The sequence below is a fragment of the Elaeis guineensis genome, chromosome 12, assembly GCF_000442705.2.
Source record: "Elaeis guineensis isolate ETL-2024a chromosome 12, EG11, whole genome shotgun sequence".
Classification (NCBI taxonomy): domain Eukaryota; kingdom Viridiplantae; phylum Streptophyta; class Magnoliopsida; order Arecales; family Arecaceae; genus Elaeis; species Elaeis guineensis.
The window spans coordinates 87,203,505-87,347,683 of record NC_026004.2 but is presented as its reverse complement, the minus strand read 5'-3'; the positions used below and the strand labels follow the sequence as shown (position 1 = coordinate 87,347,683).

Sequence of the window (144,179 nt, the reverse complement as noted above, 5' to 3'; positions counted from 1 at the left end):
AGCAAGCATCTCAAAGTTGGAACACTTGCTTTAATGATGTGATCAAAATATTTAATTTCATCAAAAATGAGGAGCCATGTGTATATAAAAAGGTCAGTGGGAGCACTGTCACATTCCTCATATTATACGTGGATGACATCTTCCTGATTGAGAATGATATTTTCATACTAACATCAGTCAAAATATGGTTGTCAAAAGAATTCACTGTGAAAGACCTAAGAGAAGCTTCCTACATTCTTGGTATAAAGGTCTATAGGGATAGATCTAAGAGAATGATAGGACTCTTACAGTGAATGTACATAGAGGAGGTGCTGAAGAGCTTCAGCATAGAAAACTCCAAAAGAGGTCTCTTGCCCCTTAGATATGGCATTCATCTCTCTAAGAAGATGTATCCTGACACACTTGAGAAGATCCAGTACATGAGCAAGATCTATTATGCTTCGACAATAAGGAGCCTCATATATGCCATATTATGTACACAACCTGATATAGTGCTTACTGTGAATGTCATGAGTGGATATCGGGCGAACCCAGATAAAGAACACTGTATTGCTATGAAAAATATCCTTAAATACTTGAAAAGAACTAAGGATTAGTTTTTGATCTTTGGTGGAGGATCGAAGCTGAAAGTGGAGAGATACACTAATTCAGACTTCATGATTGATGTCGATGATAGAAAATCTATATCAAGATTTATTTTTTTATGTAATGGAGGATCGATTAGTTGGAAGAGTTTCAAGCAGCTGGTCATTACAGATTCGACCATGAAAGTTGAGTACATCATCGTCTCTAAAGCTACTGAAGAAGCTTTCTAGTTCAAAAAGTTTATTATGGAGCTAGGTGTGATGCCATCAGATGCTATTGCACTGCACTGCGACAACAACAGCATCATAGCCCTCGCTAAGGAGCTCAGGTCTCAACAGAAGTCCAAGCATATAGAGCGGTGATTCCACATCATACGTCAATTATTAGCTGATATATTTTATAATTACAGGACTTAATTTTATATTTATAATATTTTTATTATTAATAAAAAATATTTTTATTTTCATTCATATTTATGTATCTATGATTTATTCTAGAAATTAACAAAGATGATTTTATATATTCTCAAGATGTTGAAAATTTGAGACATACATTAATTAGTGATTTGTTTCTAAATGGTCTCGATCAAAAGATCATCATAGAGGATAGTAATCAATTTATTTAAAGATCGATATATGGATCACCTCCCTTCTGAACAGATGAGTCTCAGATTTGCAATGTAGGGACACTGGAGTGAGAATGCAGGTGATTGTTAAAGAATAATTTACACTGAGCATGACCAACATGAGAAATCACTTGGATGTCTACTCACTCGTAAGTGGTTGTCTTAATATTGCAATGGTATGAGTGGTCCTTTGACCTGTGGTGTCCTCGGCTATTCGCAATGAGGCTACTGAGTTTGACTGCACATTTTCTAGGTCCTTAGCCATTCGAGTCTTTGCGTGTATGTTGGCTACAGTAGGTTCAGATTTGCTGTTAGGAGTAGGATGCATCTAAATAAAATCTATCAATCTTGGTAGAAAAAGAGAAGTCCTATGTGATTTATGAGACTGAGTTCAGAAAGTTTTTGGCCAAAGCAGGTGTGAATACTGAAAAAGAGTTTTCACGAGATTCACAAGCAAACTTGAGTCGAGCCAATCTAACATATGATTGACAATGGGCTCTGACAAATTCTCCATGACCTCCATCAAATTGAGACTCATGATAAAAGAAATGAATCGTACGATAATTATACCTAGAGGTTCATATTTTTATTCTATTGGGTTACCACTACATACTACTAGGTGTCATGGTGGATTGTGGAACTCATCGGGCATCATCTTGATAATCGATGATCTTCGAAAGGTAGAGTTGAAATTGTTCCAATCCATTGAAAGGAGTTTTAATGATAGTGTGATGGAGATTATAATATATCTCACTACCAGATAGAATAAAATCTATGAGGTTACATATTAAGGGATTTAATCTTGAGTTAACCAATTAGACTTATAAAGTTCTAATTGAGTTAGGATTTAGTAAAATTCTATTAGGTTTAGGAGAACCACGCTAGTACATGGTTAAACCCAATTCTTCTCTAGACTTGAATTTCTTATTAGATAAAGATTGAATCAAGTTTATAACTTTGAACCTTATCTAGATTCATTTTGATTTGGGTTTAGAGAGATACCTATTTGAGGTTTCAAAAAGATCAGATCAAGCCAATTAGTTGGCAAATAAATCTTCTTATTTTCTCTCTTATTATTTCCTTCTGAGGCATGGATTAATTAGAAAGAGGAGAGGAGACGCATGCCTCACTTTTTGAAAAGTCCAAGGGGTGCACACCCCTTGGAGTGGGCAGATAGAAGAGCGAGGGTCCCACCCCCTCTTTTGCTTTGGAGTGGAAGGAGAGAGAGGGGCTACACCCCCGCTCTTGTGCATACTAAACCCTAAGGGGCGCCAAGGGTTGGTGCCCCATCTACTTGCCTCATTTGATGAGAGTGCCTCCTCTACCTGCCTTATGGGATGTGGGGTGCCCTATCTACTTGCTATATGAGGTGAAGACCTTTCTAATTGAGTCTCATCTTCTTAGAAAGAAAATCAGATTAAAAGGCAAGAAACCTTATGAGATAAGGACTAGTCTTTTTAGATTGGTTGGAGATTGATTTGGAATAAAAAAAAGATCTATTTAAGAGATGGTCTCCTAGGGTTTCAGGTGATTGAATTAAGAATTTAGATCAAAAAACCTCTCCCATTCACAACGCCAACCTCTCTTCCTCCTCTTTTTTCAATGCCCGAGGGTTGGGTGTCCCATCTTCTCACACATCCAAGTTGAGAATGATCTCTTCTACAGCAAGAAACAGAGAGAAAGACTGCAGTTCAAGCATTAAGATCACAGTCAAAGATTCAGAGTTAATCAAAGATCCAAAAGATTGAGATTGATCTTGAAGAAGATGGATCTATAATGAGAAGAAAGGTTCAAGATTGATCCCGGTAGATACCTGTAGAGGCTGGACATATGTGCGGCTGAAGAACCTTCAAATCTAGGATCATCAGTTGCGGTGTATTTCAACCCGCACAAGGTATTGAGATCTGATCTCAATTTTATTTTTGATTATATGTATGTCTTAGATCCAGAGCTTGGATAGATATAAATTAGATCTACTGTATGTGGGGTTAAAGGATTTCACCTGGATCTGCTTTCGTTGTTTCAAAATTATTTTAAAATCTATGCATGCAACCCTGCCCATTTTCTAACAAAATCACACCAGCCCTGCAGGCTGATTCACCCTTGGGCTTAGCTGAAGCTCACCTGTCGAAGCCGAAGTCATCCACGGATGGCCCCGCACCCTTCTCGCACGCTTCCAGCTCACACCACTGATCTAGCCCAGCCTCCAATCCGAGCTCGACAGTGCTGATCCCTCCTAAATCAATACCCATTGAACTTGGGAGTCTGTGTTTCTCCATCTTCGATGATGGCAGACTTCCCTTGCGGCACCAACGGCCATATTGGGGTAGATCCTCATCACTAAGCCGATCTTATTAGGAGGTAGACCACATCAGAAGATCGAGATCATCAGAAAGCCGACCTCATCGGGAGGTCAACCTCATCAGAAAGTCAAGATCATCAGAAAGTCGATCTCATCAAGAGGTCGGACTCATCATAAGTTTGACCTTAACATCACCTAAACACATGGCATCGGCCCATGACTGATCTGTCCAAAAATAAGTAGAATGCTCACCTCGGTTTGCTTCCGATCTCCTTCATCTTACTTCGATTAGTAGCCGATCTGTATTGATGACCGAGTGGAACCACTCGATAAGCTCATTCAGCCAACTTCTAGGTCTCCTTTCTCCAACCCACACCAAGCCCAGTCTCGACTCTGGGTTCTCATCCTCCCACAACCACAATCCCTGCTTGTGAGCCTGAATCCCAAGGCATGGGCATCGGCTGAGTAACTGAACCTCAAGCATGGCCACCACACCATTCCATCGGGTCACATCATCTTCGAGAAGCCCATGCCATTCTCAGGATCCTGTCAGATGGCTCTTGCCTCTAACTACGGTGGCTCTCCACGTGCTATGAAGCAACAATACTCAAAAGGGTCAAAAGACCAAGCACGATGCCGCTCAGAGACATAATTAAAGGCAAAAAAGTCTTTTAAGGCCTCTCTCTTCTCCTCAAGGCTTCAATCTCACCAACATAAAGAGGTAAATGGGATCCTTCAGGTATGCATGAAAAAAAAATATAGATGCCACTTGTCCTCCTCATAAACGCTCGCTTTTTTTCACCTGCTGAGAAAAATCTGACTTGAGCATCGAAGGATCCCCGCTGGAGCCACCTCTGATGGAGGCTTTTCTTGCAAGTCCAATCATCATCAATACACCAGACATCATCCTGCTCCAGCACCTTTGGTCCAGGATAGATTCCAGTCATAACAGATTGGCATCCCAGGTAGGGGGCCTTGCCCACTTTTAGGATAGAGCGCACAACCCTTTGTTGTGCTACTGCGAAGAGCATCCTTGAGGCATTTTAACCCAAAGAATTCTCATCGACAGTAGCTTTGGTCAAAGATTATACTCCTTGTTAGCTATCGGAGGCATCCTCACAACCTTCTTTGACGGTTCCCAAAAGATACAAAGTTGGAAGGCCAACACACTCTATTCATGGCTTCCTCTTTTGATGACGGCACTAAGTGGCTGACCCTGGTTAGTTAATCCTTCATCAGGCATCCTTTCAGCCTCATGGCCAACTCATGATCGGCCAAATACTGCTCCTTGAATGCCATAATCTAAAATCAATAGCCTACCTAGCGACAGCTGGCACACGACAATCCCATCTTCGACGGTCTGATGCGCCACTGACTCCACCCCTTGGCGCTAGATAGAAACCCGCACCAACGGGGGGCATGTAGTTTGAATCGAAAAAAGAAACAAGCTTCAAAAGATCCGCATAAAACTTTCGAGGTAAGAGGCTCCTAAGCCCTCACCCGTCATCTCTCCTTCTTTCCTTCTGGTAGGACCATAGGATCTTGAGCGCTCAGATCAAGGCTTCAAGCCGATGCCAAAAAGGAGGCCGCAATGAAGATCAAACTGAGTTCGCCAACTCTCCAAAGTCGATCTCTTGAGTTCAACACCTCAAAGTCGAGCTTCCAAAGAAACAAATTTGGCTAAAATGCGGTAATATAACTCTAATATTTCTTACTTTAAAGCTTAGCTAAGCTTCAGAGTCGGAAGGCCGAACTAGAGCCGGTCCGATGAATTTCCTCATCCTGTTTGTGTAGGCCAGCGATAAAAACCTCTCTTCAGTAAGGGGCCAAAGCTCTCGGTGACTAAGAAGCAGGGGATAACCAATCCGGACCCCTGAAGGCCGAACTCTGCTTTTCAATGAGTTAACGCCCATGAAGACCTTAGTCGTCCGGGATATCCAGGCTCCGCTCTTCAGTGGAGGGTCCTAAGGCCTCACTCTTCAGTGAGGAGCAAAAACCCTCGATCAAGTTTGACGTCACCTCAACAAGATCTGAGGTGCAATGACAAAAACCCTTGGCAAGAATCAAGGTCACCTCAATAAGATCTGAGGTGCAACAACAAAAGCCCTCGACCAGGTCTGAGGTCACCTCGACCAAATCTGAGGTGCAATGGCAAAAGCCCTTGACCAAATCCGAGATCACCTCGATCAGATCCAAGGTGCAATAGCAAAAACCCTCAATAGGATCTAAGGTCACCTCGATGAGATCTGAGGTGCAACAATAAAAATCTTTGATCAAATTTGAGGTCACTTCGATTAGATCTAAGGTACAACAGCAAAACCTTGATAAAAATTGAGGTCACCTTGATGAAATTCGAGGTGTGGCAATGACAAAATCGAGGATAAAATCTAAGGAAGAATCCGACAAAGTAGACAAAGTCAAGGATAAACTTCGAAGAAAAAAATCCAATGAGACTGACGAAGCCGAGGAGGAAATTCGAAGAAGTCTGGCTTGATCAGAAGATTGAGTGAGTCAACCTCCTCATCTAAAAAACCCTCCAAACAATGAATCAATCATGATCTACGATTCAAAAAGTTTGTTGTCCAGCTATGCAACCCAAGAGGGGGGGGATGAATTAGATTTTTAAAAATTTAAAAATAACTTATAACTATGAGGATTATTTAACAATGAGTAGGATAAATGTGAAGAGTAAAATTTTAGCAAGGTGTAGAAGTTGGATGCAAGAATGCAAAAAGATAAAGAAATTTAAAAGGAGAGCAAGTAAGCACAACACAAACAAAAAGATTTATAGTAGTTCGGTGCCAATCTTGCACCTACATCCACTCCCCAAGCTCCTACTTGAAAATTTAAATCCACTAATCCGTATTCAAACCGAATACATTGTCGAAACCTCCAACTCTAGCTATTCCAACCTAGAACATTTATTTTTCAGATACAAGCCAACCCAATACAATCCGATTCAAGGTTCGGATCAACCTTTCCATATTTTGGAACCCTTCCAAAATAAAAAATCAACTCAAAAATAGAGTATAACAGTTAATTACACAAAAATACAGATATAGCTCCTTTAATGAGCGAATAAAGCTTTAAATACACTTTACACAAAGAGAAGCAAGCTTTTCTGATTTTTCTCAAGGTGATTGAAGACTTGAATGAGCTCTTGAGGGGTTGGTGAACTTGAAATAAAAGCTTCTTTAACTTCAAGAGGGCTCTTGCTTAGGGTTGAAGTGAATGCTTGAAGAATCTTTTTCAAAATCTTTTTGATTCCCTCCTTTAAGTGCCTTTTTTAACTTTAAATGATGGTGGAGTGTAATTTGGGCTGAAATAGAGCCATTAGAGCACATTAAATGGGCATTAAATGTAGTCAAAACGAGCTGAAAACTAGCCGTTGTGGAGTTTTTCCATCGTAGGGGTTGACTTATAGGGTCGACTCATGCTCATGAGTCGACTCATGGGGTCCACTTCTATGGTACAGAACAGAAAATGACTATTCTGTAATTTTGGCCTACACAGCAGCAGAGATCGACTCATAGAGTTGACTCATGCACAGGGATCGACTCATGGGGTCGACTCACAGAGTGTACCAGCTAAAAAATTCAACGTACCGTTCAGCCCCTTTTGACATGAGTCGACTCATAGGGTCGACTCAAATTTAAAAATATGATTTTCTTTCAAAATATATATCCAAAAATATTGAAATTACCTCCAATAGATTATAAATCTTCTGCTCTTGCTCTTGAGGCTTCCGAATCAGAACTTAGTAAAATTATAATTTTATCCCTGAAATACAATAAATCTTTTTCAAGCCAAAATCATTAGTAACCCCCTCAAATGCTTTGTAATTATCAAAATCAATTCAAGAAGCAACAATCTTCCTCTTTTTGATGATAACAAAATACTTGAGCAAAAACATATATAAAGCATTGAACATGAAATTTAAATTTATGAAGATGCATCACTTCAATATCATAGCTAAGTATTTGAACGAAATGCATCATAAGCAGTTTGAAGATCAATTTGAAATTTACTTATAAGTTCATTTGTTTTGAAAATTAAATTAAAATTAGCTGACAATTTTGGTTCTTTGACATATTTACTTAACAATTTTGCTTATTGCTCATTTCTTTATTGCTTATTACTCATTTCTTTATTGCTTATTGCTCAAATTTGATTTTGATTCTCTACTCTTCCTTTTTGACAGCATCAATTAAGATTCTCTATTCCTCCTTTTAAAGAATCTTGAAAGGATAAATTTTCTTTACTCTTCCTTTTTGATAGCATCAATTAAGATCTTAAGAGATTTTAAGGATAGAGAAAAAAAGAAAGATGACAAAAAGGACATATTTTCTTTACTCTCCCTTTTTGATAGCATCAATTTTCTTTACTCTTCCTTTTTGATACCATATTTTACTTCTTTAGCCTCCTTCTTTGATTGCTTATTTCTTTACTCCCCCTTAACATAGCAAACATAAAGGATATATCAATTTGCTCATCTAGAAGATATTGTAATTCATAGTATTTTTCAGCACTAATATGAGCTATTTTTCATATCTCATAATTAAAATAATTTAATTTGATCACATTCATAGACATTCATTGAAAGTCAAAGCATATATATATATATATATATATATATATATATATATATTCAAAAGTAACTGAATACAAAGTGTCCCAATACACATGAGTCAACTCAAAATATAAAAGTCATGGATAGAAACAATCCAAGAGTTAATTAGCCAACAAATACAAGGCCCATAAGATAGATCCTAGATATAGGAGACAAACTAATCTAGATCTACTAGAGGTCATAGCTAGAGGGATCAGAATCTGAAGAATCAGAGATAGGGTAAGGAGATGTAGGATCAAATTCACGAGCACGATCTCGACTACGTCTGCCTCGGCCACGGATAGAGGTACCAGTACAAGTAGAGGGGTGAGAGGATCCTGGAGCTTGAGAAGCTATGGACTGTGCTATAAGAGAAAGTCTGATGGTGTCCAAAAGATCCAAGGCTCTCGATACAGACTGCATCAGGGCACTGAACTAAGTAAAATCATTCTCACTGGAGCCCCTGATGTCTCTCCTCAAGAAGTCAAAACCACTCTCTAAAACTCCTCGAAGTCTAGCCGCCTCTGCAGATAGGTCTGAGACCTCTGTGATATCCTCATGCGGCTGGAGATGGGCTAAAGCTAATACTTGCCCCTGCAAGTCTAATACTCTGCCTGTCAATCTCAAAATACATCTCCAAGCTGCTCAATGTGTACCGACTGATCAGTAAGCATGTGAAAAATAGTAGAAATGTGAGAGATCAGAGTTTGGTCTGAGTCACTCTGTGAAGTTAATCTCTGAGCAAATACTGAAGTGGCAAACTGCTGAGATAGAATGGAGGCTACACGCTGGGACATCATCTCAATCTGATCATCTGCTAGTCTAAACTCTGAAGGATATGCCCTGCTCTCTGATTGTGGAACTGAAGCATGCCTCCTCATAGACTCTGAAGGACCAGCCTCACGATCAGATATGAACTGAATATCTGGGGATACTCTGTGATCATGAAGAGGTGAAGACGGTCCCTTCTCCTCTGCTCTATCTTCTGCTCTCTTCTCAACACCCTTTGTCCAACCACCATCAGTCTTAGAAAAATCCATGCAATGCAGTGTGTGGCGGTTGATGCTGTCGGAATGAGATAGTCTAGCAACTATCTCCTCCTCAAAACTGATTCTGAACCTTCTAAAAACTAAGGTGAGTGCCATACCAAAAGGCAAGTGAGCCTTGGACCTGTTCAGGGTCTCTCTCATGGCCTCAAACATCAATGCAGGAAGGTTCAGGGGGGTCTATGTGATCATATGGTACATAATGCAAATGTCCCTATCAGATAGAAGGTCATGTCTACCACTCTTACGGACAAACAGTTTAGTTACTAAGTGATGTAACAGCTTCATCTCAACAGAAAGAATTTTTGCTTCCAATTTATTTAGACTTCCAGTACAGGTTCTCCCTAAGATAACATTAATTCCTTCTTCTTTAATAGGGAGCTCCATATTGGTATAGCCTTCACCAGGCAAATACCGTATTTGTCCCAAATGTACTGGATCAAGAATAACATCAATACCTTTTACTGTAGATTTCACTATTCCATTGCTATAGCTCAAATTTAAGTAAAATTTCTTGACTAGATCAACATAAGTATTTTCCTTTAAAGAGCAGTAAAATTTTCATCCTTGATTTTTAATCTTCGATCCAATAGTGAATCCTTCTTTTTCAAGAAACTTGAAATCAATATTTTTTTTGGATTTTACTTTTCGGTCAGAGAGAGGTACCTTGCTTGGGCTGATTGGGGACTGAGTGAAAGCTGAAGCAGGACCTGGAGCAGGGATTGGAGCAGGAGAGGGCTCGACTGCTAATCTCTTTCTACGCACACTCTCTTCCAACCCACGAACAGATTTTCTTCTCTGTGGAAGCTTCATTTTGGGAGCCATTTGCATAAGAAGGACTTGAAAGGAGCTTAGGAGACTAAATGTGAGGGAGAGACAAAAAGATTCTAGTGGAAAGGCAAAGATTTTGGAGAGGTGATGTGCCGATTTAGAGAAGACGAGTAGAGTCTAGGAAAAGCTCGAACCACCCCAAATGAAGAAGGAAGAGGAGAGAAACTTGGTTCCTAAACGAGCGATTTGAAGTGTGAAAAATAGTGGGAGGAGAGATTTGAGAGAAATCTTTGATTTGAGGGAGAAGAGATAGAGACCTTTTAGTTTGGTGGGAGGAAGAAGACGAAGAGCTGAGTCGGCTCAAGAAAAAATCTCAATAAGAAAAGAGCGCCCGAAGGGTTTTGTCAAAATTGCAAGTTTACCCTAGGGTCGATCTTAGAGATCGACTCATAACACAGAAAAATTCAAAAGAATGATGGGACAATTTCAAAAAAATTTGAAACTCTGAGAGAAGAATGTTTACCCAAATATCGATCATGTGAATGATAGTTTTGAGCTTTTAAGCTCTTAAGAAAAATGAGAATTGAGCTCAATAGATTTGGTTCAATGAATTTTTGACATTAAGAATTTAGAATCAGAGAGATACTTAAGCTGATGGATCAAGGATTTTTAGTTCTCTCCTAATTTCACAAAATCTATCTTCACTTAAGGCCTTGGTAAAGATGTCAGTCAATTATTTTTCAGTACAAACATAATCAAGAATTATATCTTTATTTTGGATATGTTCTCTTATGAAATGATGCCTAATTTCAATATGTTTTGATGTAGAATGCTAAATTAGATTTTTAGTTAGATTTATAGCACTAGTGTTATCACATCTTATGGAAGTTTCATTGAGTTTGATGCCAAAGTCTTCAAGTTGCAATGTATTCGGCCTCGGCCATAGATTTGAGCACAACAACTTTCGACTGCAATGTATTCGGCCTCGGTCATAGACAGTGCTACCGAGTTTTGCTTCTTGCTAAACCAAGAGATTAAGTTAACTCTAAGAAATTGGCAAGTTCCACTAGTACTTTTTCTATCTAATCTACATCCAGCAAAATCAGCATCTGAATATCCTATCACGTCAATTGATGAGTCCTTAAAATACCATAATCCTAGAGTTTGTATACCATTTAAATATCTAATGATTCTTTTAACTGCATTCAAGTGAGATTCTTTTGGATTTGATTGAAAGCGAGCACAAAGACAAACACTAAATATAATATCTGGTCTACTAGCAGTTAAATACAATAGAGAATCAATCATGCCTTTATAAAATTTTAAGTCTATTTTTACCTCCTTCATCCTTGTCAAGCTTACACGATGGGCTCATGGGTGTACCAATTACTTTGGAGTTCTCCATTCCAAATCTTTTGAGTAGTTCTTTTGTGTATTTGCTTTGGATGATAGAGATTCCTTCCTTTGTTTGTTTGATTTGGAGTCCGAGAAAGAATGTAAGTTCTCCCATCATGCTCATCTCGAACTCCTCCTGCATGAGCTTAGCAAAATCTTGACAAAGAGTTTCATTAGTAGACCCAAAAATAATGTCATCAACATATATTTGTATAACTAATATATCATTTTGATTTCTTTTAATAAAAAGGATTGTGTCTACATTTTCTCTTAAAAAATCATTATTAAGCAAAAATTTGCTTAGCCTTTCATACTAAGCCCTAGATGCTTATTTCAAACCATATAATACTTTGTTTAATTTAAAAATATAATTAGAAAAAGCTTGATTTTCAAAATCTGGATGTTGTTCTACATAAAATTCTTCAGTAATATATCCATTTAGAAAAGTACTTTTGACATCCATTTGGAATAACTTAAAATTTATAAAGCAAGCATATGCAAGTAGAAGTCTAATTGCTTCTAATCTAGCAACAGGTGCAAAGGTCTCATCAAAATCAATTTTTTCTTCTTGATTATAATCTTTTGCAACTAATCTTGCTTTATTTCTTATCACATTTTCATGTTCATCCAATTTATTCTTATATACCCATTTTGTGCCAATTATTGAATAATTTTTAGGTCTTAAAATTAAAGTCCATACATTATTTCTTTCAAATTGATTAAGTTCTTCTTGCACTTCATTTATCCAATGATAATCTTTTTCAGCTTCATCTATAGTTTTAGGTTCAAGATGAGAGATAAAAGCAAAATGATTGAATGCATCTCTAAGTGAAGAGCGAGTTCTTACACCATGTGTAGTATCACCAATGATTAGTTCCTCGGGGTGATTGTGATCATACCTCCATTCTTTGGGTAGATCATTTGTACCTTGAGATTGTTCTTGTTGTTCTTCACCTTCCTCATCCTGTTTGTCTTCATATTCTTCATTATCTTGAATGGTTGAGTCTTTTAGAGTGATCCCCTTCATTCCTTCTATAAGAGGATCTGCATCATCAATACATTCATTCTTCTTTGAAGGAAGATCGTTAGTTTCATCAAAAATAACATGTATTGACTCTTCTACTATTAAAATTTTTTTGTTGAAAACTCTAAAAGCTTTGCTAAAAGAGGAGTAACCAAGAAAAATCGCTTCATCGGATTTAGCATCAAATTTTTTTAGTCTTTCTTTACCATTGTTCAAAATAAAATATCGACAACCAAAAATATGAAAATATGTAATGTTTGGTTTTCTTTCTTTCCAAAGCTCATAAGGAGTTTTCTTTAAAATTGATCTAATTAAAGCACGATTTAATATATACATACCGTGTAAATTACTTTTGTCCAAAAATATCTTGGAAGATTGCTTTCACATAGCATGGTACGGGCTATTTTTTCAAGAGTTTTATTTTTTTTCTACTATCCCATTTTGTTGGGGTGTCCTAGGTGCTGAAAAGTTATGGTTAATACCTTTTTTATCACAAAATTTTTCAAAATCTTGATTTTCAAATTCGGTTCCATGATCACTTCGAATATTTTGAATTAAAAAATCTTTTTCATTTATGACTTTTCGATAAAATTTTGAGAAAACATGAAAAGTTTCATCCTTATGTGCCAAAAATAAGATCCATATAAAATGAGAGAAATCATCAATAATTACAAAATCATATCATTTTTCACCTAGACTAGTAGTTTTAGTGGGTCCAAATAAGTCAATGTGCAATAGTTCTAATGGCCTAGAAGTTGAAACAATATTTTTAGATTTGAATGAGACTCATGTTTGTTTACCTATTTGGCATGCATCACAAATTTTATTCTTTTCAAAATTTAATTTGGGTAAGCTGATAACCAATTTCTTTTTAATAAATTTTGAAAGTGAATGCATGCTAATATGTGCAAGTCTACGATGCCAAAGCCAACTAGTCTCATTAATCTTGGCATTCAAGACTACTAGGCATTGTATGTTTATTTTGAAAAGATCATTCAAATCTACTATATAAATATTACCATGTCTATGCCCAACAAATATAATGCCTTCATTAATAGGATTAGTTACTATGCAAACTGAAGATTCAAAAATGACTTTGTATTCTTTATCATAAAATTGACTGATGCTTAATAAATTATATTTTAAACCATCTACTAATAAAATATTTTCAATATACTTGGAGGGAGTGATACCAATGTTACCTATACCGATGAGCTTTCCTTTGTCATTGTCTCCAAAGGTGACCATCCCTCCATTTTTAGCATCAAGTGTGATGAATTGGGATTCATCACCAGTCATATGTCTTGAGCACCGCTATCAAGATACCATTTTCGGTTTGCTCTTTGGGATGCAAGACACACCTACACACAAGAGTAAAGTATTGACTTTAGGTACCCAAGTTTTCTTGGATCTTTTTTGGTTAGTCATAATGGTTCCTTTTGGCACCCATATTTTCTTTATATTAGAATTTTCAGATTTGTTAAAAAAATATGAATAGAATTTATATCCTACTCTACCATATTTAAAGCAAGTTATATTTGGAAACTTGTTATATGATGAGTTTACAAAGATATTTTTCAAAAATTTTTGTTTCTTTAAAGGGTTATATCCAAGATCAGCTTTATCATAAATGGCCTTTTGATTGTCAAGTATCATGTGAAGTTTATTTGAACTTAAAGTAAACTTCTCAACTATTGGTTTTAACTTGGCAATCTCAATTTTTAAGTTCAGATTTTTTTGAGATATAATTGATTTTTCATTTGAAATATTCTCATTTTCTTTTAGTAAAAATTGATTCTTTGATTTTAATTCTTTGTTCTTTACCCCTAGCTTCTTTAGTTCATCAATTAGATTATAAAATGCTTCATGACGTTCTTCAAAGGTAAAGTCAATAGGGATTTCAGTATTTATCTTATTTTCATATGCCATAAGACACAAGTTGGTTGGCTTGTTCATTTGAGTCTTCTTCTTCGAAGCTTGACTCATCACTTTCGCTCCATTAAATAATATTTTTATATATAATAAATAATATTCCAAAGAAATTTATGAAAATGACTTTTTTTTCAGAAAACTATGTCACCATATTTGTAGCCATCATGGCCTTCTTCTTGTACTTCTTGGGACCCTTCTTCAATTATGGGTATTCAGACTTAAAGTGTCCCGATTTTTTGCATTCATAACAAATAAGGGATTGCTCCTTATCCTTCTCTTTACTATGTTTCCCTTTTGTAGGTGACCTCTTCCTCATTTCTTGTCTTATTTTCTTCAAAAACTTCTTAAATCTTCTAGTAATGAGGGTCATTTCTTTATCCTGCTCTTCATTTTCTGTATCATCGAATTCTTCATCAGGTTGAGTAGTGGATTTGAGGATGATTATCCTCTTCTTTTTAACATCTTCTTCTTGGTGTTGTTTCATGCTTAGCTCATGTATCATCAGCGATCCTAGAAGCTCCTCCAAGGGTAGGATATTCAGATCTTTGGTTTCTTGGATTGTGGTCACTTTGGCCTCTCAAGTCCTTGGTAAAGACTTAAGAATCTTTCTCACGAGATCACTGTTAGAATAAGACTTATCAAGACTTTTTAGATCATTAATAATATCAGTAAAATGAGTAAATATTTTAGTTATTGATTCATCATGCTTCATTTTAAAAAGTTCATATTTATGCACAAGCATGTTAATTTTTTATTCCTTCATTTGATTAGTTCCTTCATGAGTTACTTCTAATCTATCCCATATTTTTTTAGCTGGCATCCATATTGAAATATGATTGAATTTATTAGCATCTAGAGTATAATACAAAACATTCATGACTTTAGTATTTAGTTGAGCCATTTTCTTATCAACCTCATCCCATTCTTTTTTGGATTTGGTTGATTCCACACCATCAATTATTCTAGTGGGTGTGTGTGGTCCATTTACTATGATACTCCACATATCATAGTCAAGTGTTTGAATAAAGATTTTTATCCGAGCTTTCCAATAGGTATAATTTGACCCATTGAAAAGTGAAGGTCAGTTTGTGGACTGTCCCTCGGCTAGTGAAGTGCCAACTTGGGTTGCCATAGATCTTTAGCTCTTTGATGGTTAAATCAAAGTAGGGTTAGAGCACCAAGCTCTGATATCACTTGTTGCCCAGCTATGCAACCCAAGAGGAGGGGGATAAATTGGGTTTATAAAAATTTAAAAATAACTTACAACTATGAGGATTATTTAACAATGAGTAGGATAAATGTGGAGAGTAAAATTTAAGCAAGGTGTAGAAGTTGGATGCAAGAATGCAAGTAGATAAGGAAACTTAAAAGGAGAGCTAGTAAGCACAACACAAACAAAAAGATTTATAGTGGTTCGGTGCCAACCTTGCACCTACATCCACTCACCAAACTCCTACTTGAGAATTCAAATTCACTAATCCGTATTCAAACCGAATACAATGCCGGAATCTCCGACTCTAGCTATTCCAAGCTAGAACATTTATTTTTCAGGTACAAGCCAACCCAATACAATCTGATTCAAAGTTTGGATCAATCTTTTTACATTTTGAAATCCTTCCAAAATAAAAAATCAACTCAAAAATAAAGTATAACAGTTAATCACACGAAAATATAGATGTAGCTTCTTTAATGAGCGAATAAAGCTTTAAATACACTTTACACAAAGAGAAGCAAGCTTTTCTGATTTTCCTCAAGGTGGTTGAAGACTTGAATGAGCTCTTGAGGGGTTAGTGAACTTGAAATAAAAGTTTCCTTAACTTCAAAAGGACTCTTGCTTAGGGTTGAAGTAAATGTTTGAAGAATCTTTTTCAAAACCTTTTTGATTCCCTCCTTTAAGTATCTTTTTTAACTTCAAATGATGGTGGAGAGTAATCTGGGCTGAAATAGAGCCGTTAAAGCGTATTAAATAGGCATTAAATGCAGTCAAAACGAGCTGAAAACTAGTCGTTGCGGAGGTTTTTCGTCGCAGGGGTCAACTCATAGGATCGACTTATGCTTATGAGTCGACTCATAGGGTCGACTTCTGTGGCACAGAACAAAAAATGACTGTTTTATAATTTTGGCCTACACAGCAGCAGAGGTCGACTCATAGAGTCGACTCATGCACAGGGGTCGACTCATGGGGTCGACTCACAGAGTGTGCCAGCCAAAAAATTTAGCATGCCGTTCAGTCCCTTTTGATATGAGTCAACTCATGGAGCCGACTCAAATTTAAAAATATAATTTTTTTTTAAAATATACATCCAAAAATATTAAAATTGTCTCTAATAGATTACAAATCTTCTACTCTTGCTCTTGAAGCTTCCGAATCAGAACTTGGTAAAATTATGATTTTGCCCCTGAAATACAATAATTTTTTTTTCAAACCAAAATCATTAGTAACCCCCTCAAATACTTTGTAATCATCAAAATCAATTCAAGGAGCAACAAAGCTCCTCCAAACGATGAATCGATCAGGATCTATGATTTGGAGAGCTCATCCAAGCGATGAATCGACCACGATCTGCAATTTAAAAAGCTCCTCCAAGTGACAAATCGATCATGATCTACAATTCAAAAAGCTTCTTCAAATGAAGAATCAACATTGATCTATAATTCAGAAAGCTCCTCCAAACGATGAATTGATCATGATCTACGATTCAAAATATCCTTTCAAATGATGAATTGACCATGATCTCAACAGGACCAAGACTTCGAGGGGCAGACGACTTGAAAAACTTTTCTAATTCAAAAATTTACCTTGCAACTTGGTCGCTTGACACTCGACTAAACAATTATCTCATCAGCTAGTACTCGATGAAATGTTATTCAGCTGATACTCGATTAACGAAGCCGTAAGGTTTGACAACCACGAGCATGCTTGCTACATCCCAACGGCTGCAGGTGTATAAGCTATGGTTCGCACACAAGACCCAGGCAAAATCAGAGTGGTTAGTCAACTTGCTACCAGCTGACCAAAGATCAATCAGTTTGGAATAAATTAGAGAGGTTAGTTAGCTTGCTACTGACTGACCAAGGATCAATTGATCCAAATTAAAATGGAGATACAACTATACTTTGATTCGATGACTATGCTTGAAATTTGACTTGATGTTCTACAAAATGATAACTTGTTCTATGAAATGACAAAGTGATTGATCGTCAAAGAAGCAACTCGGATCTACACAGTGACTAACTCTTTTTGTCTGATTAAAGCTACATAATCGAATTCAAGAGTTAGGGGGCAAGTATTGGGATAGACCCTCATCGCTAAGACGACCTCATCAAGAGACCAACCTCATCAAAAGATCGAGATCATCAGAAAGCTAACCTCATCGAAAGACCGACCTCATCAGAAGGCCGAGGTCATCAGAAAGCCGATCTCATTGAGAGGTCGGGCTCATCATAAGTCTGACCTTAGCGTCACTTGGACACATGGCATTAGCCCATGATCGATCTGCCCTAAAATAAGTGGAACACTCACCATGATTTGCTTTCGATCTCCTTCATCTTACTTTGATTTGCGATCAATCTGAATCGACGATTGGGTGGCACCACTCGACAGGCTCATTCAGCTGACTTCTGGGTCCCCTTTCTTCAACCCACGTCAGGCCCAATCTCAACTCCAGGTTCTCATCCTTCCACTGACCACGATCCTCGCTTGTAAGCCGAGATCTCAGGGCACAGGCATCGACCGAGCAGCTGAGCCTCAAGCATGACTGCCACACCATCCCGTCAGGTCACATCAAGTCACATCATCCCTAAGAAGCCAATGTAACTCTCACGGCCTTGTCAGATGGCTCTTGCCTCTAACTACGGTGGCCCCCTACATGCTATGAAGTGACAATACTCAAAAGGGTCAAATGGCTAGGCATGATGCCGTCTAGAGATATAATTAAGGGCAAAAAGATCTTTTAAGGCATCCCTCTTCTCCTCAAAGCTCCAACCTCATTTACATAAAGAGATAAACAAGGACCCTCCAGGTATGCATAGAAAAAAAAATACAGATGCCTCCTCTCCCCCTCATAAATGCTTGCTCTTTTTCATCTGCTATAAAAAATCTGACTTGAGCATCAGAATGTCCCCACCGAAGCCACCTTCGATGGGGGCTTTTCTTGAAAGTCTGATTGCCACTGACGCACCGAACATTGCCCCGCTCCAGTGCCTTTGGTCTAGGATGGATTCTAGCCACAACAGGCTGCATGCTTCATTGGGTCCATAGATTTGAGTTCCCCCAGCCGACATCGCCATTCTCTTCCGACCCTAAAGCTCCCTCTACTCATGTTCAATGGATTCGGGCATCTAAAGTCCCCCCTAATAGCACTGGATCTGACCGTTTGAGTTGTATCTCCCTACTTGCACAACCTACCATGCCCTAACCAAGGGTCCAAAGCCTCATGCGTGCCTCTTGCTCGCCACCAGGCCATTCCTCTGATAACTGCCATGCCCCGGCTAGGGGTCTTCATCTCAATCGATCCACAGAACCCACTATACTAGGAATAACCTCTCTAGCTATCATATACAACAAGATTGACATGCTCCCCCTATACACTCCTCATAAATTGAGACAACATGCAGTGTGCCAGACAGCCATATCAATCATCAAAGCCCGAGGAATAAAATTCTTGGGCCATCCATAAAAGCGATAGATCACATATCAAATGCTAGAGCAGAGGGTAATAGACCGAGGCTATTTATTACAAAGCAGTCAAGCCATGCAACAAGTATATCATGTGTGTTTAAAAATTGGGACCTAACTCATGTTGTGATATCACTTGTTGTAGATCCAGTACCATTCATTGCCGCAGAAAGAAAGAAGAAATAAAATAAAATAGGAGCACACAATCAAGTATGTAGAATAGCCCAAGTGCTACTTTCATAGGGCACACAAGCTTCACTATGAAAGAGAAAAATAAGTACAAGAGGAGATCTTCACACTCTCAACTCTCCATACACAAACCTCTCTCAACTAGAAGCTACTCTTACAAAAGCTCTCTCAAAATTCCTCAAGGGGACCCACTCACAGACCTGCCAGTATCAGGATCCTCGATACCTCTGGATGCTTCCTATGATGCAAACTGCTATATCATGCCTCTACAGTTGCTCTGCCTAATATTCTGCTGGCTCTACCTATATCTGCTCTATCGACTGCTCATGCTCGATGCTCGTTGAACTCCTCTCAGCTACAAACTGAGCTCTATCTCAGTGCTTCACCTTTCTATTGCCCATAGGGCTCTTTAAAACCCTAAATCTGAGTCACACTCAGTAACAGAGCTTTAACATGACACAAAAACCTCCCTGGCCTATCTGATCTTAATCATAAACATCTCCAATCATCAGATCGTACAAACAAAGCCTCAGATCATGTTTTCTTGCTTTTCAGTCATCAGATCAAGACCCAGATCATGCCCATGAGCCTCTGAAGCCATTTGATCGCAAATTAGTCCACAGAAAACCCCATGGATCGCAAGAAACACTCTTGAAAATGTCCAAATCCATCATAGATCATGCAAAACACGTGGGGAAATGCTACCCGATCCACCCCTCACATGTGGACCACATGAGGTCATGCGGGCCATCCCTACGTGTGCCCGCCTGGGCTTGCCTTGGCTAGCCCACACGTCCGCGTGCACCTAGGCTGAGCCCGCCCGCTACTGGGCCGCACTCACGGGCCTGGGCCCCTTGCTAGCCTTCGGGCCTCCTTTCCTTCCTTCTGGCTTGTGTGCTATGGGCCCCGCTGGTCAGCGTGCTGCATACCCCACTACTCTATATTTTCGGGCTCCTTACGATTTGCTCTTTGAGCTGGGATTCTCTGCATCTGGATTTTCACTCTTGTAGATTGAATTCGAGATATTTTTTTTTAACAATCTCCATCTCAACTTGATATTCGATCTCCACTTGATTTTGAGAGCTTTTGGATCTTCTCGCCCTCATGCCCTAAGGCGATCACTTGCTACTCATGGATGGATAAATATAGAAGTCAAGTCAGACCGCTCGATCCATCTCTATCCTACATGACCTGAGACCTACTTGGGGTAGCCATCTAGCGACGTCACTTATCATCCTTTCAAGTCTCCTATCTCGTGTCTGATCTATCTCCATCAGGAGCTCCACCTCGCACTGAGCTCCCGTTGGCATCCTCTATGTAGACGACTCCTCCTTGTATAAGAGAGCATTGATCAATCTTCACGATTGATCTCTATCTTGATTGCACCTATCTTCTCCATCTTCAACCTTGATCACCACCGTCGTAATCTGTACTCTGGTACTGTCTGGCTCTGATATCAAATATTATCATATCACTTGCTCTGATATCATTTGTTGCAAATCTAGTACCATCCATTATGATAGGAAGAAAGAAGAAATAAAATAAAATAGGAACATATGATCAAGTACGTGGAATAGCCTAAGTTCTATTTTCATAGGACATGCAAGCTTCACTATGAAAGAGAAAAATGAGTACAAGAGGAGATTCTCATACTCTCAACTCTTCGTACACAAACATCTCTCAACTGAAAGCTACTTTCACAAAAGCTCTCTCAAAATCCTCTAAAGAGATTCACTCACAAGCCTGCCAGTATCAAGATCCTCGATGCCCTTGGATGCTTCTTGTGATGCAAACTGCTACATCATACCTCTGTAGCTACTCTTCCTGACATTTTGTTGGCTCTGCTCGTGTCTACTCTGTCAGCTACTCATGCTCAATGCTCACTACTCGTCAAACCCCTCTCGACTGCTGCCTGAGCTCTATCTTGGCTCTTCATCGTTCTAGTGCCCATAGGGCTCTTTAAAACCCTAAATCCAAATTACACTTGGTAACAGAGCTTTAACATGATACAAAAACCTCCCTGGCCCATTTGATCTTGACCGCAAGCATGTCTAGCGATCGGATCATGCAAACAAAGCCTTAGATCACGCCCGCTTGCTTCCCAACCGTCAGATCATGACCCAGATCGTGCCTGCAAGCCTCTGAAGCCGTCCAATCGCACGTCGGTCCAAGAAAAACCCATGGACCATAAGAAATGCCCCTAGAAATGTCTCAATCCATCATAGACCATGCAAAATGCATGGGAAAATGCCATCCGATCCATGCCTCGCATGTGGACTGTGTGAGGTCACGCGGGCCGTGCCTGCGCACGCCTACCTGGGCTTGGGCCATGCCTGCACGCACGCGCCTGTGCCTGAGCCACGCCCGTGACCGCTTGTGTGTGCCCACACATGCCTAGGCTAGCCCACATGCCCGCATGCACCTAGGCCGAGCCCATGCACTGTTGGGCCACACTCACAAGCTGGGCCCCCGGCTGGCCTTCGAGCCTCCTTTCCTTCTTTTTGGCATGCACACTGTGGACCCTGCTAGTCCACGCACTGCATGCCCCACTACTTCACATTTTCAGGCTCCTCGCAATGTGCTCTTCGAGCTGGGCTTCTCTGCATATGGATTTTCACTCATGTGGATCAAATTCAAGGCATTTTTTCCCAACAACTTGTGTCTTTGGAAATAGCATATTACTCCTTTGGTTTGACCCCAATTCAGATCAGGGAGTAGGGGGCATATGTTGGGGGTGTAACTCCAACCATACCAAATGCCAGCCATACTGAAGATACAAATCATATAGTGGTCTATAACGAAATATGCAGAACTATTATCATAATATAGACCAAAGATAAATGACTATGATTCTGATGGTAGATATGTCATCCTAGAATAGTGGGATAATTACTTAGGGAAGTCATCTAATGTAACGTAAATGGAGGTCTAACTCTAGATCTCACTGATCTGTACCTTCTAAACACCTTAGCACATGACTTATGGGGTTGATCTTGACTTCGACTGACGATCTTAGTTCGGACGGCTGATGTTTACCTCGATCAAGTCCTTATCTGTTGGCCCAGAGGTGACACCTAGATATTAGATGACGATCCAAAGAAAACTTCAACTCAGATATCTTCTCCAAGGATCTTTGACCAATCCTTACTCTTAATCATATATCACGCCAGTGACTATATCAAAATATTTTGGGATGTCCGATTTTTCCCTGTGGTTGCTCGATCTCCTCATATTCGTTTGATTCCCACCTCAGCTTATAAGCCCCATGGTGGCCTTGGCCCCTGCATCGGCTGCCGACCTACTCTCGATCCTAGCTTTATCAGTGCACCACAACCAAAGCGAGTGGCTCCAAGAAAATTTTTCATCGATCGATCCCTCCTGGTTGATCATTGGACTCTCAAAAATAAGAAGAGATCAAAGGCTCAATGTGCCATCGATCTGACCAGCCCACTATTAGTGCATAGGTCTTCATCGACCATGCTATCCTGTGTACATCATTAATTTTTGACCGTACATCATCCACTATACATATGCCATAAGGATAGCTCTGGGCCATTTGAACCTGACGAGAGGCATTAATGCCTCTTCTCCTCTTGTCCCATCTTCTTATGGGCCATGGGCAACACAACAAGACAAAAGGAAAAGAGAAAGAAATAGACAGAGAAAAGGTGGTGGGAGAGGAGGAGAAAGGAGAGGATGCATCCGTGCATCCTACTTCGGCCCATGGATGCCCGCGCTCTCTGCACGCATCCAACCTCACCTCGACCTCCAACCTTGGCATTGGCCTCTGCTACTAGCTTCGGCCATTAGCCTTTATGAGGCCTTTTTATAGCCCGTCATTTCATCCACTAAAAAATGAGAGTAATCATGAGTAAAGCAAACCCCCCATACTCTCAGCTCTTAGCTGTCAACTCATGGCATTAATAGAGATGGCCCCCATGTATTGTGAGGTGACAACACTTACCAACTTAAAAAATCAAAGGGCCAAGCATGGGGCTCAAGAACATGATGAGGGGCAAAAAGGTCCTTTCAAACCTCCTCTTTTTTCAAGGCTTCAATCTTACCTATAAAAAGGTAATCTTGGAACTCCGAAAAAGGTATGCACTTTCTCCTCCTCATAAACGCTCGCTCTTTCTCACTTGTTATAAAAAATCTGACTTGAGCGTCGGAGGGTCTCTACTGGAGCTACCTCCAGTGAGAACTTTTCTTGTAGGTCCGATCATTGTCAACACACTGGATGTCATCCCGCTCCAGCACCTTCGGCTTAGGATGGATTTCAGGCATAACAATAGGGATTGTTGGTGTTGGTGGCTGTGATAAAGATTGTCAATGATGGTAGGTATGGTGGAGATATTGATGGTAGTTGATGGTTGTGGAGATCACTAATGGTGGTATTTGGTCGGGAGATAGCTGATAGTGATGGGTAATATTACTACCAATCTCTTCATCTGAGGTCAGCCACTAAGGTAGATATGGTCGAGGTGAAATCACTGCTGGAGCTTTGTCCGAATATCTGTAAAATAAGTCCTCATCAGGAGTGGTGTTCTCTGATGAAGATTTTCTGACGTTTAAATCAGGAGATAGAGAATAATGAAAAGAGAGAGCGAGGAGTTAATTACGTACCTTGAAAAATTCTGGAGCCTTAATTTATAGGGGAGGAGTTTGAGTCATATCCATCTCAGAGTCTTGATAATTTTTGAATTTATCGTCAGATTGATTCGGAGAAGATATTTTCTTTTTATGGGAGACTCGATCATGGAGTTCCACTTTATCTGAATTTTTTCAATTGGAAGGTGGGCTGGATCTGATGTAGAGATTAGCTCGACGATGGATGAGCTATTATAGATCATTTGTGGCTGAGGTACTAGAGTCTGTGGAGCAGGCACTTATCCTCTTGCTGGCTGAGATAGGTCGGTTATGTATGAGCTATTGTAGGTCGTCTGAGGATGAGGTGAAGTAGGAGTGGGTCGAGAAATTGGAACTACAACCAACTTGGTAGGTCATGCCCAGTGATCTTCATCTGTTGTATGCCCAAAATCTAATACTCACCATCTTCCATGGCTCGATCAATGCCGAGGATGTAGAGAAGCTAAGGCAAAGCTACAGATCTACAATAGATACTCCCCACTCTCGAGATTGAGCTACCCATAGGTTGGTCGAAGAGAGTACCAATCTGAGGTCGAGGCTGATCTGATCTCGTCAAGCTGTCCTCCATTGACATGTGTCGAAGATCAACTTCCTGAGGTGAACCATCTTCAAATATGGACCATTGATTCCTCAAATCTATAGGAGCCACATTCTAACCAATCAGAGACTGATATTTGTCGAGCATCGATCGAAAAAGATAAATCAATAGTAGATTGGAGCCATCTCAGACTTCTATAAATATGGCTACAGTAACTTTATTTTTACTGTTTCCACTGTTCAGAGGGGGGACCATTGGCACTTGGAGACTCTGCCCATCTGCTCGGGTAAAGTCAAACTATCGTTGTTCATCATCCCTTGATTGCTCGGCCACCTCGTCTTTAGAACAGTTTCTCACTTCTCAACTATGAGTAAGTCTAGCTCGTCCCCTTCCACTTGAAGCTTGGGTGACGACATTAGGAGTGCGGACCCTGAGTCTGATGTTGTTTGTTCTTCGAGTGGCCCTGTAGTTTCAGATTTTGGCCTATTTAGAGTAGACTCTGTCCTCACACCTGAGGACTTGGAGAATATTAGGTTAAAATACCTAGTTCCAATCGAGTTTAGGTTGGATGTCGTCATTCCCAGAGAACGGATAGCTCTTCCTCGTCAGGGTCAAGTAGGCATTTATGAGGAATCCTTAAAGGCCGATCTTCGGCTACCCTTCCACTTTCTCATCATGGATTTTCTTAATTTATATAGAATAGGCTTCTGTAGCATTATACTGAACTTATGGCGTCAGACATAGGTTTCTTTGTCCACTACCTTCTCCTCAGGGTCGAATTGACCTTCTACCTTCTCCAGGCTTGCTTCATACTAAAAAGCATCCTACAGAGGTTGGGTGGTGGTACATTTCTCCTCGGAGAGGATATTGTCTCTTCCAAGGAGCTCCTTCCTCAGTGCATAATTAGAAGGAGCACTTCTTTTTCGTCTCGACCAAAAAATCCTAGGACTTCAACACATCGTGAGGTCGATGGTTAGAGCTTCAATTTTGTTAGATGCTGAGGAGGAGGTGTTCAAGCAGATCTTCAGTCATACTTTCCCTCCGTTGATCAAGTTCCTTACCGAGGAGACTTTATTCAAGGTCAGATTGAGTCTAGCCGACCTAAAGAGTAAGTTCCTTTTTATGTTCTTCTTTAGTTCAGTGCTTTTTTTTTTGACTAACCTCATCTTTCATGCAACAATGAATTCTATAGAGATAGAGGCTACTCATCGGGCTACTGTGAAGAAGAAGACAAGTGAAGCCCCTGCTTTAAAGCATGGCCGGACCAAGGCCGTACCAGCCCACGGCTAGAGGTTCCTCAGGGCCCAGCAGTGCTTCGAGGAAGGAATCTTCGGTGCCAACAAAGACGATGGTGCCGCTTCATTCTGTCAGATCAGGGGAACCTGCCCCCTGGCCTTTTGCATCTTCATCATAGCGAGGTTCGAGCACTCTTTGGATTTCAGTGGGCATGTCTTTTCATCCAACTGACCTACAACTGAGGTGTCCCCTCTGATGGAAGCTCTACCGAATGTCGAGGCCCTGGACGTCAAGAAGGCCATCGATGAATATCGACTCACCCGATCTCTATTTAGGTCGGCCTTACTGTCAACTGACGTTGTGGCCTTCAACTCTGAAGGTGGGGCATTCCGAATTCAGGATTCATAGGACTCCCTTCTTCTAGTAAGTCACGATCTACTGATCTTCTTCAGTAACCTCCGATCTTTCTTTCTTAAGTACTTTTTACTTGCTCTTTCTTCTTCTCTCTTTCTTTTTTTTAGCTCGTTCATCACTTCGATAACTTTTCGGAGATGGTGCGTGAAGCTCGACGTATCTCGAGGGGGGTCGAGAAAAAGGTCGGCCAGGCTAATAGATGGGTAGACGATGCCCAACTATCCAAACTGAAGGTCGAAAAAAAGGCCAAGTCACTAAAAAAAGAGGTGAAGCGACTAGAGTCCGAGCTCTTAAAAGCTTGGGCTAAAACTGAAGCTCGACTGTCCGTCGAGAAGAAGAAGCATGAGGGGGAGCTGGAGGTTGCCAAGCTCACCACGGTTGAGGTTTTCAAGTCTTTGACTGAGTTTCTGGATATTAAGTCAGAATTTGCCCCACTTTCGTATGTGCAGGGGGCCAAAGATTTTAAGGAGAAAGTCAGGAATCGCTTTCCTAATCTTGACCTCAGCCTCTTAGAGTCGGATGGTGAGGAGGAGGTTGGTGAGGTCGGAGATGAGAGTCTACAAGTTGAAGACCTCTTAAGTCCAGCACGAGAAGATCGAGCAGCCGAGTAGGTGGTGCCAGCACCGCCTCCAGCCATCATCATCCTTTTCGATCATGCGAAGGCCGACGAATCTCCTACCTTGAGGAGGCTTAAAAAATTGTATCACAGCTCGGGCATGTCCAAGCTTAATGGTTGGTCGGTTCTTTTTGACAACCCCAATGTATATCGAGGTATTTTATAATGGATCGATCAAAATCTTGTAAAAAGATTTTTCTTTAATGAAGTAGCACTTTTCTTTCATCACTGTGTCAATAAGTTGTTGAGATTGGTTATTTTATTGTACTTGAGTTCAGTGTCCGACCTATGCCAAATACCGCGGAGACCATTTGTCAGCTTTAGATTATTTTCTTAACGAGTAGAAATCAATTCTCCGTATGGTGCCATAGCTCGGTAGCCGAATGGTCGAAGCTGGGATGTTCATTCCTCGACCATAGCCGAGAATCACATAAGGATCAAACGAAGGTTGGGGAGTTCATATGAAAATGCATACCAATCCTTGGTCATGGCCAAGAATCACACGATGGAGAGTTGCATGAAAAATATTTTGATCTTCGATCATAGCCAAGGAGTGCATGCTCAGAGAACTACATGGAAAACACATCTCGATCCTTAGCCGTAGCTGAGGATCATGTGTTTGGAGAACTACATGGAGAACATGTTCCAATCTTCGACTGTAATCGAGGAGCGCATATTTAGAGAATCGCATGGAGAACATGTTCCAATCTTCGATCATAGTCGAGGAGCGCGTGTTTGGAGAGCTGCATGAAAAATATCCTGATCCTCGACCATAGCCGAGGAGTGCATGCTTGGAGAGCCGCATGGAGAACACACCTCAATCTTTGACCATAGTTGAGGAGTGCGTATTTGGAGAACCGTATGGAGAACACATTTCAATTTTCGATCGTAGTCGAGGAGTGCATATTTGGAGAGCCGTATAGAGAATATGTCCCAATCCTCGACCATAGCCGAGGAACATATGTTTGGAGAGCCATATGGAGAATATATCTCGATCCTTGGTGGAGAGCCATATGGAAAATATATTCTGATCCCCGATCGTAATCGAGAAGCGCATGTTTGGAGAGTCGCATGGAGAACACATTCTAATCCTCGATCATAGTTGACGAGTATGTGTTTGGAGAGCCGCATGGAGAATACATCTCGATCCTCAACCATAGTCAAGGAGTGCATGTTTGGAGAGCTGCATGGAGATGCATACCACTTTTCGATCGTGGTCGTAGAGCATGCGAGCCGAAGAATCATATGTAGTCGTGTACCACTCCTCAACCATGGCCGAGGAGTGCGTGAGCCGAAGAATCGCATGGAGAATATGGAGAGCACGTTCCGCACCTCATCCATGGTTGAGGAGCATATATTCAGAGAAAACACAGTTCGATAAAAAAAATTATTTATTATTTAATTTAAAAAATTATAATTCAAGGATGGAAGATACATAAATTATTGACATTCCAGATCCTGAAGATTGGAGTTCCATCAAGTCGATTAAGGCAGTAGACTCTCGATCTAACTATACGGCCCTTCATAATTTGGTGCAAAGCTTCGATCATTCGTTTGGATGGAATACTTCAGCTCGGCAAAGAACTAACTGTCTAGCCAAGAATAACTTTTCTTTGACTCGAGAGCTGTAGTATCGAGCTACTCACTGTTGATAGTTGGCCATCTAAATTCATACTCACTCTCGAGTCTCCTCTAGCAAATCTAGATTTGCTCTCAGCCCAATGGAATTACTATCTACCTCGAACTCCTCCATCTGTAGTGTGGGCACATCAATTTCAAGAGGTATGATGGCCTCAATTTTGAAGGCTAGCTTGAAGAGGGTCTCTCCCATGGGTACTCGTTGGATCATTCGATATGTCCAGAGCACATGATATAGCTCTTCAATCCATAATCAATCCTTTTGCCTACTCCAGATGAGCCTTTAGCCCTTGTAGCAGGGTCCTGTTCGTCACTTCAGTTTCATCGTTGCTCTGAGGATGTGTTACCGAGGTCAGTTTATGGGAGATGCCTAGTCCGTTATGGAACCCAATGAACTTTGGATTGTTGAACTGGTGCCCATTATCAATAATGATAGCCCACGGTAAGCCAAAATGGTAGATGATTAACTTCCATACAAAATTGGAAACTTTTGCCTCGGTGGTAGTCGCTAGCGCTTCTGCTTCCATCCATTTGGTGAAGTAATCGATCGTGATGAGTACAAATTTTTTTTGCATTACCGCGATAGAAAAAAATCCAAAGATATCTATTCTCCATTGAGCGAAGGGCCAAGGCGTGGTGTTCGAAGCCAGAGGGGTTGAAGGTTAGCATTGGATATTTGAAGTTCTCTGGCACTAATCGTATTTGTTCACTAAGTCAATAGCATCTTTCTACATAGTTGATCAAAAATACCTCTGTCGTAGGACTTTATGAGCAAGGGCCTTGTCTCCCAAGTGATTGCCGCAGATCTCCTCGTGAACTTCTCGTAATATGCATTCAACTTTCGAGGGATGGAGGCATTGGAGCAAGGGTAGAGTGAAAGACCTTTTGTACAATCTTCCCTCAAACACAAGATATTAAGGTGCGAGATATCTCAGCCACTTGGCTTCATCCCGAACGATTGGCAACACATCGCCTTGCAAGTACTAAAGGATTGGATCTATCCAGCTTGGCTCAAAATCTGTTTACATAATAGGAGACTTTTCAATGCTTGACTTCTCAAGGGTTTCAAGGTATGAGCTTCATTTTAGATTAGCCACACCGACTGTTGTGAGCTTAAAGAGAAGATCAGCCGGCACATTCTCCACCCTCGATATTTATTGGATGTTCATGGTGATGAAGTTAAAAGCAAGATCTTTGATCTTCTTGTTCGAAATTATGTCCCAAAGTCAATCATCAGTCTGTTGATGGTTGAGCTTATTATTATAATTATATATAAATTATTGAATTAATAAATATTATTTGATTTTTTCATCACTATATCATCTTATTTTGAACTTCTGTTATGTGATGAAGTCCTTATGACTATTTAATTCGATATAAAAGGATATATCGTTCAGTCCTTAAACCTTAAGTTTACAATCAAATGATATACTATTATTAGGACAATAGCTATATCAAATATAGGTCATTGATGCCATGTACGTTGGATGTCCTCTTAACCAAGGAGTATGGAGACATTGGTATGGCATGCAAGTGAGATATAGGAGTGCATCTCACTGAACATGACCAACTGCTGAGCACTCTGCTGTCCAGAGTAGCTCATGAAGGATATGGATATAAGTGTTCCTCCGACCTGATGTCACTATGGTGACTTGCAAGTAACTCACTGTGCTTTGATATCGGACTATCTGAATTTTTAATTCAGTGATGAAAAATTTTTGAACACAGTCAAGTATTTGAAAAGTTGGTGTGTAAGTCAAGATAGAATTGACCCCTCCAGATAAACAGGAGTTAATGTATCAGTGTGTTTTAATTTAGTAAAATCTCGATCGGGATAATCCATGTGATGAATTTTGAAAATTGAAATACAGTGTGGATGACAATATTAGGGTTGACAGTTAAACCCTAGGTTATCTTGAGTACTTGGGTTAAAGGGATGAATTATATGGTAACCATATGCCAATAGGTTCTTGAATGTACTTCACAATCTTTTGACCTATCTGAACGTCGGGTTTCATTACTAGATGGTCACTTTGATTGGTATAGAAAGATTGTTCCTATACTACCGACTTAAGTTCGAACCTACAGGGTCACACTCAAAAAAAATTTCTGACTAATCATATGGCTGATCGATGATTAAGAATCATTCTAGGATAAAACAGTCAATTCGATTGATGATTAACCCCATGCAAAAGTTGCAATAAATCAATTCACTAATTATTGATGAATTATAAGAGGATTGATTAGTAATTAGATTACTAATTAGCTTAATTTGATTGAGCATTGAGGTTTAGATCAAAATTAATTAAATTGGATTTAATTTGATTTGACCCGATTAGGTTATGAAATGACCTAATCGCTAAGGGTGTTTAATTCCTGATTTGATCAGGACGTGAGCTCAATTAATTTTTGATTTAATTAAGATTTAATCAAAACTATTTGCTATCTAATTAGATTAGATTTAATAGTCCAATTAGGTCTTATCTAATTTGGTTGGGTTAAGAATCCAATTGGATGAGAAAATAATTCGAATTCAAATCTCTTATGCCTCCTTTCTCTGCACCCTCTTATTCTTCATGCGAAAAATTTTTTTTCATAAACTTTTTTCATACCCAGAAGCTTTTCTACATCCACACCTAATTTTTTTGAATTAAAAATTGATTGATGTAAATTTGAATTCAAATGGATTTAAATTTGAATGAAAATCTAGAGTCCAAATTGAGTTGGACTCTTCTCTTCATGCCATCACATTTCTCCACATATAAAGCAGTTTTACCTGAGATTTTTTGCACCATTCTAATATTGGTCAACCCCTCTCTGAGTTCATAAGATGACGATAAAATTTGGTTCAAAATTTAATTCAAATTTGATTTGAATTGATGATAAGGATCAATCAATGTTTGAAATTGAACCGAAACTACCTTTTCCTTATTCTTATCTTCTATGGGATGCCACCCTTAAGAAGGGATTAATTTTGTGCGAGATTAGAAGTAATTTTTGGCATGAAAAACTTAAGAGTTGGGGCATAAAAAGTTGAGAGTGGGTTGGGCTTCCATGCATGAGAAACAGAGGAAGTGTTCTTCCTCTCGGGCGTGAGGTGTAGGGTCTAGGATTTCAACTCTAAATTTTATGAGAAGAAAAATACAAGAGTGAGTCTTATTCAATCTTTCACACCACCACCTCCTTATAAAGCTTCATCTTCTAATCTAAAGGTGTCCAGAAGATTTGAAGAAAGGAACTTGGATCAGCCATCTAGAGCCTTCGACGTGAGCTAGCACTCCCGTAAAGGAAGATCTGATCAAGGCTTCGAATGGATGATCTATAGAGATCAGATGACCTGTGCAGCTGCTCGACATCAGTGAGAGCTTCATAACACACCTACCAGCAATGGAGATCATCAATCCATGAAAAGGTGATGAGTTCTGAACTCAACCGATGTGATCTAAAGGTTATATCAGATTCAGGGCATCAATGTGATCGATGCAGTTTTTTATTTTATTTCAGATTTTATATATAAATTTTTTATATCATAGATCCTTAATTAATAGTTTAGATCTAATCTAAGACATATTTAGAAGATAAAATATTTAATCTTTTATTTTTTACTGTAAAATTTTAAAAATACATGCTTTGAACCATCCATTTTTCCTTCAATTGGTATCCGAACCAGATTTCTTATGACATAAATTTTTTTCATATAACCTGATATTATATGTATTTAGATCTATAATTTAATTTAGATTAGATCTAATATATGATATTTAGATCTAAAATTAATTATAGATCTGATCGTACAAACTGATATAAGGTTGTCCTGCTGTAAGGTTTACCCCTTACAGTGCAAAGGTTGTCCTAGTTTATGTTGATCTTTATAAAATTTAATTTTAATTATTTAGATTAGATCTAAATAATTAATTTAAAATTTGAATAGGACAGTAATCTAATTGGATAGATCCTCATAGCTGTCCGATCATAGGAGAAATCAAGATTTTGCAACTCTATTTATCGATTCGATGGGATCTCCTATGGCGTGTAGGGGTACTGCGTGGTCTTTTCCATAATGATAAATAACAAAAAAAATTTTAAAACTTTATTTTAGATCTAAAATAATATATATTAGATCTGAAATTAGTATTTTGATCACTAGATGATTGATTGTAAAAATATTTTATAAAATTGAAAACTATTTTCAAACACCAAATTTGAACCCATGTCAGTCCAAAATTTAATTAAGAATTAAGTGATCTAGATTTGAGAATCAAAGATCTAAGGTATTAATTTCATAATTTATGGGTTAATGGGTTAGCTCAAGTCAAGTTCATTTAGCTAGATTAGATCTAGGGTTAGAAATCATTGATAATGGACCATGTTAGTAATTGATCAAACTAATTAAAAGTTAATTCTAACTGGGTCAATTTCTTCTCTTGATCAATTTCAATAGTTGTAGTTGGTCAAGTTCATATCTTTGATTAGACTAATATAGACTTTGATCATAGGCCTGTGGTTGAATCCAAGTCTATAAGTTGATCAAATTGAAAATGACTAACCAGTTGGTATCTAAGGTAAGTATGGCAGCTTTGATCGATGATCATTAATTGAGAGCTATTTGCATAGATTGAATCTATGTCGAGTTAGTGACATATCCCTCTCATCGATCTCACTTACCTGACCAACATAGTGAATCATATTTTAATTAGATCACTTAATAATTGGGATTGATCCATGCTAACTAAAAAGTCAGTATGACTGATTTAGGCGCCCCTAATTCAACTTATCTTGAGTCCTCTTCGTAACTTGATAAAGTCAGTGGGAGAATTTATGACTGGTTGGCTGGATCAGCTTATGCCTGATCTTCTGTAATCTGACTTGGTGAAGTCAGTGGGAGGATTAAGATTAACTAGTCAAGTCTTCTCATCTCTCAATTCAACTAGATCATAGTCTCCTATTAAGTTGGGTAATAATGAGTCCAACAGTTTAGATGATCATTAGAGGCGCCACCCCTCTGGTGCTCATCTGATTGTCAGAATTATCATTCATAATATATTGATTTAGTTGTATCTTTCTGATGATGGTCAGATTGGTCGAGCCACACTCAGGCCTGATCACTTGTTTGTTAGATGCACTAAATTCTGGTATGTTAATGGTTGGACCTATCTAGAACTTTCAGTAGAAGCACCACACGCCTGCTGAACAAGTGTCTGGGACAAAATTGAATGCTAGAAATTATTTAGTAAAATAATTGATTAAGAACCTATCCATAGGTACACAGGGGTTGGTCGAGCCACACTCGGTTCTGTGTGTAGCCCATGTGAATTCTAGTACCCACGAAGAAATTAGTATAATTTCTCGAATTGAAGGTAGAAGCTACTAATTCAAATAAAATAGTAGGAGAACCTTTAGACTAAAATTTATGTTTTTAGGCTTAATCAATTCATATACTAATTATGTTTTGATTTTTTTTTACAGTTATGGCGACTACCTTGTCATTCTAATCACTATTAGATAGTGATAAATTGATTGGATCAAATTTTGATAGCTGGTATCGAAAGCTCAAAATAGTCCTAGAGCATGAACGGTCTTGTATGTGTTGATAGATCCGACACCCAAAGAGCCAGCTCCGAACGTACGTAGTACGGTCAGAGATACTTATCAGAAGTGGCTCAATGATCAAACTATGGTTCGTTGTATTATACTGGTGGCAATAAATGATGAGTTCAGTCGTCATTTTGAGAATGCTTAGCCATAGGACATATTGTAAATATTGAATGAGTCTTTTGGCACACCCGATGATGTTAAGAGATACAAAACTAGCTGTGCCATCTTCAATGCTCAAATGAGGAAAGCAGCGTCAATCACCGATCATATATTGTACATGATCGAGATGATTGAGTACTTAAGCAAGCTCGGCTTTCTTCTGCATGAGCAACTGGGGAAAGATGCCATTTTGAACTCTCTGTCCAAATCCTACCTCCATTTTTTTACTCATTTTTGAATGATAAAGTCTGTGATCAACTACCACGATTTGCTAGGGTTGCTGCAGAACTTTGAGAAAGATCACCAGCTCTACAAGAAGTCAGTGAATGTTGTGGGAGGGTCTTCTTCTAGACATCAATCTTTTAAGAAAAGGAAGAGGAACAAGAAAAGGGTGCAAAGTGCTGAGGCACCCAAGCCTAGTTAGACCAAGAAATCCAAATCCGATCAGACTCAAATGGAATGCTTTTACTATGAGAAGCAGGGGTACTGGAAGAGAAATTGTCCTCAGTACATTGCCTTCTTGAATCCAAATAGGCTGAGAAAGAAGCAAATTATTGCTGAATAAGGTAATTATATGATAACACCTTATAATTTCTCAATTTGTGATTCTACTATCTGGGTATTAGATACTAAATGTCCTTTTAATATTTGCAATACGTTGCTGGGTCTGCAGGTCAGTAGGAGATTTGAAGAAGGTGAATGATTTCTTAATGTTGGAGATAGAAGACCAATTTCAATTCTAATGTTAGGGACTATTAAGCTTGTATTCAAGTCCAATATAATTATTCTTAGTAAATGTCACTTTTATCTTTTCTTTTTATCGAACATTATTTCTGTAGGCCTCTTGGCCATGTATAATTATGAAATTTTAATAAAAAAATAATTTTAATATTATTATGAATGGTGTTAATGTGATGAATGGATAACTGAACAATCGTATTTATATATTGTCACAATCTATTAGTGTAATGTACACATCCAGCAAACATCCTAAAATTAGTGATGTCTCCAATATCTATCTTTGGCACTATAGGTTAGGTCATGTTAACAAAATAGAATAAACAAGTTAACATAAGAGAAAATCCTCGAAGTTAGTGATTGTGAATCACTTTCAACCTGTGAGTCCTGTCTTTTTGAAAAAATGATCAAGTCATTTTTTACTGAAAAAGATGAGTGAGCCAGTGAAGTTCTAGGTCTAATACATACTGATGTATGTGGACCGATGAACATCAGTATTAGAGATGAATATTATTATTTTATTATATTTACAGATAATCTATCGAGGTATGGGCACGTCTACTTAATGACACATAAGTTAGAATCGTTTAAAATATTCAAACGATTCTGTAATGAAGTAGAAAAATAAACTGAAAAGAATTTTAAAACTCTTTGGTACGATTGAGGAGGAGAATACCTCTCCAGTGAGTTTCTAACATACTTAGAAGAGAATAGGATTCTCTCACAATGGACCCCTCCTGGAATACCACAGCATAATGGTGTATCGAAAAGGAGAAATCGAACCCTGTTAAATATTGTTTGATCCATGATGGACTTTGCAAGTCTGTCGATCTCTTTTTGGAGATATGTACTCGAGTTGGCTTGTTATATTTTAAATAAAACTTTGAGTAAGTCCATAAGTAAAACACCATATGAGATCTGGACAGAGCGTAAGCCAGCATTCTCTCACCTTAGAATTTGGAGATATCCGACTTATGTCAAACATTTGAAAACTGACAAGCTTGAAACTAAGTCTGATAGGTGTCTATTTATAGGATATCCAAAAGAGACCAAGAGATATTACTTCTATCTTACTGATGAACAGAAGGTGTTCGTCAGCAATAGGACAGTCTTTCTAGAAAAGGAGTTCCTTGGAGAAGGAACTAATGCCTCAAAGATTGAATTTGGTGAAGTTTGATTGGTAGAAGAACTGACAAAATTTAGTAAACCCATAGAGTTGGACTTGATTAGATCAAATCTGGAACCTATTATAAAAACATCTTTAAGAAGATCCGATAGAGTACCACATCAATTGGATAAATTACTACAGCTTTTTGGTCTGAAATGGTGATCCGATTGAATTTGATAAGAACAATGAAGATCCGATCGCCTATATGGATGTGATGCAGAGGTCTGACTTCGATAAGTGACTAGAAGTCATGAAATCCAAAATGGAGTCCATGAAGGTCAACAATGTATGGATATTGATTGACCCACCTGAAGGGGTAAAACCTATAGAATGTAAGTGGATCTTCAAAAGGAAGAGGAGTGCAGATGAAAAAATAGAGACCTATAAAGTTTGTCTAGTTGTCAAGGGTTACCGTCAATATTATGGTATTGACTATGATGAGATATTTTTTTTTGTGGCAATGCTCAAGTCCATTCTGATCATACTTGCGATCGCAATACATCTGGACTATGAAATTTGACAAATAGATATGAAAATAACCTTCCTAAATGGAGAGCTAGAAGAAGAGGTGTATATGATACAATCTGAAGAATTTATATCCACAGATGAGTCTAAGGTGTGCAAGCTTCAGAGGTCTATTTCTAGACTTAAACAGACATCTCATAGTTGGAACATGCATTTTGATAAAATGATCAGAACATATGGCTTCATTAAGAATGGAGAGAAATCCTGCATATACAAGTGGGTTAATAACTCTATGATAGTATTTCTTATTTTGTATGTAAATGATATTTTCTTAATCGAAAATGATATTCCTGCATTACATAAAATAAAAGTTAGGCTATCATCATAGTTCTCCGTGAAAGACTTGGGAGAAGCATCATTCATCCTTGGGATGAAGATCTATAGAGATAGATCTAAAATGTTGCTTGGATTATCTCAGTCGACGTACATCAATACTGTGCTGAAAAGATTCAGCATGGAGAATTTCAAAAAAAGCTATCTTCCGATAGGTCAAGAAATTTTTCTCTCGAAGAGTGATTGTCCGACAACTCCTCAAGAGAGAGAGCATATGAGTAGAATTTCATATGCTTCGACAGTGTGATCTATTATATATGCTATGATATGTATGCGATCAGACATGGCATACTCACTAGGGGTTGTGAGCAGATACCAGTCTGATCCAGGTGAAAATCACTAAAAGGTCATCAAGACTATCCTTAAGTATTTGAGAAATACTAAGGATCAGTTGCTTATCTATGGAGAATCTGACTTAAAACTTATAAAATTTACAGACTTTAATTTTCAGTCAGATCATCATGACGATAGCAAGAGCATGTTGGGATATATTTAAATCCTAAACGGTGGAGCAATATGCAGGAAGAGTTTCAAGCACTATACTGTGGCCGACTCTACTTGTGAGATGGAATACATCACGATATCCAATATCGTAAAGAAAACTGTGTGGTTATGAAAATTCATCAACGAGCTTGGAGTGGCACCCTCCCTTGATGGTCTAGTCTTGTTGTATTACGATAGTACTGGCATCATTGCTCAAGCAAAGGAATCGAACTCACATCAGCAGACCAAGCACATTCTGCGTCGTTACCATCTGATCCGAGAGATCATAGATCGAGGTGACGTTAAGCTTCAAAAGATCAACGAAAGGGAGAACATGGTGACCCATTTACTAAAGGCCTCAGTGTCAAAGAGTTCGAAGACTATAAATCAAAGATGGATATACGATACTATACTGATTGACTTTATTCCAAATGAAAGTTGTTGAAAATTATATCCCAAAGTCAATCGTCAATCTGTTGACGGTTGAACTTATTATTGTAATTATATATAAAATATTAAATTAATAAATATTATTTAATTTTTTCATCACTGTGTATATTTTATTTTAAACTCCTGTTATGTGATGAAGTCCTTAAGACTATTTGATTCGATATAGGACGATATATCGTTTCGTCCTTAAACTTTTAAGTTTACGACCAAATGATATACTATTATTAAAATGATAGCTATATCAAGTATAGGTCGTTGTGTGCCATGTACGTTGGTTGTCCTCTTAACCAAGGAGTGTGGAGATACTGACATGACATGTAAGTGAGATATAAGAGTACATCTCACTGAATATGATCAACTACTGAGCACTCTGCTATCAAGAGTAGCTTACGAAAGATATAGGTATAAGTGTCCCTCTGACTTGAGATCACCATAGTGACTTGGAAGCAACTCACTGTACTTTAGTATCGGACTACCTGAATTTTTAATTCAGTGATGAAAAATTTTTGAGTACAGTCAAGTACTTGAGAAGTCGGTATGTGAGTCAATGTTGCTCCTAGATTGATTTTGATGATTACAAAGCAGATTGAAGGGATACAAACAATTGAAAAAGTCCTTATGCTCTTCAAGGGCAAAATCGTAATTTCACTAAAATTCTGATTTGATAGTACCATTTGGTAGAACAAATGATTTGAAATCTATTGGTAAAAATTTTATTGTGTTTGGACTTATATTTTTGAAGTTATGAAGGTTTGAAGTGCATGAGTCGACTCATGAGTCAACTCATGGCACTATGAGCTGAATGGCACGCAAAAAATTCCCATGGTACGCTGGATTTTTGGCTTGGCACGACCTGTGAGTCGACTCATGAGTCGACCCACAAGGCATGAGTCGACTCATGAGTCGACCTCTGCTGATTTGGGCCAAAAAATCCAGAAATCCAAGTTTCTGGTCTTTGCAACAGAAGTCGACTCATGAGTCGACTCCTGATGCATGAGTCGACTCATGAGTCGACCCCTGCGACGGAAAATGTCAGCAACGGCTATTTTTTTGCCCATTTTAATTGCCATTTATGCTTCCTAAAAATCCTCTAACGGCTCTTTATCTGCCTAAATTGTTTTCTCTTGCTACTAATGCCATAAAATGCTTAAAATGGTGAAAGGAAATTGCAGATTAAATAGCAGATCAAAGTGCAAAGAAAAAGAGTGGAAATCGGGAGATCAAACGTGAGATCAAAAGAGAAGAGAGGATCCTAAATCTGAGATCAACGAAATATTCAAGAAGAAGAGAGAGGATCCACAATATTCAAGAGAGTTTGTGAAAAAGAAAAGCAAGAGCATTCAAAGAGAGAATCTTTCAAGTCGATTGTTTTCAACCTTGATCTAGAGATCGTTCAAAGCTTTCAAGAGATCTTCAATCAACAATCAACCTCTTCTCAAGCGTTCAACCGTTCATTCATCTTGAGAAAATCTGAAAAAGGGGTTCTTCATTTGAGTAAAGCTTTTATTGTTATATTTGCTCATTTAAGGAGCTGTTATTGTATTCATCTGTGCTCTAAATATTCTTACTCTTTGTGAGTTTTTGCTCTTGTTTTTGGAGGATTTCCAAAACAAGGAAAGGTTGATCCGAACCTGAAATCGGAGTGTTTTGGGTTTGCTTGTACCCGAGAAACAAGTGTTCTAGCTTGGGATAGCTAGGGTCGGAGTTTCCGACGTCTTGTATTCTAGCTTGGGATAGCTAGTGTCGGAGTTTCCGACGTTTTGTATTCGGGTTGAATACAAAGGATAGTGGATTAAAATTCCCAAGTGGGATCTTGGAGAGTGGACGTAGGTGCAAGGTTAGCACCGAACCACTATAAATCTTTGTGTTTATGGTGTGCTTTATCGCTTTATCTTATTTCTTTATTATATCCTTGCAATACTGCTTTAGTTAATTAATATTGATTTAAAGCCATTGTTTTGTTCTTCATAAGTTATCTGTTGGGCTTAAAATTTTTAGAAACCCAATTCACCCCCCCTCTTGGGTTGCATAGCTGGGCAACAAGTGGTATCAGAGCCAGTGCTCTAGCCCTTCTTTGATCTAACAATCAAAGAGCCAAAGATCTATGGCAACCCATGTTGGAACTTCTCTAGCTGAGGGGCAATCAACAAACCGACCTCCACTTTTCAATGGGTCTAATTACACCTATTGGAAAGCTCGGATGAAGATTTTCATACAAGCACTCGACTATGATATGTGGAGTATCATAGTGAATGGTCCTCACACACCCACCAAGATTATAGATGGTGAGGAGTCAACCAAACCCGAGAAAGAATGGGATGAGGTTGACAAGAAATTGGCACAATTAAATGCCAAAGCTATGAATGTTCTTTATTGTGCACTAGATGCTAGTGAATTTAATCGCATTTCTACTTGTGCATCTGCTAAAGAAATATGGAATAGGTTAGAAGTCACCCATGAGGGAACAAATCAAGTAAAAGAGTCTAAAATAAACATGCTTGTACATAAATATGAATTGTTCAAAATAGAGCATGATGAGTCCATAACTGCTATGTTTACTCGTTTTACTGATATAATCAATGGTTTAAAGAGTCTTGGCAAATCTTATACTAACAGTGAACTTGTAAGGAAGATTCTCAGGTCACTGCCAAGAACTTGGGAAGCCAAGGTGACTGCCATCCAAGAAGCAAAGGACTTGAACACTCTACCTCTAGAAGAGCTTCTTGGATCCTTGATGACTCATGAACTTAGCATGATGCAACATCAAGAGGATGAAATCAAAAAGAAAAGAACCATTGCCCTCAAATCCACAACTTCACCTGATTATGAAACAGATGACTCTGAAGATGAAGATCAGGATGAGGAGATGGCTCTCATCACCCGGAAATTCAAGAAGTTTCTAAGAAAAAGGAAACAGGGGATAAGAAAGAAATTTACAAAAGGGGATCAAAGCATAGAAAAGGAGAAAGATCAAACCCCTATATGCTACGAGTGCAAGAAGCCAGGACATTTCAGATCCGAATGTCCTCAATTGAAGAAAGGTCCAAAGAAATTCAAAAAGAAGGCAATGATGGCGACCTAGAGTGCGAGTGATGACTCAAGCTCCGACGAGGAAACCTCAACCGAACAAGCCAATCTGTGCCTGATGGCACATGAAAATGAGGTAACTTCTGAATCCACTAGTGAATTTACTTTTGAAGAATTGCATGAAGCTTTCTATGATTCAATTGATGAATTAAAGAAACTAGGGAAGAAAAACAAAGAGCTGAAATTGAAAAATCAGTCCTTAGTGAAACAAGCTGAAATTCTTTCAATTGAAAAATTCACATTGATTCAAGAAAATCAAAACTTTAAGGATGAAATTAACAGGCTGAAATCTATAGTAGATAAGTTCACCTTAAGTTCAAACAAGCTAAATATGATCCTTGATAATCAGAAAGCTATATATGATAAGGCTGGACTTGGTTATAAACCCCTGAAGAAACAAAAATTTTTGAAGGATATTTATGCAAATTATTCAAGCAAAAAGCCTACAAATATTACTTGTTTTAAATGTGGAAGAATAGGACATAAATCATACACATGTCTTATTAACAAATATGCAAACACAAAAAAAATATGGGTTCCAAAAGGAACCATTCTGACTAACCTGAAAGGACCCAAGAAAGCTTGGGTACCTAAGACAGAAACTTGATCTGTGCTTGCAGGTGTGTCTAGCATCCCAAGAAGGAAACAGGAAATGGTATCTTGACAGCGGATGCTCGAGACACATGACTGGTGATGAATCACAATTCATCACGCTTGATGCTAAGGATGGAGGGATGGTCACCTTTGGAGATAATGGCAAAGGAAAGATCATCGGGATAGGTAACATTGGTATCACTCCCTCCAAATACATTGAGAATGTTTTACTTGTTAAAGGTTTAAAGCATAACTTACTTAGCATTAGTCAATTCTGTGATAAAGGGTATAAAGTAAGTTTTGAATCATCTGTATGCATTGTGACGAGTCCTATTAACGATGACATTAAATTTATAGGACATAGGCATGGCAATGTTTATATGGTAGACTTGAATGATTTAACTAAATTAGACATGCAATGCCTAGTTTCCTTAAATGCTAAAATAAATGAGACTAGTTGGCTGTGGCATCGTAGACTTGCACATATTAGCATGCATTCTCTTTCAAAATTAATCTAAAAGGATTTAGTTCTCGGTTTGCCAAAATTGAATTTTGAAAAGGATAGAATTTGTGATGCATGCCAATTAGGTAAACAAACTAGAGTATCATTTAAATCCAAAAATACTATTTCAACTTCTAGACCTTTAGAGCTCTTACATATGGATTTATTTGGACCAACTAAAACCACTAGTCTAGGAGGAAAACGATATGGATTTGTATTAATTGATGATTACTCTCGTTTTACTTGGATTTTCTTTTTAGCTCACAAAAATGAAACTTTTCAAATTTTCACGAAATTTCATCGAAAAGTCACTAATGAAAAAGGGTTTTCAATTCAAAATATTAGAAGTGATCATGGAACAGAATTTGAAAATCATGACTTTGAAAATTTTTGTGATGAAAATGGAATTGGCCACAACTTCTCTGCTCCTAGGACACCCCAGCAGAATGGGGTAGTTGAAAGGAAAAATAGAACCTTAGAAGAAATGGCCCGTACCATGCTCTGTGAAAGCAACCTTCCAAAATATTTTTGGGCGGAAGCTATTAACACAGCATGTTACATTTTAAATCGTGCTTTAATAAGACAATTTTTAAAGAAAACCCCCTATGAACTTTGGAAAGGAAGAAAACCAAATATTGCCTATTTTCATGTTTTTGGTTGCCGATGTTTTGTATTAAATAATGGCAAAGAAAAACTTGGTAAATTTGATGCAAAATCAGATGAAGCAATCCTTCTAGGTTACTCCTCCACTAGTAAAGCATTTAGAGTGTTCAACTAAAGAACCTTAGTAGTTGAGGAGTCCATACATGTTGTCTTTGATGAATCTAACGATCTTCCTTCAAGGAAGAATGAGGGTGTTGATGATGCAGATCCACTAATAGAAGGTATGAAGGAGATCACTCTAAAAGATTCAGCAACTCCAGAAGACAAGGATCAAGAAGATGAACAAAATGAGAAAGGTGAAGAAATTCAAGAACAACCTCAAGGTACAAATGACTTACCCAAGGAATGGAGGTATGTTCACAACCACCCTAAGGAATTAATTATCGGTGATCCTATGCATGGGGTAAAAACACGTTCTTCACTTAGAGATGTACTTAATCATTGTGCTTTTGTATCTCAACTTGAACCTAAAACTTTTGAAGAAGCTGAAAATGATCATAACTGGATTAATGCTATGCAAGAAGAACTCAGTCAATTTGAAAGAAATAATGTTTGGACCTTAGTGAAAAGACCTAAAGATTATTCAATAATTGGCACAAAATGGGTCTTTAGAAACAAGTTAGATGAGCATGGAAATGTAATTAGAAATAAAGCAAGACTGGTTGCTAAGGGATATAATCAAGAAGAAGGAATTGATTTTGATGAAACCTTTGCACCTGTTGCTAGATTAGAAGCCATTAGACTTCTACTTGCCTATGCTTGCTTTATGAAATTCAAACTATTTCAAATGGATGTTAAAAGTGCATTTTTAAATGGATATATTTCTGAAGAAGTATATGTAGAACAACCCCCTGGATTTGAAAATCATGCTTTTCCCAATCATGTCTTTAGATTAAATAAAGCTTTATATGGTCTAAAACAAGCACCTAGAGCATGGTATGAAAGGCTAAGCAAATTTTTACTAAATAATGGTTTCTCAAGAGGCAATGTAGACACAACCCTATTTATTAGAAGAAACCAAAATGATATGCTAATTATATAAATTTATGTTGATGACATAATTTTTGGGTCTACTAATGAATCCCTTTGTCAAGACTTTGCTAAGCTTATGCAGGGAGAGTTCGAGATGAGCATGATGGGAGAACTCACTTTCTTTCTCGGACTCCAAATCAAACAATCAAAAGAGGGAATCTCCATCACCCAAAGCCAGTACACCAAGGAACTACTCAAAAGATTTGGAATGGAGAACTGCAAACCTATTGGCACACCAATGAGTCCCTCAAGTAAGCTTGACAAGGATGATGAAGGTAAAAGCGTAGACTTAAAATACTATAGAGGTATGATTGGCTCATTATTATATTTAACTGCAAGTAGGCCTGATATCATGTTTAGTGTTTGCTTATGTGCAAGATATCAATCAAATCCTAAGGAATCTCATTTGAATGCTGTTAAAAGAATCCTTAGATACTTAAATGGTACACAAACTATAGGGTTATGGTACTCTAAGGACTCACAAATTAATTTGTTAGGATATTCTGATGCTGATTTTGCTGGATGTAAATTAGATAGAAAAAGCACAAGTGGAACTTGCCAATTTCTTGGAGTTAACCTAATCTCATGGTTTAGCAAGAAACAAAATTCGGTGGCACTGTCTACGGCTGAGGCCTAATACATTGCAGCCGGAAGTTGTTGTGCTCAAATCTTGTGGATTAAGCAACAACTCGAAGATTTTGGAATCAAACTTAATGAAACACCAATAAAATGTGATAATACAAGTGCTATAAATCTATCTAAAAATCCAATACAACACTCAAGATCTAAACATATTGAGATAAGACATCATTTCATAAGAGAACATGTTCAAAACAAAAATATAATTCTTGAATATGTTTGCACTGAAAATCAATTAGCCGATATCTTTACAAAGGCCCTTAGTGAGGATAGATTCTGTGAAATTAGGAGAAATCTAAGAATTCTAGATCCATTTGCCTAAACTTCTCTTAATTATTATCAAATATTCTTAGAGCTCAATTTCCAACAATTATCCTGGTTCCAAAAGCTCAGTTTTATCACTCTAAAAACTTATCATTGAGCAAAATTCTTTCTCCCAAAATTTTGAATTTTTCTGGAATTTATTTGCATTTTTTCTGATTTTCTGAACTTCATGAGTCGACCCCCATGAGTTGACTCAATGGCAAACTTGTAAATCCCACCAACTTCCATCGGGTTCATTGTTTTTAAAACGGGAAACCTTGTTTATGAGACGACTCATCTTCTCGTCGTCTTCCTTCCGAAAGCCGTCCTCTCCAACTCTTTTTGCTCCAAATCCAAGGATCAATTCTGAGGCAATTCTCCCTCCTCCTCTCCACCAAAAATCGCCTCCTTGAAAAGGATTTTTCTGTGCTTTCTCGCAGTGTTAGGCGCGGGTGGAACGTGCCCTAGAACTTCACCGTTCATTCAAAATCCACTTCTTTTCTCCACCAAAATTCTTCTTTACTCTTTTGTGATCCCTCCTCCACTGAATTCAAGTCTTCTTGTCTGCTACCTTATTGGATATGGCTCCAAAGATGAAACTTCCCCAAAGAAGGAAATCAATCCGAGAGCCTGAGAAAATTGTCCGAAAGAAAAGGCATGCTCAGTCTTCCACTGTTCCCAATCCAGTTTCAGTACCTGCTCAAGGTCCCTCTCAACCCTCCATAAGCCCCAGTGTAAATCTTCTTTCTGATAGAAAAGTAGAAACCGGGAAAAATATAGATTTTCGGTTCTTTGAGAAAGAAGGCTTTACTTTTGCTACCAAGATCAAAAATCAAGGATGGGAACTTTATTGCTCTCTTAAGGAAGTCACCTATGTTGATCTAGTCAGAGAGTTCTACCAGAACCTAAATTATGGAAACGGGTCTGTGACTTCAACTGTAAAGGAGATTGACATCTGTTTGGATTCTAGGATATTGGGAGAGATACTTCAGTTGCCTAGTGAAGGATACTCATATATGGAACTCCCAATTAAAGAAGAAGGGATCAGAATTATCTTAGGAGAAGATTTTTCAGGAAGTTTAAACAAATTGGAAGCAAAGCTACTGTCCATTGAGATGAGGGTCCTACATCAGATTGTGACAAAACTATTCTTTCCTAGGAGTGGTAGACATGACTTACTATCTGGCAGAGATGTATGTGTCATGTTTCATATCATCACTCAGACCCTCCTAAATCTCCCTACACTTATGATAGAGGCCATGAGAGAAACTTTGAACAGATCCAAGGCACACTTGCCTTATGGTATGGCCCTTACTAGAGTTTTTAGGAGGTTTGGAGTTAGCTGTGAGGGGGAGACACCTACCAAGCTCTCACATGTGGACACTTTCAACCAACACAGCCTACACCGAATGGGAATTACAAAGACTGTTGGTGGTTGGATCAAGGGCTCTGAAGAAAGAGCTGAGGAGAGAGCTGAGGAAAGAGCTGAAGACAGAACTGAAGGCAGAGTAGAAGAAGAAGGTCCATCTTCTCCTGTACATGATTTCAGGGCAGCTTCACCAGATACCCAGTTCATTCATGATACTGAGGCTGGCCCTTCTGAGTTTACTAGGATGCCCACACCAGTGTATCAGCCAGAGAGCAGAGCACCTCATTCAGAGTTTAGACTGGCTGACGATCAGATCGAGCATATATCTCAGCGTGTGGCTTCTTTGTTGTCTAGCCAGTGGAGTAGTACTTCTTTTGCACCTGGAGCTACTTCTTCTGATCAGACCATTACTCTCCACATCTCCACTATATTTCAGATGATTTCAGATCAGTCCGTCAGGATACAGCAGCTTGAGGATACAGTCTGGAGACTTACTGGCAGAGTTCTTGACTTGCAGGGGCAAGTCCTTGCATTGGCCCATCCCCAGCCACAGGAGTCTACCATTGAGGTCACAGACCTCACTGCAGAGGCTGGCAGGCTCAGAGGAGCACTAGAAGGTGGATATGAGCTACTGAGGAAAGAGATCAGAGGATCGAGTGAGCATGCTACCACCCAGTTCACTGCTCTACTTCAATCTGTTTCCAGAGCACTGAACGTACTTGATTCTATCAGACTCATGATATCAGCCCTAGTATCTCAGCGTTCTCAGCCTCCCAGTTCATCTCGTTCTCCTACTCGTGGCAGAGGCAGAAGGGGTAGAGGACGCACTTCTGATCCATCATCTTCTCATACTATATCTGATGACTCTGATCATTGACTTATCTAGATCTTAGGAGTTAGTATCTTGTTCTAAGATCTATACCTTGGGGCCATTTAGCTGGTTGAATTTTATGTTTTGAAACAATTATGATATTAATGGAATCATCTTTCTACCTCTTTGTAATGATTATATTTTGGTTATATTTCAATCTCCGATACATCTGTTGAAATATTATCTTCTCCTTATTGTTGTTTGCTATTGATAATTGCTATATTAAGGGGGAGCAAACATCTGTGAAAAACTCTAAAGAGGAAGAAATTAAAGAATATTTTCAGAAAAGGAAAAGAAAGAGTTAACTATATTTGATGATGTCAAAAAGGGGGAGAAATTAAAATTAAACAAAAATTGAAATTAGACAAAAAGCAAAACCCTAAATTATGAGAAAAAGGGGGAGAAATTAAATTAAAACAAATATTGGAGAAATTAGACAAAAACAAGGATTGAAAGATTAAACAAAACTTTGAGAAATTTTGGTATCGAAATTTGGTATCAGACAGAGAAATTTGGTATCAGACAGAACTTTAATCCATCAAAAGCAAAATCATGAGTACAATGCAAATAAGTATTTTTTATATATATGCTCTGATATTCAAACTTGCTTTTGAAATTTTACTCACCTTGAGACATCAATAAGAAATTTGTTTTACTCTGATTCATCCTACAATTTCTTTCAACTTGATCTGATACATGATAACATTTGATCCGATACAGTGTGAAGGTTTCTCTAAAATATTATAACATTTGCTCGGATACTGTATGAAATTTTCTCTGATACATTAAAAATTTTTTTGCTCTGATACATTATAAAATCTTTTCTGATATCATTGTAAAAATTATTTTTGCTCTGATACATAGAAAAAGTTATTTATCTTCTCTTGCTCTGAAATATCTTGAACTCAAAATGATCTAATACCCTTTTCAAATCTTTAAGAAAATGGACATACTATTTTTGCATTTATATTACATGCCAAAAGAATCATACTCTTTTCAAGCATATACACCCATAATGGATTCTTTTGAAATTAATGCATTAACATAAATATTTTTGTTCATATGTTTTGTCATCATCAAAAAGGGGGAGATTGTTGCTCCTAGATTGATTTTGATGATTACAAAGCAGATTGAAGGGATACAAACAATTGAAAAAGTCCTTATGCTCTTCAAGGGCAAAATCATAATTTCACTAAAATCCTGATTTGATAGTACCATTTGGTAGAACAAATGATTTGAAATCTATTGGTGAAAATTTCATTGTGTTTGGACTTATATTTTTGAAGTTATGAAGGTTTGAAGTGCATGAGTCGACTCATGAGTCAACTCATGGCACTATGAGCTGAATGGCACGCAAAAAATTCCCATGGCACGCTGAATTTTTGGCTTGGCATGACCTGTGAGTCGACTCATGAGTCGACCTCTGCTGATTTGGGCCAAAAAATCCAGAAATCCAAGTTTCTGGTCTTTGCAACAGAAGTCGACTCATGAGTCGACTCCTGATGCATGAGTCGACTCATGAGTCGACCCCTGCGACGGGAAATGTCAGCAACGGCTATTTTTTTACCCATTTTAATTGCCATTTATGCTTCCTAAAAATCCTCTAACGGCTCTTTATCTGCCTAAATTGTTTTCTCTTGCTACTAATGTCATAAAATGCTTAAAATGGTGAAAGGAAATTGCAGATTAAATAGCAGATCAAAGTGCAAAGAAAAAGAGTGGAAATCGGGAGATCAAACGTGAGATCAAAAGAGAAGAGAGGATCCTAAATCTGAGATCAACGAAATATTCAAGAAGAAGAGAGAGGATCCACAATATTCAAGAGAGTTTGTGAAAAAGAAAAGCAAGAGCATTCAAAAAGAGAATCTTTCAAGTCGATTGTTTTCAACCTTGATCTAGAGATCGTTCAAAGCTTTCAAGAGATCTTCAATCAACAATCAACCTCTTCTCAAGCGTTCAACCGTTCATTCATCTTGAGAAAATCTGAAAAAGGGGTTCTTCATTTGAGTAAAGCTTTTATTGTTATATTTGCTCATTTAAGGAGCTGTTATTGTATTCATCTGTGCTTTAAATATTCTTACTCTTTGTGAGTTTTTGCTCTTGTTTTTGGAGGATTTCCAAAACAAGGAAAGGTTGATCCGAACCTGAAATCGGAGTGTTTTGGGTTTGCTTGTACCCGGAAAATAAGTGTTCTAGCTTGGGATAGCTAGGGTCGGAGTTTCCGACGTCTTGTATTCTAGCTTGGGATAGCTAGTGTCGGAGTTTCCGACGTTTTGTATTCGGGTTGAATACAAAGGATAGTGGATTAAAATTCCCAAGTGGGATCTTGGGGAGTGGACGTAGGTGCAAGGTTAGCACCGAACCACTATAAATCCTTGTGTTTGTGGTGTGCTTTATCGCTTTATCTTATTTCTTTATTATATCCTTGCAATACTGCTTTAGTTAATTAATATTGATTTAAAGCCATTGTTTTGTTCTTCATAAGTTATCTGTTGGGCTTAAAATTTTTAGAAACCCAATTCACCCCCCCTCTTGGGTTGCATAGCTGGGCAACAGTCAAGATGAAATTGATCCCTCTGAATAAGTAAGAGTTAATGTATCAGTGTGTTTCAATTCAGTAAAATCTCAATTGGGATAATCCATATGATGAATTTTAAAAATTAAAATGTAATGTGGATGACCATATCAGGGTTGACAGTTAAACCTTAGGTCACCTTGAGTATTTGGGTCAAAGGGATGAATTATACAGTAACCATATGCCAATAGGTTCTTGAATGATGCTTCGCAATCTTTTGATCTATCCGGATGTCGGGTATCATTGCTAGATGGTCACTTTGATTGGTATAGAAATATTATTTCTATACTACCGACTTAGGTTCGAACTTATAGGATCATACTCAAAAAAAATTTCTGACTGATCATATGACTGATCGATGATTAAGAATCATTTTAGGATAAAACAGTCAATTCGATTGATGATTAACCCCGTGCAAAAATTATAATAAATCAATTTGCTAATTGTTGGTGAATTATAGGAGGATTGATTAGTAATTAGATTAGTAATTAGCTCAATTTGATTGAGCATTGAGGTTTGGATCAAATCTAATTGAATTGGATTCAATTTGATTTGACCCGATTAGATTATGAGATGACATAATCGCTAAGGGTGTTCGATTTCTAATTTGATCAAGACTTGAGCTTGATTAATTTTTGATTTGATTAGAATTTAATTGAGGCTATTTGCTACTTAATTAGATTAGGTTTAGTGGTCCAATAGGGTCTAACCTAATTTGGTTGGATTAAGAATCCAATTGGATGAGAAAATAATTCGAATTCAAATTCCTTGCGTCTCCTTTCTCTGTGCCCTCTTATTCTTCATGTGAGAATTTTTTTTTCATGAATTTTTCTCATGTCTAAAAGCTTTTTCATATCCACATCTGATTTTTTTTGAATTAAAAATTGATTGATTTAAATTTGAGTTTAAGTGGGTTTGAATTTAAATAAAAATCTAGAGTCCAAATTGAGTTGGACTCTTCTCTTCACACCATCACCTTTCTCTACGCATAAAGTATTTTTGTGTGAGATTTTTTGCACCATTCTAATATTGGTCAATCTCTCTCTAAGTTCATAAGAAGAGGATAAAGTTTGGTTCAAAATTTAATTCAAATTTGATTTGAATTGATGATAAGGATCAACTAATGTTTGAAATTGAACCGAAACTTGATTTCCTTATCCTTATCTTCCATGGGACACTACCCTTAAGAAGGGATCAGTTTTGTGCGAGATTAGAAGTAATTTTTGGTATGAGAAATCTGAGAGTTGGGGTGTGAAAAGTTGAGAGTGGGTTGGGGTTTCGTGCATAAAAAACAGATGAAGTATTCTTCCTCTCGGGCGTGAGATGTAGGGTCTAAGGTTTCAACTCTAGATTTTGTAAGAAGAAAAATATAAGAGTGAGTTTTGTTCAATCTCCCACACCACCACCTCCTTGTAAAGCTTCATCTTTTGATCTGAAGGATTTCAGAAGATCCGAAGAAAGAAGCTTGGATCAACCATCTAAAGCCTTCGACGTGAGCTAGCACTCCCATGAAGAAAGATCCAATCAGGACTTCAAGTGGATAATCTGTAGAGGTCAAACAATCTGTGCACTACTTGGTATCAGCGAGAGCTTCATAACATGCCTACCAATAGTTGAGATCATCGATCCATAAAAAGATGATGAGTTCTGAACTCAATCGATGTGATCTAAAGGTTAGATCAGATTCAGGGTATCGATATGATCGATGTAGTTTTCTGTTTTATATCAGATTTTATATATAAATTTTTTATATCATAGATCTTTAATTGGTAGTTTAGATCTGATCTAAGATATATTTAGAAGATTAAAGTGTTTAATCTTTTATTTTTCACGATAAAATTTTAAAAATATAAGCTTTGAACTTCGCATTTTTTCTTCACTTCTGTAGATACTTTATCATATTCGACTTTCAAGCTTTGTATTCTCCCTGAACTTGACTGACGATAAGCTGAGAATCACTATAAAATTTGAGATGTTAGATATCCAACTCTTTCACCATTCTCAGGCCGATCACCAACACTTCATATTCGGCTTCATTATTGGAGGCAAGGAACTCAAAGCGCATCTGGGCTAGTCAAGATCAATCCAGCTCCCAAACTCATGGTGTTTGAAGAACCATCTACATGGAGAACCCAACATTCATCGATCGTCGGAGCTGCCTCTTCATTATTTTATTCTTCATTTGGGATGTGCACTCTAGAATGAAGTCGGCCAATGCTTGAGCTTTGATGGACGACTGAGGCAAGTTTTTGACGTCAAATTCTCCTAACTCGACATCCACTTAGCTAACCCTCCTGAGGTGTCGGGCTGATAAAGCATTGGTTTGATGGACTGGTTGGTGAGGACAATGATAGTGTGTGCTTGAAAGTATGGGCATAGCTTGTTAGAAGATATCACGAGAGCATAGGCTACCTTTTCAAGCTTCGTGTATCTGATCTCAACATCATGGAGTACCCGATTAACATAATAGATCGGCTTCTGCATCTTGGCCTCTTATCGGACGAGAATTGAGCTGATCGCTGAGGGTGAGATGGCAAGGTATAGATATAGCACTTCTCCAAGTTCAGATTTGCTGAGGAGAGGAGGTGAGCCAATGTATCTTTTTAGGTCATCGAATGCAGCTTGACATTCATCCAACCACTAGAAGTTCTTTACCTATTTGAGGGCTTTGAAGAAGAAGAGGCTCCTTTCAACTGACCTTGATAGAAATCTGTTTAAAGTTGTGATTCTCCTGATCAAGCTTTGCACTTCTTTGATCGTCCTCGATAGTTTCATTTCTTGGAGGGCATGAATTTTTTTTGGATTCACTTTGATTTCTCGTTGAGACACCATGAAGCCAAAAAATTTACTGAAGGTGACACTGATGCACACTTGCTGGGGTTAAGTTTCATTTGAAAGCATCACAGCATAGCAAATGTCACTTCAAGGTCGGTAATGTGATGCTCGACAGCTTGACTTTTAACAAGCTTTTCATCGACGTACATCTTCATATTTTTGTCGATCTACTTTTTGAAGATCTTATTGACGAGCTGTTGGTAGGCCGCATCTGTATTTTTTAAGCCGAACGATTTGATCTTGTAGCAAAAAAGATTTTGATCAGTAACAAAAGAGATCTTCTTTTCATCCTCGGGGGCCATTCGAATCTGATTGTATCCGAAGAATGCATCCATGAATGATAAGAGATGATGCCCTGAGGTTGCATCCACTAGCTGATCAATACAGGACAGAGGATAGCTATCCTTTGGGCACGCCTTATTTAGGTCGATGTAGTCAATGTAAGTGCATCATTTTTCATTAGCTTTTTTTAACCAAGATGATGTTGGCCAACCATTCTAGATAGAAGACTTCTCGCATGAACCCCATCTTTAAAAGCTTGTCCACCTCTTCTTATATAGCCTTTTGTCGCTCGGGAGCAAAGCTATGTTTCTTTTATCTAACTAGATGATGTTTTGGGTTCACATTGAGTCGATGAACTATGATCTCCAGATCGATGTCGGACATATCAGAGGCCGTCCAAGCAAATACATCTGCATTGGCACGTAAGAAAGAGGTGAGATGTTGATGATCCTCTTCACATAAGTTCGAGCTGATCTTCACCACTTTGCTTAGATCCTCATGTATCGTTACTGGGATAAGATCTTCTATCGGATGACCTCTTTGTTCGATTAGCTCATCTCGTACATCCAGCTCATCGATTGACTATTCTGCAAGTGCTGCCCCACGCAAAGTCACCATATAGCATCCTTTCACTAGCTATTGATTTTCTCAGAGCTCACCGACCCCATGTGGAGTAGAAAATTTCACCATCAAGTGGTTGGTCGACACTATAACTTGGAGAGTATTCAGTCCAGACCAACTTAAAATGACATTGTACACAGATGGGGTCTTGACTACAAAATAGTTCACTTTGACAACCACCGGTTTTGGAGCTCGTCTAGCTATTGTAGTTAAAAAAATAGTTCCTTCTACGAGGACGGTACCATCTAAGAATCCAATCAGAAGTGTATTTCTTTTCACCAGCAGCTCAAAACTTAGGTTTATACGAGCAAAAACATGTAAAATAAAACATCAACTGAATTTTTATTATCAACTAGGACTTGATGTACATCATAATTAGTAATATTTAAAGAAACAATCATAGGGTTATCATGTGGACACTTTATTCCATCTAGGTCAGCTTCAGAGGAAGTAACTTCATTGCCGACCTTTATTTTCTTCAGCTCCTTATCCTCAGATCGGCTCAGATTCGAGGTATGACAGTCGAGCTGCCCCCCAGAGATTATGCGAATCTCTCCTGCTACTGGTTGGTTTATGTGGGGATCTTCCCATCGAGGAGGCTCATCGCGTTGGTTCCTCGAGATCCATCATTCATCAATATGCTGACAAAGCTATCCATGTTGGATGAGTGCTTCTATCTCCTCCTTGAGCTGCCAGCATTCCTCTGTATCATGTCCATAATCTCTATGGTATTTGCAATACTTCCTCGAGTTTCTTACCCATGCTGGGGTGAGCATTTTCTTTAATTGGGAGAGCTCTTCTTGCCGCTCTATCTACATAAGAATTTAGACTCGAGGGGTGTTTAGCGGAGTGAAGTAATGAAACCTTCACAGGGGAGTCCTAGATTGGCATGGTACTGCAGGGGACTTAGGCTGGTTATTTCGAGGTGGAGTTCAAGAATGACAAGGCTTTGGCTCTGCGCATCGATGCTGCACTTGCCGATGGTCTTTTTTTTCTCCTGCTCGATGTTCTGTTGTGATCCCCCATCGAGATTCTGCCCCTGCCGATCCCAAGCTTCTTTGGCTTGAGCATAGTTCTCTGTCCGCTCTAATATTTCTGCAAAGTCCTTTGGATAGTTGAGATTGAGGGAGAAGAGGAGATCATTTTGAAGGAGCCCAACCTTCAATGCGGTCATCGCCACAGACCGATCTAGATTTTGAGCTTTCAAGGTTGCAATATTGAAATGGTTGATATAATCGTAGAGAGGCTCGTTCTCTCTTTGCTTGATGCTAATGAGGAAGTTCAAGTTATGTTACTATCATGACTGCTGATGAAGTGTGCGATGAACTGCTAACTCAACTGATGGAAGGAGTCTACAGAGTTCGACTGTAGATTGGAGTACCAATGATGAGCTGCCTTCCTCAGAGTTGAGAGAAAAGCTTGGCAGAGAGTCACATCATTGATCCTTTGCAGAAGCATAAGAGTTCGAAAGTTCTCTAAATGATCTATCAGATCGGAAGTTTCATCGTAGGGCTCCATCTAAGGCATCTTGAATCGAGGCGGTAAGGGCTCATTCATAATTCTCTACGTAAATGGTGGGTGATGTTGAACCCCATATCATCATTCGGCTGCTTTGAGGCCTGGAGTGCGTCGATCCGTTGCTGCATCTTTGAGAACTTCCTTTTCAGATCGTTCATCCGGGTTGGACGGTGTCAAGGAGAAGCATGACTCGGAGTAGCATCCCTTCTGAAAATCAATGTAGGTGACTACCTAGATGTATAATGAGGTGGACTTCTAGGTCAACTATGATGACTGGCTCTCACCCTCAGACTATGGGGGGCCGGTTTGCTGATCTCCCTCCGATCGGCTATGGATTTTCTAGGGCAGGATGTGGCTCGCTATTCTGTTGCATTCCTTTTACCGCGGTCGAAAGCATCTACATCTGCTGAACGAGGCTATTATATTGATCTTGGAAGATCGCTGGTGTTGCTAGCAGATTCTCTTGAATCAATGGTGATGGTGTGTTGATTGGCTGGATGTTGTTGGCCCACTGACCGTTAGAGCATTGTGATGCATTCGACACACCTCTTCAAGTCCTCATGATGGCTGACGGTGAGTTCTCTCCTGTTGAAATAGGATCTCAAAATCGATTGAGGATCCTTCTTTTTGTGCCAAATGTTACCATCGATCTCTCCATCTGAGGTCGATCGTCGAGGTAGATGTGGCGGAGGTGAAACTGCCACTGGAGCTTCATCCAAACACCTACAAAATAAGTTCTAACCGAGGGTGGCATTCTCCGATGAAGATCCTTTGACGCTCAAGTCAGGAGATAGAGAACAATGAGAGGAGAGAGTGAGAAGTCGATTGCGTACCTTGAAGGATTTCGGAGCCTTAATTTATAGGAGAGGAGTTTGAGCCGTTTCCATCTCAGAGTCCTGATGATTTTCGAATTTATCGCACAGATTGATTCGGAGAAGATATTTTCTTTTTATAGGAGACTCGATCATGGAGGAGTTCTACTTTATCTGGACTTTCTCAATTTAAAGGTGAACCGGATCTGATATGTAGATTAGCTTGCGATAGACGAGCTATGATAAATCGTCCGTGGCCAAGATACTGGAGTCCGTGGAGCAGGTGCTTGTCCTCTTGCTAGTTGAAATAGGTCGGCTGTGTACGAGCTACTGTAGATCGTCTAAGGATGAGGTGCAGCAAGATTGGGCCGAGAAATTGGAACTGCGGCCAACTCGATAGATCGTGCCCAGCAATCTTCATCTATCATATGTCCATAATTTAATAGTCATCATCTTTCATAGCTCGGCAAGTACCGAGTATGTAGAGAAGTCGAGATCGAGGTACAGATCCATAATAGGTAATGATGGAGATCAAAGGTAATAAGCAATAATAGGCACCAATAGCGATTGTGGATAGAGGTAGAGGGATCTTTAGTGGGGGTGGATGGTTGTGGAATGGAGGGTGGCAGTGATGGCAAGAGAGAAGAGTTCTCTTTCTCTCTTCTTTTCTTCTCTCTAAAGCTATCTTTTTCTACATATTTTATTTTATATACATTGTATATTTTTTTAACTCTTTCTCTCTCTTTCGAAGATAAATTGGCTGATGTGGCATTTAGTGTTGGAAAAATGGACACGTAAATATAAATAAATATAGGTTGGTGCTATAAAAAGTAAAGAATTAGTAACCTTTCTCACAAAATAACCTAGGAGCTTAGTCATGTATAGGTACTGAATCATTCTGCTTCCAACATGATAAAGGCTATAATTTTTGACTTCAAAATTGATGAACGGGGCAAAAAAAGCTAGAAAATAATATTTAAAAATTAATAATATTCTACCAAAAAAATTTAAAACACGATTTGAGCTTCCTCTAAATACTTTGTCTTCTTTTCTTGTTGTGCTCTTTTTATTTTTTATTTTTTTGACTAAAACCTTATCAATTGTCATAAATAGAAGTCTCAAACTAAGCAGTTCATGTGATTTTTCTAAGTCTTTGAATGTACTAAGCGTTAGATACTAAAAGTATAAATAAGTCGAGTTATTTGTAAGCTATTCGACTTCGACTTAAGTCCAAGCTCAACTTGACTCAACTATTATTGAGCTCGAATAGTAAGATGTTTAACTGAAAAACTCACGAGTCTATTCAAATATATATATTTTTTTATTTATTTTATATATATATATATATATATATATATATATATATATATATATATATATATATATATATATATATATATATATATATACACATACACACATTAAAGTTTCAAGTTAAACTTGAATATGGCTCGATTGATATTCAAATCAAATAGATTTGAAGTCCCATCTTTTTTTTTTTTTTTAATTGAGCCGAGCATGAACTTGAGATATTAAAGATATTAGAGTTTGATCTTGAATCAAAGTTTGAGCCCGAATATTTTGAATCAAGTTAACTCGGACTCAAACTGCTGACTACTCGACTCAGCCCGATTGTACAGTAATTAGATAAAAAAACATTTGTGGGTTCATATGTAACCATTCTCCCCTGTAAAAACTGATAGCACACCGGCCACCATTCCTTGGTTTCCCACGTGTTTACCCCTTGCATGGGGACCAAACCATTTCATGGTTCTAAAGTTCTCATAAATGAGTCCTCCTGCAACTCTATTGAGAGGACTGGTAAATCCTATAAACAGTCTAGGAACAGGAGCCCGCATTTCACCTATTTTACAGGTACCCACATTATTCTTCAAGTCCATGACAATTGATCAAGAAAAAGAAGAATGTTGCATCAAAATTTGACAACTATAGTAAAAAAAAAAGGAAAAAAAATAATTCTTACCATCCATCTACAAAGAAATGATACTAACATGACATAAAATGATCAAATATACTTTTTAACATATTTAACTTTTTCCCTTCCCACTCCTGCAGTCCCTGAGCAAATAATTAGAGTGGTAGCAAACTGAAAAAAAAATAAAATAAAATTATATATATATATATATATATGTAGCTGACAAAAAGCCAAAGCCTCAGCAAGTTGAAAGCACAGCAATCCGCTGCTTCAGATTTAAAAGTTGCTTGCACTATGCGGCATCAAGGAAGGAGTCTGAAAACAGAAGCTGCAAAGTATCAAAATAATTGGTAACCAAAACAGCTAATGGTCTGGATGCATTTCACTCTACCTTGCCATGAATTCTATTGAACTACCAAAATGGAATGGCTCAAGGGAATGTGAAGGAGCCACCAATCTGAGAGTTCGCTGATGGGGGATTAATCGCAACCCAAAGCAGTGATATAGTGATAGCAATGAGTCCAGACCACACAAATACAATGGTTGGGGTCCTTCCTCTCCTCCCCATCAGCCCCTTTGCGAATGGGTAAAGATGTGCCAAGACCCAGAAGCTGAAGAACACCCCACCTAGCAGCCTGCTCCACTGCGGCAACACACTATATATAGTTCGACTGACACCAACTGCAATCGCAATCAAATTGACCATCATGATTGTGATGGGCGGTATCATCAAAGATGTCCATTTCACAATGTAGAGGTCGGCAAACTCATCATCCACATCATCACCAGCTGATTTCGAAGTGAGGGTGAATGAGATTTCGATCCCTGCAATCACCTTTAGTAACCCCTGGAGCACAGCAGCAAGGTGAGCGCTGGTTCCTCCAATCAGCCAAAACTGTTCATTTCGCCACCACTCTTCAAGTGAAACACCTGACCACTTTATCTCAAGCATAGCAATCATGCAAAGTGTTAAAGTGATCAAGAGAAGGTAGGTGAGGAATGTCACATTGAGAGTCTGCACAATGAACTGTCCTGAGAAGAGGGAGAGCGCCGGGAGGAAGCAATAGACGAGGAGGAAGAAAGAGGTAAATGGATAGATGCCAACATTGAGGTAAGCAATCCTCTGGAGGAGCTTCATCCTGGAGCTGGCAAGCAAGGCATTGTTGCGAGAGAAGAAGATCTCAACGGAGCCTGTGGCCCACCGAAGGACCTGGTGGAGCCGGTCGGTGAGGTTAATTGGCGCAGTCCCACGGAAGGCATCACGCTTGGTGACACAGTAGACTGACTTCCACCCTCTGTTGTGCATCCTATAGCCTGTGACGACATCTTCAGTAACAGACCCATAGATCCATCCAACACGCTGGCCCCATTCGGTTTTGTCCTCATACCAGCATGAGATGGCACTGATGGCCTCAGCTACAGTAGATGCATCAAGGAGGTCACGTGGGATGGTGAGGGCGCCAGGCGGGCGGCCATTCTTGACAGCAGGGTGATCGGCAAGAGGTCGGCCTTGATACTCAGCCACTGGGATTGAATCAACAAGGACACTCGAGTTCCCAAACTTCTTGGGGAATGTTGAAAGGTTCATTTCCTCATCATCAGAGTCTCCCATTCGAAGAGCACGGGTCTCCTCAGAGGCAACAGCAGCAGGACTCTTGCGCCTAGGGAAGCAACAGCTGCAGCAGCCAGGTTGGTGTTCTTTGGCACGAGGAGGGTCAAAACCATAGAGTGCAACGCGGCGGAAGAGGCAACCAGTACCCACATATACTGGGCCCTGAAGACCATCAAGCGCTCTCATGTTGACATCAAAGAAGACTGTGTTGTGATTGGCATAACGGTCAGAGGGGTCGATACCCTCAAACCGTTGCGGGAACTGGACATAGCAGATACGGTCACCACCACGATCCATCATGAAGCACATGCCCTCCCGGAGGGCCTCGGAGTTGTAGATGTAGTGGTCACAATCAAGATTCAGGATGAAGGGGCCATTAGACATGATGGCAGAGGCACGGACAAGGGCATTCATGGCCCCTGCCTTTTTGTTATGGTCGTAGCCTGGGCGTTTCTCACGTGAGACATAGACCAGCATGGGCAGACGGATGTCGACATCGGTAAGATCCAGGGGCTTTCCTTCTTCCTTGTCCCCAAACAGTGTTTCATCACTTGGTGGCTTCAGCATTACCTGCACAAGAAGACGGATAAAATTCATCTCATGCCAGCATGATTTTTCTCTTATTTTTTCTAATTTGTGAATCCATCAATGTTGTTAGAATATTTGTCAATTTGAGATGTTCGGGGAGAAGAGAAGAATGAATGATCCTAGTGTAAGACCTGGTTGTATGACATTAAAGATAGCGAAATATCAATTCAATGTTTAAAACAAAAAACAGAGAAATGGCCTAAGTAGAAATGAGACAATTGTATGGCATGAACGGTGGATATGAAATTTTGGATCACATAGGATGATTCACAGATGGTAAATAGGTTAATCACAAGGTCAATGTTATTGTGGTGGAAATAATTTATAATGAGGTTAGAGCATATAAGCCACAACCATCATGAACAAAAACCATAATAGGTAATAAACAAACAGCATTGGCCATTAAATATGGAAACCATGGTGATCAGTGATAAAATTAGGATTTAGCATAGATGAAGAACTAAATACAATTCAGTGCGTCGGAAGATAATAAAAGCAGAAGCACATAAAACAGAATCAGACATCTATGAATATTAACCAAAATCATAGTGAAACATTACCTGAATAATTCCAGCATGATCACCCCGAGTATGCTCTGAGGAGGGGTTAATCCAAGTGCCTGGCCAATGAGTACCATCAGCCATCCAAGTGGCTTTGGGGATCTTAACAGGTTCTACAACATCATCACCAGCTGTTTCTCGCTGTCGTTTCATGGCCTTAATCTCCTCACGAGCATGATATGCATCAGACCGCCGGCGAATAGAATCTGGCAATCCATTGATGCGGACCTTGAACTCATCGTACTCTCTCTTCAGCCGTCTTCGGTCCTTGACAAAGTCAGAGCGCACCTTGTTCTTATAAGGATCCTTCTTCAAATTGAAGTAGCTCTCTGGGTTTCTCGGTTCGATGTCATGTTTACGACAGAAAGGAACCCATGTATTGGCAAAGCTTGCAGCTTCTGCCATTGCTTCAAATGTCAGTAGGGCTCCCCCATCATCAGAAACATAGCAAGAGAGCTTCTCAAGAGGGTAATCAGCAGCGAGGATGGAGAGTATGGTGTTTGCAGTGACCAGAGGAGGCTCTTTTTCTGGGTCGGCAGTAGAAACAAAGACATCAATGCCAGGAAGATCAGACTTCCCGGTAGGATTGCTGGGTGTAGGAGTTTCAAACTTGTCTCTCAACACTGCAAGGTCAGTGGCACGGTTGACAGGACAAAGCTTCGGAAGCTGGTCCAAGAGCCAAGAGAAAGCAAACCACAGCTCACACACAACAGACATCCCCCATAGCCATACTGCATCCTCATTTTTGTGCTTGACTCTCCAAGCAAGGAACAGTCCAAGGGCAGCCATGCGGAAAACAATAAGAAGCCTGCAATAGGGTTCATCACAAAATCCTCAATGTTTCAATAAAACTACCAGAGTTATTATAAAATTTGCAACATTATATCTCTGATTTTGAAATACACAAATGTGATTTATTTTTGTAAATAGATGTGATGTACTTTTAGAACTCACAAATGCGGTCAAAAATATAAATTTCTTCGGAATAACATAAAGTTCTTTATCTTTAGAGGCATTACATTTATAGATTATAAAATACATACATATGCGTATAAATAAGAATACCCCCAATAACATTCAAATAAAACTACTTTAAAATTCTACATAATAATTTCTAAATTATCATTATTAGAAACTTCGGTCAAGCAGATCAATGGAGAAGTAATTCAAAGAATAGGTTCTCTAACGAAAAAGAGACCGGGTCTTTCTCAAGCAGCAGAGTAACCACTCACTTTCTTGGATTCAGATATTTATGCCTGTCTATCTTAAAGTCACAAGTCCAAGCTGATAATCTTTATGATGCTCCATGAAGCTTCTTGGATATGGTAAACAAGTTACCTTATTTTTCACCTCCCTAGTTCATACCATGTCAAAACTTTATGATTCCCTACAATTTCTATATTGTGAATTTATATGGGACCAGCAAATTACTTGCTTCAGTTTTCCTGCAGAAGGGAATTCTCCTGGCATGCCAATAAACTACTACAATGGATGCATGAGATTTAATCACAACGTTGCAAAGATCTAACTGATAAGTTGATGTTAAAATAAAATACAGGGAAAGGGGAGGAAGAGAATCGCAACTGGAGACTAAGGCTCTCTAGTTTGCTTAGCCAGAACATGGAAATGGATGGACCTGATCTCGTGGTTTTGTGTCACTCGATCTCAGTGTCCATCTCTTATAGATGTGCTCTAACATTCGGATTCTGTAACCAGAGGACAGCTGCGAAAACTCCTTTCCATCCCTTCTCTAATGGATAGATAGATTAGTTTCGGGCTCACATATTTGCTGCAATGGAGTACTGAGATACTCCGTTTATTCGGGCGGGTTTCATGGGCACAACAGTCAGCACAATTGACGCTTCAATGTATGTTCCCAAAAAAAAAAACACAGTAGACAGCTAGCAAATTATTGTGATTATCATATTGCCATCCAAAGCAGGGCAGGAAGTGCTTTTACCTATATGGGCTGAGGACTGCTGCAGGGATCTTCAATTTGCGGGTGAGTGGCCTCCAAGGCTTGCTCGTCAGCTCCGATGGCTGTCCCACTTCTCCATTCCCACCGTCACCCCCACTCTCCTTGGGCCAGATTGCATTCCCATAGCCATATGTTCCCTTGGTCTCGAACAACCACCGGTTGTGATCCCAGTCACCAGTCTGGCTCCGGGTCATCTTCGTCGACTTCATCAATGACAGCCTCCTCTCCATCCTCGACACCCCCGGGGGTGGCGGTGGCAGCGACAGCCGCCGCGCAGCAGCCCCGGCATTGTTCATCACCTCCTCCAACTCAGTCGCTTTATACGGCTCCTTGCATCCTGGGCAGACCGCTCCACCAGCCTTCACTGAATCGTTGAAGCAGTCGGCACAGATCTTGAAGTCACACTCACAAGGGAGAATGTCAATCCCACGCTCATCGCTCAATACCTTGGAGTCACACCCTGGGATGGCACAAGATGATCCCTTGGCGCCGGCCATCTGGGGGTGCATCGCCTCCGACTCGATCACCTTATCCATCAAATGAGCACGAGTGACGCTGTTGAATCCACCAGTGAAGAGGGAATTCGACACATACTGCTCCTCGACCTTGGCAGAGATCGAGGGGTCCATCGGTTGGTTGTCCGGGGTCGGCGGGATGGTGACATGGTAATTCAGAAACTCCCTGGAGAACTCACCACTCAGCTCACTGTCAAGATCATCTCGGGAGTAGTTCACCAAGCGACCGGATGGAGTCCTCCGGCAAAAGGTCACGGTGGGCGCCGCTGGCGGCTTGTTTCCGCCGTGCTGCAGCTCGACCCCAGTCGACGACATCCGGGCGGATCGGCTGGCTCTGAGAGCACTGTTTGAAGCCATCTCCTCACCGTGTCCAAAATTCCACAGATAAAAAGTCAAAGCCTGCTTCATATAAAGTTCGCAACTTCTATAAGCAAATCAAAATTAAAAATCCTAAGATTACAGCATTTTCTAACTTTCTAGACAGATCCCAACTGGGAAGCAACAGATAGCTTAAGGTTCCATCTTTGTAGCGAGAGCAATAAAAATATATGATAAATATCGCTAGCATTGCGTGATAAATCACCGATCTAAAGATTTCAGAAACGAAGAAAGAAGATCGAAGAAATTTCATAAAAATTAGATCTTTTTTGGTTTTCCGAGATGATTAAAAGTACACGAAGAAGGAATGTCGATCACCACCAACCTTAGAATATCCGAATCCGGAATCCGAGCTAGTTCTCCATCGAATCAGAGTATACGACCGGATCCAAAGAGCCGGGCCATATAACAAGCGGATTTATCCTTCACTTGACGACGATGAGACCACGACACCTGACCTCCATGCTCGCTGCAGGAAGCTTCAGATTGGAGCTCAAGCAGATGTTGTACAACCGGAGGAGAGCTGCGACCAGATCCAAGCGGCTCAAGCGACCAAGAACTAGAAGCCACCAGGGGCCATTTCTTTACTCGAAAAACGACAGTCGGCAGTTTCCGTGCCGCAGAGGCAACGATAAGAGGAGACAAGGTCGACAGCTCTCCAAAGACGGCACCTTGGCTTGGGGGACGAATTGAGCCCTTTTTTTTTCTTTCTCTAGGGTTCCGGGTTTATTAGGTTTTTCGAGTGCGAGATGGAAGGTTGGAGCTTAAAAGGAGTGTCGTTCTTTTAAATGGAAGGAAAGGAGCAGAGATTTTTATTTACTTATTTTTATTATTCTTATTTTTCCCTTGCTTTAATTGCAAGGAGAAAGCCGGTAGGAGTGGCGGAGACGAAGGGAGCAGAGCAGGGGCGTTGATCGGATAGTTCATAGGGAACAGCAAACAGGCATGCCAGATGACGAGATGTTCTTGATTCGGTGGGTCCTATCGAGACCATTCAGTTGGAGGAGGACACGTCACAGAGAAAGGAAGTACGGTGTTTTCGCAAGGCAAAGGAGACAGGTGGTGGGGGACACGGAGATGGTGGGCTGGATGTGGCTGGAGCCTTTCGATGTTTCGACCTCGGGTTCTTTGGCGATGAGAAGTACGGAGAATGCCCCTGGATTTGGGCGGAATTACGGGAGAGGGATTTGCCGTTGTAGATGGTAAGGTGGTGGACCACTCTCCGCGTCTCGGAAGTGCACCGGCTTCGAGCACAGACATAACGGACCGTTAACGAGGGTGACCGTTGCGGAGGGCCCACCGTTGGGTCTTCTAGCTTTTATAGGTACCCGTTGCTGGCGGCTTTCCTTGAAGTTCTCGAGGGATGTACAAGTTTACAGCTTCTCGCTTGTTTGCAGGCTTCTCCAAGTATCACTCATCTCGGTGAGGAGCGATTGAGACCGATAAAGCAAGATTTCGGTCTATCTTGATCAATACCGTTGCCATTAGAATCCAAGATGAAGGTTGAACTCGATGGAAACTTGAGGTTGAGGTGAAGATGAGGCCGGCGATGCTCCAAGATGGCATGTTCTTTGCTAATGAAAGGGGCTATTGGTGATGTAGCTAACTGATACCTTAGAATGTTGAATCAGTCAGAAACTTAAATTTTTTTTATTGAAATTTTTCAGTGGAGATTCTCCTCCGACATTCAAATCTATCAAATTCTATAAAAACAGCGAAAGAGAGAGTTTTTCTAGAAAAAGAGTCGAAAGAATGACTTGATTGAGAATCTAGTTCTCCCTATATAAAGGATGAAGTTAATGCCCATGATTGAGATTAACGGGGAATACCGTCACTGCACGGTAACAATTATTCACAACGTGTCATATCTTCACAGTAATGGCTTCCCACGTCGCTGCTTTAAACGTGAAATCATGCCCAGTTGGTGTAACCATTATGGAGAGCATGGCCACATTCTTGATGGGCATTAACCACATTTTAACTATCTTTAATAAGATGATAATCGGATCGAATCGAGTCATAAATAAATTAAATTATAAATAAATTAAATTAAAAAATTATCAATCTAAATCCGATCTGTGTATTAAACGGATCAAAAATTCAAACCTGAATCCGATCTGTTTATTAAACAGATAACCTGATCTGATCTGTTTAATCTATTTATTAAATAGATCAAATTATGTTAAATGGATTAAACAGGTTAAACGGATTAAACAAGTTAAACAGATCAGATTAAATGGGTCAGAAACAGATTAAATAGATTTTAAATGGGTTAAACAAATTAAACAGATCGGATTAAATATGTCAGAAATAGATTAAACAAGTTAAACAGATTAAATGGGTTATCTGACTCAATCCGATCTGACTATTAAACGGATTAAACGGATCAAATATCTAAAATCTAAATCCGACCCACTTATTAAACGGATTAAATGGGTTGATCCGTTTATGACCCAAATCCATTTAGTCTAAATCCAAACATATTTATGACGGGTCGAACATGGGTTGAATTGACAGACCGGATTAGTATTTTGCCGGCCCTAATCTTTAACTAGACCTATTGCTTGATTGGATCGAAGCAGCACTTTGGCTATCCACAAAATAAAATATTTCCGGCAATACCAAGGTTAGGAACTTTGTTATACCTGAAGATCAAGTTAACAAATAAATATTCACCATATCAAATATGATAAATATAAAACTTTAAAAGGAGTCAAAACTTTTTCAACATATTAAAATTTCAATCAATATGATAAATTTAAAATTTAAAATTATATTTATATATTAACGTTGAGATCCAGATCAAATTATCCTGATGTGATTTTTATATAATTATATCATTTTTAAATTGAATGATGAGGATCTTACATTGATTATCTAAGATGCTGGATGCAATCTATTACCTCTAAATTGTTTGCGTACAAAAAATCATGTGATTTGAAGATCTATAGCATAGACATCAACCAGTCTAAAAAAAAAAAATTATTCAAATTATCTAATTTTTATCTACTTGATGTATAACCTAGAGATTTTCAAATCATATAATTTTTAATATTTTAAGTAGTTCAAATGTAGTAAAGTACTTTTAACAGCTCAGATCATTGATTTACATCTGATCAAGATTAAAAATTTTATAGGAAAATAAAAATATCATTTTGCATTTGATCAAGATCTATAAACATCGAGAGATGGCTAGTATAGTTAAAAATTAATATCTCAACCAAGATGAAAACTTTTCTTGTTTGCAGACGATCATCATACTTCTCTAGAACGAATCTAATTTAAATTCTCAATGGAATGGTTAGAATTTTAGATGCCTTTGGATGTTGATATATATTCTAGATTATGATGCATGAAGGCATACATTTATTGTTACCCAAAAATCATACATTTATTTTTATTAAAAATTTAATTTTATCTCACTAAATAATAGTATCAGTGAAAGAACTTACCAGTTAATAATAGCACATTTGAAGTAACTAGACTCGTGAAAATGAAACATGAGATGGAAACAATGAGGGATGTGGGATAAAGAAAGGCACGTGCGGGAAACATGGATCGTCTAACATTTCATATGTACAAGAATATTGTTGCGGCCAATCTCCTCCTCGTCTGATCGTCGGGAACGAGTACCTGCAAAGAAAATCCACACTGACCGGAGATGCCTCCGGCGGGGACCCTCCGACGGTCAAGTCAGAGAGAAGACTAGGCAACAGTAGAAAAGAATCAGGAGAACTCAGCGAGAGAGAAAGAGAACTAGAGAGAGGGAGTTCAGGAGCTTCGAAAGAACCTCTCTGCAGCACTGTTGCCTTCCCCGTTTTATAGTAGGGCGCGGCGCAGTGCCTCCATTAATGGTGCAGACAACTGGGGGAGTTGTCAAATTGTCGGAGGCTGTCAAAGTCGCTGCGGACTGTCAAGTCACCGTGGGTTGTCAAATCGCTGGGATTAATCTATGTCCTTGACAGGACAATGTCCCAGGGCAGCTATGCCGCATATCTCTATCAGGACGGCGGCCCTCAGCAGTTGTATGGCGTTTGAGAGAGCCGACCGGCCATGCGTCGGCATTTGGTTGTGGGATGTCGGGTGAAGACCTAGGGACTCTCCGGGAGTCAGAGATCGGGCTCCATCGTTCAGCCAGTCGGAGACGGAAAGGGTCTGCCCGACCGACATACCTTCGATCGGACGGTGTCGGCAGTCGTCGGTCGATAGAGTCGAGTGGCAGGTCAGGCGGGCCCGACGGTCAGTCGGCGTGAGAGGGACTAGTCGGTATATCCGAACAGTTGCCCCCCCAACTCCTGAGTCAGATGACGTGCTAGCCAGCATCCTCGCATGGGCGGTGGCTTCGAACGAAAGTAGTGGATATCCGTCGCATTAAGCTCCGACTCTGACGATCGTACCATTGATCGGTCCGGTGCCAGACGTCAGACGTTCCATCGGTGTCAGGCATCCTATTGGGAATAGAAACCGCCGTTTTCGCCATCCCTTCGGGAACGCAAACCGCCACGATTTTTCCACCACGTGGCAGGGGGCCATTGGGCCGAATCCGTTCAGTCGAATGGAGGCGACGTGGCCTGATCTGGGGCAGGTACATCGAATCATCGAACCGAGGGAAGGCCCAGATGCTGCCACGTGTCACGATCTAAGAGATCTTCGTTGGGTGTGCTCTCATCCCGACCGTCGAGGGGCACTATATATACAGGGTCACCTGCATCCAAAACCCTACTTTTCAGACCTGTTGTCGAGACTCTGGCCGAGTGGTCCCTTGCCTCAGGTAGTTGTCTCCGCTTCCTTCCTTAGAGAGTTTTCTAGGAGCCTTCGTTGTCTTTTGTTTTCTCCTTGCTTCCTTGAAAAGTTCTTCCTTTTTCTCCTCATTCTTTGACTTCGGTTCTAGCATTATGGCCAGAACCTCCCCACGAGAAAGTCGGTCGGGGAATCCGACTGACGATTCTTGGTCGACCCCGGAGGTGGAGGTCTCTTCACTTTCGGAGCCGAACGTCGATCGGCTCTGGAAGCAGTACTGCATCCCAAAGCAGTTTTGGTTGTTCGCCCCTGGAGCCGATGGTCGGATTAACAATCCGCCCGTGGGTCAGGTGGCTTTCTACGTCAAGGACCTCTGGGCCGGTCTTCGCTTTTCAGTTTTGGAGTTTGTCCGGAATGTGCTGGACTACTACAGACTATGTCCGGCGCAGCTGGCACCGAACCTGGTCCGACTGATAGTCAGCTTTGCTTTGCTGTGTCGGCTTTTGCTGACCAATCCTCGTATTTCCCTCTTCCGAGCCTTTTTTGTTCTCCGACCCCACCCTAAAGCCCGAGGGTTATGGTTTTTTAACCCTCGAAAAGGTCTTTCCTTCATCACTGGTCTTCCATCGTCGATTCATGGATGGAAGAACCAGTTCTTCTTTGTCTCTTCTCCCGTTCCTTAGGGGTTCCCTTCCCACTGGGGGGACCCCCGAACTCAACCAAATGAGAACAGTCGGGTGAAGGCCGGGGACCGAGAGGACTTCCACCATTTGAAGGACATCTCGATGCTGAAGCAGAGGGAGCTCATCACCGAGCAAGCCCTGTATGATGCCGGTCTGAGCTCGGTTCCTCGCCTAGGTCTGTTTTTCTTCTCTCTTTCTTTTTTTTTTTCGATGCTGATCCTCAGTTGAAATTGCAGACATGGCGTCGAGGGTGAGGTTGACGGAAGCCGACGTTCGGCAACACACAGTACGAAAGAGGCCGGTGCATGGAGTCGAACCATCACGGCCTCCCAAGAGGCCTCAAGTAGCACCGTCGAGCAAGCCGGCGGCGGCGGGAGCGGAGCCCGGTTCCGAACGGACGTCGGATCAGGAGCCGATCATCGCACTGTCAGTGCCAACAGTGCCCACTGAAGTCCCGTCCGAGGAACGATCGGTCGAGGGAGCAGCCCCATCCAAGGGATGGGCGGTCGAGGAAACGGTCGAGGATGTGCCGGCCGCACAGCCGGTGGAAGAGGTTCAGGCAGAGGCACGCGAGCCCGATCAACCTGCGTCGGTGGCCGCTGCGGCTTTGGGAGGGACCCAGTCGGGTTCGAGCCTGCCCTCTCTTTCTGATGTCAGGGCCTGGGTGTCTGAACGAGGGAAGGCCCCGATGGCGTCAGGCGACGACAGGAGGTCGGTCGGTCGTGGTGCGTCGTCCGATGCCCTACTTTCCGAAGGAGCGTCAACCCTGGCCAACCATGACTTGGCCAGGACGTTGTGCCAGGCGATTATCCTTTCGGCCGATCATGAGGTCATGAAGAATCAATGGATATCCGACATGCTTTCCTCCTTCTACTCGACCATGATCCGGGTAAGTCTTTTTCCTTTACTCTTCATTTTCGTCGTCACTTTTTATAAGTTCGGTCTTCTGACGGTCGGTCTTGTTGTTTGCAGCTAATTTACAACATGTCCGAGCTGGAGGCCGGATATCGGAGATTCGGCGATCTCCGGACAGCCTGGAAAGATAAGGCCATGGCCGTCGAGGCTGATAAGGCGGTAATGGTCGACCAACTGAAGCAGTCGATCAATCGGGAGGCCCGCCTTGAAGAGGAGATCTCCTGCCTTACCGATGCTCTGGCCGCCTCGAGGATCGAGCTGCAGTCGGCTCGCGAGGAAGCCAAGCGGGAGTCCCGTACTATTCGTCGGCTGCGTCGTGAGCGGGATGACTCCGTCGGGGAGCTCAAGGCCGAACACGAGCAGCTTCGGATAAGTTTGGGGAATCTCGCAAAGGCCGAAGAAAACTTATCCTCTGCTCAAGCCGACGCAGACATAGCGAGGGCGGAGGCGGAGTCGGCGAAAGAGGCTATAGGTCGGGCCGTGTAGGACTTCCGCGGCTCTGACGAATACCAGGAAGAACTTTTGGAGAGCGGCTTCCTCTCATACCGAGTGGGGTACGAGAATGCTTGGAGCGCAGTCCAAGGTCTGTATCCAGAGCTTGATCTCAGCAGCGTCGTTCTCCCAGAGTCGGAGGGCCAAGCCGTAGAAGAGGTGGCCGACCCATCGCCGGGAGATCGCATTGCTGTGGAGGAGGCCGATGCAGACCTGACTGCCGAAGGCGAGGCGGCTCCAACCCCCGACGCTACCTCGGCTAGAGTGGATACACCGACCGCCCCCAGACTTCTCTCGATAAAGGAAGCTGACTCCGACGAGTAGTCGGAGCATCCCCCTTTTTTTTTTAATGTACTTGTAATCGGGCTTCGGCCCAATTTTGTAAACTTAGTTTAAGTTCGAATGAAATCAAAATCTTTTCAACTTTTTCTCTGTCTTTATGTATCCTGGGATATGTCTTGTATGCCTCGCCGAAATGCTTTCGAACGTATAAGTCATAGGCCCGACGTACTAGCTAGGATGTTCGGTAAGATCCCAAGTAGCTAATCGGGATAGTCGGTAGCATACGCCATGGTAAAGGTAGAGCGAGCTCCGACTTTAGATCGGCCTCCCAACTATCGTATGACCCGACAGTCGAGAGCTTAAGTCGAGCGCCCGTTGCCCAGACCTAAATCGAGCATATTCGTCGAGTCGGGCGTCGCCCGTCCTTCGGGCGTAGCTCTTTGACCCGATCATCTTGTAGAGTCTGGTAGTTGAATAGTATCCGACACATTTAGTTGATGACAGGTCGGTCATCTATTGCCCGATTCTTTGTCGGACGTATGTGATAAACGATGGTAAGCCGAATATCCTTTGACCGATCGTGACCTGATCGGCATGTTGCGAACGCGACATTGGTCGCGTTGGCATTTTGCCTTTCTTGGCCGGAGCCAAGTCGGCAAGTTAGCCAGTCGCCTTGCTCAGGAGTTGGCTGCAGAAGGGGCGTGGCTTCAACTTAGGGAGGTTTCATCGCCATCGCCGGCCTTCCACCAACGTAGATATGTCGGTCGTCGCAAGAGTCCGACATGCCATCGATGATTGGTTCGAAGATTTCCAATGGAATGCTGGGCCCAAGCCATGGCGTCGGGGTTCGTACTACTAGCAAGCGCCGACGCACCGTTGGAGGGCTGAGATTCTAGATTCTGAAGTTTTGAAGCTGAGTTTGTATTCGGAACAAGGACACACAGAGTTTACTGGTAGTACACTTCAAATTGTCGGCATTCCAAGTCTGGAGAATGGCGCTTCCTTCTAGAGTCTCCAGTCGGTAAGCTCTCGGCCCGTAGGTGTCTGCTATCTTGTAGGATCCTTCTCAGTTCGGAGCCAACTTTTCTTGGTCTAGAGGCTTTGAAACTTTTGCCTTTCTTAAAACCAGGTCCCCGGGCCTGAAAAGCTTCGACTTAACCTTGGTGTTATAGTATCGGGCCACTCTCTGTCGGTAGGAAGCCATGCGGAGTTGAGCCTCGCACCTGAGTTCGGGTAGGAGGTCCAAGTCGGCTCTCCGACACTCGGAGTTGCCCGACTCTTGGTACTGCTCGACTCTAGTCGATGGTAGTCCGATCTCGAGCGAGATCATCACCTCCGTCCCATAGGCCAAGCTGAAAGGAGATTCTCCGATCGAGACACGGGGTGTCGTTCGGTACGCCCATAGGATGGAATTCAATTCCTCGACTCAGAGGCCTTTGGCTTCATTTAGTCGGATCTTGAGTCCATGCAGAATAGTTCGGTTAGTTACCTCGACCTCGCCTTTGGACTGTGGGTGCCTGATCGAGGTCAGCCTGTGCGTGATATGAAATCTCGCACAGAACTCCCGAAAGTCTCGGTTGTCGAATTGTCGTCCATTATCGGTAATAATAGTGTGCGGTAGCCCAAACCTGAAGATAATGGACTTCTGGATGAAGTCTTCCATCTTTCGCTCGGTGATCTGCACCAAAGGTTCGGCTTCTACCCACTTAGTGAAGTAGTCGATTGTGATGACTATGAACTTCTTTTGGTCAGATGTCGGAGGGAAAGGATCGAGTATGTCAATCCCCCACTGAGCGAAGGGTCACGGGGCGACAATAGGAGTGATTTGGTTGGCTGGTCGGTGTTGTAGGTTAGCGTACCTCTGACATGGCTCACACCTCCGAACCAACTCGACCGCATCCCTTCTCATGGTGGGCCAGTAGTAACCCTGCCGTAGGACTTTGTAGGCCAAGGATTTGTCCCCCAAGTGATTTTCGCAGATCCATTCATGCACTTCTCTGAGCGCGTAGTCCGCGTCAGTCGGTCCCAAGCATCTGAGTAAGGGAAGGGAGAACGACCTTTTGTAGAGTCGGCCATCCATTATCACGTATTGGGAGGCCATCCATCGGAGTCGTTTGGCTTCCGTGGGGTCTTCAGGGCTGGTTCCGTCGGTCAGATACCAAATGATCGGATCCATCCAGCTTGATTCGGCTGCCAGTTGCAGCACCTCCTCGGCCCTGCCGATGCTCGACTGCTCGAGACTTTCCACCAATGTCCGACCCAAGGCATCGTAGGCTGATGTCGTAAGCCTGGAGAGTGCATCGGCCCGAGTGTTCTCCAACCTAGAAATATGGGAGATCTCGAAATACTTGAGGTGTGTCACGAGATCTCTCACCTTCTGGAGATATTTTACTATGGTCAGGTCTCGCACCTCAAAGTCGCCTTTAACTTGCCCCACGATCAGCTGGGAGTCGGAGAAGACTCTAAGGCTGTCGATCTCGAGCTCCTTCACTACTCTCAAGCCAGTGAGGAGCGCTTCATACTCGGCTTGATTATTGGAGGCTTTGAAGTCAAACCGGAGGGCATACTCGGTAACCACTCCCTCTGAGTTGGTGAGTAGGAACCCGGCCCCGCTCCCTCGAGCATTGGAAGCTCCGTCGATGTGCAACACCCAGGTAGACCCGAGGTCAGGTTCGGAGATTGCAACTTCTTCGGGGCTCCCGCCTTCCGATCCTTGGTCGGTTGTCGGGCACTCCACAATAAAGTCGGCCAAGACCTGGGCTTTCAAGGCAGGTCGCGGTCAGTACTGAATGTCGAACTCACTTAGCTTCATTGCCCATTTCACCAGTTATCCCGATGTGTCGGGGCGGCGCAAGATCGCCCTCAGGGGCTGATCGGTGAGGACCACGATAGCGTGCACTTGAAAATACGGACGGAGTCGTTGTGCAGAGACGATCAAGGCGAATATCATTTTCTCCATCTTTGAGTATCGAACTTCAGCTTCCTGGAGCACTTTGCTGGTGTAGTATATGGGTTGGTGAATTCGGCTCTCATTCTCCCAGACGAACACCGAGCTAACCGCCTCTGGGGAGGTTGCCAAATAGAGATACAGCGTTTCTCCGACTTCCGACTTTACAAGTAGTGGCGGGGAGGCCAGGTACCTTTTCAGGTCCTCGAAGGCCTGTCGGCACTCATCTGACCAAGAGAAGTCTTTCACCTGTCTCAGGGTCTTGAAGAATGGGAGGCATCTCTCTGCCGACCGAGAGATGAATCGGCTGAGCGCGATGATCCTTTCGTTAAGTTGTTGTACCTCCCTTTTGGTGTCCGGATGCCGCATGTCGATGATTGCCTTTATCTTCTCAGGGTTAGCCTCAATTCCTCACTGAAAAATGAGGAACCCGAGAAACCTCCCCAAAGTCACCCCGAAGGTGCATTTAGTCGGATTTAACTTCATCCAATGTCGTCGAAGAGTGCGAAAAGTTTCTTCGAGGTTTTGGATATGATCTGAGGCTTGCGCACTTTTCACCAGCATGTCATCCACGTACACCTCCATGTTGCGCCCGATTTGACCTTTGAAGACCTTATTGACGAGTCGCTGGTAGGTGACCCCGGTATTTTTCAGTCCGAAGGGCATTATCCTGTAGCAGTAAAGGCCCTTGGCGGTCCCAAAGGCTGTGTGCTCCTCGTCTTCGGGCGCCATCCGGATCTGATTATATCCGGCAAAGGCATCCATGAAGCTGAGCAGTCAATGGTCGGACGTCGTGTCTACTAGCTGATCGATTTTTGAAAGTGGAAAGCTGTCCTTCGGGTAGGCGCGATTTAGGTTAGTATAGTCGATGCAGATCCTCCACCTCCCATTGACTTTTTTCACCATGACAACATTGGCGAGCCAATCGGGGTATGCGGTTTCTCTGATGAAGTCCGCCTCGAGTAGCTTGTCCACTTCCTCGTCGATGGCCTTCTGTCTTTCAGGAGCGAAAGACCGCTTCTTCTGCCTCACCGGTCTCATTTCAGGGTTGATGTTGAGTCGGTGAGTCATCATCTCCGGGGGGATGCCGGACATATCCGCTACCGACCAAGCGAATACGTCGGTATTGGCCTTCAGCAGCTCTACTAGCTGCCATTGCTCAAGGTCGGATAATTGGGATCCGACCCAGACCACTCGTTCGGAATTCTCCGCTATCGGGATGGAAACCAGCTGTTCGATCGGTTCGCCCCGTTCTTCCTCTCCCCACTGGTCCAACTTGTCGGATGTCAGGGAGTCCTTTGCTTCATTACTTCGAGCAGAGATTTGGAAGCATCGCCGAGCGAGCTATTGATCCCCGCGCATCTCTCCGACTCCGTTTTTGGTCGAAAATCGAACCAGCAGGTGGTAGGTCAAGACTATAGCTTTGAGGGCGTTTAGCCTAGGTCTTCCAAGTATGGTATTGTAGGCCGAAGGTACTCGGACGACTGTAAAGGTTAGGTGGACGGTGCTTTGTCGTGATTCGATTTCAGCCGTCACGGGAAGAGTAACTTCTCCTTCCACCATGACGGCTTCCCCGACAAAACCCACCAGGGGCATGGAGACTCTTTCGAGCCGATCAGCCGACAGCCGCATTCGGGAGAAGGTCGAGTAAAATAAAACATTAGTCAAACTTCCATTATCAACAAAGATCCTTCTTACATCATAATTTGCTATTATTGCTGAGACAACAACAGCATCGTCATGGAGAATTTGGATTCCCCTAGCATCCTCATCTGTAAAAATAATTACATTGTCTTGGCATAGCTTCTTCATCGACTCCCCTCCAGCAGTCATCCCCGAGTCCAGTCATTTGGAGATCATGTTGATGATCCCTGCCGTGGGCTGATTGTTCGCTGCTTCCTCGGTCGGTTGGGGTCGTCGGTCGGGGATGAGTCGGGTCAGCGGTTTTCTTCGAAACTTTTCGAGATACCCCCGACGTATGAGGGCCTCAATTTTATCCTTGAGTTGGATGCACTGCTCGGTGTTGTGGCCGTGGTCTCGATGAAATCGGCAGTACTTTTGCCGGTCGAGGCCCTTTGCCTTCAAAGGCGGAGGCCATCGCAAATATTCTTCCCCTTCGATCTTCATCAAAATCTACGCACGAGGAGCAGAGAGGGGAGTATAAGAGTCATACCTGGGATGCATCGGCCTCAGACTTCGCCGTCGAGGCGATCTCAGGCTCCGTCGCTGGGGTGAGACCTGTTTGTCGGTCGGGGGCTTGCTAGGCTCGACAGGGGTCCGACCTTTCCTTCGCTTCTCCTTCAGGCCCTTGGCCTCAGTCAGGCGCCGGTCGGAAGCTCCTTCATTTGTGCGCATGTATTTGTACGTGCGCTCCAGCAGTTCGGCATATGTCTGGGGGAGGGTCTTGTCCAAGGAGTACGTAAATCGGGACCCCCTTAGCCCCCTTTTCATGGTCGAGATAGCCATATCTTCGTTAAGGTCCCGAACCTCAAGCGTGGCCGCATTGAATCACGTCACGAAGTGTCAGAGCGTCTCGTTTTCTCCCTGCTTGAGGGAAAAAAGGCTATCCGAGGTTCATGGGGGCTTCCGACTGGTGCTAAAATGGGCCACGAAAGCATATTCCAGCTGTCTGAAGGAGTGGATGCTTCCTGAGCGGAGGTCAGAGTACCAGGCCCTGGCAGCCTTGCGAAGTGTGGCGGGGAAGCCGATGCAGAGAAGAGCATCGGTTGCCCCTTGGATCGTCATGAGAGCCTTGTAGCTCTCCAGATGGTCAACTGGATCGGTAGAGCCGTCATAGGGCTCCACATGAGGTATCTTGAACCGACTAGGGATCGGCTCGTTGAGGATGAGTCGGGAGAGAGGTTGGGTGGTCTGAAAGTCGACGTCGTTCGAAGACTTCTGCCCATCCACCTGAAGCTGGCGAGCCGACGGTCGATTTCTTCGAACCTACGTTCGTAGTCGTCGGTCCGTCGGTGCTGGGAGACCCCGGGGGTAGAGTCTCCTGACGAATCCGAGAGGGAGGTAGACGGTGTTCGCGGCCGCTTCTCCTTCCTCACTCGTTCCAGCTAGGAAGGAGATGGTCGTCGGGACTGATAGGTATCATGCCGTGGCCACCTCTCCTCCTCTCGGTGGGAGTGCTGTGACAGCTGCTCCAGAGGAGGAGATGGAGACCGACGCGGGCATCGGTGGCTGCTCTTGGAGGGCATCAGGTGTGCCACCGGTTGCCCCACCGGCGATTGCGGCAACCGGGTTGGTTGTTGTTGAAGGCTCTTGACTGCATCCGTCAGCACAGTCATCTGTCGCACAATCACCATAATTTGCACCTCCGTGGTCACCACAGGATGTAGAGAGCTGGGCTCCATCATGGAGGGTAGAGGAGAGGTCTCTTCCCGGCAGGAAGAGTGCCTCGCCGATCTGGTGGCCTTCGATCGCTAAGTCCTGGTTCTTGTCATTCCAAAAGAATTTTTTCAAGCTCTGTGGAGGTCGGACCAGTACGCGGCCACCCCTTCCCCTACCTAGCGCGCCAAAACCTATTGCGGCCAATCCCCTCGTTGCCTGGTCGTCGGGAACGAGCACCTGCAAGGGAAGTCCACACTGATCGGAGATGCCTCCAGCGGAGATCCTCCGACGGTCAAGTCAGAGAGGAGACTAGGCAACAGTAGAAAAGAATCAGTGGAACTCAATGAGAGAGAGAGAGAACTAGAGAGAGGGAGTTCAGGGGCTTTGAAAGAACCTCCCTACAGCACTTTGCCTTCTCCGTTTTATAGTAGGGCACGGCGCGGTGCTGCCATTAATGGTGCAGACAACTGGAAGAGTTGTCAAATCACCGGAGGCTGTCAGAGTCGCCGCGGACTGTCAAGTCACCGTGGATTGTCAAATCGCTGGGATTAATCTATGTCCTTGGCAGGACAATATCCCAGGATGGCTATGCCGCATATCTCTATCAGGACGGCGGTCCTCAGCAGTCGTACGGCGTTTGAGGGAGCCGACCGGTCATACGTCAACATTTGGTTGTGGGATGTCGGGTGAAAACCTAGGGACCCTCTGGGAGTCGGAGATTGGGCTCCGTCGTTCGGCCAGTCGGGGATGGAAAGGGTCTGTCCGACCGATATACCTTCGGTCGGACGGTGTCGGCAGTCGTCGGTCGATAGAGTCGGGCGGCAGATCAGGTGGGCCCAACGGTGAGTCGGCGCGAGAGGGACCGGTCGGTATATCCGAACAAATATTAATGGAGTCAATACCCTACGCACACATGCACACACAGACAAACTAGATTTTGGTATGTGGAAATCATGTGAAGATCAAGGATGACTCAAGAAGATTGCTAGATCCCCCATGGACCATTGTAGCCAATTTGTGGAGGATTGGATGAGGTTGGAAGTTAGATCCATCACATCAAAGATTCAATCATAAATCCAAACTTTCACAAGCCAAAATTTCTAACTTGAAAGGAATATGGTAATGTGATGGATGGCAAAGTTGATAAGAAATTAAATCTTGCTTAATTATGTCCAAATTTATAAATTTTTTTATAATAATTTTTTTCAAAAATAGCCATAATTAAGAAAAGAATCAAACTTGATTTTAGAAACACAAGTTTTATTGAAATAAATAGAGGTCTTATATTATAGTTTTGCACATATTGATTAGAAGAACATAAAAAGAGTTTTATCCTACTTTCTAGTCTTAACTTTTTACACTAGAAGATAAATCTAACCCTAATTCTATGGGAACAAACATCACTAGTTTAAAAAGAAAACTTGTATAATAGTTTTAAAAATTTTCAAAAAAATTAAAATTATTATTATTATTAATTCTGATGTGGTCTGAGTTATGAATCAAAGAAATTATTTTTTTCTCTTTAATTAAATAATGAAAGAGCTTGGAGAGGAAGGTTGATGATGGGTAGTTCATAGAGAATGAGGAAAGATAAGAGAATGCATGCACCAAGAGATGTGAAACATGCACCTCATCTAGCATGGAGAAAGGCAAGAAATAATAAACAAAATATATCATAAAAAAAAATGATATCCAGCTTATAAAGAAATCCATTGTTTGAAAAAGAAAAATATTTAGATCATGTCTCAGGGTAAAAACTGCATTGGGAAGAAGAAAATATGTCCTATTATATTCACAAAAGTAAATTTTATTCTTTGAAAATCATTCTCTTTGTGTGTTTTTCCCTTTTTCATTTGTTGTTTCTTTCTTCCTCATTTTAGTTTTTTGGTACGCCAATATCTTTACTATTTTTTCGTTCTTTTTGAAGGTATTGAACTCTCAATTCTAGGTGCTCTTTAAAACCCGCACTTCAATCTCCTTATTTTCTGAATTTTTTCTCCTTCTCATGATATCCCATTTTATTTAAATTTTTTTGTAAGCTAAGTCGTTTGAAATAAAACATATTCTCAGATTCTAGTCAAATAAAGAAATTATTTCTTTGCCACCACATCCTATCAGGTTTGTATATACCATCCAAGTTACAGTGGACATAGTTTTTAACTTTTGCTATTTAATTCTACCAATTTATTTTTACTATTTTATTTTTTGGTTTTCCAATCAATTTGGAGTTTTATAGAACAAGAAATGCTTACTTTTCCCCATGTTTTCTTTTTGGTATTTTAATTACACAAGCATCCTTGATGTAAGGGAACAAAATTAAAAACTGATTTTGGACAAGTAAAGAAATCTTACTTAATTACAATTCTAGCAATCAATGTATTAAAAAAAAAAAAATCATCTTATTAAAAAAGTAAGAAAATAATCAAAAATGGGTTGCAAATACACAAGAAAAAAGTCATAAAAAAAAAGAAAGATAGAAAATAAATAAAAAAAATGAAAATACTAACTATCAAGAAATAAGAAGCAAAATGTATTATCCAGATGGGTCGCGGTCGGCCACGCGGGTACTCACTCTACCACTACCAGGTGGGTGGCAGGCTGGTCTCGTAATTTGCTAGAAAACGAGGCCCATTCTATTCGGGTGTGGTGCGGGCTTGCGGTCGGCAACAGATGAACCAACGACGAAGGTGACTTTGTCGTGTTCCAGTGCGGCGCACGTGGCGGACGCGGTGCGGGCGAGGCGGTGAGTGGGCCCGGACGGGTGCGGGACCCACAGCACGCACATGACCGCGGCGTGAATGCAGGAGGGAACACCGAGCGTGTCCGCGTTGAACGCCGTCATTCCATTCGTTTGTTCATTCTTCATTTCCTCCCAGGGGCTTCCTTTCATTTTTTTCAACAACTCTATGACCTCCTGGTTATGGGAAAGCAAGCGCCTGAGCAAAGAATAGCAGCTTGATGACTGTTGCTAATGTGAAGGTCATCAGACTTCACCCAAAATGCCATCCCAACTCCACACCCACTGAACTTTCATCATTAAATATTGCCCTCCATATGATGATCTTTTGCTATGTCTATACCATATAACTTCAAAACTAGTTTTTGAGTGCCTATTGTCATGATGCTATATTGACTCATAAAAAAATGATGCCACATGGATTTATTAGGCTGTATAGTCATCTTTCAACGGCTTAAATTTTTAGATTGTAAACCTATAACAAATGATATCAGAGTAGGCTCATTATGTCTCACAATTTTAATTAGTCATGTGAGTTTCTCATTGAGGAATATCAAAGTCGAAGAGGATCTAGATCATGGGTAGACCTCCATCTCTCGAGAAGAAGCTAATTGTGATGGTAAGATCATGAGATTGGACAAGAAACGTTATTATAGTTTCATATTGATTGATAAAAAAAAAAAATCATATGAATTTATTAGTTTGAGCCGATCCTCTCTCCAATAGGATAAATTTTTAATTGAACTGCGACACTATCTAACCTTGAGAGCCGATTCATCTATGAGGCTGTAATCTACCGCACCTTGTATATTAAAATGTACTTCATATTTTTTTTTTTTTTTGGTATACAAAAATAAAGTGATACAAGAGAACTACATTTTTCAAAGGGAGAAGGAAATTAAAAAAAAAAAAATCTTCGAACTGGATTGAGCTACCGCGGCCTCCAAACTCACACCCACTAGCATGTGCTTGGATAAAAGGTCCAACTTTATCAGGAGGTGGTGGTTTACTTTTTGCCATGCACATCATGGCAAGCACTTGCTGCTACAGGAAGAATTGTTGGACAATGTAACGTAACCGCGTCTAACTAGCCATTTTTCTGGAAAGGCATAGCTCAGAAAGTTAGGTACCTTCCCATTAAATGGAGCAGTCGAAAAATTATGAAACATAACGAAATTCTTTGTATACGGCTTTTGACATAAAAAATCTGATATGAAGTACACTATCTCATTTTATTGATCCACATGATGCCTTCATGGTTCGATATGATCAGACATCCAAAGATATAAAGAAAATGGAGACGATGCTGCTCATCGTCAAATATATTTAATGCATGTCATAATTTATTTTTCAAATTTAACGTGATAAAAATATCTTTTTCTTTTAAAATAATGTTTTTATTATTTTGCGATCTGATCGGACATTTCGAATGCCGTTCTTCTCTCTTTTTTTCCTCATTATATTGAGCTTCTGCTAGTCCAAAGAAAAAAAATTTTAACTACAATTATACGTCCAAGGTTGTTGATTAGTATTTAGATAATATTATCCATCCAAGCAATATGTCCTATCCATCAGGGTGTAAAATATCATTTATAGATATTTTATTATGATTTTATGGTAGTTCTTTTATTACAACAACTCCTTGATAGTTAAATGAAGTTAATACGTTAGGTAAGTTCAATTAGACTATATTTTTTTCAGTTTTGAATACAGCATGTCATAAAAATTTTATTTGAAAGTACAATAAGTCAGGATATCTGACATTCTACGTTAATATTATGACATCAGCTTGAAAATATACTTTTGAATATTTTTATGATATTCTTGGTAAAAATGATGACATTCGACATTAAAATTATGATATCCCGTATGTAAAATACCTATTGAAAGCAGTTTTGACAATATTATGATATTCTAAAGCCAAATTATAATATTATATGTTAATATTATAACATCCTGTAGGTAAAACAAAATCGAAAATTTTTTTTGACATTTTTGTGACATCTTGAATTAAAATGATGGCATTCGACGTTAAATTTATAACATCCTATACATAAAACACCTACCGAAACTAATTTTGACAATATTATAACATTCTAGATCCAAATTATGATATTATATATTAATATTATAATATTCTATAGATAAAATAAAATTAAAAATTTTTTTGATATTTTTATGACATCCTGGATCAAAATAACAACATTCGATGTTAAAATTATGACATTCTGTATGAAAAATACTTACCGAAGGTAATTTTGATAATATTATGACATTCTAAATCCAAACTATGATATTACATGTTAATATTATGATATCCTATAGGTAAAATAAAATTAAATTTTTTTTTTTGATATTTTTATGACATTCTGGATCAAAATGATGACATTCGATGTAAAAATTATGAAATCCTGTACATAAAACATCTATCGAAGGCAATTTTGATAATATTATATCATTCTAGATCCAAATTATGATATTATATATTAATATTATGACATCTTATATATAAAATAAAATTAAAATTTTTTTTTGATATTTTTATGTCATTCTGAGTCGAAATTATGATATTCTATGTTAAAATTATAATATCCTATAAGTAAAATATTTACTGAAGGAAGTTTTGATAATATTATAACATTTTAGATCCAAATAATGATATTATATATTAATATTATGATATTTTATAAATAAAATAAAATCAAAATTTTTTTTTGATATTTTTATAATATCTTAGATCAAAATTATGATATTCTATATTAAAATTATGACATCTTGTAAGTAAAATACCTACCAAATATATCATTTTGATAACTTTATGATATCATGGATCAAGATTATGATATTCTAGATAATATTATGACATCCTGCAGATAAAATATCTTTTAAGTATACTTTTTGATATTTTTATAATATGCTGCTATAAAATTATGATATTCATGTTAAAACTTTGATATCCTATTAGTAAAACGCCTATCAAATATAGTTTTGACAATATTATTATATCGTATATCAAAATTATGATATTAAAGATTAATATTATAGACTAGTCCATATGAAATAGGCCCAAGTCCCACCCAAACAAAAAAAAATGAAAGAAAAAAAATAAAAAAATAGGAGAAGAAGACTCCTAATAGGAGTCTTCTTCTCCAATGAATCCTAAGAAGAACGGGAGTCTTAGGGACATCGGGACCCCAAGGCTCCTCTATAAATCCCTTCTCGCCCCCTAAGGCCCTCCATCGGTGAACATCGGGCTTCTCTCTCCCTATTTCCTCCCATTGAAGCCACAGCCTCTCTTGCTTGTGCTCGCCAAAAATTAAAGCCGAAGATGCCGCCAGAGCCAAGGTAAGACTTCGATCCCACCTTCTCCCTCTCTTTCTGTTCTCCCCATGACCCTAGGTCTTACTGTCAGCCACCAGTTTGGCTTGAAAACACCACAAAGAATAATCTCCTATTTTTGGATATTCTTTTTATGATTTTTCACTGATTGGTCCTTGCTGCTGACCATCCATGCATCGCCACCTTGCCCCATGACCGTCGTTGTCGGACCTCCGGCTATGCCGCCACACCCCGTCGAAGCACTAACCCCCTACCCATGTCCCTCCTATGTTCAGCCAAGAAAAAGAAGAAGAGAAAAAAATAAAAAAAAAGAGAGAAAAAAGAGAAAAATTTTCTCTCTCTCCTTCTCTCTCTAGGATTTTTTTCTCTCTACAATATGATCCATGGATGCTCGCATGAACTCGAGATGATATTTTCAAAGATGTTTGAAATCACTTTGATATCCGTGCAAGATGTTGGACCCCACCCCGATCATATCGAATACCCTTAAAACCTATTATTGATGAACATGTTAATTAATCTTAGCCTTAATCGAATCTATGCTTCACAATTTCTTGATCAAATCGCTTAGATCTGATCCTCGATTAGGAGATCCTAAATTATCTCAATATCTGGGCTATCTGTCGAACCGACTACTCGATCTACAGTCTCTTTTCTTTATGATTGAATTTATTGAATAGGAATTAATGATGCTTTTAATATGTTAAATAGGTTCGATAAATTTGTTTAATGAAGTTTGAAGGACTAGGATGAAAGAGGTAAGTAATCCTGATATTTCTTATTTACTTTTGAAATTATCAATTATTTTATTATAAAAAAATTATTCTATATTTTCATAAAATAAGGATCAAATATATACGTTATGAAATTCATGATTTATCACAATATAGTGATCCTATGAATATTTTATTATGAGTGATCTGTCTATGAAATATGAACTTCATATTTATGAAATTATATTTTGTTATGAAAAGAATGATTTTATGATTATTATTAAAAATAATTTATGAATCATGAGCTCTATAAAATTATCTGGCATCTTATTTATACATGATTTAAGAAAATGCGACTTGATGAAATATGATTTAAGAATATTTATTTTAAGAAATATGGTAAAAGACTCTCAGATAGCTACATACGATCCTACCAATGGATAATAGTAATTGGCATATGACCCTGCCAGTAGGTAATAATAATTGGCATATGAACCTACCAGTGAATAATAGTAATTGATATATGATCCTACCAGTAGATAATAATAGTTGATATATGATCCTACCAATGGATAATAGTAGTTGGTATATGATTATAATCCTATCACGGGTACAATAGTGACCTTAGCATTTAGTCTAAGAGAACTATTAAGAATCATGATATGATAAAATGACAGATGATTTATGACTTCATATACGAAGTTAACATGGTTTATGAATTTGTTCATGCTATGCATTAAAAATTATATTTATATAAATTGCATGATTTATGCATATGCAAGAGTATAATTTATTTATGATATATTATTATTATGAAAATTTTATATTCTAATAATAATCATCTTCTCTAAATAATTTATTGATGCATATATAAACTTATGCTTGATCCGGATAAGATAGTGTAAGGTTTACTTACTGAGCTGGTATAGCTCATATCTTTTTCTTTTTTTTTTCTGTCCAGACGAATAAAATTAGGAATGAAGGATGATCCAGACTTGAGGATGTATGATAGCGAGCTTGAAGATTTCACAATTGAATCTTAATTTATTGAATAATGATGAACTTGTAGTCAACTATGAATGGATTTTGAGACATGAATTTGATATTATATTTTAGATTTAGCTGTTCAGAATCAATTTTAATTTATTTACTTGATGAATAATAGAATTCAATCTTTTGTTATACCTTATTTATAATAAATTTTAGTTGATTATGATTGATAGACTTTGTATTATGAAGTACAGTATCTCTCGATAACATGAACGTATTGTATCCCAAATTTGAGACGTGACAATATAGCTGTAGTTTATTCTCAGAATCTATAACTATAGGTTGATGCACTAATCCAATGTTGGGAAAGTTTTACTTGAAGCTTAGGTAGGTGTGATCCCAGCACGATTAATTATCTGCACCTTTTCTATTAATTTTTTTCCCTTCAAAATAATAATTAGAAAAGAATCAAATAGGCATATTTACCAAAAGGAGATGTATCCTTCCGTGTTATATACAGCTAACATACAGCGTGTAATACATGCAAGCTATAAGGAAAAAAAGAAAAGAATAAAATGAGGATATAGAAGCGCAGAGTTACCACCCAAGTAGTGAGGTGCGGAGTGAGTTACTGAGAATTTACACCATAACAGTAAAAATAAGAAAATTGACTCATGGAATGCATGATATGTGATGATTTTGAATACAAATAGATGAATGAATATTCTTAAAAAAAAGGGAGGGGAAGCAATGCGAGTAGATTTGGTGGAGCCAATGCACACCTGATGTCCTAAAATACAAATTGCAGCATTTTAATATGATCCTCCGATACAAAATTGGTGCAGTGGGATCAATTCCGAGATTTTAGGTGACCCATCGCATCCACCCTCCACCAACCATTTGACCAATCACTAGTGACTGCCAATAATGCTATGGCCGAATAAAAGAAATGCAAACCAACTTCCCACACTTAGAAACTCTAATAGTTGCAGTCATGTCTATCCCAATAATTAACACACATTGAAGGGTGCAACCAGAATGGATAAAAGACCTTAAGATATGTCGAAATAAACAGAGTACAAATAATGATTAAAAATAAAGAGACAGACGATTAACCTAGTGCTGATATCTACTATTTGCTGCAGGTGTTTTCCCTTGATTACCATAGTATAGTTCACCCCCCTACTTGCCACATGCCAACCCAATCACCATAATCGATCCACACTGCAATTCTGCATATTTTGCTACTAGCAAATGTAGACTGATAGCACCAAATGGTCAGTTATTTAATTTCAACTGGCATCCAAATCACAATTAGCAGCATCTGGAGACAAGCCCAGTACAAATCAAATAATATTTTAACAAAGGCATGGAGAACTGTAACTCAGAGTCAGAAGTAGAAACAAACAACTAGATACGTTCCATCCTCTTGCACAACATGAGCTTGATCACTTGTTGCATTACACTAGAATGTCTAAGCAAATTTCTATACAGACACCAATATCACTGCCCATCTCCACGGCAGCACCAGTTGCAGAAGTACGCTGAACCCTTGCAACACCACAAATTTAGACATCCTGTTTGTGAACAGCCTGAGCAAGTAGGTTTCTGGATTCTAATTGGGTGGCAGCAACTAGTAGTGAAAGTAGTGGTGGTGGAGTGGCACAAGTTACAACCTTTTCTAGGGAGTTGGAGGCTCTGTCGGATCTTTTTGAGCCGAGTTGCAGTGGTGATGTTCTCCATTTCCTTGATAAACTTGCATAGATGGCGAATGTAGTCCGGGTACAACTCCAGGTTGCAGTGACCACCTCCTTTGATCCATAAAGGCTCATACGGATCCCTAGCTAGTTTCCATAGCCCTTTACCATGAAGCCAATTCACTACATCATCCTCAGTTCCCTGATCAGATACCAACCCCCCAGTTTGAACAAGCAAGTTAAGCTCAGAAAAAATTCTTGCCTTTATTCCGGTAATCAAACTAGCTTCTCATAAAAAAGCATAACAAATTTTGAGCAGGAGCTGTCTCAACATTTTATTTTAACAGTAAATGATGAATATACTGGATCAAGTTACCAAGCCGCTTGCAGTGGGACTCCTACTTTTGGCACTGTTCTATCAAATTGTGGCCCACAAAATCCATGTCAGGAATAGATCTGACAAACAATTCCATAACGGCCCAAAGATTTTCTACCAAGTTGTAACTAACCTACAAAAGAAGCCTGTACTCTAGATTCAAGAGTAAAGGCAATAGCTTGAGATAAAGATAGATTAAGGTTTTAGGAGTACAGTTTAGGAAGCTGGTGACTACAAACTCCAGTTTCAGGCATGGATCCTGCAACTTGTGACCGAGAAAGGGCAGCATTGAACTAGGTCAGTTGGAAAAACTTTGAGAAGCCTAGAACTTGCATACAACTAACAAAGCTTTAAAAGAAGCCAAGGGCTAGGTTATACTATTTGTGCAAGGGAAGGAATAAGTTCTTTCTTATAGGACTTGTTTCATTGACAGGAGGAGAGGAAAGTGTGGTTAATGGGAAAAATGAAGGAGCCCTCTTATTTGGTTGGAGTCTTTAAAGAAGAAAGATTGAAAAGTGGCATTCCTATGAGAAGAAACTTTTTCTGTTTCATAGGAAAGAAAAACCATGTGGAACATGGGTTTTTGGCTTTCCCATGGGATCTTTTTTCAAAAGTGCCCTTAAAGCCATAATAAAATGAGATAAGGTCTTTTCTTTTATTTAGGATAATAGAGGCATTTTACACAACCTTCCTAAAAAAGCATATGCTCAACCAAATATAAGGCACTATAGAATGTGCCACTTTCTCATAATCAAACAAACATGCCAAAATCACTTTTCCAGACATCATGTTCCAAAAAATCAGCTCCCCAAGAAAAAAATTCCAGTCAGGAATTTTGTTCCCGTGACTTAATGAGCCCATAGTGGTGTCTTTCGGTGGTTTTCTCCATCAGGTTTTCTCGGGTTAATTATTGCAGTCATCTCTTCTTTAATAGAGATGTTTGCCTTATCATCATGTATTGGAATAATACATCAATTAGGACTTTAACAATGGTAAATAGTTGTCTTAATTGTTAATAAGTCATGGATTGTTGTCATTTGTTGTTTTACCTTATCAACTACAAAGATAAGTCCATTCTAAATTCTAAATATTTTACTAAATCATGTGTCTAAGGATTCAAATGTGACACAAAAATCACATTCGGAGCTTCAAATTTCATTTCAATACATAGGTAACATGCCAACACAAGCAAATGATATCCAAATGACATAAATCTAGAAGGACGACTTACATGAATCACGAGAACAGGGCACTTCACCTTTTTAATTTTGTTAATGTTCTGCATAGGCAAGTAGACCAATATTAGTTTAAATTACCAACTGATACACAAGCCAGTTAGAAAGACAACCATCAACCCATGTGACTTACTTTATAAATGTCAAAGCAGAAATTGAAATTCACATGGCAGACCACACGTAGGCCTGACAATATAGCACTGTGAAGCACCACACCACGCAATCTTGGCAAGCGAGCTGCCAAGTGCAGTGTGGGACCACTACCAACAGACTGCCCATACAAGATCAAGTCTTCCTGACTGACTCCATATTCAGTTTCCAGGCATCGGTATACAGCCTCAATGTCTGCATAAGTGTTGTATTCGCTTGGCTGGACACCACAAACAGAAAACTAAGTTGGTCACTACATCCAACATGTAGACTTTTCAACATAAAACTAAAAATAATGGTAACATTTGAGAACTCGTGCTGCAAGGCTAGTGATATTTACATCAACCAGATGGTATTCACTTGGACTTGTACCTACCAGGTTCTTGTTAAAATTTAGCCGGACAAGATCCTTTAGAAAACTATCACAAACAATCATAGTAGACCCACTTGTCATTTAAATTGCGTGAGAAGGCTGATTTTACATGTTGATGAACGTTTTTTTGGTAAAAAGAGGGTCCACATTTTAAAAGATGCCTTTGAATGAATTATTAATATTCAGTCATGTATGCTACTGCTTCATAGAGAGCTGCTGATCAAGAAAATATTAATGCATTTTGCTTCAATATACTGCTAAAGAAATGCAAAGACAGATAGATAAGGTAATAGAGCAACAGCCCAAGTAGCAGTGTTTGAGCTGACCAAATTGCTAGATCTGCCATCAGACCATACTAATATTCATGACAAAGGACATCCCAATAAACATAAGATGCTTAATTTTTCTTAGCTTGTCTAGATGAGGCACAATTATCATGTTGAACCTGAATTAGTTTTTTGCTTTTGCACTTCTATTTTGCATAACACTCATGGCACGCATACATGATTGTATATATGGCCTTATCTGTAATATCAGCTGACTGTTTAGCAATTAAAAATCCACCATTTGTGCTGATGTTCGACATAGATTTCTAGCAGCACTCATGCAATTTTGGTGAAAGTTTAGGTAGAATAATTTTAAGAGAGTTTATGATATTATCAAAGGTTTCTGCAAACTCCACAGAAATATACACCTCAGAGTTAATAGTTAATAGCACTTAAGTTAAGACCAGTCGGCAACCATATTATCAAAAAAAGAAGAGAGATTAATAAATGTAAGCAAACAGCCTACCTTACCAGTTGAGGCTCCATAACCAGAATAGTCGTATCTGCAGATTTAAAGTTATAAGCATTAACTTCATTAAAATGATAGAAGCAAATGCAATTGTCTGTGTGTTTGTCTCTGCATGTCTCTGTGTGTGTGTGTGAGAGAGAGAGAGAGGGAGGGAGGGGGGGATTGTTGGGGGGATGTTAGGAAGAATATGGGGAAAATTAAAAAACATAAATAAGTTTTTTTGATGAAGAAAACATAAATAAGTTAAATAACAAAAACATAATGCCTTTGACGGATAGTCAAATAGATAGAACATAGATAAGGAAAAAAAGATTAACTAGCAAACGCTCAGAATAAACATTTCAAAGTAGCATAAGCAAAAAGTAGAAAACACATCAAACCATGAAAAGATGTTAAAAAATTGTCATTAAATTCCTCAAAGCCATCAATAAATATATTTTTTTCTTAAATTGCATAAAGGCTTTTCCTGATACTACTATGAAGTACAAGAAAAATGCATTAGTTCAATTTTTTATGTAAATTTAACAAAATTTGCTAATGAATTCATTGTTGAAACTGAAAACTCGAGTTTTTCAGAATATAAATAAAGGTTAGACAACACTCAACCCATTGTTGAACATAAATCCTGACCTTATCAACTCAAATGCCAAAGTAAAATAGTTTCAGCAACATTAGCTTCCCATTTCAACTCCCAAAAATAAATGGCCTACTAATAAAATAAAATCTGTCCAAGCTCCTTAACTCCTTTTATCTTATCCCATTCTCATCCCACTATAGAATTTCAAGAACCTACCTTCCTTTGAGTACTCTCCATGTCCATTGCCTTAACGAGGTCATGAATACTTACCAAGACATTCTTCGAAGCTTCTTGGACTATCCTAGTTCCCTTTCTCTCCTTTCTTTCCCTTACAATGATGGAATCCTGAGGATCATCAGTACACTTGCAGCAGAATTTTAGAACATGTACTCATCATATTTTCACATAAGCAAGCATGCATACAGGTTTGAGATATTTATCCATTCCTATAATGGTGATTCTGGAGTTCCTTTTTGTCTTCTTGTAAGAGATTGAGGCCACGAACACACGAGACTATGAGAATTACTATCCTCAATCACTTGAATCCTGTTTTGCCCGTTTCCTCATCTCATCTGGGTGTGTCCAAAGGGCTTGCTGGCAGATGAAAAGGATGACAAATCAGATGGCAAGAGGTAGACGTATGCACGGGCATGTCACCAGCATTAGTAGCTGGAAAGACGGTAATTAAAGGAAGGATACTATGAGTCTAGATGCCCTAACCTTCAAGGACTTTCATTACCCTCACACCATTGTTCGAAAGAGATAGATAAAGATAAGTGTGCACCCTAGGCTATAGCAGTAGGAAACTAAGTTAACAATTTTCCTAAGAAAGCTACTGAAAAACTAAGATAAGATAAGATACATTGATTTAGACTATTGAAGGATCCTTATAAACATTACAACATGATATTTATAAGTGAACCTCATCAACTATCTTAACACTTGTCCTTGCTATTATGTGACACATGGATCATTATTGCCAAAAGTGGTAGGTAGTGTTACCACTCCACTCACATCATGGAAAGTGGTAAAATAAGTATAACTGCCCCACTCCTCCGACATCACAGATAGTGAGAAGATAGGTGCAACTACCATCCTTAGGTTTTGCTCCGCTAAGATCTTGTCATGGGTTGATAATATTCGCTCACTTGGATCTAGACCACAATCATTCGGCCTGCATCCTCAGTGTTTCGCCCTACGCCCTACGCCTCCCTTGTTTTATCAACTTTTAGCTCATAACTGATTTGAACGTGGTATAAACAACACCCTCCACATCTCATCAGCTGACGGTTAGAACAGTAATGGGATGTATTCTGACACACCATGTCCATCAACCTAACTATGGATTTGGATGTCATTCAACTTGGCTGATTTGAAGATTATGCAGTTGTAGTAGTGTGAGACTTAAACTTGAGTAATGGTTAGAAACCATAAGGGATGTGGTGGAGGTAAGATCCAGCACCATGCTTGCCTTCTAGCCTGTGAGAATGGCAGATATGGCTGATCTGAAGAAGGTGCCTAATAGTACGGCAGACGCCCCTTGGCATATAGCTTTCGTGTGCATTATGAAAAGGAGGCTGTGGTATCCTCAAAGGTAGTTGCACCCCAGCCCTCGAAATATTAGCACGCTGCATCACAAGTAGGTTGAACTGTCGTCCACCATCCAGTACCATTGGAGGATGTCTAACTCTAGTAAAAGGGATCAGTGTTGGCATGATCCACCAATATTTCACCTAACAACCATCTATAGATCAAGATGGTTGAAACCTATCTTAGGCTCGAATATGGGTCTAATGTTGACTAAAGCATTGCTGATTGCTTGTTCAATCTGATCTGCTCCTACATCCATCTGCAGAATCTCTTCCTCATTGCCTTGGTAAATCCCGAGGATGACTCAAGATAATCTATGTCCTATTCCTCTTGATAGGCCCACATTCCAAAGTCGGGTTCCTCGAAGACTCTGACATCTCCATGTGAAGCTTAATGAGCCAATTCATCCACCCTAAAGATGAAATTGATTTCCTCTTCCACAAGATATGTGCAAATATAATGTGGCTAAACATATCATCTCTCAACCACAGAATTAAGTCTTCCAACCTATTGCAACATAGAAGCCAAAGATGCTGCATCTTGCTACAAGAGTGGTGTTAGCACAAAGGCCACTTTCTCTGCAATTGCTTCATTAATTTCCTGTCATAGCGACATGATGGCAGTTACGTAGTATCCCACTGGACATGCCAAAGAACTTGTTTGACCCTTTTCCTTGTTCCATTTGGGTGTGCCAAAGAGCTCGTTGGTGGATGGAAATGGTGACAAGTCAAATAGCAAGGGGTTGATGTGTGCATGGGCATACCACAGCATTAAAGCAGCAATACAATAGTGTGGATCCCAATGCCTTAACCTTTAAGGACTTTCGTTGTTGTCACACTGCCGCTCGAAGGACATGGATAAGGGTAAGGATATAGCCTAGACTACAGTAGTAAAGACCTAAGTTAACACTACTCCTAAAAAAGCTACTAGTAAACTAAGATAAAATTAGATGCATCGATTTGGATCATCGAAGGGTTTTTTTTCTTCACAGCGCAATTCCATTTATTTATACTAAAATAATTATAACTATTCGTTGTAAACTTGTAATAGTTGTTACCATATCTGGCTTCCACTCCTGGCGGTTCTGATAATTGATGCCAGTCATACTTCCACTACTTCATGTTTGCTAATACGATTACTCTATACTAACGGTCTTCCACATTTGAGAATATCATTGAGACTGATTCAGTTGCTTCGATCTATTCCTTCTACCAGCCATTTGACTTCATACACCTTGTATTACGATTGATCATAGCCAAGTCTTGAGCTGCTAATTAGCATGATTGCTGAATTCTACCTCTTCAACCTATACCTCCATGCTTAAGTAGAATTTATCATGGCCGAACTTTATTCATCCCAGCAAGGATCACGTAACTTTTAATTGCCTTTACTCCATCTAATCTTGTCCATGTGGTATTTACAACCTCCAGCTAGGTTGTTAAAATGGGGTGCAAACATTAAGCATATCTTGTGGGGTCAAAACCTATGGATGTGTGGCCATCCGCTATATGTTCGGCCCGTGCCTATGGGATAGGGCATGACGCTCCCCTTGCCACAAATACTATACTTCGTTCCAGTCTTGTGCCTCACCATCAATCCGAGGAAACCTAGCAACAAGACCTAGGCACTCCACAAATCTTGCTCAAGGGAACTTTAAAGTAGCACCATCTCTAATGGATTAGAACAAGAATATCCATGCTTTCTTTGGCTTCTTCATTATAAGACATGTATGCCCAATTATGAGCTTAAAGAAAATTTAAAAAAAAAAAGAGAGAGAGAAGCGGGCAGTTTCTAAACTGTCCATACAAGAAAGTGATGGGTGGTTACTAAACCACCCACAAGCTTATAACTCCCATACTCTGAGACTCCTAAAATGAAAGACAATGACCTAGAAGTACACTTGATGATAATTAACCGTATAATAAAGAGGTTTCAAAGAGAATATGTAATGAGTGAATTTCATAAAATGGAACTCTTGCATAACACAATATCAGATTTTTGGAAAAGAGTAATAAGAAAATATTGGAAATACGAGAAGATACATACTCATGATGAGCTAGTTGTCAAACTTAAAAAGACTTATAGGACCTTAACGACTAGTCAACTATTGGCAAAACAATGTAGATCCTCACAGTGTGACATATGTAGTAGCTAGAAATATTTATACCTATATTTTCTAGCTGCTTTAAATTATTGAATCATGTTTGTAAATATGCTTGTATATACGCATGTTTCCTTTTATGTTGTGTTGACTCATGTACAGTTAACTTCTTTTATTAATGCAAGTTTAACTGTTCAATTCTCTTTGATTAAGTGGGGCAACTGTTAAATGAATAACATGTCTTGTTCTAAAAGTATTATTGAGAGTAGATGATAAATAATGGTATTCTAACATAAGATATGGAAGATTCTTGGGAACATGGTGAACTTTCGATTCTGCTACTTATGTTAAGGATTATCATTATTTATGCATACTACAAAGTTAAATAAATATGTGCTTGGGGTGAAAATGTGCTAGTATTCATTTTGTACCAAATGTCTATACAGTTTAAGATGGCATCAAAGAACATTATTACTGACTTTAACAAAGACAAAAACTAGATGGTAAAAACTATAATATCTAGCAGACTAAGATCCACTATGTTCTTGAGGAATAAGAGGCTGTGGCAACCATCAACCATTCCATGGCTGATCCTAGTGAGGGGAATGATGCTCAAAATAGAAGAGATTAGGAGGCTTATCATGCTTGGAAGGCAAAAAATACCACCGCACGTGGTATTCTGATAAACGCAATGGTGGATGATCTTGTAGATGAGTGCAAGCAATTCCCCACTACTCATAAATGTGGGTACACCTGAAAGAGAAATTTGGTGAGACAACTATGACCAAGCTGAGACAGCTGATGATTAAATTTGACATATGCAAGAAGCATCCTAATCACAAAATAAGTGAGCATCTAAATGAAATATCAAAGATGATTAGGGAGCTGAAAACAACTTGTCATGTCCTGATAAATAAGCAGCAAGTCCAGATAATGATCCATTCTCTTCCTAATAATTGGAAGCACATGAAGCTCAATTTGACCCACATTAATCATATCAAAACCTTCACAGATGTTGCCCAACATGTTGAGCTTAAGGAAAAGTGCCTTGTATTTGAGAAAGGCACTAAGAGGATCTTCCTAGTTGGATCAGGTTCAAAAAGAGCTTCGAGCTCTAAGAACAAGGGCAAGGGTCAGATGTGGAAGGGAAAGAACAAGAAAGCAAAAGAAATAGCTCATGGGTGTAAGAAGAATTTCAAAGAAAACAAGATAGCAAACAATTTAAACAAAAGGACAAATCAAAGATAAAGTGTTTCAATTGCGGCAAAATGGGTCATTTTGCTCAAGTGTAATGAGCAGAACAAGATAACACCTCATACTAATTTGAAAGATACTGTTTGAGTTTTTAGTGCAATATTGCTCATTGATTCTTATCCTACATGAATTATAGACTCAGAAGCTACAGATCATGTGAGTGGAGATTGATGAGTATTCGTGGAGTACCATCGCATCCAAATAGGGATAAGATGGATATATGTAGGTAACAATGCAAGACTGGAGGTCAAAGACATTGGAACGTGTAAGTTGACTTTCCACAATGGGAGAATCTCATACTTACATGATTGCCTCTACACTTTGGACGTAAGACACAATTTGGTCTCCATGAAAGTTCTTCTTAGCTTAGGATATGTTTTATATTTTCGTGGCTATGTTGCGGATATTTATATGACATTTTAATTTCTTCAACATGTTTGCTAAATGGTTTCTTTGTTGTGGATGATAGACATTCTATTAATGTTTATCATAATAATAGTTGTTTTTTGCTAACTACTTCCAATATTATGGATGTGAATGTGTGGCATACTAGACTAAGTCATATTGGACAAAAGCGAATAAATAGATTAGCTAAAGAACTTTTGGATCCAGTTGACAAAATTGAATTAATCAATTATGAATATTGGAATATTGTCTAGCTAGAAAAGCAACTAAACAACCATTTACAGAAAAAAACAAGGGCCGATTATCCATTACAACTAGTCCATTCAAATATCTGTAGTCCAATGAGTGGTAGGGCTAGACACAGTGCATATTATTTCATCACTTTCGGAGATGACCAGATCTGGTTGGGACATGTCTATTTGATTTCTCATAAATTAGAAACATTGGATTACTTCAAATGACATATCAACTTGGTTGAAAATCAATTAGACAAAAGAATTAAAACTTTAAGAACTAATCCAAATAGTTCAACGAACTATGTGATGAAAAAAAAATAAATAGACAGCTGACTATTCTTGGAACCCCACGGTAAAATGGAGCGATTGAGAGAAAAAATAGGACCCTATTGGAAATGTTTAGGCCTATGATGATATAGGCCAATTACCCAATTTCTTATTGGGGAAATGCTTTGTTAACGGCTGTATATGTATCGAATCGTGTGCCTTCTAAATCGATTATATAAACTTCATATAAGTTACAAATAGGTAAGAAATCTAACCTATCTAATCCGAGACTCGAGGGGTTTGTAGCATATGTTCATGATCCTTTCCACAAATATGAAAAATTGGATCCAAGAGGGAAAAAATGTATCTTTATAAGATATCCTAGACACTTAAAAGAATACGTGTTCATAAGTGAACATCCAATTGGAGTAACTGAAATTGAATCACGAGATGTTACATTCTAGAAGAATGAGTCTCGAAGCAGCAACGAGATGTTACATTCTTGAAGAATGAGTCTCGAAGCAGCAACGAGATAGATAAAGAAATTCAATTATATGAATTGAATGAGGCAAAAAATAAAAAACCTAAATCTCTTGATCCGAGTGGGAGCAGTTCTATGCCTCAAGATGAACCATCTTAGAACTCTCAAATACGAAAAAGTACTCATCAGAGCATTCCTTGCAAACGTTTTGAGATTAAAGGTGAGGCTTTTATGTTGGCTTCACATGATGAAGCAAAATCAAAATCAGTTAACAAAGTCTTATCTAGCTCTGCCAAAGAAGAATGAAAGACTGTAATGGATGAGGAAATAAAATCAATGAATGCAAACCATGTTTAAGACTTGGTTGATCTGCCACAAAAGCGAAAGACTATTAAAAACGAATAGGTTCTCAAAATCAGAAAAAAGCATATGGGACAATCAAAAGGTACAAGGCATGACTCGTAGGAAAAGATTATATCCAGTAGGAGGGTATAGATTATGAAAAAATATTTTCTCCAGTTGTTAGATTTACCTCAGTTCGCTTTATACTGGCCATAATAGCTTAAATAGACCTAAAGCTACATCAAATGAATGTTAAGACGATTTTTCTTAAAGGAGAATTGGATGAAGCAATCTACATGAAACAACCTGTACGTTTCATGGCCAAAGATCAAGAGGACAGAGTCTGTAAATTAAACAAATCATTATATGGCCTGAAACAATCATCCAAATAGTGGTATTTGAAATTCCACAAAGCTGAATCATCCTATGATTTTAACATGATCAATGAAGATTATTGTGTGTACGTCAAGCGTGATGGAGATAATGTTGTTATCTTGTCACTATATGTTGATGACATTCTATTGGTCGGTAATACAAGGAGTTTGTGAATACCATCAAGAGATGGTTAACATCAAATTTCGAGATGAAAGACATAGGAGAAGCTACATGTATTTTGGAGGCCAAACTTTATAGGGATCGTTCTAGAAAACTTTTAGCTCTCTTAAGAACCTTATATCAAGAAGATTCTGGAACAATTCCACATGCAATACGGTAATGCCATTGACACTCCTATAGTAAAAGGTGAAAACCTTAGTCTCGATATGTCCTAAAACTGTAGAAGAAAAGAATGAAATGGCCAAGATTTCTTACTCGAGTGCTATTGGAAGTCTAATATATATTACAATGTGCACTAGGCCCAACATTTGTTTCACTGTTGGATTAGTAGGTCATTATTAATCAAATCCTCGAGGAAAATATTGGAAAGCAATCAAGAAAATTATAAGATATCTTAAAGGCACCATGGACTATTCCATGTGTTATGGAGATTGTTTGCATTTGGATGGATATTCAGATGCTGATTGGATTGGAGATTTAAATAAATGTAAGTCAACAGCTAGTTATATTTTCTTGCTCAATAATAGCGCCATATCATGGAGTAGCAAAAAACAAACCAGTATTACACTGTCAACCAAGGAAGCTGAGTTTACAACTTACTCGTCAGCAAATACAAGAAGCTATATGGTCGAGAAGATTGGTGCAAAATCTAGAAATAGTGAGCGACTTAATCAGACCTATAATAGTGCATAGTGACAGTCAAGCTACAATAGCTTATGTCAAAGATCCAAAGTATCGTAGGAGAATGAAACATAGATATTAAGAATAACTTTATGAGAGAGATATTGGCACAAAATGAAGCAAATTTGAAATATATTTCTATGAGATGAATGTAAACCGATCCTTTTACTAAGCCCATTTCAAGAGATGTATTTGTTGGTCATGTAATTTTTATGGGACAATGTAGAATATAAATTATTGTATAATACTATATTTTGTATGAACTTTAATGTTAATAAATAATACATTTTCTTTCTAGTCGTGATGTTGTTGATGTTAGATGTATGTCCTATAAGTCAATATGGCTGACACATTGTAATAAATCTAGGACACAATTTTGTACTTAATACATTGATTTGATCAATACAAGAGCAAGTTTATTTTTCATTCAAGTGTGATGTGTCCTTGAATCGTTCATGGAATTAACTTTTCGATATATATTTTCAAAGTGTTAAGAATTAGAGATATGTATTTAATTCCTAAATGCTCCCGATCATAGTATCATCATGAGGATGGTGATTGATCCGGATAGACCGACGCACAGATCGCTTCTTTCGGGATAGATAAGTCTCTAATCTACAATGTAGAGATACTGGACAACGAGTGCGGATAGTTGTTAGAGAACTAGTACTGAGCATAACCATACAAGAGATCACTTGAATTTCTATTCGATCGTCAGTAATTGTTTCGATGCTGTAGTTGTATGAATGATCCTTTGACCTGAGATGGTATGATTGCTCGCAGTGAGGCTGCTGGAGTTTGCCTGACACATAAACATGGATCTCAATGAGCCCTTGTAGTGGATGTTGGCGACAGTTCGTCCATTGTAGGAGTAGGGTACGCATCAAGATAGGATCTATCAACTTTGATAGAAAGTAGTCCTATGAAATTTGAGAGGCTAAGTCCAAGAGTCTGCGGTCACAGCAATGTAATTGATGAAAAAAATTTTCATAAGAATCATAATTGGACTTGAGCTGATCGAATCTATCATATGACTGATGTTGAAGTTTGACGATTTATCCATGACCTGCAATCTAGTCGGGGCTCACGATAGAGGGACTAAATCACACGTTAACTATAACTTGAGGTTCGTTTTCGGTTCTACTGGGTTGCCACTACATACTGCTAGGTGTCATTGATGGATTGTGAGAGCTCACCAGGATTGTTCAGGATCAACAATCCTTGATGAATTAGAGTGAAATTATTCCGACCCATTGAAAAAAAATTCAATGGTACTTTGATAGAGATCATTGTATATCTCACTACCAGATAAAATTGAACCTATGGGATCACACAACAAAGGGATTAGATTTGAAATAAACAATTGAGCTTATGAAGTGTCAATTGTGTTTAGAAAAATCTGATTGGGTTCAAGATAACTTTGCTAACACATGGTTGGACCCAATTTTCTCTTTATGTTTGATTTTTTTATTTGATAAGATAATTCAAACTTAATTGCATGCTAATAACCTAAATGAATTAGATTCATTGGACTTCAATTGTTGGATGTCTAAGATTTTGGATCAAATGAATTAAGGATGCAAGTCACTAATTAATTTTCTTGATAATTAAATTAAGGCATCACCTTGATTTGATCAAGTTGGGCATGATCATGTTTTAGAGGGCGTGTGAATCCCTATTGGGACGTCCCTTGGGTGCACTTTAGGGTGTGATTTAGTGGGTGCAAGGGCTCCAAGAGTTAGCACTTAATAGGTTTCCTAAAGAAAGTTGTATAACTTAAATTATAAAGAAACCTAATACAAGTAGGATTTGTATTATGAGATTGAATAGGATTCAATTTTTATGTCTATTTAAAAAGACCTTCCCTAAGGTCCCTAAGTATCACAACCAGCAGCCCACATGCCCCATAGGAGTGCCTAACACCCTCTCTTCCTCTCTCCCTCTCTTATCCCTTGGGCATCCAAACGCCCCACCTTCTTGGACGTCCCCTCTTCCTTCCACGCCCAAGGTTGTTGGGCGTCCCTCTTGTGCTGGTTTTTCTTCTTGGTAGCAGTATAAATCAAGGAGGAAAAGGCAAGAGAAGAAGAGAAGAAGATCAAAGAAATAATCAAAGAGTTGATCGCGATCCAGACTTTGTTCAAATTCACAGGCTGAATTTTCTTAGAGAAGAAAATTCAAATTTAAGAGAACTATTCCAGACTGATCCTGAGTGGATACCCATAGAGGCCGGGCACTTGCGCGGCTAAGAAAAAGCTTCTTCTCTTCCAGATTCAGATTTGAAGAAAAAAATTACGAAACAGGTATGTGATTCGATCACATGTTAAATTTCAACATATGTACAATTTCAGCATATGAACTAGATCCTTATGGTTTATGTTTTTATGCATGCATGATATAGATTAAAAGTGTTTTAATCTTCTATTCTGCTGCGGTGTTTAGAAAAAAAAATTTGAAACACATGCATATCCCAACATACGAATTCCAACAGTAGTATCAGAGCCACGGGCTTCATATGCATGAAATTGACATATATATTTTGAAAAGAGTTTCAAAATTTAATTTTTCTTTGATACATGAGATGTATAGATAAATACTTTAAATTTGAAATTTAATTTTGGGCTTAATTTTACAACATATAGATGATATGTGAAAGCATGCATAAATCTGAATTTTGATCTAAGAACGGTTTCTAGTTCATCTTCACATGATATATAGATGCATACATAAATCTGAAATTTTATTTGATCTAATTCATGATTTATATATGAGATATATGATTGCATGTTTAGATCACAAAATTTATTTTTTACATGATTCATGATTAGTATATGAGATATATGATATCATATTGTTGATCTAAATTTTATTTAGATCTAAATTTTACATGCATATATAAGATATATATTTGTATGTTAAATCGGAAAATTATTTTCATGATTTAAAACTTAACTTTCATGCAAAGAATTTAGATCTGAAATTTAGTTTTAGAATCTGAAATTTGTGTTTATGCATGAGGGCTTTGGCTATGAGAAAATCAAAAAAATTAAGTCATGTAATTAGATTGCATCTAAAATTTTTTATTTAAATGATATGGGTCTAATTCGATTAAGTAACTGATCAAACCGAATCAAATGTTGATTATGGTTAGACAAATTAAGTTAAATGATCATGTAATTGTTGTTGATCAAATCAATTGAATCGCATATGTAGAATCGATTAACCTAAGGACCTAATTTGGCTCGATGATTTAAGTTTGATTCACTTGAATTAACCTATTTGGACCAATTAACCTATTGATATTTAAGACAAGTAATTGAGACGTGGTTATTTAATTGGCTCCGTTAGCTGACTTGGCCAATTTATTGGTGTCTAAAAAAAACAACGAGGGAACCCCCACTGATCTTCACTTACCTGGCCAATTTAAAAGACTGAGTCTTCAATTGGATTGCTTAGCATTTTTGGTTTAACCCATACCAATTAGATCGATCATATGATGACTGATTAGATGAGATCTAAACCTAAACCTCCCCACAAATATTAAGTTCATAGATCTTCCACTATTGTAGATATGTAGGCGTGCTACTGGTGTTGATTGTTCTCGATTGGTTACAGTGGTTCAGTTGCACCGAGAACACGCAACCACTCTATTAGCAAAGAGTTGCTCCAGGATGAGAATGGGATTGGGTCCAATAACTGTTAGGTGAGGGACCCAATGACGGCCCTGCACCTGCTTGTGAACGATGGATCAAACTTAACTAAGAAGTGTGGTCAATAACTGTTGGATGAGTCCACATGACTTAGATATCAAATCGCTGCAACATGCTTAAAGAAGTATCTGGATAAAGAGTTGCCTACGTATCGGTGTGCATGTTACCAATAACTGTTAGGTGAGGTGCATGGCATCGGTGAGACCGCAACACCCACTAGGAATCCTCTTGTCATGTTAGAATTTTTGTTTCACATCCAGAGTGGAGGGATCCCAAAAAAAAATTAGTGGAGAGTCATTATTTGTATCTTAAAATCTCTAGAAGCAAATATAACATTAAAGTACAAAAGTCTAACTTGAATCTCTACTCTCGCAGTTAAACAATGTCAGCCTCAAACCCTCTAGCCCGCATCTTTGAAACCAATCGTTTGACCGGAATTAATTACAAAGACTGGCTCAAAAATCTCAGGATTGTCCTGACCTCAGAAAAACTAGATCATGTACTCGATCAAAAAACTATAGTGTTACCAAACCATCCTACTGCTGAACAAAGGACTGCTTTTGAAAAGTGGATGGATGAAAACAATCGGATCAAGTGCTATGTGCTGGTATCTATGTCGAACGAGTTGCAAAGCCAGTATAAGTATATGCCCACTGCCAAGGCTATGATCACTCACCTGCAAGAGTTGTATGGTGAGCATAGCCGTACTGCGCACTTCGAAGTGTCCAAGAGACTCTTCAATATGAAGATGCACGAAGGACAGTCTGTCTATAAGCACTGTATGACAGTAATCAAAGACATTGAAGTGCGGGAAGTTCGGGCTTGAAATGCAAAAAGAATTGCAGATGGATTTGATCTTTCAATTCCTTACGAGTTCATATAGTCAATTTATTGTAAATTTTCATATAAACAAACTCGATTGCACTATTCCCGAACTGGTCAACATGTTGGTCACTACGGAAGGAACCTTGAAGAGTTCAAAAGATACTGTTTTCGCTATGGAGCGGACTTCTTCCAAATGCAAATCTACTAGGAAGAAGAAGATAAAATCTGCTAAGAAATAGAAGAAAGAGAGCAAGCCAAAGAAGGAAGTTCTTAAGAAGGCCGAAGCAAAGGAAAAATATTTCCACTGTGATGCTGAAGGCCACTGGAGAAGGAACTGTCCACTCTACCTGGAGAGCCTAAAGATCAAAAAGGATGATAAACCTTCAGAAGGTATGCTCGTAATTGAATCTAACCTTACGGTTTTTTCTACTTCTAGTTGGATATTAGACTCTGATTTGAGTGCTCATATATGTATTTCAATACAGGATCTAATAGAAAGTAGGAGGTTGAGGGAAGGTGACATGATCTTTTGGATCGGCAACGAGCAAAAGTTGCTGCAGAAACAATTGGCACTTATCCTCTTCGATTACCGTCTAATCTTAGATTATACTTAAATGACTGTTATTTCGTTCCTGTAGTTAGTCGGAATTTGGTTTTCGTGTCTGTGCTTGCACAGAAACGTTTTAAAATTAGTTTCAATAAAGATTTTTGTTCCATTTATTTAAGAATAAATTAGTTGCACGAGATCTTTTAATTGACAGTGTATATCACTTGCATGTTGATGCGAATGTGAATTTGAATGAGCAAATAGTAAGTACCGTAGATCAAAAGAAACCCAGAGATGAAATTAACCAGAAGTACTTGTGGCATCATAGACTAGACCATATTGGAGATGATAGGATAAACAAACTGAAAAAAGATGGGATCCTTGGTTCTCTTAATCCAAAGTCGTATCTAACTTACGAATCTTACCTTCGAAGAAAAATGACCAAGTTACCCTTTATAGAACATAGGGAAAGGGCCACTGAGTTACTTGCCTTGGTACACACCGATGGGTGTGGACCATTTGATGTGCAGATCAGAGATGGTTATAACTTCATTACCTTTACCGATGATCTGTCTAGGTATGGATATGTGTATCCGATGAAATATAAGTCTGAAGCCTTTGAAAAATTCAAAGAATTCAGAAATAAAGTAGAAAAACAAACAGACAAATCCATTAAGATTCTTCGATTTGATCAAGGAGGTAAATACTTTAGTCAGAAATTTCTGAGATATCTTAAGGACAATGGCATAGTTTCTCAATGGACTCCTTCCGAAATACCTCAGCTCAACGGGGTATCCGAAAAGAGGAATAGGACCCTATTAGATATGGTCCAGTCTACGATGAGCTTCACTGTCTACCCTTATGTCTTTGGGGACATGCTTTATTAACCGCCATTTACCTATTGAATAGGATTCCATCAAAATCCATTCCTACCACACCGTATGAGATATGATACCGTAAGAAGCTGAGTCAAGGTTATCTTAAGACTTGGGGATGTCCAGTCTATGTCAAGAGACAAATGGCTGATAAACTAGAGGATAAATCTGTAATAGCTCGTTTTATAGGGTATCCAAAAGAAACAATGAGATACTACTACTTTTCACAAGATCATAATGTGATTATGAGTCGGAACGTCATATTTTTAGAAAAATAGTTTATCCAAGATGGTGGTAATGGGAGGTTAGTTGAACTCAAAAAGACGGGCTCTGAAGAGCAAAAAGCTATAGTCCTCAAGAACCCATTATTCATGAGTCAGTAGTTGACGTTCCTCTACCATCTCGTAGATCTAGCAGGGTCTCCTGACTTTCTGAAAGGTACATGGGTATGCTTACGGAGGAAGTAAAGAAAATATTTCATATGAAGGATAGGGGTCATGATGATGATCCTAATATCTTTGACGAGACGATGTCTGACATTGATTCCGAAAAATGGTTAAATACAATGAAGTCAGAAATTGACTCGATGCACTTGAATCAAATATAGATCTTAGTGGATCGATCTGAGGGTATCGTACCCATTAGGCGTAAATGGATCTACAAAAGAAAAATAGATGCCGATGATAAGGTACAGACCTATAAAGCTAAGCTTATGGCAAAAAGCTATAGTCAGTGCGAGGGCATTGACTATCAGAAAATCTTCTTGTCCGTAGCCATGCTGAAATCTATCGGTACTTTACTTGCTGTTACAGCTTATTATGATTATAAAATCTAGCAGATGGATGTGAAAACTGTCTTCCTGAATGGATATCTTTCAAGATATCTATATGGAGCAGCCTTTGGATTTCATATCTGATAATGGTAATCACAAAGTCTGTAAGCTGCAAAGATCCATATACGCATTAAAACAAGCTTCTCAAAGTTGGAATCATCGTTTTGATAAGACGATCAAATCATTTGATTTTCTAAAAAATAAAGAGAAATCTTATATATACAAAAGGGTCAGTGGAAGCGCAATAACATTCCTCGTATTGTACGTGGATGAAATTCTTCGCATTGAGAATGATATTCCCATGCTGACCATGATCAAAAGATGGTTGTCGAAGAAATTCTCTATGAAAGACCTAAGAGAAACATCCTATATTTTCGAAATAAAGATCTATAGGGATAGATCTAAAAGGATGCTAGACCTGTCACCAAAGCTATACATAGAAAAAATGCTGAAGATGTTTAGCATGAAAAACTCTAAAAGAGGACTTTTACCTCTTAAGCATGGTATTAATCTTTCCAAGACAATGTGTCCGACCACATCTGAGGAAGTTCAACGCATGAGTAGAATTCCTTATGCCTCAGCCATAGAGAGCCTCATGTATGTCGTGCTGTGTACTCGACCTGATATTGATCTTGTTGTGAGTGTCACGAGCAGGTATCAATCAAATCCAGACGAGGAGCATTAGATAGCTGTGAAGAACATCCTTAAGTACTTGAGAAGGACTAAAGATTTGTTCTTGATCTTTGGAAGAGATTCAGAGTTGCGAGTCGAGGGGTATACTGGCTCAAACTTCATGTCTGATCCTGATGATAGAAAATCTACGTCAGGATATGTGTTCATTTGTAATGGTGGCACAGTCAGCCGAAAAAATTTCAAGCAACCCATTATAGCGAATTCGACCACAGAGACTGAATATGTTGCTGCTTCGAATGCTACAAAGGCTTCTGGTTCAAGAAGTTCATCGCGAAACTTGGGATTATGACATCAGATGCCATACCACTGTACTGCGACAACAATAGAGCCATAGCACTTACTAAAGAGCCAAGATCTCATCAAAAATCAAAATACATCGAGCGGTGGTATCATATTATACGCGACTACCTCGAAAAAAAACATGTCGAGATGCGAAAAGTAGACTGCAGATAACGTGGCAGATCTACTAACAAAGCAATTGAGCCAGCCGAAAATGAAAGTCCACCTTGAGAAGATGGGACTTAGATTAGTAGCCAATTGACTTTAGTCCAAGTGAGAGGTTGTTAGATGTATGTCCTAGAAGCCAATATGGCTGACACATTATAATAAATCTAAGATATAATTTTGTACTTAATATATTGATTTGATCAATAAAAAGACAAGTTTATTTTTTATTCAAGTGTGATGTGTCCTTGAATCGTCCATGGAATTAACTTTTCGATACATATTCTCAAAGTGTTGAGAATTAGAGACATGTATTTAATTCCTAAATACTTCCGATCATAGTATCATTATGAGAACGATGATTAATCCAGATAGACTGACGCACAAATCGCTTCCTTCGAGATAGATGAGTCTCTAGTCTATAATGTAGAGACATTGAACGACGAGTACAGATAATTGTTAGAGAATAACTAATACTGAATGTGACCATACGAGAGATCACCTGAATTTCTATTCGATCGTCAGTGATTGTCTCGATGCTGTAGTTGTATGAATGGTCTTTTGATCTGAGATAGTATGACTGCTCGCAGTGAGGCTGCTGGAGTTTGACTGACACAAACATGAATCTCAATGAGCCCTTGTAGTGGATGTTGGCGACAGTTGATCCACTGTAGGAGTAGGGTGCACATCAAAATAGGATCTATCAACCTTGATAGAAAGTAGTCCTATGAAATTTTAGAGGCTAAGTCCGAGAGTCTGTGGCTATAGTAGTGTGATTGATGAAAAAAAATTTCATAAGAATCACAATTGGACTTGAGCTGATCGAATCTATCATATAACTGATGTTGAGGTTTGACGATTTATCCATGACCTACCATCTAGTCGGGACTCACGGTAGAAGGACTGAATCACACGTTAACTACACCTTGAGGTTCGTTTTCGGTTCTATTAGGTTGCCACTACATACTGCTAGGTATCACTGATGGATTGTGAAAGCTCACTAGAATTGTTCATGATCGACAATCTTTGATGAGTTAGAATGAAATTGTTCCGACCCATTGAAAAGAGTTTCAATGATACTTTGATAGAGATCATTGTATATCTCACTACCAGATAGAATTGAACCTATAGGATCACACAACAAAGAGATTAAATCTGGAATAAGCAATTGAGTTTATGAAATATCAATTGGGTTTAGAGAAATCTGATTGGGTTCAAGGTAACCTTGCTAGTACATGGTTGGACCAAATTTTCTCTTTATGTTTGATTTTTTTTATTTGATAAGATAATTCAAACTTAATTGCCTGCTCATAACCTAAATGAATTAGATTCATTGGACTCCAATTGTTGGGTGTCTAAAGTTTTGGATCAAATGAATTAAGAGTGCAAGTCACTAATTAATTTCCTTGATAGTTAAGTTGGAGTGTCACCTTGATTTGATCAAGTTGGGCGTAACCATGCTTTAGAGGGCGTGTGAATCCCTATTGGGGCATCCCTTGGATGCACTTTGGGATGTCATTTAGTGGGTACAAGGGCTCTAAGAGTTGGCGCCTAATAAATTTCCTAAAAGAAGTTGCGTAACTTAAGTCATGAAGAAACCTAATACAAGTAATACTTGTATTATGAGATTGAATAGGATTCAATTCTTATGTCTATTTAAAGGGACCTCCCTTGAGATCCCTAAGCATCACAACCAGTAGCCCACACGCCCCATAGGAGTGCCCAACACCCTCTCTTCCTCTCCCTCTCTTCTCCCTTGGGCGTCCAAACGCCCCACCTTCTTGGACGTCCCTTCTTCCTTCCACGCCCAAGGTTGTTGGGCATCCCTCTTGTGCTAGTTTTTCTTCCTGATAGCAGCATAAATCAAGGAGGGAAAGGCAAGAGAAGAGAGAAGAAGAAGATTAAGAAAATGATCAAAGAGTTGATCGCGATCCAGACTTCGTTCAGATTCGCAGGCTGAATTTTCTTCGAGAAGAAAATACAAACTTAAGAGGACTGTTCCAGACTGATTCTGAGTGGATACCCGTAGAGGCCGGACACTTGCATGGCTAAGAGAAAACTTCTTCTCTTCCAGATCTAGATCTTCAGATTCAAATTTGAAGAAAAAAATTGCGAAACAAGTATGTGATTCGATCGCATGTTAAATTTCAGCATATGTACAATTTCAGCATATGTACAATTTCAGCATATGAACTAGATCTCTGTGGTTTATATTTTTATGCATACATAATATAGATTAAAAGTGTTTTAATCTTCTATTCCGCTGTGGTGTTTAGAAAAAAAATTTTGAAACACACATATATGCCCCGACATACAAATTCCAACAGTTGAATGATACTAGCGCATGCATATATGTGTTACGAGGAACAAAAGTATGTTGTCAGGCTGAAAGTCGGCTCTCTCACACGAGCGACGACCATTGATATGAGAGTTACGTGCAGAGATGAAACACATGCACCAAAAATACAGAGATGATTGAGAGTTAATTGTACATTTTTTTTATATATCGCCTTGAACAAAAGGATTAAGATGAGGTCCAATTTTATTTTAAGGACCAAACATTTTAATTTCACCAAAGTGTTAGCCTGCAAGAGTATCGGATTTGAGTTTAAGCATAATAGTGCTAAGAGAAACGAACAAATGCTAAACTTAAGCTAAATATGATAGAATATTTAGGCTAAAAATCTGCATGGTAGTAATATATAAAATGAATAATGATATATGTTCTTTTCTGTTGTGAAAAGAAATACTACCATGGCATATATTTCATACTACATGCATAAAGACAACCAAAAGAGAAAGTAAGATAAATATATATATTAATAGTAATGATAAATCAATGTAATCTCACTATATAAGTTCTCTGAGGCGAATAAATTTTAGTCTCACTATTGCCCTTATGGACTTTCGACTATGTCTTAAAGTGCCAGGTCAATGTTTTGCTGCCTTAACATGTTTTCAACAGTGATGAATATAATTCATCTTATGAGACATGTTAGGAAAGTCGATCTAAAATTAAAGGATATAAGTAGAAAAGGAAGGCCATTGGTTACACTAACAATGCATATATATTCACCAGTCGACCAGTTATATATACATTAGCTAAAGTTAGCTTCTTATATATAATTATGAATATCGATCGTGGAAAGGAAATTAAACATGACTCTTGAGTATGCGTTAATTATTGGTGTATGTATCAATGCATCTAAAGCGAAAAATAACACTCAATAAAATGTCTCTATATCGATTGCAAATGAATGGCAACCGTGATATCCCTGGCAGCTGCACAACAAGATGCCAAGAATATTTACCGATCACACGGCCTAATTGCTTGTATGAATGATCACGAAAAAGACTGTATTTTTGAATGAAAATGTTGCTAAACCCATTATTGTGCTGGTGGGAGATGTAAGACATGTATGCCCAATTATGGTCTTAAAGAAAATAAAAAAAAAAGTGGGCAATTCTAAACTGCCCATACAAGAAAGTGATGGACAGTTACTAAACCACCCACAAGCGTATAACTCTCATACAAAAGAAAGGAGTTTGATTTTAAATGAAACTCCTTTTAAGACTCCTGAAAAATAACCTACAAAAGAAAAACAATGTTATTTCTCTCCATAATAAAAAGAGAACATAGTAAAAAAAAAAACAAAGGAGAAACAACAAGTGATTAAGAGGCAATTCAGGCTGTGGCAATTGTTTTCTTTCCATTTTCTGATCGAAAACGTGACCAGAATACTAAGAGAAATGATATTTAATCCATCAAGATGATTTTCTTGAATCTAGTGATTTGGGCCTACAAAAGGTAAGTCAATTGCCACTATAATTCTCTAGTTTCTACATTCATATTCTATATATGCAAATGGTTTCCTTCCACTTCAACCCTAAACCACATTTTTTCTCATTTTTGTGTTGTAATATCTCGTGATCATCATTATCTCTAACCCATTCAAAATCCTTTATAAGTTTTGATCAATCAAACATCTCTTGGTGATAAACTTTTAATAGAAATAACCAGTGCTGTCCAACGTAAGGAAAGAGAGCATTGTGGTCAGGGTTCGCCGTACCGAGCCGAACCACTCGGTACGGGGCGTATCAAGCCGGACCGGTGCTCAAACGGTCCGGTTCGGACTTTTTTTCGAGAAACACCCCGAACCGGTACCGAACCGAGCAGTTCGGTCCGGTTCGCTTCCATACCATCCAAAACCAAACGGTATGGTCCGGTTCGGTCCGGTTTGGCGTGAACCGAACCGTACCGACACCCCATGTGTCTAAAGTGACGAGGGGGAGGGGAGATGGGGTCGGAGATCACATGCATAAAAGAACCCTTACCTGCTTTGGAGTTCTCTAAGATGTCTCAGAGAACTCCCGAGGGTCCGAAGGTCTCAACGAAACCATTGAGACCTCCGAAAAATTAGAAAAAAAGAAAAAAACTCCGTCAAATTGCAGGAGTGGTTCGAGGAGAGGCTGATCTTTGGCCGGAGGTAAGATAATGTATTATTTTCTTAGTATTTTTTTTTTAATTTTTGTTGTTAAAAATAGGATAAGAATAAGAAAGAATGAAAATAAGAGAAAATCATACCAAAATCTTGTAATTTTGGGATGATTTAATTATATGTGATAGATCTTTGGAAGATCTACACGATGACATCAAAATTGTTAATTTTCGTTAATTATATATTTTTTAAATATTTTTAAATATTTATTTATTTAAAAATTAAAAAAAAATTAAATTTTAGGAAAAAAATCAAAGTTTGGGAATCATGTTTAGAATGATTCAAACTACTTAAATCTAATTTCTAATTTTTTTCAAATATTTGAAATTAAAAAAATATTTTTTTAATTATTAAATTTAAAAATTTAATTATAAAATAAAAAATATATAAAAATAGTGTTATATTTTAGTTAATTTAAAAATATTATTTGAAGCATATAACATATTTATTTTGAATTTATAAGTTTTAAAATAATTATTAAAATTATTTTAAAATTATATATAATTATTTTAATTATCGTTAAACTATCGTATTTTGTTATACTTGCATATATTTATAAGAAAAAAATTTAGAGCATGGCATTCGTTCACTTTAATTAATTAGCTATTTTATAGTATATATTTTTTATATAAAAATTATTAAAAAATAAAAAAATAAAAAATCAGTGTTAGTTTTGAAATTGAGAATAATGTTTAGAATGATTCAAAATAATTGAAATATTTGAATCTAACTTGAGATTTTTTTTAATTTTTTTTTGTAAATATTTAAATAGTAAAAAATATTATCAAATAAAAAATATATGTAATTAGTGTTATATTCCAGTTAATTCAAAATAACTAGTATTTTGTTATATCTGCAGAAATGAGTAAGAAGAAAGATCAAGAGCGTGACATCGGTTGGGATCATGGCGAGATGCTCTCGGCTCGACATCATTGAAGATGCAAATGGTGCAACACAGAATTCAAGAGAGGAGTGACTAGGTTGAAACAGCATCTAGCTGGTGGTTATCCTGATGTGTCGATGTGTCGGAAATGTCCGCAAGAAGTCCGACAATTGATAAAAAAGCATTTTGCTGATTCGAAAGTAGCGAAGGAAAAGACAAAACAGAAAAAGATCGAAGTAGACCATCGAGCTGCATAGCCACCTTCTTATCACTCTAGAGAGTCAGAGGAGGCTTCTGCTCCAGATGATGAGGCACAAATTGAGGCTGCCATTCATGCGAGCTTGGCGGATCAGTACCAGCAGGAAGAGATGGCCCGGTACAGAGACCGATTTGGACCATCATGCTACGAATCAGGATCTGGATCAGCGACTGGTAGGGGAGAATTCGAGTTCAGGAGGACTACCTCAGTCAGAGAGCCTGATGGTAGAGGGAGCAGATGCAGCATGTCTTCTTTGTTGGGAGCTTTTGACAGTAGGAGGAGATCCTCCAGAGATATTCCAGCAGGAGCCAGCATACAGGATTTGGATCCACATGCTTTGCCCAGCAAGGATTCAAAGCAGCAGAGAATTGACAGTATGCTGAAAAAAGATAAGAAGAAGAATATGTGATGAGCTATTGGATCATGGTTTCATTTCAGCCATATTCCAGCAAATGCAGCAGCCAATCCTTACTACCGATCTGCTATTTTAGCCATAGAGGCTGCCGGCCAGGGTGTAGATCCTCCAGGACCTAAAGACATCTATGGTCAGCTTCTTGACAGCAATAAGGAGGATCTGCAGAGATGGATTGCTTCTTACAAAAATAAATGGCCTACATACGGTCAGACAGTGATGTGTGATGGTTGGACAGGTCCTACTAGGCGGAGCATCATTAATTTTTTGACATACTGTGATGGAAAAATATTTGTTTACAAATCAATCGATGCTTCAGATAAGATGCACGATGCCACATATATCCTTGGTCTGATGGAGGAGGTGATTGATTCAGTGGGTAAGCAGCATGTCGTGCAGGTCATCACAGATAACAGCGACCGCAGATATACTGGACCCCATGTGCTGCACATTGCATTGATCTTATATTGATGGATATCGGAAAGATTCGCAGGATGCAGCAAGTAGTGGAGATTGCCCAGACCATTACTAGATTCATCTACAACCACACATGGGTTCTTTCATTGATGCAGACGTATACTGGGGGGAAGATCTTACGACCGGATATCACACGGTTTGCTACTAACTACATAGCACTTGATAGTCTTCTTCAGAAGAAAACAGCCCTACGTCAGATGTTTGTCAGTGTCGAGTGACAGGAGAGCAGATATGCGAGGGCCGGCACTGATGAAAGTCATGTGGAGAACTTGGTGACGAGTCAGTCATTTTGGCAGCGGACTGAGAAGATAGTGAAGACTATCAAGCCTTTATATGAGGTGCTTCGTGCCGTGGACAGCGAGAGATACCCCCAGATGGACTTCCTATATTACATGGAGAGGACAAAGAAACAGATCAGTGAAAATGATCCCAAGCATGCTCAAGAATTCATTAACATTATTGAGCGCCGTTGGGACTATCAGATGGGCAGAGATTTACATCTAGCTGGTAAGTTTGGATTCAAGAATATTTTAAAATATTTTTTCAAAGCATGAAAATAAAATTGTGCTTAATCAGTCTTGAAATTTATCTGCAGCTTATTACTTGAATCCGAGATTTCAGTATACTATTCCAGGGATAGATATGAATAGCGAGCTTCTTGCTGCTCTTCGTAATGTCATATATAAGATGGTGCCTGATCTAGAAATCGCGTCGTTGTGTCTGCAAGACGTATGCTAGTTTAAAACAAATGTAATTATTCAACTGAATTCGATCTGATATATTTATAAATAATAAATATATTTTATTTCAGACGAAACAGTTTAGAGAGGGATCAGACAGTTTTGGAGTCCCATCAGCTGTCGTAAGCAAAAAACAGATGAATCCAGGTAAATTACATATCAATAATGAGCAATGTAGATTGATATGTAATTTTGCTTAATAATATCATCAAATTTGATATATAATTTTACTTTTGTAGCTGAACGGTGGATTCATTTTGGAACGTTAGCAGAAAATTTGAGATATATGGCTGTCCGTATTCTTTCTCAGACGGTCTCTGCTAGTGGCTGTGAGCGTAATTGATCCACTTTCGTCTTTATCCACAGCAAATAGAGAAATCGTCTGACACAAAAATACCTCGACGATCTTGTATATGTTCACTACAATCTGAGGTTGAGGTTAAAATATATTCAAGAAGAAGTTCAGTTGAAGTACATTGATCCGACGCTGGATGATTATGCCGACGAGGATGACGATCCGATCATCGGATGGCTTGCAGGTCAGCAGCAGGAGCCAGAGCTTGATGAGCCAGGATCCCCTCCACGACCAGCCAGTGTGGTGGCAAGGGAGATCAAGATGGATCCAGGGCAATGGACAGAAAAAAATATTCCACATAGGGTTCCAGCTGATCAGCCACAGTCTGAGGAGACACAAGGGACTCATTCATCACATGACTCGCTATCCGATACATCTTCCCAGAGATTCAAGCGAGAGATGTATAGACGTTCCTCCCGACAGCCAGCAAGAAGGTATCCATCCTCCCAATCACAGGAAACTCAGTCACAGAGGGGCACAAGGGGGAAAGAAAAAGACAGTTGCACGTGCACCACTCTCGAGAGTACAGGAGCGATCTGATTCAGATACGGACACCAGGAGGAGTGATGATGATACTGGTAGTAGTAGCCATGGATCTGATGATCAGGAAGGAACTGAAGGACAGGAGACCACCGTTTATGAGACACAGTCATAGAGTGATATTCGATTCACCAGTGAGTCTCAGTTTACGTATGTCACACAGGATAGGGATCATAGTGGACGAGTCGGTAGAGATCGTGAGGAGCCGATTTCATATAGACGACGGGCTCTTAGAGGTCGTCCAGCACATGATGCAGCTGCGGACGATCTTGCACGTGGAGTAGGGTCCATAGATGTATCTGGATCATCCTCGCATTATGGATCCTATTATCCACAGCCACCTTATGATCCATATGCATATGGTGCATCCGAGGCATCATCTTCTAGTGGTTACTACCCTATGCAGCCTGGAGCAGCTCCAGGATCAGATTTTGCTACTGGCATATTTAGATGGGCTCCCCCACAACCGTACCATCATCTCGAGGATACTTCTCAGAGTCAGAATTTTAGCGAGAGGTCTGAGATGTCTTACAATCTAGAGAGGATGCCTTATGGGATGATGAATATTCGAGAGTACGGTGCAGCTTAGCTAGAGGGTTGGACTGATGTCTCTTCAGACTATGTTGATGATCCAGATATCTACGAGCGTCACAAACACTCGACAAAAAATTAAATGCAGAGTACATCTTAAGGTTCGTATATCAGTTATTGTGCTTTGTACTTAAATATTTAGATATATTTTAATGCGTATTTTATATATTTTTTCTTTAGTTTTAAGATGACATAGTTGAAATATAATGTAAATAAATATATGTTTGAAATTTTGGATCAAGAGTCTTTGTACCGCAATCTAACTCCAAATTGAACCCAAATATGTCAATAATATGCAATATAATGCCATATTGAGGTTGTATTTATCAATTATTAACTTTAAAAATAAAAAAAAATTGAAAATCGAAAAAAATTGTGTACCGGTACCGGACCAATATGCCCGGGCATACCGTGTGTCGGTACGGTACCGGTACCAGTACCGGTACCGTACCGTATCGGTCCGGCACTGGCACGCCGTCCGGTACCGGTACAACAAATCTTGGTTGTGGTAGTCTCAGCCATCACGATCCACTTACCGAATCATAAATACAGCCAACATGGTTGCAAAAAGCATGATTAATTATTGGAAACTCTAGAACCACATAAAGCCTCAAACTTCACAAACCACTGCACTTGACATATACCATGAAGAAAACATTGACACTCTGTAGGGGAATTGATCCTCACCTAGGATCATAGAACATAAGCACCAAAAAAACAAGAAAATAGAGTGAAAAAGAAAATTTCCTATTGAAATAAAAAATTACAAGATACTCATAAAGAGTGGAACACTACTATTCTCAATTCTTCACTCTTGGACCAGAATGATGCTTGCACTAACTTGAGGCAAACATCAAAAGCCATATCCCCTGCTCGCACATGATGCAAAAATATTACAAGGATATGCGGCCGTACCACTGCTTATTATGTATACCTTGTCTTCAACGACTTGAGGATTCTTATTCCACCAATGCAGAAACTAAAGGGCTCCCTAAGGTAATGCCACACAGGAAGATGCAAAACTTAGAGCCATGAAGCTTGGCTCCCATCCAGACACTAACATATTGCTTTACTCTAACTTCTTCTAACACCCAATCAATATGGAAGATGCTACTAGATCTGGAGTCAAACTCAGATTGTTATATTTCAAACTAAGACCCACTGTAATTCTAATAGGACGACTTCAAACTAAGACCCCAAACCCATCTGCGGATAACATATAATAACCAATAAACTAGTTCTGCTACTATGCTAGAACTCAAAACTAAGACCTACTGTAATTCTAATAGGACAAGACCTCAAACTAAGACCCCAAACCCATCTGCCGATAACATATAATAACCAATAAACTAGTTCTGCAACTTTGCTAGAACTCAAAACTTGAATTCCAATATAATTCAAACTCAAATGAGGCATTGGAAACTAAATCCAATCCTATTCCAAATGTGCACGCAAATTGATTACAAATTGATATGGAAACAAGAATGCTATCAGTCAGCATTGGACACGGCAATGGTTATCAACATCATATTGTCACTTTAAAAAGAAAGAGATTCTTCCCCCATATGCCGAATATAATTTTTGTCTAGCAATAAATTTGGTATTCACAGCATAATTACCAAGTTGAGAAATTTGTGAAATTAACTACAAGTGAAAAGGAATCAGAAAAAAATGGTAAATGTGCCCCAGTGTAGGGAGTGGGAGGCACTAATGGAGATATACATGGGAAACAAACTGGAAATCATAAAGAAACTGCTAGGACCCCCTGTTAAAAGTTCCCTCATCTTTTCTTTCATATATTCAACAGCATCTAGTTTTCTCCATGTTATTATATGCTCCACATATGCTTCCCAATATACATAGAAATCAGATAAAATTCAATTTCGATGCAAGTTTTCATGTGTTTCATCCTCTCTGTCCTTCAGTTTTTTTTTCCTTTTTTGAAAAAAATCCTGTGTTTGCAACACAAAGTTCAGATGAAGTTTAATTCAAATACAGATTTAGTCCATTAAAAATCTGAATGCAGATATAACAAAAAAAATCTTCAGACTGCAACAGTATAATGTTTATATCAAGAAGGAAAAAAAAAACAAAACAGACAATCTGAACTATTATAATGTTAATCAATAAAAACCAGTTAGATTAAAAAATTCCAACGACCTACATGAAACGAGGCTTGCAGAAAATTCAAAGGAAATGCTGAAACTAATTGATGAGAAACGAAATCTACTTACCCCATCAGATTAACTCTGAGGTTGACCTTGAGCTGCACAAAGAGATCATAAAGCTGCCCCAGATCAGCGGCATTGCCGTGCGAGTATAGCACCGTGAGCCGGGCATAGGGGTTCCTCAAGTAGAATGCTACAACCTTGTTCCCACGCTTGGTGTCCACCACCAGGACATCCAATGAATGATCCCGTGGGATCCCAGAGGCAACCAGCCGCCCATTGTCTTCCTTCTTGACGGTGTAGGTAGGCGGCTCGGGCGGGAAGAAGGCGAATTTTGCCGCCAGACTCGAAACCGAGCACCCCGGTAGCATCGAGATCGATCCAACTCATTGACAGAGAAGAATTTTCATATGAAAATAGGAGTCGGCAAGGAAAATCCAGCGCAAAAATTGCACCTTCTCCCCTTTACCCTTTATCTGCGGCGACCAAATCTAAAGGGTTTTGTTCTGACAAGGAGGTTTCAGCAATCGGATTCAAAGAGGAATCGAGTACGAGTTTAAAGGAGCCACCTTTCTTTAGAAAACTGATGTCTTTAGGGTTTTGCTAGGGTTTTAAGCAGGGAAACAGAGAGAATAGCTCTAAAGGAGTGGAAGATGGGGAAGTAATACTCCTAATGGAGATGGAGAAGGGAGTGGTTTGGAACATTGTGTATAGTTTGTGAGGGGAAGAGAGAGGAACTCAAGTGGAAAACAGAGCAGCTGGAGCAGGGTTGTTGGCATCTATCTATCCATAGCATGGATGTAGAACAGAGAGTGAAAGAGACAGGACCTTGTAAGAGGGTCTTAGGGATGGAGAAGTTTTAGCTCTTCTTCCCCACTGATCCTTCTGTTTTGGGTTTAGATTTTGGACAGATAAGACAGCCTAGGACTCTAGGTTCCCCTCCCCCTCTCTCTCTACTGATCAGTTGAGGTGTGGGCCTTCTGCTTTAAGGAGGGATTCCTGGATGTGACTTTGGGATTTTAAGGGCTTGAAGTCGTCTCTCCTTGGAAAAAAGGTGGAAGGCAAGGAAAGTTTTGCCTTCATTTATTAATCCGGCTGTGTTCATTTGTTTTGTAGCTGAGAGAGAGAGAGAGAGAGAGAGAGAGTGGTAGGGAAGATGTGTGAGAAAGACTGCAACTTTTGGACGCGGCACGGGTGCTTCCGTTTCATGTGGTCGCCCACACTCGCCCATGCATGAGATCACCGAGTAAGACAACATTGGCGTCCAAGGGGTCTGAGGAACAGGGGATGGGAGAGATTTTTTGATCAGCTGTCTGTCCAAAATAGCACACAGCCTTCTACTCACGTCAAAAATGCAATGAGTTTTGATGGGACCCACAGCTTGTGTCGTTTACTTCTCTGGGGTTCACGTACCGTCAATTATAGGTGCTCTAGGTCACATGATGAAAATTATGGGGAATCATTTCCCACTAGTTGCTTCACCGTCTTGGCCGCATTAGTTTGGTTTTGTGTGTTGCTTCCCCGCAACAACGTTTTTGAGTAATGGCAGTACTTTTCTAGCATGTCATTTTTGCTTGTAGTTACTGATCCATTTTTTTAAATTTTCATATATGTCTTTATAAGTGATAATTATTGTTATGCATGTATTTTGGAACGATAATTCTACACCATCTATGACTTTAGATATAAGTATTGATAACCCAAAATGTCAGCACCCCATTTTATCAAAGCTTATCTTCATCATTTTTACTTGCTAGCCTCTGTACTCCATTCATCTCAACTGTGCAAACGGGCTACACGGGCACAGTTCAAATAACTTCACGATTCAAATGTAAAAATAAAAGTTTAAAATTTGCTACTAGGGGGCAAATGTTGATTTATATTACTTGAGCAATGATGGAGAAAAAGGACAACAGCTGTTGTAACGAATTCATGGATGGACAACGGCTATATGAGTTTGTCCATCTTGCTCATCAATGCAATCATAAATTTTGTATTCAGCATGTATCACAGATGCGTTATTTTTTTGGAATTAGTTTTGGAAAGAGATGCATCAACGAGAAGGTTCAAAATCAGTTCCACTCACAAGCAAATCTTGGATGAATTTTATGAATTTATTGTTGATCATAAATCCATAGCAAATTGTAAGTTCGACGATAAATGAATGAATACTAATCTCCAGGATCATTCAAGGTACTGAAACATCAAAGGGAATCCTAGGCTTGAACGAAGTAATGTAATATATTTGAATTGCCATTGACGACATCAAAGAGGTGCTTAAGATAGTGTTTGCATCATCTTCAATGGACTTCCATTGTTCGGAAGAAGAATTTCCTAAGCTAAAGGAGACATTCAATGCACTAAGAAAAATCAAAGCTATGCCATTCCATACTTTCCACCTCAAAAGATACTACTAAAGCAGATGTATCACATCTAGCTAGGTGCTTAAATTGGTCTACCCTGGCACATGGAGTTTATGACCCACCCTTTCATGTCATTAAATAACTTACAAACTCGCAAGGAAACAATGTCCTAAGAGCGACACTTTTTTCAAAGGATGTAGAAGTCACAAGAGGGGTGCAAATATAAAATGGCATGTTGTACCAAAGAGCTTATTTAACTCTCAAATATTTGAAACGGATAGAGAAAACAAGACCCATCTTCCATTGAACCTTCCAGGTACCTAGATCTTGCTTTAGATTCAAGTAATCAACATCTTTAGATACAGATGGAGAAGATGTCCTTATTCTATTGCATGAAAACGTGAGATTACTCGCAGACCTCATGCATGTGGGCCTAAAGAAATTTGGAGGGGCACGCTCTGTGATAACCAAGGTATCAAACGATTCATGTCATCATCTGGCATCGACAATAATAACTCTCGTGTTCCGAGCCGCTTGTTTGCCTTGCCAGCTGGAGACTTGGGAGCAGGAGCTATGATTCGAGGCGGTTGGGTCGGACTTCGTCCGGTCTGTAACCCAACCCGATCTATTTTTAACCAAAATAACTTGATTCAACATCTGCATCTCCGAAACCTTAAACCCCTACCCCCTCCCGAAAGAATCCCATGGCCCCAATGCGGCCATGCCAGGAATGGACACGGTGGTGATGGCACCAATGCACCCCTTCCAAAGTAGCGACGGTGAAGAAGAGGTCGAAGGAGGAGAAGGTATCGTCATGGGGATGACTGAATTCTTCAATCTTGACTGTGTACTGATCTGACTTTTTAGATTATGTGAAAATATTCTTTCTCTACCTTGGATGATTATCATGCTCTTCTTCAGACGCCTACTAATGATACATAGCTTAACGATCTTGATAGAACCTTCCAAGTCATTTTCTTTTGTTTGCACAATCGTAGAGCAATAAATTCGGCGTCATGAGCATAATGACCATCCACGATGGCTTAACATGAGCATAATAACTATCCACAATTTTGATCCGTACATACATTAACTACATCCCAAATATCTGGGGTGATAGCTTGTGAATCGCTCTTTATATAAAAAGGGATCCTTAGGTAAGTCCTTTTGAACACAGAAGTACTCTCTCATCATCTTTTCTCTCTTTCAATTGTTCTCTAAACTCCGACAAACTATGCATCAAAGGATCCCCACTTGACAATCTCCGAAAAGTGGATTTTTGATTATAGGTTGAAGGGGCTATCCTTCTCAACCTCCCACGAAACACCCAACTTATCCTCATATCAACCTCCAGCTCGATTATCCATCGACCTCATCGGAGTTTGACGGCGACAGATATCATCGAGGATGTAGAAGGAGGTAGGAGAGGCAGTGGTAGATAAAAGAGTTAACGAGCTGAGTCGAGCTCGAACATCTCTCTGTTCGAGCTCGACTCGAATGCATAAGACTCGAGTTCGAGTTCATGTTCGTATTCGATGAATAATTAGACATCCTGTTCTAGCTCGGCTCGTTGAGAAAATGAAATATTCAAGTTCGGCTCGAGTTCAGCTAATTAAATAAATCAAGCTTAAATTCGAGCTCGAAAACAAGACTGCTAAGCTCATTACGAATAACCTGCTTCACACCTAGATTCAATTGTTAGGATTCAAAACAAGATTAATTTTAATAATATAATATTATAAATCATCCAAAGAAGCTCCACATGTCTATAAACAAAGCAAATAAAATTGTTAACACAAGAACAAGTCAATGGACAGAATTACAGAAATTACAACAACACAACCACCAAAAAGACTGAAGTATAAAAGCAACTAAAAACTGAAAGTGAAATAAGAAAATCTAACCTAGTGCAAAGCTCTCTATGATATAGATATTGCTATCGTTTGCTCTTCATCATTATTTTGCTTCTACAAAGTAAACAACCCTCTATTAAAACTCAAAATAAGATATGCATATATAATTCATATTCAAAGTAATCCATACCTAGAGTTGAAGTCAAATTGAAAGCTATATACTGGAATTTAAATAGAATAGACTTACCATTTTTACTTTTTCTTTTAATCCATACAAGTTTTGGATGCAATCTCCTCCACATATGAGGGCTTCCACAATTTCTATGCTCAATTTAGAGTAATGAGGGTCGATAACTCTTTCTTTCACACTAAAAATGGACTCAGAAGCAACCATGCTAATTGGAATAGCTAGAATCTCCATGGCTATCTTTGACAGTACATGATATTTTAAATAATTGCTTCTCCACCATTCTATAGTATCAAATATTTCATCTTCTTTGCACAAATGCTCCCTTCTTCAAGATAAACATCCAACTCAGATTTCAAAGGCCTTCGAATACCTTTTTGTGCTAAGAACTCAGTATAATCAGACCATCCTAAATATTTATCATCCTTAGTAATGGTGCTAGATGTTGATGTAGCCCCACTAATATAAGTAGATATGCCACTTCTACTTGATTCTTGTCCGAAAGCAAAGAATGCCACATTCATTAAATAACTCATACAAAGACTATTTAATATACGTAATATTCTTTTGGTATTTATCTTTCGAGTAAATTATTAGAAAACAAAACTCAATTAATATCATTTTGACCTCGAATCCATCATAGCCCCAAAAGCCATTGCCAAATTATATTCAGCCCAATATTTATCAAATTTCTCTTTCATTTTCTTTACTATTACTTTGATATAATCTTCTTCAACATACATCATCTGATCTAGCATCTTTTTTATCTTGTAAAGTTGTGACAGAAACAAATCTGATGTGGGATAATCTGTACTAGAAAAATAGAATAACACAAATAAAATGTTTCATAGTTAGTTCAAGTTTAATGGTTAATGCTAGTGCAAAATATACATGTGGATTCAGAAAATAAAAATTTTGAACTCTTCTTGGCTGCTAATTTATGTCATTGGCATTATGAGTAGTACTCATTTTGCAGATAGATATCAAGCTAAAAAGCAAAATATTTTTTATTATAGTTTATTTGTCTCTTAGCTAAAATTAGTTGATCCTAGAAAGATACAACATGAGGAAAAATTAGTCTTTTGGATTATTATGTACAACGCACTAGTGATGCTATATAAAATTCTACAGCAAGTTCTTTTTTTTTTCGAAGCAATATCTTATTCCTTATAACTTATAAGCTAATGGTTTTCTTCCTTTGATTGGTTGACAGGCCTTTCTAGTTCATAGGATTCTACAAAATAAGGTGAAAAGAATATCTCCAAATGCATGCATATTTCTGGTTCAGGCCTTTCTACATATTTTTCATTTAAAACTCTAAATACATGCATAAAAATAAAAAATTAATAGAACCCTAAAGTTCAGTATGCATTACTTGAAATGATGTTTGTAGCTTCATTAAAAAATTTCAATATATCACATATTTTTTCCAACTGTTCTCAATCCCCTTTAGTCAGGCAAATCACATAAAGTGGCTCTTTGTCTCTATATGGTTCAAATGCCTCTTGTAGTTGTAAGGCAATAGTAAGCATCCGATAAGTTGAGTTTTAATGAGTTGGGCAATCCAAAATCAACTTTCTTGCAGGTAATTGATATTGTTGCACTACCTCACCAAACTTCAATAACCTAAACTCTGATGAGTTTAAGAAGTTAACTATTTCTCATATATCATGAATAATGAGTTCAATCTCCTTTAAGCCATCTTTCATCATTAGATTCAAAATATGTGCACAACAATGTATATGGAATAATCTTCCTTCAAAGAACAACTTCTTCTTCACTTTGAAGCCCTCTCTCAAGGTTCTGATTGCTTTATCATTACTAGATGCATTGTCAACTGAAATCATGAAGATCTTGTTCTCAATTTCTCAATCATTTAAGCACTTGTAAAAGGAATCTACAATTTCAATACCACCATGAGGGGGAGGCAAATACATAAAGCTCAATACATGCTTTTGCAACTTTCAGTTTAAATCCACAAAATGCCTGATAACAACTATATAAAATGTCCTCTAGTTCTTAGATTTTCAAAGCTATGTAGTGAAGCTAATTTTGCTAACACTCTTCAAAGTTGCTTTCAACTTCTTCTTTTCTTTCTCAAAAATAGCCATCACATCACTTCTTGTTGTTCCTCTAGAGATCTTTTGATAATATGGAGTCATTGATTTCACCACCAACCCAAATCCGTACTCTTCTACTATAGTAAATAGCTTTTCATTTATTAAAATATAATGTGTGATTGCCTCTTTTATTTTTGCTCGATCAAACTTAAAAATAGTCACACACTTTGTTTCTTGACTACTTTCGCTAGTGTCATCCGTAGTTGTTGGTTGAAATTAAAGTGATTTTTGACTCCTATCAAATACTTTCTTAACCTTGTAACTTTTCAAGTGTTTTGAGAAGTGGCTTGTGACTCCTAAATCATAAACATGAAGTCGACCCTTACAATGTGTACATTCAAACCCTTTTTCACCATTGTCAAGAGTAATTTCTTTGAATTCTTTTCAAACTGCTAATTTTCTCTTTTTTTGCTTCTTTTCAATAGGATTGCCATCATCCACATCCTCCGCATCAACCTCTTGCTCATTATTTCCATCCACATCAATTTCTTCAACTATTTTTTAGTTGTAGCATCAGTCACATGCTCTTTTGAAAGCATGGCCAGCATATCAACATCTAAGTCTACTTCGAGCTAACTAGAGAATCTAAAGTTTATGTGGAGGCAGCATCCCCAAGACAAGTGGATTTGTTCAGCATCTATTTTGCGGTAAAACAATGAGAAGTAAATACAGAGCCAATCCACTTAATTGTTAAGAACAAGAGAGTAAATCGCTACATAAAGGATAAGGCAATATGTTTAACAAGAGAATAAATTAAAGTTAAATAAAGGCCTACATATTAAAGCTACAAGAACTCTCAACTGAATTCTGCTCCAAAATAAAAAAAACACTCAACTAACAATTTAACAGGCCCTTAAATTAGACAACTATCAAAAAAAAAAAGCGTGCTTATTTTCTTCAAATTTTCAGTATCAATTGTCAGAAAAATTTGAGTTAATCTTATGCGGCAAAGTGGGATAGCTACAACTTACATAATAAGAATTTACAGCATCGACAAATAGCTACAGAATCGGACTAAAAGAGAATCTAAAAATTCATAAAGAAGTGGCTGTCCATCTAAAAGAAAAATCAATTATGCATATAAAGAAATTAGCACGATTACAGTCAAAGAAAAACCAATCAAAATTAAATTTGAGTAGTTAACTTTGAGATAAGAGAAATGATTGAGAAGTACTGCTAGCCAAGAAAAGTTTCTCAGTGGATTGAATAATGCGACGTAAATCCATCTTAAGAGCAACAATGAAATCCAAACAGCTAATGGTAGCAAAAACTCCAAAATAATCATGTAAGTCAGAGCCCTGCATGAAATAATCCCTAAACTATTCATCAAAATTGAAGATAAAATCAAATCAAAGTAGAAAGTTTAGTAAATTCAAATCGATCAGATCTATAAATCACAAAAAGACAGAGCTAAAAATCTCATAAGAGCAAGGTTTGGTGGAGACTGGAGACTCAACAACAAAAGCGAGGTCTGGTGGTGTTGGATTTTGGTGGAGATCGGAGACTGGAGTGACTGAGTGGGAGAGGAGAAGTGACTGATGAGAGAAGAGTGAGTGACGGGGGTGAAGAAAAGAGGAGTGAGTGTTCTAACTTCTAAACCTAAAAATCCTAAATTAGACAAAATAAATATCAATTATATAAGGGTATAAGGCTATAAGGATAAATTAGTTCTAATAACTATTATTATATTTAAAATATGTAACTAATTACATGTAAATGAATGTTCAAAGGAACAGAAAAAGGATTTGAAAAAAGGTTATAATAGCTTATATAAAGGATGTAAGGATATTATTATACGAATAATACAAAGGTACTTTAGTTATTACATATTCTTAATGATATAGGCTCACGAGCTTTCGAGCTTGAACAAAGGGTTATTCAAGCACGATCTTGTTAAACTAACGAACACCATCTTAGGCTCGAACTCGAGCTCGAAAGCTCATTCAGCTTGGCTCATCGAGCTTCTTAACAAGTCGAACACAAGCTTACTCACAAACAGCTTGACTCATTAAGACCCCTAGTGGTGGATAATCATCTCTTGTGGGATAGCTCCACTTCTCACCGTCATTGGTGGTAGGATCAAATGCAGTTGCCTCCACCTCTGTCTTAAGCTCCTCTCCATCATTTGCGAGGAGTTCCTAGCTTTCTAGGGTAAGGCAGATGGAGTACTAGGACTAGTGATTGATTGAGAATTTTTGATATGTAAATTGGAATAGGAAAGAATTTAGATTTGTGTAGGATCATCTTGATTTAGGTCTCGATAAGGTTGGTTTGAATCATCACATCTGCCCTTGGCTTGGATCATGGGGCTTTAGTCAAGCTGCTTTGTCTGGCTCGAGTCAAGTCAGGTCATTGGTTTGGATTGGGTTGGGTCATCAGTATGAGGTGGTCAGATCATCAGTTTGGGTACTATCAAGTTAGTTTATCAGACTTATCTTGGGTCACGTAACCAGGTTCAAGTTGGGTCTTCGGGCTTAGATCAGATCGAGTCATTAAGCTCGAATTGGATTAGGTCATTGTTGAGCTCAAAGTGGGTTGGGTCATCATTGAGCTCAAATTGAATTGGGCCACTAGGCTTGGATCATCATGTCAGTTCATCGGGCTTAGCTCAAGTCACTAGGCTTGGATTAGATCAAGTCATTAAGCTCAAATTAGGTTGGGTGACCAAGCTCGAATCAGGTCGGATAATTGGGCTCAGATTGGGTTAGGTTGGGCTAAGTCGGTTAGGTCATCAAACTCGGATTAGATCAGGTCATTGGGCTCCGATTGGTTTGATTCATTAGGTTTGGGTCAGGTCAAGTCATTAGGTCAGATTGGGTCATTGAGCTTGGAGTGGATCAAGTTAGTTCATCATTGTCAAATTAGTTTGGTTAGATCCTAACTCAATCCATTGAGATTGGTTTAGATGGATAACCAAAAGAAAAAAAAAATTGAAACCCTCTTTTCAGCATGTCATACATCTACATGCTTGAGCAGCCACCATACTCTCCTCTTTTATTTCTTAGCCTTTCTCCCTGAGTTGTAAATGGGTAGACACACATAGGGCTGAAACTAGATCGGATGCAGATTGGATGCTAATATATCTATATCCATATTTATTTTGTATAATAAATATAGATATAGATATGGATGTTAGTTGGATGCAAAAATTTACATCTATATTTATTTTAAATATTTATCGTTATAACTTGGATACTACAAGTATGGATATTAATATAAATTATAAGTCAAATAATAAATTTTATAAGCATGGAATCAAAAATATTTCTAAATAGAAGGTAAATTAAGTTAATAGAATGTTTATGTGGTCATGTATTTTCTTAAAAATTAAGAGTTCTGCATAAAATTAAATAAGATTACAAATAAAATCGGATATTCAGATATGGATTCGGTAATTGTCTATCAATATTTGTATCTATTTTTGTTTGATGGATGTAGACAAAGATATAGATATTAGTTGGATACTCAAATTTCTATGTATATCCGATTAGATTTGGTGCAGATACTGACAGATTTATGTTGAGAGGAGATGTATCACATGACACACCTCAACTCCTAATAAATTTCTTACATATATAATATAATTAATATAAAAAGACACCTCTATCCTTAATAAAAGGACACTCTTTCAAGTCTTATGGAGATATTATAGTATTTAATATGCAATAGCTGATGAATATTCACTTACTAAAAAAAATAGCTGGTAGATACTCATGATTCTCTGACTCATCTATGATCTATACCTAATAAAAAAAAAGAGAGACCACCGCTACTAGTGGTGGTCCCCTACAAACAAAAATATAAAAAATATTTACTTATTTGTCTAAAGATCAAGGAGTATTGATGTGCTGAAGGTTGAAGCTCTTTCCATTAAAAAAAGAAGTCGATTGGACTTTCTAAATAAAAAACCCAATTGCAATACTTTGTTTAAAAAAAAATTTCTCTCTCTCTCCCTGAAAGTTCAAAGTATGCAGCTTTCTCAGGCAAATTTATCTAGACAGTGTTCTGATGGCAAAGGCAATTCAGACAAACGACGGTCGACCAAGCAAGCAGTGGTGGTTTCGTGCAGGTATGCAGTGACGACTAAGTGGCCAATTACTTGAGTTTAATCAAAGTACAATCATAATTACAAATCCTAAATCTTTAATTAGAAATCTTAATTTATTTTTTTGGATGAAAATTAATTTAATATAGAACTAGAGTTTGAACAATGAAATTAATTTTTATAATTAATTAAGAATTGCATTAATTGATACTATAACTTATGAGATGATTAGATATTGGAGTGTTACTATGTTTCTTTCCCAAAATTTTTTTATGTTGATGCCTGTTGGGACTTGTAATTTTTATTTAATATCATAAAATGGTGAGATATTGATTTGAATGACTTAGAAAAAAAATTATGCTTTTGAGATATAAACTAATTAAATTTAATAATTACTTTGGTCGGTTAACCTATGGAGAGATTTTTGATAAAGAAATATTTTTTATCTCAATCATAAGAAGGGACAAAGGGAAATAGTATTAATTCCAGCTAATCTGGGTCTGAGAAAAAAAATTTCAGAGTATCATCTTAATAAAAGAGATGAAGTAAGGAGAAAATATTTGTAAAAAGGCCCCTGTCAATCTCATGAGCATAATTTTTCATACAGACTGATTCAAGAAAAGCGACATAAGTTTTGTTCAAATTGGTTTGATCTATACAGTAAATGGTTAGAATATAGCATATCGAAAGATACGTTATATTCCTTGTATTGTTATCTATATAAGCCTGAAAGAAAGCAAGGTGGGGGTGAAGCTTTTGTTTCAGAAAGATTTTTCACATTAGAATAAGAAGAAAAGTTTAATTAATCATGTTGGTAAATGTAACAGTTCTCATAACAAAGCTCTCAAGAAATATAAAGATTTAATAAGAGAAAAGCAATCTATCTGGTTTATTTTCATAAGCAATCAGAATAAGTTAAGAATAAATATCAGATTTGGTTACATGATTCAATTATTTGTGTGAGATTTTTATTGCATCAAGGATTGTCTTTTTATGGCTATGACGAATCCTAACATTCAAATAATAGAAGAAATTTTTTTGAACTTGTAAAAATTGTTGCCTCTTTGAATGATAAAATAGCTATAGTGATATTGAATAATGCTCTTGAGAATCAACAAATGACAACCCCTAGTATTCAGAAAGATATTACAAATGTAGCTATAAAAGAGACTCTTAATGTCATTATTAAGGATCTTGGAGATGATCTATTTGGAATATTAGTTGATGAATCCGATGATGTATCTCGAAAAGAACAAATAGTTATTGTATTACATTATATTGCTAACACAGATCTATTAAAGAGAGTTTTGTTGGTATTGTACATGTTGCTAATACTTCCGCATCATCTCTTAAGTTGGCAATTGATTCTTTACTTTGTGAACATAAGTTGAGTGCATCAAGAATACGTGAACAAAGTTATGATGGAGTAAGTAATATGTAAGATGAGTTCAATGATTTTAAAACTTTAATTTTAAGAGAAAATGAGTCTGCATATTCTATTCATTATTTTGCTTACCAGTTTCAGTTGATGCTTGTAGCTATAGCAAAGAATTATATTAACATCATTTGATTTTTTGACTTGATTTCTCATGTGACAAATATAATTAGAGCTTCTTACAAGCAACAAGATACACTTCGAGAATAAGTGCTAAAAAAATTGTAGAGACAATAAGTAGTGGTGAAATTGAAAGTGGATAAGGGTTAAACCAAGAACTGGCTCTAAAAAGAGCCAATAACACAAGATGGGGTTCCCACTATAAATCACTTTTGAACTTGGCTGAGATGTATCTGAATGTGATTAAAGTGCTTGAGTATATTTATGAAAATACATCAAATGCAGGGCATAAAAAGGAAGCACGTTCTCTTATGGTCTTGTTAGAATTATTTGATTTTGTTTTCATCGTGCATTTGATATTGGATATACTTAGTATTATAAAAGAGCTATCATTGGCTTTGCAAAAAGAAGAGCAGGATATTGTAAATGCAATGTGATTTGTAGAAGTGTCTAAGCAAAGATTGTAAACTATAAGAGAGATTGAATGAGACTCTTTGTTGGAGAAAGTTTATACTTTTTGTTGTCAATAGGATATTGACATCTCTAATATGAATGATGTTTATGTGCTCCTAAGAAAATCAAAACGCAAAGTTGGGCAAAACATCAATTTGCATCATTATTAGGAAGAAATATTTTATGCAGTTATAGATATATAATTGCAGGAGCTTAATAATCATTTTAATGAGATAAATAGCAAGTTGCTTTTTTGAATGGCTTGCTTGAGTCTTAAGAACTCATTCTGTACTTTTGATGTATCCAAGTTGATGAGGATAGCTGAGTTTTATCCTTATGACTTTTCTAAGATTGATATCAGATCCCTTGAGCCTCAACTTAAAAACTATGTTATTGATGTGCAATCACATGATGAATTTGTAAACCTTAAAGGGCTTGGTGATCTTTCTAGAAAGTTAATGGAGTCCGAAAAATATTTTCTTTATCCCTCAATATTTCTACTTTTGAAGTTAGCTTTGATTTTGCCCATTATAACTACTAGCGTAGAAAGAGCCTTTTCAATAATGAAGTATGTCAAATCTGAATTGCAGAATCGAATGTATGATCAATTCTTGAATGATTGTTTAGTGATATTTATTGAAAGAGATGTATTTAAAATAATCACTGATGAAGCTATTATGCATTGCTTTCAAAATATGAAAGCACGTGGGGATATTATTAAATATATATTATTTATTCATTTTGATGCAATGTAACACCATATTTTTCAATTCTTAATATTTTATGTATATTTTTGTATGATAACTTGTTATAAAAATGACACCGATAAGAAAAGCTTTTGGATCTACCACTGGGTGCAAATAATATTCGATCTACTTTCACCCTACTCGCATAGCTTCTTAGTTTGCTTTATTTAGCCATCTAAAAGTTTAATAATATATTTTGTTCTTGCATCATTCATCATAAGGAGGCATGATGCAAAGATCATCTAGTCCTCTCTAAATAAAAAATATTATTTGATACCGGCAACTACTTGACATATAATAATTTTTTTATGAGACCTGTTTGTCTCTTTATTACTTCTAAGAGAGAGAATAAAAATGAGAGGGATAGGTAAATAATCAAGAAAATCTAAAATCTAAAAAAATATATGAGAATTGGAGCATAATCACCTTATAAAAGTTCATTTTCTTTGACTAGTTCTATTTTGATATTTGTTAATCATAATTATCAAAATTATATCACTATCATTATGGCCCAGTTTAGTCCGATCCACTTAACTAGCCAAGCCCAGCTATGGCCTAGCTTAGCTGGATCCTATACGATAAGAAGAAAGAAGACTCTTAGAAGAATCTTTTTCCTCTCTAATTTCTTTAAAAAGAGTAGTTTTAGGACGTCAGGGCCATAGGGCTTTCTAGAAAACCACCTCATCCTTCTCTCCAAGGCTCCACCATGATCATTGCCCCTACTTTCTCCCTCTCTCCCCCTTCTTCCCTCTTTCTCCTGCTAGTTTTCTTTTACTATGGCCATAGAAATCGTGGCCGAAGAAAACCACTAAAGCCAAGGTAAGGAACCATTTTATTCTCCATTACTTTCTCTTCTTTCTACAACCTTAAACCACCATCACCGACCAAGGAATCAGTTGAAAATTGATAAAAAAGTCCTCTACCTATATCTCTTATTTTTCTTGTTTTTCTCTTTCTTTTCTAGCTAGTACCACTTTCATTCTCTATTGATGAGCCTCCGACCTCGACCTCCTTACAATTTTTTCTAACGAAACTATGCCATCGGAGATGGCCAATGTCCAAAAATAAGAAAAGATCAGGTTTTCTATTTTTTTTAGTCTTTTTATCTTGATTTCTCGCTAGTCGATCATTACTACGGTCGGCTATTATTGCCGGGCACCGGCCATACCCTCTAGCATGATCCTTAATAATCCTAACCTCCCTTTTCTCTTCTAGGAGATGAAGACTCTTTCTCTTCCTCTCTTCCTTATCTCTCTCTCTATCATCTTTCTCTTCTTCTTCTTTCTCTCTCTAAGAGGACCTAGGGATCCTAGTTCAAAGTTGTGCTTCTTTTGCTATGGACCCATGTTAACCCTAGCAAGGAGGCCCTAAGCTGCCATGGTGCCTAAGCTATATGTTAGATTGATAACTTTGGCCCTATTGAATGTTATTGAAATTCATTATTGATGAACTTTGCAAATCGATCTTGATCTTGATCGAGTCTGTACTTCAAGACTCATTGATTAAGTTGTTTAAATCTGATCCACCAAATGCCATCACTTGACCAACCATCTCTTTTTCTTATTATTTAATTCTATTAAAGTCATTGAATAGAAATTAATTATATTTTCAATATTTTAAATATGTTTAGCAGATTTGTAGAGTAAAGTTTGAATATCTAAGGTAAAAAAGAAAAATGATCTTATACCGCTTATTAATTTTTAAATTATCATATTTTTTATGCCTATGATTTGCTATTGATGACATGATATTTTCTTGAAATAAAGGATTAGCATATGTGATATGAAAAATCATGCTTTAAAATAGTTTGATAAATATTTTTATTAAAAATATTATATTTTGAATTATAAATTTTATTATATCTTTTAATATTTTTTTTCATCTACTTATATTATTTTAATAAAAAAATATAAATATTTTAAAGGCTTTTAGATAGCTATATATAGCCCTCCTATAATTAGAAAAAATTGACATGGGACAAATAAGGTCACTAAAAATAAAAGATGGTCTATGATTGAAGTTCATGCTAACAAGCTTGATAATTTTATAGTAGAATTTTAGTCCTTTAATTAATCATGAATATGTAGTTAGTGACTTTTTGAATTTTAAAGATTATGGATTTTAGTATTTATATTCAATTTTAGACATTTTGAACTAGTATTTATGTAATTACTTAATAATTGATGAAATTAAATCTTTTATTATATTCTATATATGATCGATTATAATTGTTGGCTTTGTATTATCATGGATCGTACATCTCGACAATATGACTATATTATGTTATATCTAATATTTTTCTAATTTTTTTTTTCCAAACCTGACTCAACCTTAATCTAGATGGCTATAGGTTGAGTTAAAATTAGTGAAGAACAGCTGCAGGTATCTATATCAATTACACCAAAATTTATCTCAATTTACTGTAATTGTAGTTGGTTACTGGTTGTAGCTCATAGCGTTATGCTACCATGACACCATGCAACAATCTCAGCTGATGCTAAGACACAAACTACAAGCACATACACACAAAAAATATTCTCCAATTTTGAGCCGATATGTAGCCCTCAAGGGATCTAGCTGGAGGCAGCTAGGACTTCATGTTAGACGACAAGTAGCCTTATGTGTCAATGTGTTTAATCATGATCCCATGCAAAAGATTCAAACTCTTTGGCTGTCTAATTTGGGAGTTCTACTACTTCTCAATGGTCATGTGCTCGGTTAGGTTGCATTGGGTCAGTAGATCCGTATGATTTGATCTAGTTGATGGCATAGTTGGATCGGGTTAGCTTGGCTTAGATTTATTCGAACTTTTTTTTTTTTGATGTCGAGGTTTACTCGAACTTGATTTTGACATTTCGGTTTGCTCACATTCCCGCTCCATTTTCTTTTCTCCATCTATTGGAACTTGGCGTGGATGTTTTCCTTGCCAAATTAGTCAAAATGGTAGAAATTTTACATCTCTTTCTCTCTCTCACTCACTCACTCAACCACCCGCACACACAGAAGGAAAGATGAGCATAATCCATTAGTTTTTATCAAGTACGATAAACATTGAGTTGGCGTACAATTTGATATTGATATTTGGGTTTGCTCATATTCTAGCTATATTTGTTTCTTTTCTCCATGTTTTGGAACCTAATGTGGGTGTTTTCCATGCCAAAGCGGTCAAATAGTAGAGCCTCTCTCTCTCTCTCTATCTCTCCCACTCTAAGAGAATCGAAGATGGGAGCATGAAATATACAATTTTGTTAAAAACTGCTAATAATGTAACCTTTTGAAACTTTTCGTATCCATACAACTAATTCTTCTTAATCTTTAGGATAATGATATTTGCAAAAAATAAATAAATAAATTGTGGAGTTCCTCGTTGAGACAATGGCTCCTGTGGCCACATCAGAATCACCAAAGTTCTAATGGGCCTTGGTCCAAGACGAGATTTATTTGTGAGCCAGATGGGCAGCCTACTCGAGCCCGAAGCCTTTTGGGTGGGCTTGGCATCAAAGTTTTTAGACCGGCAAGCTAAGCTGAGCCTGAAAAATAGGCCCGTATTAATCATGGATTGTCGGGCTGAATTCTTTTTATTTTCTTTTTTGCTTATTTTGATATATCTATATATCTAATTGATAATTATTGTTGATATGTGAACTTAAGAGGATAACAAATATATGACGGATTGTTGGCAATAGTTAATTATCCATATTTAATATTTTTTAAATATTTTTAATTATTATAGTATTCTTAGTAATTTTTAATAAAATAAAAAATAGTCATGAAGCTTGAGACTTGGCTCAATGCCCAAAGCTGAAGTAGTGAGGCTTTAGCCTAGAAGGTAGGCTTGAAGAGATGATGAGAACTAACAAGTTATGTTAAAAAGCTCAAATGGTTTAAAAAGTTTGAGGGTCTAGGTGATAGCCAATCCCTATTTTTTAGAGATAAGATAATTAACTCACAAATGGAATTAGTCCAAGAAAATAGAAACTAGTTGTTGCTAGTTATCTTAAATCCTTATTTCACACATATATTCCTTCACAGAAGAACATGGCTATCAATTCGACAAGATCTTCGAACATCCAGGTGTTTGCTAAATGTAACATATATGCTCTTCCTAGGACTATTGTATGAATTCAGTTAGCATCAGTGAGTTATGATAAAATCCTATTGGTCATCAAAGTACTTATAGCAGAATTCTAAGACTTTTATTTGTGAAATTTTTTATATATAGAAATATGCATATAAGCTAAAAAGAATTATACGTTCCATATTGATGATTTTGAATTTGATCATCGCCTTCTTGGTAGCAATAAATGAAACAAATGCAAATGGCACTATGAAAATTACTATCTTTAGTTGCTTCAGTTTATATGCCTATCTTTTGTATCTTTGCTTAACTTTAAGTCTTCAGCAAATATAAACCAAAGAAATACTAGAAGAATTTGTCTCATAAGTCTTCTTCTTTCTTTCTCTCTCTTTTTCCTAGAGAAGGAAAAAATAACTAGACTTACTCTTCTCTCTCTCTTTGGATGGCATGTGATTGTGGTGGCATTGGGATTTGTAGCATGAGAATCCTCTGAGGAGGGGAAGTGCTAGAGTTTTTAAGGAGTGCCCAAAAGTCATATGGCTTTGCTAGAGATTGGATAAGGGATAGGGGCAACAACCTTACTTCGCCACCTCCTAGCTAGAGTCTTGATGTGACTCTAAGAGAGAGGATAAGAGGTGTTAGCCCTTGTTAGGGATGCCTCTTTCTAGATGTTGCCCGCTTCTAAGAGGAGTATGTCATCTTGATGCAACAGGTTGGAAGAGTGGTAGCATCCTTCTTTGGCTACCGCCCCCACTGGGATCCTCTCTAAATGGCACCTTGGGTTAGCCTTTGGTTTGGTCTTGCTTGACTCGACTTAAACCAAATCTTATTTTCATACTATATCTCTAGCCAAATTCTTCTTTGATTAATTTTGTATCTTTCTTGGTCCAATCTGTGAGGGAATAATCAACCGAAATCTCATTCCAATTGACCTAAAGCTACATGAAGCATGCTAGATGCATTACCAGGATAAATCAATTTAGATTCTCACTCACCAATAGCTTGCCCCTTCATGTCTATTTTAGTCACATAAAAGTTAAATTTTCTGGCATAGGGATATATATGGTGGTATGAATATCACATCACTGAACCTTTGTAAGTAGAATGAAATCTTTGTGAGTAGAATGAAACCACTTTATCTCTTTGTTTTTGCACAAGTTACATCTTATAACTCAGTTTTTCATCACTCCAGCATCCTTGTATGGTCATTGATTCTATGTTGTCGAAAACTAAGCATATGATTTCATAGGCATTAGAATCCTAGATTATTTGACATCCTTTTATGAAAATAGTTTGCTTAAAAGCTTAATCATAATAATTTTATAAACAATTATTTCTAAAATCTTTGAAGTTACCACCTAGGCCTCAAAGTCTCATATATTCGATTGTGTCTCCGTTCTAATGTACATATTATGCCATTATGCACAGTGATTTAAGTCTCGATGGGATAGAGGCCATCCCGATTGTCCCATCCCATTTCTCTGAGATTTTGACATTTGAGATAGGTATAGAACCTCAAAACATGCTTCTAGCCTTCATCCCAACCATCCTGCCTTCTTTCTAGTTGGATCATGCACTGGCACGGCCGTCTTGATTGGACTTGCCCTTTTTTCCTTCGATTCATTGCTAAGAGAAAAAAGAGTAAGAAATTGATGTATTGACCTTTTTTTGCTGATATGTCACCATCGGTATCATCACCAGAAGGGAGGAGCTGAGAGGAGCATGCATCAAAGTTCGATTCCAATTATCCCACAAAGGTCGGGAGGGAGGATTGCTCGAAAAAAAGGAGGTGAGAGAGAAGGGAGGTGTTCAGATTTTTTATGAGGAACCAAGAAAGGAGGGAGGAGAGATTAGAGAGGAGCGGATAGGAAGAATGGTTGAAACTCTAGAGGCCATTTTCATCTCTCGAGTTTGGATAGTCAGACTATCGCTTGATTTACATTCTTTCGGCCTCATCCATCCGGTCATGCCCATACAACTCTTAAAGCACTCAGATTTGGACCTCTAGGATTTGTCTGTGCACGATGATTTGGCTATGCATGATGTGATTCAGGATTTGGTTATGCGTAGGTTTGGGTTGTATGTGTTGTATGGTAGAATGATTGATCTTCATGTCATGGTGATAGCATAAAAGTATGATGACAACCTAAAAGCACTCCCATATGATGATAGCCTGAGATTGATACTATAATGAAAAAAAATTCTAAAAAAAAAAATCATGCGTGGAAAGAAGAATTTACAAATAACAACAATGGGTATGCATCAAAAAAGAGTCAGAGAACTAATTTTCTTAGGATGAAACTAACACATACATTAAAAGGAGAGAAAGTTAAAAATAAAATAAGAACCTCACATGGCCAACATTCAACATGAAAGAATATTCATCTGGGATCGATATGATTTGAAATAATAATATGCTTGGAAAAAATATAGCACCTAACGTGCAATTTGATCTCCTAAGTCCACAACCTCTTATTACTTATAGGCTATATAAATATTGACACCCAGCTCTCAATCTCTTATAGCCACAATATGCATCGAGAGTCCAGAGCTTTGTTGTAAGTTTGGATGGTGATATTGTTCTTGAGCATCTCGAGCTTTACTTGAGAAGAGAGAGGAAGGGAGATTCTAGAATTCATATAGCGAAATTAATGGGCTAGCTCACGGTATTTCTACTCCTAGCTTTTGTTTCTATATTTCATGCTTACTTATCATCAAACTTGTAAATATTTTTCAATTGACAAAGTACTATTTAAGAAATTATTGCTATTATTTTTCTAACTATATTTTTTTATTACAATAGCGATATCAAAATTGCGACCGCTCTAATTAATTGTTGGTTTAAATTTATTACAACATATCATATTATTATTGTGCAAGATCCGATACCACGTGGTGCAGCAAGAAGAAAAAAATAAAATAAAAAATACAATATAAATACGTAGATCAGCCTCAAGCCTACCTCCACGGGGCGTGCAAGCTTCACTATGAGAGAATAAAATACAACCAATACAAGAGGAACTCACCACTCAATCTTTATACAAGAGTCTCTCAATAAGAAATCCCAAAACCCTCTTAAAAGCTCTCTAAAACCTCTCCTGAAGTCTTTCTACATATCCAAGACATTACCAGCTATCCAACACAATAAACGGCTCGTCAATCGAAGCTATATAGACTTCAGAATCTCAAAAATACTGTTACACTAAAAATATTGAGTCCCAATCAATTGTAGAACCATCTGTGGCCGTACGATCATGATCGGCTCACGTCAGAGCCTTTCAATCATGCACCATAGCCTTAGATCAAGTTTGATCATGCTCAAAGTCATTCTCAATCGTTCGATCATGAATGGCTTGCTCTAGAGCCATCGGATCATGCAAAATCGCCCATGGATCGTGCGTGGACCGCATGATTAATCCATGTGGCCTCCATGGACCGCCCAGCACCCTGCGATCTATGGTGGATCGTGCAGGGTGCCGCAAGGTGCTGGGCCTAGGCGCTCGTGCACGCTTGCGCATGTGCGTGTGTCTGTCGAGCCCGTCTGTGCTGTCGTTGGCCTACATCATCTCGTGCACCGTGCCATCTGCTCCAAGCTTTTTTTGCATTTATCTTCACCGTCTGGACTCTGTTTGAGCTATTTTTGAGCTCGTTGGACTCCTTCATCATCCTGAACCTCGCTGTGAGCTCAATATGGATTGAATCTCGAGATTTATTTTCTAACAATCTCCACCTCGACTCAACATTCGGCCTCCTCCTAATTCTGAGAGCCTGTGATCCATCTCGTCCCCACGTCTTGGGGCATGCCTACTGTCTCATGGATGGATAAATGTGAGAGTCGAGCCAGATTGCTCAATCCCACCTCCATCACGAGCTGTGTCCACTCTGACCAAAAATCTACTCGAGAAAGTCTTTTACGGTAATAGAAACTTTACTCTATGACGTCGCCTCTTGTCCTCCCGAGTCTCCTGTCTAGTGCCCAATCTACCTCCACCTGGAGCTCCACCTCATTCTGGGCTCCTCCTGATTTCTGAAGCTCCATCTCGTACTGAGCTCTCCACCAAGTAGTAATATTCTTTCATCCTCTTCTTTCCTTCCAGAATAATCCTATCGCCATGCAACACCTTCAGAATTCCTCCACCAGCTATCATCTTGTAGCCTCTCGAATCCAGTCTGCTCAGTGAGATAAGATTTCGTTTAAAATTGGATATGTATCGAACCTCTTTCAATCTTCTCACTACACCATCATATGACCTCCAACTGATCGTTCCGATGCCTTTGATCGTACAGCTTGATCTATCTGGCAGATAAACAGTGCCCTCACTGTTCTCTAGGAAGTCAAACTGCTCTTTTCTGTAACATACATGATAGGTGCATGCAAAATCTAAAATCTACTGTTGGAAAGAAGTAGATACTGCATCAGATATTTCCAAGATATTATCCTCAGACTTGCTACTGACCGTCATTGCAGCAGCCCTCGTCTGATCCCTGAGTTAAGGACAATCTCTGGCTAGATACCCTAACTTGTCACATCGATAACATCTGATCTTGCTCAAGTCTCTCATCTTGGACTTGGACCGCCCTCGTTGCGATCTCCTGTCGCTCTGTCTGCCTCCTCCTGCTCCTCCAAAAATTTTAAAACTGAGCTGTCGTTTGAGCTCGAAGCTAGGTTCTTTCTCTTGAGAACCTCGTTCTGGAGAATCGCTTCGGTGACCTTATCCATCTTGATGGTGCTCTTTTTCACTAGAAGAGCCATCACCAAAGACTCATATGAAGAAAAAAATGATGCTAGCAAGATCAGCGTCCTGGTCTTCTCCTCAACTTTCTCACCAATATTGAGGAGGTCCGTGAGGATCTTTTGGAAGTGGCTGAGATGCTCCTGGATGCTCTGTCCCTCAGTCATATGCAGCTGGTATAACTACCTCCAGAGGAAGAGGATGTTGGTGAGAGACTTCACCATATATAACTCCTCAAGCTTCGACCACAACATCATTGGAGAAGTCTCATCAAGCATATGGATCACCACCTCATCCGCTAGGTACAAGTGGATCATACTTACCGCCCGCATCTGGAGTCGCCTCCAATCTTGTACCTCCATAATAGTCTGCTTTTCTTCGCACAAGAGAACATATATCACCCCTTGTTGGATGAGTACGTCCTTCACCCTCACTTGCCACAAGAAAAAATTATTCTTTTCATCAAACCTGTTGATCTCCACTTTGATTGTGCTTATCTTCTTCATCTTCTATCTCGATCACCACCGCCGTAACCTATGCTCTGGTACCACCTTGCTCTGATACCAATTGTTGTGCAGGATCCGGTACCATATGGTGCAGCAGAAAAAAAAAAGAAATAAAATAAAAAATATAATACATATACGTGGATCGGCCTCAAGTTTACATCTACAGGGCGTGCAAGCTTCACTATGAGAGAATAAAATACAACCAATATAAGAGAAACTCACTATTCAATCTTTGTACAAGAGTCTCTCAATAAGAAGTCCTAAAATCTTCATAAAAGCTCTCTAAAATCTCTCTTGAAGCCTTTCTGCACCTCTAGGATGTCATCAGTTATCCAACACAATAAACGGCTCGTCAATCGGAGCTATATAGGCTCTAGAATCTTAAAAATACCGTTATACTAGGAATACTGAGTTCCAATCAATCTTAGAACCATTCGTGGCCATTCAATCATGATCGGCTCGCATCAGAATCATCCGATCATGCACTATAGTCTCAAATCAAGCCTGATCATGCTCGGAGTCATTCTCAGCCATCCGATCATGAACGGCTCACTCCAGAGCCATCGGATCGTACAAAATCGCCCGTGGACCACGTGTGGACCGCATGATCGGTCCATGCGGCCTCCATGAATTGCCCAGCACCCTGCGGTCCACGGTGGATGGCATAGGATGTTGGGCCTGGGTGCCCGCACGTGCACTGGTCCGGCACACGCTCGCACCCTCGCTGGGCCCACCCGTGTGCTGGGTTGCATGTGCCTGCGTGTGCGCACGCGTCTGTCGAGCCCGACTACACCGCCACTGGCCTCCACCAGCCTACTGTCGGCCTCCATTGCCTCGTGCACCATGTCACCTACTCCGAGCTCCTTTCGTGCGTATCTTCACCGTTTGGACTCCATTTGGACTGTTCTTGAGCTCGTTGGACTCCATTTGTCATCCTGAATCTCGTTGTAAGCTCAATGTGGATCAAATCTCGAAGCATATTTCCTAACAATTATAATGGTTAGTTCAAGTATTTTCGATCTTTTGAAATGTGTAATTATTAGATGGACTAGATCTAGAATACTAGTCCAATAGTTATCTGTTACATTGTTTCTTATCTTTAAACAATATAAAATCATATGAACATGCTTATTATCTACCGTATATGTGCTCTAAGATTTGGAATAGTATATTAGTCCATGTAATAATTTTTCTATTGAAATAGTAAGATATTAAGAATCTGATACCCAAGTCGAAGCAAATAAATAATACTTATAAAGAGAAGAGTGAACACAAACTCTTAGAAGAATAAATGGGAAGGGGATAAAAAGATTAATATAGATTTTAGAAATTATAAAAAATTTTAAACATAGAAATAGATAGATAACTAGATATAATAAATATAATACATAATTTAAATAAGTTTTATTAATTATAAAAATATTTAAAAATTATAAAAATATATTTAAAAATTATAAAAATTCTAAATATATAAATGGGTAGATAATTGGATGTATTAAATATAATAAATAATTAAAATAAATTTATTAATTATAAAAATTTTCAGAAATCATAAAAATACATCCTAAACTTAGAAAAGGGTAGATAATTAAATATAATAAATCTAATAAATAATTAAAATAAAATTTATTAATTATAAAAATATTTATAAATTATAAAAATATATTTAAAAAATTACAAAAGAATCTTGAACATAAAAATGGATAGATAACTGGATATAATAAATATAATAAATAATTAAAATAAATTTATTTACTATAATTTTTTAAAAATTATAAAATATATCCTAAACCTAGAAAAGGGTAGATAACTAGATGTAATAAATATAATAAATAACTTAAAAAATTATTAATTAAAAATATTTAAAATTATAAAAATATATTTTAAAAATTATAAAAACATCTTGAACATAGAAATGGGTAGATAACTAGATATAATAAATAAAAATAAATTTAAATAAATTTTATTAAATATAACTATTTTATAAATTATAAAATATATTTTAAAAATTATAAAAAATCTTAAACATAGAAATGGTTGGTAACTAAATATAATAAATATAATAAATAATTAAAATAAATATTATTAATTATAAACATATATTTTAGAAATTATAAGACTCTTAAACCTAGAAAAGGATAGATAATTGGAGATAATAAATGTTGGAGGAGAATTCATATAGGCCAAGAATGTGAAGAAGCTTAAGGCCCAGAATAGCCAAGCTCAGCTCCTGAAAGCTCGAAGACATGATTGACTCATGGTCGGTCTCTACTTGAGTCAAGCTACAACTGATTTTCGACCTGCATCGCATAATCGAAAGTCAACGTCGAGGAGTCATCAGCATAATTAAGTAAGTCTTACTTGGAATCAACAGTGGCCCCCTGATGGTCTGCCCACTAATGCTGGCCTCCAGAGTTGCCTGTGAATGATGCAGACCAATTGGACATCTGTTTATAGCTAGTGATTTTCAATCGAGCAAATATCAACGACGAATAAACCTCACGCTTGTCAATTAGCCCGACTCTAGATCAAGAGCCCCTTTTTCAAAAGGGGTAGTCGTGACATTTGACTCCTCTTCCATCGTATCCACCAACGACTCACTGGTAACTTCCTCAGTGGCTACCGACATCCTTCCACCGATCGATCACCGTTGATGACCCCCGAATGCTGCTAATGAGACCTCGGGTCAATCCGATCGATCCAAACATGTCGACCAACCGGACCATCTGAACAATCAAATAAAATATCCTAACAACTTTCGGAAAGTGGCGGACAGAATATTCTGACAAACATCTAGAAGGTAACCATGTGGTGCTACAGACACCTATAACTAACAACCTAGTTAGTGGATGGACAGCAAGCAGCCTACCTTGACAGTCTATAGTCTCAGGCCTAATGATCTTTAGGCTCTATCTAGAAGAAGACACGAAAAATGAGACTTCAAGGTAAACCACCACTCTACCTCTCACGCTCTTCTCTCTGTTGAATGAGATGCTAACTTAAGCATTGGAGAGTCTCCATCGAAGCCACCTCCGGTCAGAGGCTTTCTTGTAGGTCTCACCCTCGGGAGATCGACCTCGACCATCCACTCCAGCTCCTCTGGCACCGATTGAAATCTCACATAAACAATAAATATAATAAACATTAAAATAATATTATTAATTATAAAATATATTTTAAAAATTATAGAAAATCCTAAACATAGAAATGGATAGCTAACTGAATATAATAAATATTCAAATAAATATTATTAATTGTAAATATATTTAAAAATTATAAAAATATATTTAAAAAATTATAAAAAAATTCTAAACCTAGAAAAGGATAGCTAACTAGATATACCATAAAGGCATATATAATTTAAATCCAATTTCTAGTTACTTTTGATGAATTTTAGTAAATATGTAAAGTAATAAAAATAAATTTTGATTATTAATTACATAATTATTAAAAAAATAAAAAAATAATGAAAATAATGAATATAAATAATATAAATCTCCAAGTATTTTTTTAAAAATCTTAATAAATTCTAAACTATTATTTAATATGAAATAACAAAAAATATCAAAAATTATAATAAATTTAGAAAAGTATGGATATAGCTTATGTAACTTAAAATCTAATTTTTAGATACTCATAATAATTAATTTTATAATTTTTTAAAACTATATGGATCCGAATAGTAAGAAAAAGAAGGATCTGAATATTGGATGGTATTTTAAAAAAATAGAGAAGGATCGACATCAATGAAAATGTAACTACTGTGAGCTAGAAATAGAGTCATCTGATTAAAGCAACACTTGATAGATGATTTTAGTGATGTTAAAAAGTATCCAAAGATATTGTAGAGGTTCGAGTGATAATGAGGGAGCATATACAAAAAGAGAATGAGGCAAAAACATCCTCTAAAGTTTGAAAGGAAGCATATAATCGATAGATATTTCAATCATATATTCACATAGACTTGGATGATGATGATGATTATTATTTTGATCTAGATGATTTAGATTTGTGAGAGGCTATTCGGACCTCTCAACAAGATCAATAGCAATATGAGGAGGTATTGAGACAAAGAGCATAGTTTGGATGCTCTTAATTTGAGAAGGGTGGTGGCTCTAGTACAGAAAAAAAATCATATTCATATTGACAGTTTATTGATTAGAGAGGAATCAATCTATAAGAATTAAATCACCTTCAATCAAATCATTATTTAATGCATTTAGAAAGAAATCGAAGAGGAGCTCAAGAGGTCCCACCATCCATGATCTAGATCCTATAACATATCTAGATCTAGAGTCAAAGCAACTACGAATTGTAACTAAAGATAAGAAAAAAATAGGAAGGACAATTGCCAACTGATTTAAGTTTAGCTTTGTTTCAGCATGGGCAATGACAAATACATTCTTTCGATCGATGATTAGTACAGTATAAAAAGCTAGTCCAGAAATTGATCCTCTTACACCTTATGAGATACATGAACCATATTTGTAATAGCAAGTCACATATATCAAATCTTAGATTGAGAGCTGTAAAAGGGAGTGGAACACTTATGGGGTGGTATTGATGTGTGATAGCTGGTCTGGACCTACTATGAGGAGTATCATCAACTTTCTCGTCTATTATGATAGGATGGACATCTTTCATACCTCAGTTGATGCTTCAGATAAAATACATGACTCTAATTATATTTTGAGCTTGATGAGGGATGTAGTTAATGAAATTAGTGAAGAGTATATCATCCAAGTGGTCACAAATAATAGGACAAACTACATGAAGCTGGAAAGGATCTAATACTGAAGAAACATCTATATATATTGGACTCCTTGTGCAACACATTATATAGATCTGATAATGAAAGATATCAGATAGCTATCTAGGATAAAATCTATAGTAGATAATAGACAAGCAGTATCAAAATACATTTACAATCATACTTGGGTACTTACTCTTATGAGAAAATATGAATAAGAGGAGCTATTTAGGCCAAGATTGACAAAATTTGCCACTAATTACATAGTATTGAAAATCTTTCTTGATAATAAGCCTAGTTTGAGGGCTATGATGACTTCTGAGGAATAGAGGACTTCCAAATATGTAAGAACTAATAATGGATGATGTGTTGAGGATATTATATTGAGTAATAATTTTTAGGACAGGTGCTTGTAGTGCTGTAGATTGTAGAAGATACTGAGAAATTTTCTCAGATGGGCTATAGATATCCCAATATATCTACCTACAAAAAGGAGATTATAGCCGCATACTTAAATGGAGAAGAAATTATACTTAAATGGCAAAATTTGTTTGAATCTCAACTCTCACTTGTGAATATCTTTGCTGTTAAGCAATATTATCTTTATTTTTTATACAGCCTACTATTTAAATTTTAAATATTAGTATGATTATAATATTGCCTTAGATGAAGACCCTCTGATGGC

General features: G+C 38.5%; 2 protein-coding genes and 1 long non-coding RNA gene across 4 annotated transcripts; 1 reads left to right on the top strand and 2 right to left on the bottom strand.

The window, feature by feature from the left end:
* Positions 1–57,391: 57,391 nt before the first annotated feature.
* Positions 57,392–63,772, bottom strand: LOC105061164 (cellulose synthase-like protein D2). 2 transcript variants are annotated; one of them, XM_019846017.3, is made up of 5 exons: positions 63,292–63,772; positions 62,056–62,987; positions 60,096–60,903; positions 57,727–59,517; positions 57,392–57,650 (listed from the first exon to the last, which is right to left on the bottom strand). In XM_019846017.3, the coding sequence occupies exons 2-4, from the start codon at positions 62,943–62,945 to the stop codon at positions 57,766–57,768; spliced, it is 3,450 nt and encodes a 1,149-aa protein (XP_019701576.1). In that variant the 5' UTR covers positions 62,946–62,987; positions 63,292–63,772; the 3' UTR covers positions 57,392–57,650; positions 57,727–57,765. The 2 variants fall into 2 exon arrangements, with proteins under 2 accessions (XP_019701576.1, XP_010943429.1); XM_010945127.4 differs by having other exon boundaries at positions 57,392–59,517.
* Positions 63,773–82,332: 18,560 nt separating this feature from the next.
* On the top strand, positions 82,333–84,315 carry LOC140852969 (uncharacterized). The gene is made up of 3 exons (XR_012136035.1): positions 82,333–82,446; positions 83,152–83,198; positions 84,115–84,315. It is a non-coding gene; the product is annotated as an uncharacterized lncRNA (long non-coding RNA).
* A 1,083-nt stretch (positions 84,316–85,398) lies between these two features.
* On the bottom strand, positions 85,399–117,165 carry LOC105061163 (uncharacterized). The gene is made up of 5 exons (XM_010945126.4): positions 116,172–117,165; positions 88,767–88,803; positions 87,585–87,821; positions 87,448–87,495; positions 85,399–86,042 (listed from the first exon to the last, which is right to left on the bottom strand). The coding sequence occupies exons 1-5, from the start codon at positions 116,474–116,476 to the stop codon at positions 85,647–85,649; spliced, it is 1,023 nt and encodes a 340-aa protein (XP_010943428.1). The 5' UTR covers positions 116,477–117,165; the 3' UTR covers positions 85,399–85,646.
* Between the last annotated feature and the right edge of the window lie 27,014 nt (positions 117,166–144,179).

What these genes read in the sequence shown, in the direction of transcription:
- LOC105061163 (XM_010945126.4), bottom strand. Translation starts at nt 116,476, where the DNA reads ATGCTACCGGGGTGCTCGGTTTCGAGTCTGGCGGCAAAATTCGCCTTC. An exon ending in CTCAGAGTTAATCTGATGGG is followed by an intron (nt 88,804 to 116,171) that starts GTAAGTAGATTT and finishes TTAAATCTGCAG; the next exon opens with ATACGACTATTCTGGTTATG. An exon ending in TCTGCTTTGACATTTATAAA is followed by an intron (nt 87,496 to 87,584) that starts GTAAGTCACATG and finishes TTGCCTATGCAG; the next exon opens with AACATTAACAAAATTAAAAA.
- LOC105061164 (XM_010945127.4), bottom strand. Translation starts at nt 62,945, where the DNA reads ATGGCTTCAAACAGTGCTCTCAGAGCCAGCCGATCCGCCCGGATGTCG. An exon ending in GCAGTCCTCAGCCCATATAG is followed by an intron (nt 60,904 to 62,055) that starts GTAAAAGCACTT and finishes ACCCTATTGCAG; the next exon opens with GCTTCTTATTGTTTTCCGCA. An exon ending in ATCATGCTGGAATTATTCAG is followed by an intron (nt 59,518 to 60,095) that starts GTAATGTTTCAC and finishes CTTCTTGTGCAG; the next exon opens with GTAATGCTGAAGCCACCAAG.